Source organism: Lutra lutra, chromosome 9 (genome assembly GCF_902655055.1).
Source record: "Lutra lutra chromosome 9, mLutLut1.2, whole genome shotgun sequence".
Classification (NCBI taxonomy): domain Eukaryota; kingdom Metazoa; phylum Chordata; class Mammalia; order Carnivora; family Mustelidae; genus Lutra; species Lutra lutra.
The window spans coordinates 37,434,253-37,578,431 of NC_062286.1; the positions used below are offsets into that span (position 1 = coordinate 37,434,253).

At 40.3% G+C, this 144,179-nt stretch overlaps 3 protein-coding genes across 3 annotated transcripts; 1 reads left to right on the forward strand and 2 right to left on the reverse strand.

Moving 5' to 3' along the window:
- Positions 1-3,587: 3,587 nt before the first annotated feature.
- On the reverse strand, positions 3,588-35,777 carry ZC3H8 (zinc finger CCCH-type containing 8). The gene is made up of 9 exons (XM_047746039.1): positions 35,625-35,777; positions 30,678-30,795; positions 22,377-22,611; positions 21,084-21,217; positions 18,992-19,114; positions 18,036-18,147; positions 16,573-16,682; positions 14,945-14,994; positions 3,588-4,165 (listed from the first exon to the last, which is right to left on the reverse strand). Exons 1-8 carry the CDS (start codon positions 35,699-35,701, stop codon positions 14,965-14,967), a joined length of 939 nt encoding a protein of 312 aa, XP_047601995.1. The 5' UTR covers positions 35,702-35,777; the 3' UTR covers positions 3,588-4,165; positions 14,945-14,964.
- A 6,570-nt stretch (positions 35,778-42,347) lies between these two features.
- Positions 42,348-107,204, forward strand: ZC3H6 (zinc finger CCCH-type containing 6). The gene is made up of 12 exons (XM_047745440.1): positions 42,348-42,805; positions 69,154-69,334; positions 72,648-72,770; positions 83,789-84,038; positions 86,393-86,526; positions 91,386-91,502; positions 92,139-92,250; positions 92,957-93,066; positions 93,678-93,931; positions 95,891-96,387; positions 97,177-97,410; positions 101,317-107,204. The coding sequence occupies exons 1-12, from the start codon at positions 42,774-42,776 to the stop codon at positions 102,777-102,779; spliced, it is 3,507 nt and encodes a 1,168-aa protein (XP_047601396.1). The 5' UTR covers positions 42,348-42,773; the 3' UTR covers positions 102,780-107,204.
- LOC125108946 (heterogeneous nuclear ribonucleoprotein A1-like) lies at positions 76,251-77,268 on the reverse strand. Its single transcript, XM_047745441.1, has one exon. It carries the CDS (start codon positions 77,211-77,213, stop codon positions 76,251-76,253), a length of 963 nt encoding a protein of 320 aa, XP_047601397.1. The 5' UTR covers positions 77,214-77,268.
- Positions 107,205-144,179: the final 36,975 nt, after the last annotated feature.

The following is a 144,179-nucleotide window of genomic DNA, read 5'->3' on the forward strand; positions in this document are numbered from 1 at the left end:
GCCTGGGTTCATGTGAGTCACGTCAAACGAGCCGAGAATAAGGACGTCCCCCAGAGATGGAAGCTGCAGCCGACATACCCCGCTGACCATGGACTAAAACTAAGACTAAAAAAAACTAAGTTTATTGTTGCTGTACTAAAGAAAATTGGAGCGATAAAATGTTAGTCTTACATGCTCAATATAACATAGAACTAGCTGAAAAGTCAAGGATTTTACTAATCTCCAAAGAAAAGGGGGGAATGTAAGGGCCTGCTCCTCCCAGAGGAACTGGCTTGTGGATCCCGGATGTAGTGGTGGCACAGGCCGGGTGAAGTCCAATCGGTGGGGCGCACGTATATTGGGTGAATTGGGATTCAATTGGCCACCTGTGTAGGGGCGGGGCTCAACCACCCCCATTAAGGTTGGTCTGCGAGGCTGTCGAGGGAAGAAGAATGAGAGCTGTCAGAGGAAGAAGAAGGAAGAAGAAGAAGCAGAAGGAGAAGAGTCGGTGGGAGCAGCAGAAGCAGAAGAGTCGGCAGGAGCAGCCAAAGAAGAAGAGTTGGCGGGAGCAGCAGAGAGAAGAGTCGGCGGGAGCAGAAGAAGAGGTGTAAAAGCTCTTGTAAGAGCTATAGGGGCTGTAACAGCTCTTGTAAGAGCTAGAAGCGCTGCCGGCGGTCCCGACGCCTGCGGCCCCGAGCCGCCAGTGGTCCTGCGGCCCCGAGCTGCCAGCGGCCACAAGTCGCCAGCGGTCAGATGCCAGCGGTCCAGACGCCAGCAGCCTCACCACCACTGAGATACCAGTGGCCCTGACGCCAGCGGCCCCGCCCACACACCGCGACCCTCGGCAGTGGCGCCGCGGGGAATGGCCTAGACGCCAGCAACCTCGCCGCGAACCCTGAGCTGCTGCCTCGCCGGAGCTGTGTCATTCCGGGGAGCAGCTTCGTCTGGGAAGTGGCCTCCTTGGTGAACGGCCCTGCGGGAGCATCATGGTCAAGGAAGAGGCTTCCTCCAGAGCGGCCTTGCCGGAGCAGCCCCTGTCCGGGGAGCGGCCTCGCCGGAGCAGCCCCTATCCGGGGAGCAGCCCTGTCCAGGGAGCGGCCTCGCCGGAGCAGCCTTGTCCAGGGAGCAGCCCTGTCCAGGGAGCGACCTCATTAGCAGCGGCCTCGACTGGGGAGTGGCCTCATCGGTGAGTGGCCTCCTCTGGAGCGGTGGCCTCCTCTCAGGAGCAGCCTTGTCAGAGTGGCGTCATGGGGAGCAGAGTCTGTGTCATTGGTGTTGTCCTCCTTGTCATCGTCGCTGTCATCGCCTCTTTGTCATTGGGAGCAGCTTCCTCCAGAGTGGCCCCTTCCTGGGAGCGGCTCCAACCGGGGAGTGGCCTCGTCCGGAGCGGTGGCCTCCTCTGGGGAGCAGCCTTGTCAGAGTGGCGTCATGAGGAGCAGAGTCTGTGTCATCGGTGTTGTCCTCCTTGTCATTGTCGCTGTCGTCATCGCCTCTTCATCATTGGGAGTGGCCTCGTCCTGAGCGGCTTCCTCCAGAGTGGCCTCTTCTTGGGAGCGGCCCTGTCCGGGGAGCGACCTCACCAGCAGCGGCCTTCTTGGGAGTGGCCTCTTCTTGGGAGCGGCTCCAACCGGGGAGCGGCCTCATCTGCGGAGCAGCCTCGTCCGGACCGGCCTTCTTGGGAGTGACCTTGTTGGAATCATCGTTGTCGTCTTTTCGTAAGAGACAGCCCTGACAGGTCAGTTTGATTTTTGATGCTTGGCGTGAAATAAAGCTTTGTTTGATTTTCGCTTTATATCAGTCTCGTTCCTTTGATCACGGACACTAACACTCACCAGTATTGAACTGTACATGAGGTAACATTATAAGGAAATTGTAAGGGCCTACTTAGCCAGAGGGAGCCATTTTGTGTTTATGCAGTGAACTTAGATTGACCCTGCCCCTCCCAGAGGAACTTACTTGCAAAGCCCAGATACAACGGTGGGTCAGGCCAGGTGGAGACATCCAATGTGGGGGGGTGAGCATGTATCTACTAGGGTAAATTGAAATTCAATTGGCTACCCGTGTGTGACCTGGCATGACTGTGCAGTTTTCTCTGTGTGTTGCTGACCTAGCATGACTGTGCAGTTTTCTCTGTCTATTGCAATCTCATTGGCCACCTCTGTATAGCCAGGCTCAACCACTTCTATAAAAGTTAGTCTGTGAGGCTGGGAGGGGTCGCCTCTTTGTAAGAGACGGCCCTGACCAGTTGGTTTGATTCTTGATGCTTGGCGCAACATAAAGCTTTGCTTGACCTTCGCTTTGTATCAGTCTTGCTCCTTTGATTACGGACCCTAACAGAAATAAATTGTTAAACTGTCATAGAAGATCAAATATAAGTATTTTCAAGGTTCATGGAAATAGAAAAAATAGAAGGTAAATGTTCCTATTTATTCTCTTTTCTATGCTTTTGATCCCATTATCTATCTCATAGAGTAATATGGCTTAAATAAGAAAGTTAAACAGTTTAAATAAAATAGCACAGTGCCCAGAGATGATAAGTGTGCACAAGTGCTAGCTTACTGCTGACCAATGTTAACTTACATACAGGTTTGCTATAAAATTGCCCTTCTAAAATTGTGAGCTATGACAGGATCTGGAAATCCTCTGAATTGTATGTGATGTTCAAAAAATACAAAGTATCAATTCTATAAGTAACATAATCGCTCCTTTGCACAATTTCATTAAATTATTGAAGACTTTTGTAATGGATCCTTCTGAAATATCAACTCAGCCTCTCTCCTCTGTCACTTCCTCTGGCAGCTTCTAGTGGATCATCTTACCCTTCTCCCTAGCCACTGCCAGGGAGTGAACCAAGCAACCTTGGGGCATGAAGAGATGACTCCCTCCTAGCTCACAGACTGCCAATGCAATGGCCCAAGAACTATCCTGGTTTCTTCCTTTCCTAGGCCTTGTCTGATAAACCTCTGCTGGAAGTACGCATAATTCTCTTTCTTGCTTTAGCACGATTATGTTACAAGCAAAGTAACTGACTCATATTTTCAAATAGAACTTTGCTAAAAATTTGCTACCTTTGGTATATTCTATACAGCAAGTCAGTGATGCTATTATTCTTCCCACCAATAAAACAATATGATGATGACAGTTTCAGTCTTCCAGTATTGTTCTTTTTTTTTTTTTCCCCCAAAGATTCTATTTATTTGACAGAGAGAGATCACAAGTGGACAGAGAGGCAAGCAGAGAGAGAGAGAGGAGGAAGCAGGCTCCCTGCGGAGCAGAGAGCCCGATGACTCAATTCCAGGACCCTGAGATCATGACCTGAGCTAAAGGCATAGGCTTAACCCACTGAGCCACCCAGGTGCCCCCTACCAGTATTGTTTGTTCTAATAATAATCAGTACCACTATATAAAAGTGCATATTTAGGATCTCATGATTTGTGTTTGGAGAATTTTGCTTTTGACTATCATGTTAAACATATCATCACACTTCTAAAATTTACATTTTACACAAGTGTACAATTTCATTACAGTTTATGAACCAATGAAAAATATAACCATTCTCATGCCTTAACAAAAAAAAGTTAAGAACTCCATGTATAGGAATGGCATGACAAGAGGCATTGTTCCATTTTATTTACAAGTAAGATACTGGAAAAAACAAGAAAGTGGTTTTAAAAAATAAATCACAAAACCATAATTTAAGCCATAAAACAAAATTATGAGCAACCATTAAAAATATGTTGCAAATGTATTTAATGACATGAAAAGATCTAACCATATAGTCATCATCTACCTATTATCCCAGTGTCTTCTTAGAGAAACTTAACAGTTTTCTCTCTTCGATCTCCTATATCTCTTCATCTATCCTCACTCAGCTTAACCTTTCTTCCTATTTTATTGTCAAAACTCAATCAGAAAAGACTTCTGCAATTTAATACCACAACGTTGACCTACCAGCCAGCATCTCTGCCATATATGCTCCCCTCTTGTTCCACTGGCTGGAATATCTTGGTGAAGACTAATTCCCTCACTCGTACACTAGATTCTGTCCCCTCCACACCATCCATTAAAGAAGATGCACAACATCATACCGACACAAGAGGGCGCTTTAAATGAGTACTCTTGTAAACCACTCCAAATCAACAGTCTTGAACGGGCGTAGGCATAAGTATTCTTCATCTATACAAAACTACAGAAAAAAAAAAAACCAACAAAACACATCAGCCAGTGAAAATTGCCAACTTATCCTCCCCTACTCCCTTCCCCACAAAAAGCCATGCAGCAGCAGTAAACTGTAACACAAAAATCCAAACTGAATTAAATATCCTGAATTAAAATTCAAAAACTAAGACAAAAATTGAACAAAAAAAATGCAAGTAATGAAACAAGAGATGACTGACCTCAGAAATGATACAAAAAAGAGATCATATAAAAAATGTAAAGTATATTACAAGACAGGAGAGATTTTAATGGAAACTTAATAAGATTTATTGGATAAAAGTGGAAAAAGAACAAAAGGATAAAAAGGAGATGAAGAAAAGCAAAATATATAAAAGAGCAAAACAAGAAAATGTATCATATTGGGAAAACACACAAATGTAACATAATTTACACAGCAACTATACTATAAAATGATAGAAACTAACCCAAACGTTCAGTCATTTCAATAAATATGAATTATTCAATAAATAATTCACTTATCAAAAGAAGTAAAGGATTTCACGTTTGGCTCACAGAATAAAACCCAACCATATTATATACTCCACATGAGAAAAGCTAAAACTTATTCAGAAAAGCTAAAAAATAAAGTGGTGAGCAAACACATACTAAAAGCAAACGCAACCAAATTTCCAGTTACAATATAAATCTGAAACCACAAGAAGGAAATTTTTTTTAAAGGTGGTAGTCTATTATTATTATTTTTAAAAGATTTTATTTATTTATTTGACAGAGATCACAAGTAGGCAGAGAGGCAGGCAGAGAGAGAGAAGAAAGCAGGCTCCTCGCCGAGCAGAGAGCCCGATGCAGGGCTCGATCCCAGGACCCTGGGATCATGACCTGAACCGAAGGCAGAGGCTTTAACCCACTGAGCCACCCAGGCGCCCCAAGAAGGAAATCTTTGTACGGTTATTAAAGCACAATAATCTATATTGTAGGTTGGATGGATGTTTAACCCATGCATAATTTTGAAACACCATGCATTATTTATTTGGAAATATTAGCTTACTAATTTATGCATACCTTTCAAATGTTTCATTATACATTATTTAAAACACCACATTTTAAAATATCATAGTCTTTAATATTACCAACCAATCTGGCAAAAAGTACAGGAAAGCTATCAAGCTCAGAGAGACAGATCAAATATTCCAAATTATAATTTTTGCTCAAAAGCCAGAATTTTATCATTGATAACAAATATTTTCAGTTACTTTCCTTGAAGTAATGGGGTAATTTCATTCATTTGTGAAAAAGTACCTGCTGAACATCTACGTCTGAAAAAAAAAGTCTGCCCCTTAGTTGTTCTTTTGAGTATTCATGAAAAAATACAGCTAATTCAGCTTGCAATTAAGATAAAAGCACACAAATGTTTTTCCTTGAGAATACCACTGAGTAGGTAGAAATACTTTATACGTCTTTCCATTTCACTATACATAATATTGACAAGACATACCAAGAACTGAGGTTTAACATTAATAATTTTTACTGTTTCATCAAGGACATTCTTAAATGAAACTAGCACCACATATAGATGTTTTCAGAGAGAAATTCTACTCAACTTTCAGAAACTAGACAGTCCCACTGGACATAAACACTTCTAGTAGAAATGCCTCCATTGTTTCCCCATTAAGTATGATGCTTACTTTCTTATTATTTTATTTTATCATGTTAAGAAAACATTTATCTATATGTCTATAATCTACATGTATAATCTATGATCTATAAGTAGGAAACCTTAAAGCTTCCACAAAAATACTTTTTGTTAGAACTAATAAACGAGAGGCGCCTGGGTAGCTCAGTGGGTAAAAGCCTCTGCCTTTGGCTCAGGTCAGGATCCCAGGGTCCTGGGATCAAGTCCCACATCGGGCTCTCTGCTCAGCAGGGAGCCTGCTTCCTCCTCTCTCTCTGTCCACTTGTGATCGCTGTCTGTCAAATAAATAAATAAAATCTTAAAAAAAAAAAAAGAACTAATAAACGAATTCAACAAACCAGTAGGATATAAAGTCAACACATAAGAATCAGTTCCATTTCTATACACAAATTACACACAATCTGAAAAGGAAGTCAAGAAGACAATTCCATTCACTATACCTCAAAGAGAATAAAATTCTTAGGAAATTTAACGAAGATGGTGAAAGGCTTGTACAATGAAAACTACAAAACATTTCTGAAAGAAGATAAAAACATAAATAAATGCAAAGGCACCCCATGTTCATGAACGGAAAGACTTAATATAGTTGTCAATAGTGCCCAAAGTGATCTATGGCGTCAGTGCATTCACTATCAAAATCATAACACTTTTGGCAGAAACAAAAATCCACCCTAAAATTCATATGGAATCTCAATAGGCCTCAAAGAGCCAAAAATAATCTTGAAAAAGAACAAAGTTGAGGCTCACACTTCTAAATTTCAAAACTGACTATAAATCTACAATAATCAAATAATATGGTATTGGCATAAAGACAAACATATAGGGCGCCTGGGTGGCTCAGTGGGTTAAAGCCGCTGCCTTCGGCTCAGGTCATGATCTCAGGGTCCTGGGATCGAGTCCCGCATCGGGCTCTCTGCTCAGCAGGGAGCCTGCTTCCCTCTCTCTCTCTCTCTGCCTGCCTCTCCGTCTACTTGTGATCTCTCTCTGTCAAATAAATAAATAAAAATCTTAAAAAAAAAAAAAAGACAAACATATATAAAACCAATGGAATAGAATACAGAGCTCAGAAATAAACCTTCCCACACACGGTCAAATAATTTTTGACAAGGGTGCCAAAGTCATTCAATGGGGAAATGACAGTCTTTTCAACAAATGGGACTGGCAAAACTGGATATCTAAGTGCAAAAGAATGAAGTTGTAACCCTTCCCAAACTCAAAATGAATTAAAGACTTAAAAATTAAAGACTTAAACAGTTTTCTCTCTTCGATCTCCTATATCTCTTCATCCATTAACTCAAAATGAATTAAAGACTTAAACTAAGAGGTAGAACTATAAAACTCTCAGGAAAAAGAGACAGGATAAAAGTTTGACAACATTGGATTCAGCAGTGATTTCCTGAGTATGAGACCAAAGGCAGAAACAGCACAAGAAAAAAAAAGACAAACTGGATTTCATGAAAATTTTAAAATCTTGTACATCAAAAAACACTATCAACAGAGTGAAAAGGCAACCTACGAAATGGGAGTAAATATTTCCAAGTCATATTATCATAAGTGATTAAAATCTAGAATATTTAGAGAACTCTCTAAAACAACGAAAACCCTATTCAAAATTGTAAAAAGGACTTGAACAGTCTTTGAATTTCTCCAAAGATGATATAAAATGGCCAATAAGCACATGAAAAGATGCTCAACATCATTAATCATTAGGAAAATGCAAATTGTAACTACAATGAGATGCCTACCACCTCATACCCATTAGGATGGCTACTATCAAATAAAAAAAGAAAAAGAAAGTAACAAGTGTTGGTGAGAACGTGGGGAAATTGGAATTCTGTGCACTTGTGGTGGGAATGTAAATGGTACAGCTACTATGGAAACAGTACGGTGGTTCCTCAAAAAAATTAAGAACAGAATTATCACACGGCCCAACAATTCTACTTCCGCATATACACCCAAAATTGAAAGAAGAGTTTCAAAAAGATATTTGTACATCATGTTCATAACAGCATTATTCACAACAGTTAAAACATGGAAGCACTCCAAGTAACCATCAACAGACGAATGGTTAAGCAAAATGTGGAGATACATTTTAAATATGGAATATTACTCAGTATGGAATATGAGTAATAGGAATAATATATATTACTGAGTAATGGAATATTACTCAGCCTGAAAAAGGATGGACATCCTGACACATGCTGCATTAATGAACCTTGAAGGTACTATGTTAAGTGAAATAAGCCAGTCACAAAAAGACAAATACTCTAGGATCCCACTTACATGAGGTATCTGGCGTCATCAAAATCAGAGACATAAAGAAGAATGGTGGTTGCCAAGGGCTTGGGGGAGGGAGGGAATGGGTAGTTACTGTTAAATGGGTTCAGAATTTCAGTTTTGCAAGATGAAAAGGTTCTGAAGACTGGATGCAAAACAGTGTGAATATACTTAACATAACTGAGGTGTACATTTAAAATGAGTGCATTATATATAATGTATACTTCAATACAGCTGTTCTTAAATCTTGTACTATAAGGCCTAGTCAACAAGACAAGAAAAACAAAAATAATAAGAACCGCAGAAGGAATAAAAATAATTTTATGCAGATGTATGTCTACAAAAAAATCCAGAAAACCTTACTCAGATTATCAACTTTAAAAGAGAAATTAGCAAAGTTTTTGATTCAAATCAGAAAAATCAAGTTTAAAAATATGAATGAGATGGGACGCCTGGGTGGCTCAGTCGGTTAGGCCACTGCCTTCAGCTCAGGTCATGATCCCAGGGTCCTGGGATCGAGTCCCGCATCGGGCTCCTTGCTTGGCAGGGAGGCTGCTTCTCTCTCCACCTCTGCCTGCCTCTCTGCCTGCTTGTGCGCATACTCTCTCTCTCTGACAAATAAATAAATAAGTATTTTTAAAATTATGAATGAGAATAACATCCAGAATTATAAAGTACTTAAAAAAATTAACAAGAATGTGTAGGCCCACTGGGGACAATGATAACTTTATTTAAAAAAACACTTAAAAAGACTATAGACAGGGCACCTGGGTGGCTCAGTGGGTTAAAGCCTCTGCCTTCAGCTCAGGTCATGATCCCAGGGTCCTGGGATCGAGGCCCGCATCGGGCTCTCTGCTCAGTGGGGAGCCTGCTTCCTCCTCTCTCTCTGACTGCCTCTCTGCCTACTTGTGATCTATCTCTCTGTCAAATAAATAAATAAAAAAAAAATCTTAAAAAAAAAAATAAAATAAAAAAGACTATAGACAACATATTCATGGACTGAAGAACTCACTCCAAAAAGCTGTCAACTGTTTCCAAACTAATGCACACAGCTAAACAAATTCCAATTAAAAGAACCCCAAACCGTTCTTGTTTTGCTTTGCTGGCAAGGAGGGGTTTGGCAAACTGACTCTAAAATCTACATAGGAGCAAACAAAACACAAAGCAAGCAGAAGGAAGGAAAAAAGAAAAATTGAGTGGAAATCAATAAAAAAAAAAAGAGAATAATCAATAGACCAAGTTGGTTCTTTGAAAGATCAACAAAACATTTAGTTACACTAACCAAGAAAAAAAAAAAAAGAGTAGACTCAAAAGTACCAAAATGAGGTACAAAAGAGGGGATATCACTATCATACAGAACTCAAAACTGCTGGCACAGAAATCTCTTCTTGATACAAAAATCAAAAGAGTTATAAAACAGTACTATTGGACAAACTTATGCCAACAAAGTAGACAACTTAGATGAAATGGCAAAACTAATAGGAAAATACAAGTTACCAAAACAGAATTCAAGGAAAAAAACTTGAATAAACCTATAAAAAGGAAAGAAATTGAATCAGTATGTAAAATCTTCTGTTAAAGAAAAGCTCAGGCTCAGGTGTCCTCAGTGGTGAATGCTACCACATATTTAAAGAAGAAATAATACCAATCCTTCAAAAACTTTTCCAGAAAATAAAGGAAGAAGGAACATCTGTCAATTCACTTAAGGAAACCAGTATTGCCCTGATACCAAAGCTAGAAAAAGATATGATAAGAAAGCTATATATAAATAGAATAAAAATCTTTCATAAAATATTAGCAAATCAAATCCAAAAATATTCAAAACAGGTTATATAGCATGACCAAGTAGAACTTATCTCAAGAATGCAACACTGGTTTGGGGCACCTGAGTAGCTCAGTGGGTTAAGGCCTCTGCCTTCGGCTCAGGTCATGATCCCAGGGTCCTGGGATCGAGCCCCGCATCAGGCTCTCTGCTCAGCAGGGAGCTTGCTTCCTCCTCTCTCTGCCTGCCTCTCTGCCTACTTGTGATCTTTGTCTGTCAAATAAATAAATAAAATCTTAAAAAAAAAAGAATGCAACACTGGTTTAACATCTGAATATGTCATAATATTGTAGTGTATCATATTAATAGGATTAAAGGGAAAAATGATATGAGCATCTCAGCAGATAGAGAAAACATATTTGACAAAATCCAACATCCATCCACGATAAAAGCTCTTGATAAAGTATGAATAGAAGGGAACTTTCTTAAACCAATGAAGCATATCTTTGAAAAATCTACAGCTGAAATCATACACAATGGGGTAAAGGACTGAATGCTTTTTTCCTAACATCAGGAAAAAGTCAATGATGTCTGCTGTCCCTTCTATTTAACATTGCATGGGAGGTTCGAGGCAGTGAAATCACTCAAGAAATAAAAGGCATCCGGATTAGAAAGGAAGAAGTAAAACTGTCTTTATTCTCAGATAATATGTAGAAATTCCTAAGGAACACACACATACACACACATAAAACTATAGAGCTAATAAATGAGTTCATAAAAGACACAGGAAAAAAAGATGAAAATGCAAAAATAAGCTCTATTTCTTTATACTAGGAATATATGATCCAAAAATTAAGTTTAAAAAACATTCATCAACAGCATCAAGGAGGAAAAAATGTGTGTAAATAAATTTAACAAAATAAGTGTAAATAACACACTTGTATGCTGAAAACTCCAAAAGTGAGAGAAATTAAAGATCTAAATAAAGTGAGATACATTCCATATTCATAGAACATGGCCATTCTCCACAGGTCAATGCAAACTGTCAAAATTCCAGCATAGGTGTTTTGCAGAAATTTACAAGCTGATCCTAAAATTTATACAAAAAAGCAAAAGACACCAAATAGCCAAAACAATCTTTGAAAAGGTGAATAAAACTGGACAGTTTATATTTTCTTATTTTAAAGCTTAGAATAAAGCTACAGTAATCACAAGACACTATCACAAGACAGTGTGATAGCATACAAGGATAACCATACAAAGCAAGAGAACACAACTGAAAGTCTAGAAAGAAATTCTTATATTTATAGACAATTGATTTCTGACAAAGGTGCCGTGGTAACTCAGTGGATAAAGGGCAGTCTTTTTTTAATACAGTGCTGGGACAACTGGATATCTACATGCAAAAAGAAAAATTTAGATCCTTAGCTCATACTTTTCCCAAGAATTAACTCAAAAGAATCATATTAATATCAATATTAACATATAATGTATTATTTGTTTCAGGGCTAGAGGTCTGCGATTCATCAGTCTTACACAACACACAGCACTCACCACAACACATACCCTCCCCAATGACACTATTTTAAAAACACAGGCACAAATTAGGACAAAAAGACAAAGCCATATATAGGGACACAAAATACTTCTAAATCATATATGTGATAATGGACTTATATCCAGCAAAGAACTCTTACAACTCAATAGTCAGATGATGATCCAATTACAGAATAGGTAAAGATCTGAACTGACCAATGGCACATGAAAAGATGCTTAACACCATTAATCATTTGAAAAATGCAAATTACAGCTATAGTGAGATACCACTTCACCCCTACTAGAAAAGCTATAATCAAAACAACCAAAAACAATGAGTGTGGGTGAGGATGTGGAGAAACTAAAATCTTCTTACTTTGCTGTCTAGAATGCAAAATGATACAACCACTTTGGAAAACAATTTTCCAGTTCTTAAGAAGTTAAACATATAATTACCATAGTATTCAGAAATCCCTAACCATACAATGGTATAATGGGGCAATTATTAAAAAAAAAAAGTGAACGGGGCGCCTGGGTGGCTCAGCGGGTTAAGCCTCTGCCTTCGGCTCAGGTCATGGTCTCAGGGTCCTGGGATCAAGCCCCGCATCAGGCTCTCTGCTCAGCAGGGAGCCTGCTTCCCACTCTCTGCCTGCCTCTCTGCCTACTTGTGATCTCTCTTTCTGTCAAATAAATAAATATTTTAAAAAACAAGTGATCTATGATAAGGCATGAATGAATCTCAAAAATATCATACTACATGAAGAGCCAGAAGCATAAGACCACATATTGAAATTTATACGAAATGCCCAGAAAAGGCAAATCTAGAGACAGAAAGGAGATCAGTGGTTGCCTATAACTGGAGGCGAGGTTGGAGAGTGAATGAAAATAGGTACAAGGGATCTTTTTGTGGGTGTCAAAAACATCCTAAAATTGGATATGGTGATGTCACACAACTTTGTAAATTTACCAAGAAGTATTAAGTTTTACGCTGAAAGCAGGTGAAAACTATATCAAAGTAAAAGGGCCCAAAATAAGGGCACCCGGGTGGCTCAGTTGGTTAAGCATCTGAGTTCAACTCAAGTCATGATCCTGGAGTCCTGGGATTGAGCCCCGCATCTGGCTCCCCACTCAGCAGGGAGTCTACATGTTCCCCTCCCTCTTCCTCTGCCTCTCCCCCAATCTGTGCTCTCTCTCTCTCAAATAAATAAACAAAATGTTACCAAAGAATTTTTTAAAATAAGGGCCCAAAATATCCAAGGCATTTGTGAAGAACAGCATTAGATAAACTATCAAATGGGTAAAATCCAAAAAAACTCCAGTAACTAAGACAGAGTGTTTGAGAACGAGAGAAATGAAGCAGAAAAGAAACCCCAGAAACCAATCTTTGTTTGGAGGAAACTTTATATATAGCACAGGGGGCAGGCATTACAGACCAGTGGGGAAAAGGCAGTCTTTTCAGTTGAATGGTGCAGGGAGGCTGCTTGTCAGTATAAGGAAAGGGAAAAACAGGTCCCTACTACATACCATTCAAAAAAAAAAAATAATAATAATAATAATAATAATCAATTAGTTTTTGGGGCACCTGGGTGGCTCAGTAGGTTAAAGCCTCTGCCTTCGGCTCAGGTCATGATCTCAGGGTCCTGGGATCGAGCCCCGCATCTGGCTCTCTCTGCTCAGCGGGGAGCCTTCTACCCCCCCCCCCCTTTCTCTCTGCCTGCCTTTCTGCCTACTTGTGATCTCTCTCTCCCTGTCAAATAAATAAATAAATAAATAAATCTTAAAAAAAAAATAATCAATTAGTTTTCATTCTTTTCTCCCTATAGCCACAACCACCCTCTTTTTTCATGTAATTTAGCAGCTCCTCTCACGTGGAAAGTCTAAGTAGAGTGTACTTCCTTACTTCTTGATTTTGGGCTTGGCTGTGTCACTTACTTAGGCCAACGGGTTATGAGTAAACGTGATGCAAACAGCCCTGAGCTTCTGCCAACACCATGAGAGGAACACATCCCAGCTAGCCTAGTGGGCGTAGGAGGAGACTGAGACGAACGTGGAGCAGAACCATCCCAGTCAACCTGCTTAATGAAGCAGAGCCAACCCAGCCAAAGCCAGCCTAGATCAGCCTATTCCCAGCCAATATGCAGATGTATGGAAAAAGAAATGTTTATTTTTATATGCTAGTGAGCAGCTTCTGGTTGTTAACACCATTATGGTAGCAACTGTTAACCGATACATTTTCCAAAGGAGTAAAAAAGAAATATAAAAAACAAAACTTAAAAAGATTGCCAAAGGAAGTAATTCTGCTCATTGAGCCTTCTCAGAAAAACTGAAAAGACAATGCACAAAATGGGAGAAGACCTGCCACACATATCCCATGAAGAATTACATCAGGAATATATAAAATCAATTTATAAAGTACAATCAGCCCAATTGAGACACAGGCAAAAACACAACAGGAATTTCACCAAAAATGAAACTCAAAAGCTAGTAAGCTTAAGAAAAGATGCTGAATTTCATGAAAATAAGCTATGTGACATCACTTTTATGTCCACTAAACTGAAGTCTTGACAATAAAAGTATCAGCAAGTAATAGAGCCACAGGAGTTCTTTTACACAGTTGGTGGGAGTATAAACTGTTCTAACTACTTTAGAAAAGATTGGTATTATCTTAAATTTTACATTTTCCTTGGTTTATATCTAGGATAACGCACATATAAATACATCAAAAGACATACATATAATTATTTTTAACAATACCTTATATTTAAAAAATTGAAAATAACCTAAGTATCCATCAGTAGTTGAATGACCAAATAAATTTTAACACATTCATAGAATGAAATGCTATATGAAAGTATAAATTAATGAATAAGAGCTATGTGTATCCACATGTATGAATCTAGAAACATAATGTTGAGGGGCACCTAGGTGGCTCAGCTGGTTCTGCGTCTGACTCTTGATTTCACCTCAGGTCATGATCTCAGGGTCATGAGATCAAGCCCTGCATCCGGCTCCAAGTCAGGCATGGAGCCTGCTTGAGATTCTCTCTCCCTCTTCCTCTGCCCCTCTCCCCTGCTCCCTTGTTTGCCCTCCCTCTTTCTCTCTCCACCCCCCACCAAAAAAGAAGTGTAATGGTAAGTGAAAATAGCAAGTCACATAAGTATATAAATGAGTACATAGAATACTTATTGTTTAAATAAAATCCAAGCTATTTAAATAAAATCCAAACACAAACAAAACCAAATACACTATTTCACGCATCACACACACTTGGTAAATCTACAAAGAAACAAAAGAGGAGGATAAAACTACAAAAGATAGTGACAAACCAAGAGAGGGAAGTAGGCCCAAGGACATGGACATATATATTCATGCATAGGTAGCAAATATTTTATAATTTGTTAGCAGGGGAAGATAAAGAAAAAGATTTCTATTTTAGAAAATGGAAAAGTCCTATGTTTCCAAGCCAATTTCTAGAGATGTTTCAGAGAATAAAAAGGAAATGTGCTAAAAGCTAATTTTACCTTTTTTATGCCTTTTATTTTCATGATGACTTCTTTTCAGTATCCAAAACCTAGTATGGAAAAAAAAAAAATCACACAATCATTTTTATGCATCAATGTCTAATTCAGGTACATCATAATGCTCTTAGAACTGTCTAGTGAGTCCAGCACTATTTATCTTAGTAATCACCTAATGTTTACAATGAGGCCTGAAAGACAACTTTTTTTTTTTTGAAAGACAACTTTTATATCTATCTTTTTTTCATATATATTTCATACTAACAACAAAATATTTGGTATGACTTTTAATTCCAGGGTAAGCCTTCATTTTTACAACTTAAAAATATCCAGAAATAAGTACATTTGATTTTCTAATATTTGTATTACTCAAGAGAACTTTCTTTCTTTTTTTTTTAAAGATTTTATTTATTTATTTATTTGACAGAGAGAGATCACAAGTAGACGGAGAGGAAGGCAGAGAGAGAGAGAGAGAGAGAGAGAGGGAAGCAGGCTTCTTGCTGAGCAGAGAACCCGATGTGGGACTCGATCCCAGGACCCTGAGATCATGACCTGAGCCGAAGGCAGCGGCTTAACCCACTGAGCCACCCAGGCGCCCCTCAAGAGAACTTTCTGCCACAAGATGGTATGGCTTGGTTCTAGGAGAATCTTTTATTTTCCCCTATATTTCAATTTAATTTTGAAGACACTAATTCCAATTAACATATAGGAAATGAAAGAATATAATGACTTATTTTTCAGTTATCTTTCCTCATTGAAAGAGGTTTTTTAGTTTGTTTAAAGATTTTATTTATTTATTTATTTATTTGATAAACAGAGATCACAAGTAGGCAGAGAGGCAGGCAGAGAGAGAGTGGGTGGGGAAGCAGGCTCCCTGCTGAGCAGAGAGCCCAACGAGGGACTCAATCCCAGGAACCTGAGATCATGACCTGAGCCAAAGGCAGAGGCTTAACCCACTGAGCCACCCAGGTGCCCTGAAAGAGTATTTGAAGAAAAAAAATTTTTTTAACGATTTTATGTATATGAGTGAGAGATAAAGAGAGACAGAGAGAGAGAGCATGAGAGGTGGGCAAAGAAAGAAGTGGCAGGCTCCCACACTGAGCAGAGAGCCCAACAATTCCAGGACTGTGGGATCACGGCAAGCTGAAGGCAGATGATTAACCGACTGAGCAACCCAGGCACCTGGTAAAGAAAACTTCTGAAATAATTACTTGAGTATGTGTAACTCTAAAAATATTTACCATCCAGTGATTCTTTGCTTTCCTTCTAAGATTGTAACAGGAGTACTAGTTCTCCTCTTTATTTTGTTTTCCTTCGGTTAGCTTGGCTACTAAGGTTGCTAACTACATTGAAGGTTTTAAGAAAATTCAATTTATACTTATTGCTTGTATAAGTATAAACTGGAATGTTCTCACCAGCAGTAAGTATAAATTTTCCTTTAAGCTACAAAAAATATATATATATGAATATTAATTTTCTATATGGAATTAAATTCTAAGACTGTCAGTCCTAATACACCCCATATGGTAACCTTAAAGAAGAGTGTATTTTCAAAATTCTTAGTTCAAAGTTAGTCTTTAGTTCAAACATTCTCTTTAAAAAAGAAAAACAAAAATTAAAATTGTACTTACTTTGGCCAACAATTCTTGTGTTTCAGGAGTCAGTGGAGAATGTGAAAACTTGCAATATTCACCCTGATAACACTTTGTTCCTGTATGGTAAAACTTGCAAGGATATTCATGTAATCCAAATGTTAAGGAAGAGAACATGTTTAATCCAATTAAAATATTTTGTTATTAATTTACTATTTTTGCCCTCTATAAAGGTCTTTCCTAATAGTAGAAACACTAAAATCTCTATTTAAAATATGAGACAGTAGATGACTAACTGAATTACATGAAACATCTAATTTTAGAATAACTATATAAATTAAGTTTAATGGCTATCACAGGATGCTTTTCCTTCATATCCATTTTCACGATAAACTACCAGCATATTTCACTGATTTAAGAAAAGGATGTATATTTCAAATACTTTAAAGCATTATTTTGGGGTGGGGAAATTAAAGTCAATAACAATGATAGGGCTTACAAATCTGAATCCTTCAGATATAAGGCTTGTTTAAAATAGGATCAATTAAACAACTTCAATATTATTTTCTAGGAAAAAATGCTCAAGTTAGAATTGAGATTCCTTCTATTGAATGACTGAAGGAAAACAACTTTTGTGGTGCCCAAAAGTGCTATTACCCTAAAATGTTTACGTTCCATGTTTTCACAACATGTCTGTACCATTTGCACTAAAGAATTAGGGTTATTTTCCAAACTAAGGGACAATTAACCTCTATTTGGTATAGAATATATAGAAAATAAGTACTCCCAAATTATGTAATTCCTCCTCCTCCTTTTTTTTAAGTAGTTTAGATGAGGGCACCTAGCAAGCTCAGTCATAGAGCATGCAACCCTTGATTGCAGAGTTGTAAATTTGAGTCCCACATTGGTTGCAGAGACTACTTAAAAATAAAATCATTAAAAAACAACAACAACAACAAAGTAACTTACGTGAATATAAATACAATTAGTTAATGTCACAGCAGAAATTCTGACAGTCTTTCTGGGGGCTGAATAGGTCTCATGAACCTGCTGTTATACTATACCCAGGTGAATGACCTTGATTTGAGAGAATTGCTAAAGAATCCATCTTTTCTTTCTTTGGGGGAAAAAAAAAACCTACACAATTAACCACTCTGATACTAGTTGGGCTTGAGTAACATAATTTTACCATAGCTAAAACATGGGTTTCATTGAAAATTACATGTATTTAAAATGTTCATGGGGCACCTGGGTGGCTCAGTGGGTTGAAGCCTCTGCCTTCGGCTCAGGTCATGATCCTGGGGTCCTGGGATTGAGCCCCGCATCGGGCTCTCTGCTCCGCGGGGAGCCTGCTTCCTCCCCTCTCTCTCTGCATGCCTCTCTGCCTACTTGTGATCTCTGTCTGTCAAATAAATAAATAAAATCTTTAAATAAATAAATAAATAAAATGTTCATGTAAATATTTAGAAAAAGTAGTTATTATATTTTGTGATAAAGGATATTATGCAAATATAGGCAGTTTTCACCTCTGGTACAATATCCTTGTACATAAAATTTACACATTTCCTTTTTCTTCTCTATCTCGGCATCATGATCAAATTTACACTGGTCTCCCTGGGCCAAAACAGAACAAGGAAAAGCCATTAACATTCTCAAAGTTAAGTCATTCAATTATTACTAAGCTTAAGATAAGCAAATGATTCCAGAAAGTCTCAGAAACACTAAAGTATAAAACTTTTTTTTTTTTTACTACAGCCTAATTCGTAAAGAGCTATCTTATAACTATACCACACATACCTGCTTAAAATCTTTTTAAAGATTTTATTTATTTATTTGACAGAGAGAGATCACAAGCAGATGGAGAGGCAGGCAGAGAGAGAGAGAGAGAGAGGGAAGCAGGATCTCTGCCGAGCAGAGAACCCGATGCGGGACTCGATCCCAGGACCCTGAGATCATGACCTGAGCCGAAGGCAGCGGCTTAACCCACTGAGCCACCCAGGCGCCCCCTGCTTAAAATCTTAAGACCTAAACATTTTTTACCCAAAGCATTTTTTAAAAAGTATCTTTCGGGGCGCCTGGGTGGCTCAGTGGGTTAAGCCTCTGCCTTCAGCTCAGGTCATGATCCCGGGGTCCTGGGATTGAGCCCCGCATCGGGCTCTCTGCTCAGCAGGGAGCCTGCTTCCCTCTCTCTCTCTCTGCCTGCCTCTCTGCCTACTTGTGATCTCTCTCTGTCAAATAAATAAATAAAAATCTTTAAAAAAAATAAAAAATAAAAAGTATCTTTCTAAAACACAGAGGAATATTTCAATAAAGTATTCTAGTTGAACTTTCCAGAAGGAAAGTTATAAAAATGTACAGGTATGCTTATAGACTACCCAATGGAAATGGGAGTTGGCTTTAGTACATTTTTGTTATACTTCACATTTTAGTATATTTTTGCTTACATAGTTTTTTATACCTTAATACATTTCCTTTCAAGAAAATATTTACAAATTTGTTTCCCCTTGCGTTCCACTGTATGTTGGTTGATGAATCCCTGACTCATTCTCACACGTGGCTGCTTCTCCTTAGGTTTATCATCCTTTGAAAACAAAAACAAAGAACTAAATGTGAGAAATAGAAATTTAAATATTTTATTCCATTGCACAAAATCATTTTAACCACCTTTAAAACATTACAAAGTGACTCTTCTAAATTAGCCTTTATTTGAAAGATTTGAACTTTTACACATCAGTTGAAAAATAAGTATTCTGCCAATTATAACAGCATTCCAGCACTAAATATTAGTGTGTGTGCAATTTGAGTATTTTATTATACTTTGCCCTTATTTTTTTTTTTAAAGATTTTATTTATTTATTTGACAGAAAGAGAGAGAGATATCACAAGTAGGCAGAGAGGCAGGCAGAGAGAAAGGGGGAAGCAGGCTCCCTCCTGAGCAGAGACCCCAATGCGGGGCTCAATCCCAGGACCCTGAGACCATGACCTGAGCTGAAGGCAGAGGCTTAACCCACTGAGCCACCCAGGTGCCCCGCCCTTATTTTTAAAAATCAGATTAAAAAAAGGGCGCCTGGGTGGCTCAGTTGGTTAAGTGACTGCCTTCAGCTCAGGTCATGATCCTGGAGTCCCAGGATCGAGTCCTGCACTGGGCTCCCTGCTCAGCAGGGAGTCTGCTTCTCCCCCTAACCCTCTCTCTCTCTCTCATTCTCTCAAATAAATAAGTAAAATCTTTTTTTAAAAATCAGATAAAAAAATTTAACGAAGTCTAGGAATAAGGCTCTTAATGATGGAGACAAAACTGGAAACTGTAAGGTGAACCAAAAGCAGCATGCTCTTTAATTCCAATGAGATGATCTCTGAGTGAGAGGAGGGAATAATAACCAGCTCAAGTTAAAAAACATTACTAAAAATAAAACCTCAAAGATGGCAAAAGAGATATAAAAACAAAAGGTGACTTTTATATAAAAACAAAAGGGGAATTTCATAATACATTCTAGCTTTTCAGAAATATAAACTATTTTTAGTGTGTTAACTTGTGTGTAGTTTATAGCTCTTGTAATACCAAATTTCTGAATAGTTTTACGAATTTAGTATGGGCAAAGAAGGGACCTAACTACATTTAGGTGATCTGCTTTGTAATAAAGTCAAATTTCCACTTAACACCATCAAAATTGTGTCTAATAAAGATGGGTCAGTGTAAATCCTTGGTTTTATCTGACTATGTTATTAAATTCTAACATACATGCTTATAATCCATTCCTCATGTAGGAAAGCTGTCTGCTGAATGATCATTTGAGTCAATATAAACCAAAAGAATCACAGGGAATACTGATGGCGTCAGGAAATAAAGTTCCAGTTGTGGCCTGGCCCTGTGTGACTCTGAGCAGTTACCTGAACCCTCAGGGCTTCAGATTCCTCATTTGTAAAATATGGAAGCAAGGCAAGATTTTTATATAAATATGTTTTTCTATTATATTTGATCTATTTTACCACCCCTAACTCTTGTCTTCTGGACCAAGCCTAAGAAAAAAGGTTAGTTTAGAAGCCCTCAGAAAAGCAGAGTCCTTATTGTCCTATCCTGAATACATCCGCAGACCAAGGAAGAGGAAGTTCTAAAGAACAAAATCAAAATACCAGCAGGGTTGGGGTGTTTTATAAGGTCAACACTCAGAAATACTCCTTTTTCATTTCCACAGGGACCGCAACAGTAGAAACTCTGTAAGACTCTGTGACTTTTGAAGTGCTCCCTTGGGCTCTTTATCTTCTCCCTGCTTCCCCTGTTTTTCCAGTCATTGACAGTACAACAGTCCAAAATCAAGGGAATCGTATGCATGTATTCAGGTAAACAGGGACAACACTAAGGCTTAACCCAGGGTAAGCGAGAGGGAAGGCAGCTGTGACAGTGACAGCGAAGAACATGGGAGAGCCCACTGACAGTGAGGAGATTTTTCACCATCAGAGAACTCTCATTCTGTGGCTCGTCACGGTGGTGTAAGATTAAAAATTCTGCTGCAAGTAAGTGTCCTCCTGCATGCCTGCACTCTTGTACTGACCTGTTCCTGTGAGCTTCTGTTCTGCAAGGAAGCGTTTGATCCTTTCTGGCCCATACCAGCCCGTTTTCGCTTCATTTTCTTCTGCTTACCATTCTTCTGGACAGCTTTTGGGTTTTTATTTTTTTGTTTAACAGCTGAAAACAAGAAAATTAATCTTATGTGTTTAAATCTTAGACACTGGGGCGCCTGGGTGGCTCAGTGGATTAAGCCGCTGCCTTCGGCTCAGGTCATGATCTCAGGGTCCTGGGATCGAGTCCCGCATCGGGCTCTCTGCTCAGCAGGGTGCCTGCTTCCCTCTCTCTCTCTCTCTCTCTCTGCCTGCCTCTCCATCTACTTGTGATCTCTCTCTGTCAAATAAATAAATAAAATCTTTAAAAAAAAATAAATAAATCTTAGACACTAAGCGTTAAAAGTTTAATTTTAATTTACGAGAACATGAAGGCACAACAGCAGGTTACTCTAAGGTACACTCTATAGGGGCACCTGGGTGGCTTAGTTGCTTAAGCGTCTGACTCTTGCTTGCCATAAGCCAGATCCTTTTGAAGAGTGTTATGGAGCTAAGTAGGAATTGCCATAGCACTCTAGCAGCAAAAGCTTCAAATGTTTAAAATTACCTCATATACTACTGTCAGGGTTTTCACTGAAAACCTTCTACATACAAACATAGGGGAGCCTGGCTGCCTCAGTCAGTAGAGCATGCAACTCTCGATCCTGGGATTATGAGTTTGAGCCCCACAGTGAGTGTACAGATTACGTCAGAAAATAAAATAAGAGCATCAAAAAAAAAAAAAAAAAAAAAGGCAGTAAAACAGAGGATTAATGTCTTCCGTAGCTGTCATTTGTCCTCATACATATGACTAAATTTCATTTTAGTAATCTAAAAGAATATATTTTATTTTAGTAGTCTAAAAGAATATATAGTCTGACACACCACAGTATCAGACATTAAGTCAATTCCTCTCTAAACTGAGAGCAATACAAACAGGTACATCTTGTCCTTCATAGATGCGGAGGCCAAGGATTTTGCCTTCTCCCTTTCAAAGCAGTCATGGGCTTTGATAACCTTCCTGTAAACTCTGCATTTGTACACTGAATGGCCAGGTTGGGGGGGTGGAGTGGGCATCTCAGGCCGTGCAAGCTCACATCTGGCGTAAAGACCTAAGGAAAGCAGGATCTTACTTCAAGATAAAATGCTGGAGAAACTCTCCCCCTCCCCAAACCCCAGTCCATTTATGGACAACTGTGACTGATTGTCTACATAAACTTTAAATGACAAAATAGCTTCACCCTTACCTTTCTGGATATCCTTCACTCCCTCTTTCTTCATTGATTCTTCAGGAAATGGTAAGGATTGCGCGGCATTTGCCATTTCTTTAGCTTGTATATACTGCTGAAGCTCTTTAGCAAAATTATCTTCTGATTCCTGACTGCAGGTCTCATTATCACTATACACATCATAGTCCTTACTTCTTGATTTTCTATATTGCAAATTCTTCGGGGATATTGTGGAGTTCCCAAAGTGCCTAAACTAAGTAAAAATTAAATTTCCAATTTTAAAAAGCTGGCATGATTCAAAACAATCTGGTTATAAAGAAGAAATAAAGACTGGCCATGAACTGATCATTGCTGAGGTTGGGTGATGGGTATATAGGGGTTCGTATACTATTCTTTCCACTCTTACATTTTTAAAATGTTCCAGAACTAAAAACAAACCAAAAACCAACAGGGCATATCCATCCAAAAAAATATGATGGAAGATTCTGAATTCAGTAATGATTTACGGAATTAAAAGAGTAAACCCCCAAATCTTAATTATTTAATATCATTTATTTGACTGAACTACAGTATTATACTTCATATTTTATTTCTCCCTTTGCATCAACTATGCTTTTAAATGGTTTAATTCAATAACTCGACATTTCATAAAAGAGTACGTAAACTGTAATGGCCCAAGTGAAAATCCACTATACTAAAATACATTACTGCTAGCAAAGCCCATTATTTTTCCTGTAACTCAGCGTTGGTGGCTCACACGGATGACAAGGAACAAAGAACTGCCCAGTTCTCTGTAATCAAGTTAACTTTACTTTCAGAAAGAGTTTTATAACTCTGTTGGTGCAGCAACCCCAAGGCAACAGAAGAGACCACAGATGTCCACAGGAACAGGAAGCCAGGTATGGCAGCTGACCCTGAGTCAGCCTGAGATGATCACAGCAGACAACTTAAAGTATTCTGTGTACAAGAATGTCCAAACATTGGTATACATGTCTACACATGGTGACACAAGGGTATTAAGTTGTATAATTAATTACAGTTAGTATGTATGACACGCTTTAATTAAAAGGCTTATAAAGAAACATCCAAGTGCTAAAAGGCTCCTATTTTGAGGTCAGGAAGAGATAACATGTCTACCATTAAACTGGCCAATGATCCTGCTCCAGAGTGTGCTCTGGAGCCTGGACTCTTATCTACTTCCACTTAACTGATGAAGGCAGCAGACTCAAAACAAACAAAAAACAAACCAGAAGAATCGCTATTATAAAATATACCAGGTGGTCCAATTTCATGGCTTACTTTTGATGTTAACTTCAAAGCTAGGAGCTGTACACCAGAAGACTGATCATAGGCCTATGAAATGAATTTGCTCCCTGTGTGAAGAATCAAGTGGAGACAGTTTCCTAACTTGACAATGGCCCCAATGTACACTACTACCTCATCTTCATTATACCAGACAAGACTTTTAACCAATCCAAAAATATCAGGCCACCAAGTTCCCTGTCTCCAATTTTTCAAGAAAGAGCACTTTTTTTGTTTTGTAAGATTTTTTTTTTAAAGATTTTATTAATTTATCTGACAGAGATCACAAGTTGGTAGAGACGCAGGCAGAGAGAGAGAGGAGGAAGCAGGTTCCCCGCTGAGCAGAAAGCCCCACGCGGGGCTCAATCCCAGGACACTGGGATCATGACCTGAACCGAAGGCAGAGGCTTTAACCCACTGAGCCATCCAGGCACCCCAGTTTTGTTTTTTTTTTTTTAAGATTTTAATTATTTATTTGACAGAGAGAGAGAAAGCACAAGTAGGCAGAGAGGCAGGCAGAGGGATAGGGGGAAGCAGACTCCCCACTGAGCAGAGAGCCCGATGTGGGGCTCAATCCCAGGACCCTGAGACCATGACCTTAGCTAAAGGCAGAGGCTTAACCCACTGAGCCACCCAGGTGCCCCAAAAGGGCACATTTTAAAACCAATACCATAGAACAAACTTGTAAACATAACATCTGGCCAGAGGTTTGCAGATGTCAGCCTGGCCTCCTGTTTTTGCTAACCAAAGTTTTGCTGGAATACAGTCACACCCACTCATTCACGTCCCTGTTATCTATACCTGTTTAGTCATGACAGAGTCAATACAGCTCACAAAGTCAACAAGATGCACTACCTGGTCCTTTATGAAAAAGTTGGCCAATTCCTGGGATGATTATTATGTTTACCCTGTTTCTGGCCTTTGATTTTATTTAGTGGGCACAGGGAGAATCACTCAATTATGCAACAGCTCCCACAAAGTTTGGCTTAGTCAAATACAGAGATGAAATTCTATTCAGTACATCTGAATCACAATATCACAATGATCCAAATGAGTAAGTGCTCCCTTACACACAAAATACGTACCAAAGCAGACACCCCCTTAAGAGGTGATAACGTGTCTGATTTGTATAAATGAAGAGGTGAGATGACATGGCAACATAAACAAAACCAGGACAATCATCAACTATTGTACATTAGACAAGAGTATTACTAATTGATATTATTCTTTTCAGATGGCAATGAAGACACAAAATACAAATGACTGCTTTAATACTTTTCTTCATGCAGCCAGCCCTAAACTCATTGCTTTGATATTTGTTGTTCTCTATATAATTTAGAAAACATATAAATATACTAAACTTTTTTCCCTTTAATGAAGGAGACTAAATAAAGTTTTTTTTTTGTTTTTTTTTTTTAAGGAAAAGATTTCTAATTCAGGAGAATTTATTGAATAGTATGGCCTCCTGATACTCCACAGAAATAAAAGTACAGAAATGTAAAAATAGTTCCATAATATTAGGGGGAGGTGGGGGAGCACATGAAGTACATTCACCAGTAATTAAGAAAAGTCTAACAAATTCTTGGCAAGTTTTTGAAAAACAAAAAGCAAGTTATAATTGGGATGTTGGACTTCAGTTGGAGTGTGAGAAATGGGGCTACAAACTAGGATGGATTAAGATGCTACAATAAAAACAGACAAAGCTATTGTAACAAATTCTCTCTTTCCCATCCCTTACCAGAATACATTCAAAGAGAAATTTGCCCCAGGCAAAAAAGAAAATAAAGAAATGGAATAAAATGTCTGATAAAGCCAGATCTTCTTGTGTGGGTACTAAGACCCCACAGTGAAGTCCTCCACATTCCGGCACTTGGGAGCAACCCCTACCAGAAATATACTCTATCCACTCAATGTACAACAGAAGTTCTACCCTGCTTTCAAGAAGAGATTCCTCACATGGGTCTATGGGCAAAATTCAATGAACAATGAATGAGGGTAAAAACCACATTATTTACATCAACCTCTAAGTTGACATTTAGCATTCTGCTGTCCTGAACACAGGGAACAAGCAGTAGTATCAGCAGTATCTGCCACTGTCACTAGTACTTTCAATATCACATGACAGTTGTTGCAAATCTCAAAATATCTTTTTTTTTTTTTTTTTTTTTTAAAGATTTTATTTATTTATTTGACAGAGAGAAATCACAAGTAGGCAGAGAGGCAGGCAGAGAGAGAGGAGGAAGCAGGCTCCCTGCTGAGCAGAGAGCCCAATGTGGGGCTTGATCCCAGGACTCTGGGATCATGACCTGAGCCGAAGGCAGCGGCTTAACCCACTGAGCCACCCAGGCGCCCCTCAAAATATCTTTTATGTTCACCACTATGTCAAAGTTACAATAATTAGACCTACTGCTGGAACTTCTAATTACTTAGTGTATTAATGAAGAACATATTATTCTTTCTACATTTTTTTTGATAACTGTATTTCAATAAAGTAAATTTCCTTTAGGGGCACCTGGGTGGCTCAGTGGGTTAAGCCGCTGCCTTCGGCTCAGGTCATGATCTCAGGGTCCTGGGATCGAGTCCCGCATCGGGCTCTCTGCTCAGCAGGGAGCCTGCTTCCCTCTCTCTCTCTCTGCCTGCCTCTCCATCTACTTGTGATCTCTGTCAGATAAATAAATAAAATCTTTAAAAAAAAAAGTAAATTTCCTTTGTAATCCAATGTATTTCATTTTATTCAGTAAAAAAACATGATTTTGAGAAGGGATCCATGGGCTTCACCAGGCTACCAAATGGAGTACAGAGCACAATGAAGGTTAAGAATTACTATATTGGGGGCGCCTGGGTGGCTCAGTGGGTTAAGCCGCTGCCTTCGGCTCAGGTCATGATCTCAGGGTCCTGGGATCGAGTCCCGCATCGGGCTCTCTGCTCAGCAGGGAGCCTGCTTCCCTCTCTCTCTCTCTCTCTCTCTGCCTGCCTCTCTGTCTACTTGTGATCTCTCTCTGTCAAATCAATAAATAAAATCTTTAAAAGATTCTTAAAATCTTTAAAAGGGTTCTGGGATCAAGCCCCGCATTGTGCTCTCTGCTCAGCAGGGAGCCTGGTCCCCCCGCCCCTCTGCCTACCTCTCTGCCCACTTGTGATCTCTGTCAAATAAATAAATAAATTAATTAAAAAAAAAAAAAAAAAGCAAACGGAGTCCAGAAACAAACCCATCAAACATGAGCACTTGATTTTGACAATGGTGACACTGCAGACCAGTGTGGGGAAAGACAATTCTTTCCCCTCACTGAATGGTGCTGGAACAACTGGATATGATACCATGAAGAAAAAAAAAAGTAAAACAAAATTTGTCACCCCTACTAGACAGTTACAAATAGAAAAATCAATTACAGGGGCGCCTGGGTGGCTCAGTGGGTTAAGCCGCTGCCTTCGGCTCGGGTCATGATCTCAGGGTCCTGGGATCGAGTCCCGCATCGGGCTCTCTGCTCAGCAGGAAGCCTGCTTCCCTCTCTCTCTCTCTCTGCCTTCCTCTCCGTCTACTTGTGATCTCTCTCTGTCAAATAAATAAATAAAATCTTAAAAAAAAAAAATTAAAAAAAAGAAAAATCAATTACAGATGGCTACAAACTTAAATGTGAAAAGGAAAACAATAAATCTTTTGGAAGACATCATAGTAAAAGATTTTTATTATCTTGGGATATTTGAATAAAACACTAACTATAAAGAACATTAATAAATTTGAATATACTAACATTCTGAACTTTTAATGAAAAAATACCATTGTGTAATACCACAAAATGAGCAGATATTTGCAACACATAACCCACAATAAAAGGAAAAAAAAAACCCTTATGATCCAAAATAAAGAACTACAAATCAAGGAAAAAAAAAAAAAAAACAGGGCGCCTGGGTGGCTCAGTGGGTTAGGCCGCTGCCTTCGGCTCGGGTCATGATCTCAGGGTCCTGGGGTCGAGTCCCGCATCGGGCTCTCTGCTCGGCAGGGAGCCTGCTTCCCTCTCTCTCTCTCTGCCTGCCTCTCTGTCTACTTGTGATCTCTCTCTGTCAAATCAATAAATAAAAAAAAAAAAAAAAAATCTTTAAAAAAAAAAAAAAAAAAAAAAAACAACACAAACCAATAATTATAAGACAAAAACATCTGAAGAGGCACTAAAAAAAGGGAAATCCAAATGGACCAGCATATGAAAAGATGCTCCATCCCAACAGTGATCAAGAAAATGCAAACTTAGTTACAATGAGCTACTTCATCAGATGATGAAAAATATGATGGATGACAATACCAAGTGAGAAGCAGCAGAAATACAGTCCCTCTGGGAATAAAATTGGTAGAACCACTTTGGATTGGAGGACAGTTTGGCATTAAGGTAAAGGTAAAGATGCTTATACTCTAAGACCCAGCAGTTTTACACTCTGGTAACTATAGAGCACATGGGCAACAGGATACAAGCGAAAGAACGTAGCAGCACTACCCATAACCTCCAAAAATGGAAATCAGACCAAATGTTGACCAACAACGAAATCTAGTATATTCAATAATGGAATACTATCCAGCTCAGAAAATAAACAGACAAGTATACATCTATTAATCTTATAAATATAATGTTGGGAAAAAGACAACAGAAAGAACACATATAATACTATTCTATTTCTATAAAGTGTAAAAATTGGCAAGCAAAAACTGTATCTTTAAGGCTGACAGCATTAGTAGTAAAACTAAAACTATAAAGAAGGGCAAGGAAGTGATTAGCATGCAAGTTAGGATTCTAGTTACTTCTAGGAGGAAACAAAGGAATAATGACTGAGAAAGAAGGCAGTAGAGGCTTTGCGGGCAATGTTCTTTCTTGAATTAGCGAAGTCTCAGGGGCGCCTGGGTGGCTCAGTGGGTTAAGCCGCTGCCTTCGGCTCAGGTCATGATCTCAGGGTCCTGGGATCGAGTCCCACGTCGGGCTCTCTGCTCTGCGGGGAGCCTGCTACCTCCTCTCTCTCTCTCTGCCTGCCTCTCTGCCTACTTGTAATCTCTGTCTGTCAAATAAATAAATAAAATCTTTAAAAAAAAGAGAGAGGAGGTAGCAGGCTCCCCGCAGAGCAGAGAGCCCGACGTGGGACTCGATCCCAGGACCCTGAGATCATGACCTGAGCCGAAGGCAGCGGCTTAACCCACTGAGCCACCCAGGCGCCCCAAAAAAAAATCTTTAAAAAAAAAAAAGAATTAGCGAAGTCTCTACCTGGGTGTTCTCTTTTTAGTCAGCTGTGATATGGCACATTGATGTTTTACAACTTGTGAGTAAAGAGCCTGGGCCAAAGCAAGCCTACTTAGGAATAATGCAGGTGTCCATCTAGTCACAGAACTGTTTATTGGAATCTATTTTAAGTAACCGTAGCGTGTTCCGCCTGCCTATCTCCTATATTGGGTTATACATGGATTAGGGACCTTTAACTGGGTACGAAGGACTGGGGTCTATGAGACTAAAACAGTATAAAAAAAAATACGCATAGGTGGCTTAGTTGGTTGAGTGTCAGGCTCTTGGTTTCGGCTTGGGTCATGATCTCGGGGTCATGAGATCAAGCTCCGAGTAGGGCTCCATGCTGAACATAGAGCCTGTTTGAGGTTTTCTCTCTCTCTGCCCCTTTCCCCACTCGTACGTTCTCTCACACGTGTATGCGCTCTTTCTCGCAAATAAATCTTTAAAAAAAAAAATGGAGGAAAATCCAGGCCACAGATTTTCAGGGTTAAGACCCTGGCTCTGGTCCACAACAGCCATCCATGCCCCAACGGGTGAAAGAAGTTATATACTTGGGTAGTTGAGAGGCTTGCTGAGGAGATGAGGATGCCATATCTCCTGTACTTTCTGTCCTGTACACTTTTATGAAGCTAAGTGTAAGAGGATCACATTAAAGCCTATTTGTGTCTTTTGAGTCTCACTGCCAATTCAAACCCATCATTTTGTGGTGTGTTAAAATCCACAATAAAAGGGATGCCTGGGTGGCTCAGTTGGTTAAGTGGCTGCCTTTGGCTCAGATCATGATCCCAGGGTCCTGGGATCAAGTTCCGCATTGGGGCCCCTTGCTCAGGAGGAAGTCTGCTTCTCCCTCTGCCCGCTGCTCCCCCACACTTGTGCGCGCTCTCTCTCTCTCTCTGACAAATAAATAAAATCTTAAAAATAATTTTTTTTCACAATTAAAAAAAAGTTCAAAGAGAGGCAAGAGAGGAGCAGATATTGGCTGTTATGGGTTGACTGTGTCCTCCCCAAATTCTCCTGGTGAACTCATAACAGTCAGTACCTTACTATGTGGCCTTATCTGAAAATAGGGCCATTACATGTGTAGTTGGTTAAGATGAGGTCATTAGGGTAAGTTGTAATCCATTATGACCAGTGTCCTTATAAAAAGGGTATATTTAGACACAGAGATATGAACATAGGGAGAACACAATTCGAATATGAAGGTAAAGATCAAGGTGATGCTTCTGGAAGCCATGCCAAGGAACACCAAAGATTGCCAGCAAACCACCAGAAACTCCCGGAGGAGCATGAAACAGATTCTCCCTCACAGCCCTCAGAAGAAGCCAACTCTGCCAACACCTTGATCTCAGACTTCCAGTCTCCAGAAACACAAAACAACTTCTGTTGCATAAGTCACCAATTTGCGGTCCTTTGTTAGGGCAATCCTAACAAAGTAACACAAGCTTTAAGCTATAAATCAGTAAGGTTAGTTATTACCAAATCAAAATCCTTAAAAATTACGACCTAATTTGCAAAGAGAAGTTTTTGAAACCATTTACAACCCATTTCAGAAACAGGGGAAACCAAAATAAAAGCAATACACGAAAACAGTTCATGTTAAATGACTGAATGATAAATTTTCTGAAGTGTTATCAGGTTTCCTTGATATAAGCCAACTAGGTCTCCAATGCTGACTAAACCGGGACAAACAGGACCCCTAACAAATTTCTCACACCCACTCCTCTCCATTTTTTTCAATATGCCAACTTAACCTTACTTTTTTGGGTATTTGCTCACATTCCAGTTTTACTTCCCATTTTATTTTCTCTTCTTGTGTTTTTCTTTTCTCTTCTTGTGTTTCTTCAACTTCTGCATCATCTATTCCATCATCGATTCTGCAGCAAAAATATCAAATCAACATAAGAAGTTTTTTTCAATCTGAAAATGGTTCATAGCATAGCATTAAAATGAATGGCTTTGGCTTATCTTCTACTTGCCCTCAAAGAAATTCCAAACTCAAATTCTACTCTAAATACTCCAAGGAATAATATACAAATTTAGGATGAGCAGTACATGTCAACATGTGCTTCTAAGTAAATCAGAAAGCTGAAATTGTAGATTACATAACCTTCATGGTCTAGTAACAGGAGCTAGATAAACCACCCATTCATTCATCACTGCATTCATTCAACAGATACTGAGTATCTGCCATATACCAGGCTGTAGGCCTTAAATCCTGGGATACAACAATGAAAAAGACCTGGTCCCTGCCTTCTGAGAACTTTCTATGTGCTTGGGAGAAAAAAAAATAAAGCAATTTTAATATAGTATGTTAAGCATAGGTACATACATGAGGAACACTTAACTGATCAAGGATCTTCTAACCTTAAAAGATATGTAAGAAAAAAGAAAAAAGAAAAAAATAAAGCCTCCTACCCCGCAAAAAAAAAAAAAAAAAAAAAAATATATATATATATATATATATATATATATATATGTATATATATATAAAAATAAGAGTTAGCAAACAGGAGCACCTGGCTGGCTCAGTTGGTAGAGCATGTGACTCTTGATCTCCAGGTTGTGACTTTCAGCCCCATGTTGGGTGTAGAGATTACTTATAATCAACCAATCAACTTTTTTAAAAACTTAGAGGGGCACCTGGGTGGCTTAGTTGGTTAAGCATCTGCTCAAGCCTTGATCTTAGGGTCCTGGGAACAAGCCTGGAATCAGGATCTCTGCTCAGCAAGGAGTCTGCTTGTCTCTCTCCCTCTCCCTCTGCTCCCTCCCATACATCCCTCTCAAATAAATAAAATCAAGAAAGAAAGAAAGGAAGGAAGGAGGGAGGAAGGAAGAAAAGTTAGCAAACAAAGAGGACCATCATGAAGAGCAGTATTTCAAGTAGAACGCAATGTGCCTTTCAAGGTCAGGAGAGAGCCTTACATTCAAGTGGGAAGATGACAAAGAAAAGTTGTTTCCAGACTCACAAGCACAGAGAAGTCAAATACGCAGAGAGACATTGCCTGAGACAATAACCGAGGATATTCTACCAAAACTAAAAATGAACCCAAGAAAGATGAAGGTGGGAAGGTGATCAACAAAAATGTCACTGAAATTTATAGTTATATCTAAGTAATGGCTTACACCATAAATACAAGAGGCTGAAAGCAGTTGTGTCTGGATGAGGAGTGACTTCTGAATAAAAGTTTAAGTTCCATGCCAGATAAAGGCAAGGAGGAAGCAATGTGTACATTCTCGAAAAACATGTTACAACTAGAATGCACTACTAGCACAAGAATATGAATAATGGCTCTGAGCTTCCTGCAAAGTTACAGGAGGAGCTCAGGCTTTCCAGCTTCATCCAATTCAACAATTTACCAGTGATCTGTCCCTAGTCAGAGTCTCAGAGCTTCATCTCAAATAAGGCGCCAAGATGTGAGCCTCTACAGAAGCCATCACAAGACCCAATAAACCACATACTGTGAACCTTCACTACTCCAGTTATGAGTAATGAATCATCTTATGGAGTAGGAAGCAGCCTCTCCAGAGGCAAAGCAATACTGACAATGATGACTCCAAGGGCAGGGACAGCAGCCCCTGACACTTATCATCGTGCTTACCCTGTGCCAGAAGTACGTCCGCACACATCACCCACATCACAACAGCCCTATGACATACGTACTGTGGTGGAAAGCCCACTTTACAGACGAGAACAGAATTACAGGAAGCTTACAGAACTTGCCATACACCTAGTAAATAGGTAGAGCTGAGCTCTGGGCCCACTTCCTAGTCAATACATCCACCTGGATAGCTGCTTGGCATATTTTTAATAGAGCCCAAACTCAACTCTTGACTTAATCATGCTGGGTTTTTTCTTTCTTTCTTTCTTTTTTTTAAAGATTTTATTCATTTATTTGAGAGAGAAAGAGCATGCACAAGTGGGGGGGAATGGCAGAGGGAGAGGGAGAAGCAGAGTCCCTGCTGAGCAGGGAGCCTGACACCGGACTCTGGACACAGGACTCAGGACCCAGGACTCATCCTGGGATCATGACCTGAGCCAAAGGCAGACGCTCAAGCAACTAAGCCACCTGGGTGCCCCTCTCCTGTTATTTAAAATAGCAAATCCGTTCTTCTAATGATACTGACCCTAAACTTTGTAGTAACTTATACTCCTTCCATATCCCCCATCCAATCTGTGAAAAATCCAGTTTATCTTCAAAATATATCCTTATTTGACCACTTCTTACTACTAATACTATGATCCAAGCTACTCTTGCCCTGTTACATTCTACCCTCAACACAACCACAATGACCCTGCTAAAATGTCACTCTTGTTGCAAACCTTCTAATAGCCTTTCATCTCATTCAGGGTAAAAGCCAAAGTCCTTATGGCACCTACAAGTCCCTACATGATCTGCTTCCCTGACCATATCCCCCAGTACCTCTTAAGTCCTACTTCTCTTCAAGTCCTGCTCCTTGAACTCCACTCCAGCTGTCATTCTGGCCACTTTGTTCCCATCACCCAATCACACCACGCTCACTCCACCTCAAGACCTTTATATGGACCTTTATATTCTCTCCGCTAGAAACCAACCTGCCTCACTCCCCTACTCAAGTATTACTTATCAATGATATTACAAAGGCTTTAACTACCTTCTTTAAAATACCTACATTCAGGATACCTGGGTGGCTCAGTGGGTTAAGCCTCTGCCTTCAGCTCAGGTCAGATCCCAGGGTCCTGGGATCAAGCCCTGCACTGGGCTCTCTGCTCAGCAGAGAGTCTGCTTCCCCCTCTCTCTGCCTGCTGCTCTGCCTACTTGTGATCTCTTTCTCTGTCAAAGAAATAAAATCTTCTAAAAAATAAAATATCTACATTCTCCCTGCCATCCCATCCTCTCTTCCTTCCCTGCTACCCAGCTTTCATTTTCTCCATGGTATTTATCATCACCCAAATACTATCTATTTATGCATTGTGGGGGGGGGGATATAAATCTCATGAATATGGAGATTCTTATCTCTTTTGTTTATTTATTGCTATAGCCCCAGGGCCTAGGATAATGGCAGGTGCTCAAGAAATAAGTAATCCCCTCATAAAATTACTAAGAAAAAACTCAGAAACCATAAAAGATTGATCCCTATAAACTTATTTAAAACAAACAAAAAAATCCTTTATGCAATGAAAATAATGCCATAAACAGAGTCAAAAGGCAAATAACAAATACAAAGTAAAATATCTGCTGATAAGAGTTCCTAAAATTTTAAAGAGAAGGACCAATGAAGAGAAAAACAGGCAAAGGATATGAACAAGGAACTGTTCACAGATGCTCTTCATCCTTCAATACCATTCCACATCTAACATTTGGGCAAAAATTCAGAAGTGTCTTTTATGTAGTTTAGTACAGTTTTTACGAATAGACTCTTCTGTCCCACACATTTTCAAACTGATAGATGCTATTGTTTTCTAACATGCGGCTATTGTCTTGTGATGATTCACCTTGCTGAATTCTCTTATGGATTTTAATAGTTTATTAACGTTCCTCTTGTTTTCCTTTGTAGGTGGATCATATCATCTGTAAGTTATTAATGTCTTTCTCTCTTTTCAGTAGTTATAGATCTTATTTTATGTTAGTTATTTTGCCTTAGGAACAAAGAAATCAAATCATGGGCAACTTGGTCCTAGCTTTGCCACTTAAATTGTGCAATCTTGGCAAGTTATGTTCCTCTCTGTGCCTCAATTTTCTCATCTGCAAAAACAAGGACAGTTTCTTTTCTTCAAGGTTAAGATTAAATTACATATTTCACGTAAAGCACTTAGTAAAACTTTTGATGGCAGCCTGAATTAAAGTAATAGTTTCAATTAAGGTATAAGTGAACAAATCTGAGCGATATCAGGAAGTAAAAATCAACCAGACTAAGAGAATGAGTGAAATAAAGGAACAAAAAGCTGTGTGTCTCCGTTTCAGCTTAAGGAAACTGGGGAAAACACACAGGTTTAGAAGTTGGTTTTTAGCACTTCAAACAGAAACAAAGTAAATGAATATCTGGGTATAAATAAATTACACTATACACCTCTCTGAATGAGATCAATAAATTAGCACCATTTGGCTAGTAGCGTCAGTCCCTTTCTCAACCTAAAGGAAACGTTACATCCAAATGATGTTTGCTGCTTTACTGTGGTCTTTAGGGTCTTCTGATGCAAATCAATGAACTAAAGGCAAATTATTTACTATTTACCCTCATTGCTTAATAAACTTAGGGTTTCGGGTTTTTCTTGAACAAACAAAAAAAGGTGTTTAACATGTGTCAGTGAGAAATGACAAATGATCTGTCCCCTACGAGCTGACGGTGCGGTGGAAAGAAAAGTAATGTGGGAACACACAGGAGGTTTCCAACCGAGTCTCCAGGGTCAGGAGCGCAGGGAAAGGGGAGCCTCCTGAGATCGCTCCCTGGACCCGCTGGTCCCCTGAAGCAGGGTCCCGGCACCTCTGGCCGTGGCGGCTTACGAACCGGGCCCCATTGCCGGTTTCCGTTCCCGCGGCTCCAGAGCGACCTCTCCACGTCCGACCCCCGCGCCTGCCAGGCTGACCCCACACGCTCGCCCACGCACTCCCCGCACAACCCAGCGGCGTGGCCCACACGCGGCCCGGGCTGCCTCCGAATGGAACCAAAAGGCGGAATCCGACTGGGGCCCCTGCGATCAAAGCATGAAAAGATGGGGAATCACCTTTCATCAAAGTCCGTGGTCGGTTTTTTACCCAGGGCCGGGTTGGGGGGTTTGGAGAAAAGATTCTCAAAATCCATCACCCTCGGGAGAGCCCGGCAGCTAGAGTAACAACCACCGCGTGAGGAGGAGGGACCCAGCTCTGGGCCCCGGCCGCAGGTCCCCCCGCGCATGCGCCGCCCCGCCCCCGCGCACGTCCGCTCGCTTCTTCCCCGAGGCTCTGCGCAGGCGCCAGGGTAATTGGGGTTTTTGCTGTCTGTCTGTGTGTTTTTTTGGTGTGCATTTTGATCTGTTAGCTAATATATTAGTTGGAATTTTTAACCTGAATCCTTGGGAGTCAGTCCTTGGGAGTTCTTTCCCTTTCATTAGGGGTAAGTGGGTATTCCATGTGGAGAGAATAGTATCAAGGCCGGAAAACAGAGCACGCATTTGGGAAAAGAAACTGTTGAGTTTTGCTTACTCTAATGCCTGTGGAAGAGTGGAAGTTGTGGGAATCATGAAAGCCTCAAACACTAGACATTGAACCCGACAGGCTCCTACTAGTGAGCGACTGTTTGATTCCCAGCACGAATCAGGGTCCACTTCCCAGACAAGCGAAGAGAAGTTGTTTATATTATAGGCAATCCTTTCTTGTACATCAGTCATTACTAAAAATTGAGAGGAAAATTGAAATGAATTAAGGTATTACCCCATTTGGAGGAAAATACTATACTACAGAACTCAGATTATTATCATCCATACGTTTTCATTTTTAAAAAGTCCAGTGTACAGCAAAAGATAACCAGTCTGTGGGAAAAAATTAAAATGGTAGGTAAAAAGCAGCAAATGTAGCAAGAAAAACTGACCTGCAAAGGCATCAGATACTATCCTTTTTAGATAAAGACTATAAAAGGCAAAGTATGTTTGTGATAGATTTGTTACAGCACAGATCACTGGTCTTCCAAACTTTCCCAGAAGATAAGGCCTACTACATTTGAAAACAGCTGCTGCTGATGCCCCCAGTTCTTTTTTTTTTTTTTTTTAAGATTTTTTATTTATTTATTTGACAGACAGAGATCACAAGTAGGCAGAGAGTCAGGCAGAGAAAGAGAGAGGAGGAAGCAGGCTCCCTGTGGAGCAGAGAGCCCGATGTGGGGCTCGATCCCAGGACCCTAGGATCGTGACCTGAGCTGAAGGCAGATGATGCCCCCAGTTCTATTCAGGGTCATTTTATGACTAAGCACCTGGGCACCTGCTTCTGCAAGTAGCCCTCCTCTCTCTTTCCCATGCCTTCCCCATTAAAGCCTTCCAGCTTCACCTGGACAGGGAAAACGGTCTTTGAAACATCTGTCAACCATCTGCATATCTCAAGGAAAGGCTGGTTCTGCTATAGACTAAGGGACTTAAATCAGCAAGCAAGGAGTGTATAGGCTTGAAGCAAGGTATGCTTAAGACCATTAGAGTGCTTTTACAGATTGATTCTAAAAAATGGGCCCTGGGTGCCTGGGTGGCTCAGTCGTTAAGCGGCTGCCTTCAGCTCAGGTCATGATCCCAGGGTCCTGGGATAGAGCCCTGCATCGGGCTCCCTGCTCAATGGGAAGCCTGCTTCTCCCTCTCCCACTCCCCCTGCTTCTGTTCCCTCTCTCGCTGTGTTTCTCTGTGTAAAAATAAATAAATAAATAAAATCTCAAAAAATGGGCCCAATTCTCTACCTTTTCCTATACCCACATCCTTTGCAATATGACTTTGTAGCTCTTCCCATCAAGTGGTGGGATCTATTTCACCACCTCTTTCATCTGAGTTGAATTCATAACCTACTTTTGCTGATAGAATGGAGCAGAAAAGCCTTGCCAATGCCACGCTGGGGCCCTAAGAGGCCGTGTGTGTGTCTGCTCTCTCTTGAACTCCTTCCTTCTCCAGAACAACAAGCCCAGGCCACCTTGCTGAAGAGAAGGGAGAGACATGTGGAGGATATGACAAAAGGAGGAGAACAGCAACACCCAGTCTACAGCTAGCAAAGCCCTAAAAGCAAAGCTGCCAAGTCAACCCACAGCTGACCACAGACACACAATGGAGACCAGTGAAGAACTGAAGAACCTCCCAGATGATCCCAGTCCAAACTGGTGACCAACATTGTAAGCTAAATAATTGTTTTAAGCTATCATGTTTTAAAAGAAGCTTATTATACAGCAAAACCTGACAAAAAGGGAACTATAAAAAGTAACATTAAGGAGTGGAAAAGAGGGGTGCCTGGGTGGCTCAGTCACATGACCCAGTGCCTTCAGCTCGGGTCATGATCTCAGGGTTCTGGAATCGAGCCCCGCATTGGGCTTTTTGCTGAGCAGGGAGCCTGCTTCCCCCCCCTCTCTGCCTGCCTCTCTGCCTACTTGTGATCTCTGTCTGTCAAATAAATAAATAAAATCTTAAAAAAAAAAATAAAAAGGAGTGGAAAAGAGCCAAGTAGAGCTTTCAGAAGTTAAAAATATGATATGACATTAAAAATTCAATAGATGGTATGGTACTCTTAAAATGTGTTCACAATTCTTTAACACTTATCCCATCAAAAGATGGAGCCTATTACCCTCTCCTTAAATGTGAACTAGATCCGGTGACTTCCAAAATACACAGTGTTAGATGGTGCCCAACTTCTGAGACTAGGTGGTAAAAAGCACTGCAGTTTCTGCCTTCCTCTCTTGAATCGCCTACCTGAAGGGAAGTCAGTCACCATCTCAGAAAACACTCCTGCAGCCTGGGAAAAGCCGACCGTGTGAGTGGGCCACCTTGGAAGCTGATGGGCCAGCGCCACTCCAACCTCATAAGAGACTCTGGGACAGAACCACTCAGATAAGTAGCTCCAGAATTCCTGATCCAAAATAAATAAATAAGAAGATAAATGTTTATGTTACTGGACTCGGTTCTTTGGACCCAGCAATGGTAGAAATGAGGCTGGACCCAAAATTTAAAAACACAGGGAAGGCAAGGCTTTATTATAGGGGCAACAGCTGCAGCTGAAGGGAGACACAGTTATGACAAAGGGGTCAAATAAAATGCTCTCTTGCTCTCTGAATAATAACCAGGGAAACTTTTAAAGGGGCTGAGGTGGGAAAGGAGTGATGTTTAAGCACGTAGGGACAGGGAATTCCAGGGAATTGGGGACACAGGCCCAGTTGACAAAACTGTGCTTCTTCCTCTATCCTATGTTTCATTTGCATGTTTTCTCCACCTCTGGGTGTGTGTTTTAGCATAATAAGAAGGGAAAAAAATCAGTGAAAGTAAGTTTGCTGCCCATTTTATCTTAGGCTAGTCTGAACCTGGTCTAGGCTTGTTCCTTTTGCCGGTGCTTTGTTCCACAGGAAAAAGCGCTAACATCCTACAGGTTGCTCTGCAAGAGAAGTAATAACAGCCACCCAGGAGAGTCCCAGGTACATAGGGGCTTCTTCTTAAGGTCCCTGTCTCATTTACTGTGTTTTTGTTTGTTTGTTTTTTAAGATTTTGTTTATTTATGAGATAGAGAGAGAGCGCACACACACAGGAGAGAGAGACAGGGAGAAGCAGACTCCCTGCTGGGCAGGGAGCCCAATGTGGGGCTTGATCCCCAGACCCTGAGATCATGACCTGAGCCAAAGGCAAACGCTCAACTGCCAGAACCACCCAGGTACCCCTCATTTATGTTTTAAACCACAAAGTTTAGGGATAATTTGCTATGCAGCAATAGATAAGCGATGCCCTTATCATTATAAAGCAGCTGGCCTAAACATAGAATTATCACATGACCCAGCAATTCTACTCCTGGGTATATACCCCAGAGAATTGAAAACTGGGATTGAGACAGAGATGTGCATACTCCTATTCATTGCAGCATTATTCACAAGAGCCAGTAGGTGGAAACATCCCAAGTATTGGATAAATCAAATGTAGTAGATACATACAATGGAATATTATTCAGCCATAGAAAGGAATGAAATTCAGACACATGCTACAACACAATGAACCTTGAACACAATATGCTAAAACATAAATACTGTATTTCCGCTTATATGAGGTATTTGGAATGGGCAAATCAGAGAGACAGATAATAGATTAGAGGCTTTCAGCGCTGGGAGAGTGGGAAATGGGAGGGAGTTATTGCTTGATGGTTACAGTTTCTGTTACGGGCAATGAAAAATTTTGGAAGTACACCGTGATAGTTGCACAGCAGTGTGACTGTAGTTAATGCCACTGAATTGTCACATCAAAATGGTTAAAATGGCAAATTTTGTGTTATATATAATTTACCGCACAAAAAAGCAACTGGCATAATAAGATGGTGGAATGGTCTCTTGAGTACCAGTTTCTGTACTAGCTAGATCCAAAACACATGTTTTGTGAACATATGCTATAAATCAGCCACCAATAATATGGTGCTGGGGGCACCCGGTGGCTCAGTTGGTTGAGTGACTGCCTTTGAGTCAGGTCATCATCCTGGAGTCCCGGGATCAAGTCCACACAGGGCTCCCTGCTCAACAGGGAGTCTGCTTCTCCCACTGACCTTTCTCCACTCATCCTCTCTCTATCTCATTCTCTCGCTCTCTTTCTCAAATAAGTAAATAAAATCTTCAAAAAAAAAAAAAATGGTGCTGTTTCTCCCATAGTCAGGATTCATGGGCATGGGAATCAAACCATGGAAATAGGAGTCGACCTTTCCTTTATTATCCCTGTGACACCCTAGTAGAAGTTTTGCCTTTTTTTTTTTTTTAAATTTTTGCTTCTAATCTTCAAAACTTTGAGTTCTGCTTGTCAAGAGCAGAGTTTTTCAATGTCAGCATTTTGACATTTTGGGCTGAGTAATTGACAGTCCTGTGTGTAAAAGGATGTTTAGCAGCATCCCTGGCCTCTCCCCACTAGATGCCAGTAGCACTCCTTCCCCTGTTGGCACCTTTATAGTGATTACCATATTTATGTGCATTAAGGCTGGGATGACTGTCAAAGATAAACAAAGCCAGACATTAAAGTAGCAAAGACTGATTTTATTCAGAAACTATTGACTGAGGGTAAAAGGCTGAACTCCATTCAAATTATGTAGAGATGACTGGGTCCTTTTTTTTTTTTTTTTTAAGATTTTATTTATTTATTTGACAGAAAGAGAGAGAGATCACAAGTAGGCAGAGAGGCAGGCAGAGAGAGGAGGAAGCAGGCTCCCTGCTGAACAGAGAGCCCGCCATGGGACTCCATCCCAGGACCCTGAGATCATGACCTGAGCGAAGGTAAAGGCTTAACCCACTGAGCCACCCAGGCGCCCCATGACTGGGTCTTTTAAAGGGAGAATGAAATAACATATAATTCGATTTACAGGAAACGTTCAAAAGGCAAATCTATAGAAACAAAATTAGATTATCCATTGCCTGAGGCAGGGGTGGCAAGATACTTGGGGGGATGGAATGTTCTGAAACTGAATGTTGGTGATAGCTGCATTACTTGGAAAATCTATTAAAAGTCATTAAATTGTACACTTAAAATGGGTAAATTTTCAGGTACATGCTTTTATATCAATAGAGCTATTTAAAAATACATATATAAAGGGAGGGAGCACCAGGATGGCTCAGTCCTTGAGTGTGCGATAATAAGAAGAGGGGTATCTGAATTAGCTACCCTAAGACCTAAATTAAGTAAAATAGTTACAATAGACAAAGACCTAGAGATACTAATCTAACTCCAAATGCTAATTATTATTACTCCAGACAAAATAGGTCCGCTTTCTGGAAGTTTCCTAGTAGTGTATTATGTCAAATTGTGGCAAGCGCCTGCAGAATTATGTATCAGAGTGCAGGTCTTGTCAATGGCTGCATTCAATTTAACAACAGCAAAAAAAAAAAGCGCAATTTCTTTTCTCTTTTTCAATGTACATATCCAAATTTTTTATTTTTAAATTTAATTTACTAATTGCGATTGCTTCTGAATGGACTGCATTTATGTTAGTCAGATGCATTCACCACCACAAAGATATCTGAGAGAATTTACCATTAAGTTCATCATTCCATTACAAAACAAGGAACTTTGCTTCAGAAGTTTATTTACTAAATAGGCCAAAACATTGACTTGTCGTTAAAAAATTATCGCCAAAGGTCAGGTTCACAAGTATAAAGACATCTGATGGCTAGTTTTTATTTGCAAAATATTCGTGTATATTTCACATATGGAATATTGTTTTAACTAAACAAATCTGATTTTTCTTTTACTCTTATATTATTATTTAATAATTGGGTAAGTAAATTTAGTATCAGAGAGTCACATGCCAAGCTATTTTCTTCAAAACGCAATTATCAGCACCAGACACTACAAAAAAAAAAGGCGCTAACTTGTAGAGGAAGCACATTTTCCCATTATTTAAGCGACCGAAGTGATTTTTTAAAATGACTCAACACCCGCCTCTCCTTCATCACCCCACCCAAACCACGCGGCAGAATGGCTTTAGGGGCCCTTTTTTAGGACGCGTCTTGAGCCCCCGCGCCCGTTTCCCAGCGGGCCAGCACAAGCTAGGCCCAGAGGCGCGGATCAACAGCACCGGGCTCGCAGGCCTCCTCCCCCGCCCAGTGCTACCCAAGACGCCGCCTGGCCCCGCCAGCTGGCTGCCGCCTCCGCCGCTTCACAGAGAAGGATGGGAACCCGCCCCTGGGAGTGATTGACGGGCTTCCTCCTCCAATAGCCAACGCGCTCGGCCCCGACGGGCCGGACAAGGGCCGCGGCACGCGGAGGAATCTCTCCTGCCCTTTAGTCCCGGGCTAGGTGTTGCGGCAGGCGCCATTTTATCGAGCCGCCTGTCTCGGGTGCCGCCATGTTGGTGAGGAGAAATCACCGTTACGGCCAGTGTCCAAATCCCCGCGTCGCTGCACGCCGCCCGCCCGCCCGCTCCCAAGCCTCAGCCACCGGCGGCGAATAGAGACTAAAGCGGCAGCGCCGGCAGCGCGGGGCGTTGCCCAGTGTTTGCAGTTAGAGCCCCATCTCTCTGGCGTGGTTGTTAATAGACTGGAAAGTCTGTGTCTGTGTCGCTCACTAGTAACCGTGAGTTTTTACCACTTCGTCACCTCTCGGCGGCGGCCGGGAGCAGGTACCCGCAGGCGGCGCAGGGGTCCTCCCCGCGCCCCGCCGCCGGCCTCGCAGACCTGTCCTCCAGCCCCGCCCCGTTCTTGACCAAACATGACAGACTCTGAACATGCAGGGCACGACAGGTCGGGAACCCTTCTTGTCTGTCTTTCTGTCGGATGAGAGGAGGGGTCTGGGGCGGCGGGAGCGGGCCGGGGCCGCGCGCCTCCTGCATGACTTAGACGTCTCTGTGTGACTCCATCAGTTCCATGACGTGCGCCCTTATGTAAAGCCCAGGCTGGCGGCCGCGGGGGAGGTCGGCCCGGCCGCGCCCGCCTCCCCGCGCCGGGGTCCTTTCCGGCCGGCCCCGCCCCCGGCCGGCACGTGCGAGCCCCCCGCCCCCGGGCGGCTCCGTCTGCCGCTCGGTCTGCGCCCGGCGCCTCCCGCGTGCTGGCTCGGTGCTGCGGTCCAGCCTGGGCTGAAACGAAGCCTCTCCGAGCCCAGGGTCCGCCGTGCGCTTCCAGATGGGACCAGCCAGGAATTTGTAATAGCGGGTGTTCTCTTTGCTGCCCTAGCACACTCCTAAAAATAAACTTTTTTTTTTTTTTTTTAGGAAAATTTTAAACAACCCCCAAAGGCCATGTATTTATAGTCTTACTCCTCAGAATTTGAGTTTCAAGTTAAAAATGTTAACACAAAATACGGAGGCTTCTCAGACCTTAGTGTAGCACAGCTTTCTTCTAAAGTAAAAACTCCCCGGATTATCCCCTCTAACTGCATTTTCTAAGTACTGTGTACAATTTGAACATTTAATGGAGATTCTGATATTTTATTTTTGCTTTAAGGGCGCATTCTTGTTTCCTTTTAGTGCTTTGGGGGGTATTTTCATATTTTAAAAAGCGCAAATAGCATACTTAGGTTTTGGTTAGGTTTTTAATTTACTCTGCTACCTACCTTGTAAAAACAAAGAGAGTTTTAGTTCATTAAATTACTGCAATAAAATCTGTTGCATCTAATTCTTATTTGGAATATTTTAAAATATGGAACCTGGCAATTACTCCTTTGTAAATAGAAGTAATCAAAAGTATACATTGTACTCTAGCCTAAACTAGATGCAGATTGGCTAAGTTTTACCTGTGGAGTAATGTGATAATAAGCTTTTTGTGAAGCAGTCACACGCTTTTTTTTTAAAACCCCACAAGCAGAAATGACAATCACTGAAATTTGAAATATCTAAACATTTGGCAACCTTTAGAGTGGTAAAAATATTTCAAAAACTTTGATATCTTAGTGATGAAAGTAGAGCTCCAGAAGACAAGTCAATTAAACAAACAGTAATTTTTAGAAAGTAAGAAACACTTAAAAATTATGGCAATGTAAGCTTGCACTTGAGATATTTTTCATGATTATTTTACATTATTTTGTCATTAAAATGACAGAATTCTTGGAATGGCTTAACTAATATTTTGAGAAATTTTCCATTCTGAATTTCCCACTCAGAATACCTGTGGACAAACCCTAAAGTTCATTATTTTGTATGGAAGAAGGAAATGTGTTCTCTGTTCATAAAGCAGCTTCAATATGTAGAACTGTGTATTCTATATAATGAAGAAACCTTGTCAATAAATTCAAGTATTGAAATAACTTTGCCAGTAAGGAACTGTGATGCCAGACTTTAAAAAGAATTTGGAATTTTGAAATATAGAATTAGAAGCTAAAAAGAGTTTGAAGAAGTTTTTGTAAGATTTATTAACAGCTTAGTACTAAGAACTGAAGATTAAATAATAGTGATATTTAGTCTTTTTTTGTTTTATATTAGGACTAAGAAAATAATGTGTTCTAGTGATTACTGAAATAAAAAGGTAAGCTTCATTTTAACTTATTCAGTTGTTAAATGACAGTATTACTTTGAGGCAAGAAGAGACAGTTTAACTTTTTCACATTTTCTTCTGTCAACCTGTGTGGAAAACAAACAATTACATCAAAAAACAAAGTGAATCAGGAGTCAGGAAATGGTCTAGCTCCCCTGAGCTTTGGGAACTTGAGCAAGCCTAGTTTCTTTATTGATAAGAGGGTTCTACAAGAATTTTTCAAGTTCTTACAAGGTCAGTGTTTTTCAGCCTCCTGTGGGAAGCTTTTTAAAAAGTGTTTATTTCATTTCTGTTGGTCAGAGCTTCAGCCTGGGTTTGACAGTTTTTTAAAGCTCCTCAGGTAATTCTATTATGTGCCAAATTGAGAACCACTCTACTGGATTAATGTTTTACAATCTTAGCTGATCCTCAAAATCACTTTAAGGAATGAAGATTTTTGTCTTGCCCAGAGCAACTGAATCAGAATCTCTAGGGGAGGACTGTGGTAATCTGTTTTTAATAGCCTGCCCAGGTGATTCTTAAGAAATGTGGGGAAAAATGGACTAGTCTGTGAAATTCCGAAATATTCGGTGCTTCCATATGATAGCTGTTCTATACTGTAATACAAGTTTCTGTGAATTATTGGAGAAGATATATGAATTCTGGTATTTGGTGCTAGGCATTGTTTCAAGGATATCCTTTTTCTAACGTTTTTGAAAGTTAAGGCATATCGTGAGTACAAGGATAAAAGTTGAATATAGGATTTTTACTTACAACTGCTTTATACAAATTAAAATATTGTTATTATAATTTACCTCAGAATGAGACTTTAAATGGAAATGGAAATTCACAGAAGGTGCAATTTTTTTTCTTTTAAGAAATGGTAGTTTTCTTGGACATGGTTTATATGGTGAACATTTTGCACAAGATTTGTTTGCCAAATGAGGTTGCTTATTTAAAAAATACCGATTTGGTGTTTCACATAGTGAGTGAAACACAGTATATTTATATGTGTCACTAATGTAACAATATGCATAAATAAATTTGTGGATATATAGAATATTAGTAGAGAGAACTTCTGAATAGGATCTGAGAAATCAAGAATAGAGGTGGAGTTGGGGGAAGCCAAAGGGAGATAATTTTGTCTTTTCATTCAGTTCTTCCCTTTCTTCCAGTTCTCTAGGCACAACTTCAGCCATCTAGCTTTATATTTCACTGGATGTTGACCCAGTTAAAATAAAACACAAATAACTTTTAAAGGCTAAATACTATGAGTCCCTGTTTGGACACATGTGTAGTAGAGTAGGAAAGATAAATATATAGCTATAAAACTATTACATAATTTTCTGAAATATGCTAAAAGTAAAAAGTTTTACAGGATCTGAACTGGGAAGAATGTTAATTTCAGCATGAGTAATAGAAGAGCTTATGATTTTGAGAGTCCTTAATTAATAAGGCTTTGTGTAACCTTCCTTTGGGAAGAGGTTATACTTTGCCCATTATGAAACACCTTCCTACCTTCTTTCCCTCCTCTCCCCCACTTTCCTTCCTCATGTAAAACAAGAACCAAACTCCCAACTAGTCAGAATTGTAGTAGGTTATATTTCCTCCCTGCTCTGTCTCCCCTGACACATAATGATTAAAACATTGCTAAGAGACTACACTGAAGAATCTGAAGGGATTGGTGATAGAGCTGATGATTATACTTTCCATGTGTAACAGGGTTTTCATTTGATTCTCACATTAGTCCCATGAGGCAGTATGTATTATCATGCTCAGTAACCTATCTACGAGATCCCATAGATAGGGGCTAGATAGAGCCTAGGTATGCAAACTCCTGCCTGCAGTATTATTTTCACTCTTCATTATCTTTGCATGGGGATGGAATAAAAGAAGTTCTAGCCTTTACTTTCTTTCTTTCTTTCTTTTTTAAAAGATTTTATTTTATTATTTGAGAGAGAGAGAGAGAGAGAGAGAACATAAGAAGGGGAGGGTCAGAGGGAGAAGCAGACTCCCTGCTGGGCAGAGAACCTGATGTGGGACTTGATCCCAGGACTCCAGGATCATGACCTGAGCTGAAGGCAGTTGCCTAACCAACTGAGCCACCCAGGTGCTCATAGACTTTACTTTTTAAATTGTTGTGGATTGTAATGTGTACAATTAAGAGAGCCCTCCATTCTCAGTAAAACCTGGGTTTTGATCCTGTTTTTTTTTTCTTAGTTAATATTTTTCTATTTTCCATGATTATTTTTCTTATTTGTGAAATAAGGTTGTTGAACTAGGTGATATTGAATCTTCCTTCCTACTTTAATAAGTCAGTAATTTTAATTAAAAAATTGCAAAGCCTTATTTCACGTTAGAGTTCACTTAATGTTCTATAAAATACCTATGTATACTTGAGCAAATGCCCCCCCTCACTGGGCTACTAATTAATTTATTTTTAATTGTAAAATACACGTGTAAAGTTTACATCTTAACCATTTGTAAGTGGATAGTTCAGTAGTGTTAAGTACCTTCACATTGTTGTACAACCAAGCTTCAGAACTGTTTCATCTTGCAAAACTTAAATTCTATCATTAGTTTATCATTTATTCCTGAGCCTACTAATTTATTGTTAAAACTATCAAAATGAGCTTTTCTTCAGCAAATGTAAAAAACTCAAACTATACATCACGTTCAGGTTTGACTTTGGAAAGCACTTCAACTCTTAGATTCTATTTTTCCTTTCCTAGCCCTTCATAAACGATTTCATTTACTTTTAAATTTTCATTCAACAGATTTGTATGCCAAGTATATAGTGTTAAGCACTGGGGAAGCAAATCTGAATACAGTATCACCAAACTTGCTCTCTGGGATCTTATAATGTAGAAGGGGAAACAGATTGGTAAATGCATGGTTATAGCACTAGTCCTGTAATAGTAAAGTCCTGTAATAGTAAAGGAGCCACAGGAGGATTTGAACAGAAGAGGAGCAGGGTCATGCTGTGGTAAAGGAATGGTAAAAAAAAAAAGTTGCTTATGGTAATATAAATGACGGGCGATGATGGTTTTAGGCCAATGAGGAGAAGATGATATAAATTGAGTGCCATGGTGGCATAGATGGGGGCTTCAGGGAGGCATCATGGAATTAGCTACATCTGGAAGATGAGTAAAATTTGGCCACACAGAGTCAAATATACGAAAAGTGTGAAGAAGTGAACTGGCATGGTAGGTTCAGAGATGATAAAAATGTTAATGTGAAGCGTGTACAACATTTTGGGGAATGAGGAAAAGTCTTCAGTGAATTAGGGATCTGACCCTGAGTGATGTAAAGATCTCCTGAAAGTTTTTTTAAAGTTTATTTATTTATTTACTTAAGTAATCTCTATACCAACGTGGGGCTCAGACTCACATGATCATGCCATTTCCTGGCATGATACCTCAGGGCTAGGAGGAGGCAGACTACAGAAAGGGAAGATTAGTAGAAGGAAGACAATTTAGGGAACTTTCAATACTTTCCATTAAATCTTAAGTACCTAATATTCAGTATATATTGTTTTGGACTTGGGGAAGACATCAGTAAAGAAAAAATCCTTTGCCTAATGGAGCTTACATGTTCTTTGGAGAAAGAGGCGATAAATATGAAAAACAAATGTGGTCAATGCTGATAAGGTAGAAAGGGAGGTGGGGTACCCTTTGGATGTAGGGAGGGCATTCCCATTTTAAATAGGTGCATTCAGCTGAAAAAGTAACATTTGAGTAAAGCCCTGGAGTAAGAGAGGAATCCAGGCCTAGTATGTCTGGGGGAAAAGCATTTTAGATAAAGGGAACAGAAGGCGAAAAAAGCCTAGAACCTGGAATGAGCCTAGTGTAATTAAAGAAAGAACAAGGGGGCGCCTGGGTGGCTCAGTGGGTTAAAGCCTCTGCCTTCGACTCAGGTCATGATCCCCGGGGTCCGGGCTCTCTGCTCAGCAGGGAGCCTGCTTCCTTTCCTCTCTCTCTGCCTGCCTCTCTGCCTGCTTGTGATCTCTGTCTGTCAAATAAATAAATAATCTAAAAAAAGAAAAAGAAAGAACAAGGGAGCAGTGTGACTAGAGAAAACAGTGAGCAAGGGGGAGAGAAGTAAGAGATGAAATAAGATGGGCAACAGGGGCAATTGTGTAGGGCCTTGTAAAGCCACTTTAAAAAAATTGGGTTTCAGGGCACCTGGGTGGCTCAGTGGGTTAAAGCCTCTGCCTTCGGCTCAGGTCACGATCCCAGAGTTCTGGGATCGAGCCCCGAGTCGGGCTCTCTGCTCAGCTGGGAGCCTTCTTCCCCCTCTCTCTCTGCCTGCCTCTCTGCCTACTTGTGATCTTTCTCTGTCAAATAAATAAAAATAAAATCTATAAAGAACTTGGGTTTTACTCTGAGTAATAAAGGAGCCACAGGAGAATTTGAACAGAGGAGGAGCAGAGTCAGGCTGTGGTAAAGGAATGGTAAAAAAGAAGTTGCTTATGGTAATGTAAGTGAGGAATAATAATGGTTTTAGGCCAGTGAGGAGAAGATGGTTGGATTTTGGATATGGTTCAGAGATAGAACCAATAAGATTTGCCAATGGATGCGGTATATGAAAGAAAGGAATGAGTCAAAGCTACTGTAAAAGTCTAGAAATTGGGTAACGAGGACCTGATCAAAAGCATTGTCAATGAGAAAGCAGACAAAAGGCAAAATTCATGAGATATTTCTTAGAGTTGATAGAACTGGAGATAAAGTCGAAGAGTTTTTACCAAAGATGTCAGTCAAAATGACGAGATATGTGGTAGACAATAAGGAAGACAAGTTTTCTGGAAGCGAAGGGAGGAGAAAGTTTCAAAGAAGGGAGGATCACAAAGCAGATAAAGGTAAGGGTTAGAAATTGGCCACAGGATATCCTAAGTTTGGACCTTTAAAAGGATGAATGAAAGAGTGCTTCAGGGCTTGCAAGCATCTGGCCTTCACACCTAAAATCTGTCCACATTGTAATTTGCCTAACAGGATGTTTAAAAATATTTGTGTTTGAATGCCATTAGATGTGATTTGTGTTCTTCATCCTCCACTGTCTTTTCAGGGATACTTTTCCTTGCAAACTCAGCACCCGAGGTCTGCTCATTAGGTGACTTGCCTGATCATGTAGGCATTTGAGTTTGTGACCCTTTGTTATATGAATGAAGTTTTCACCTGTACAGACGGGTGATCTGGTTTCTGAAAAAAACCTCACAGAAATGGGTGGCTTTGAATTTACCAGATCAAGCCTCAAGTCAGTCTAGGGCTATCCCAGTATTCTTTTGTGCATCGACGCCCCCAGTGGCCTTGTTTCAGTTTTTCAGATTCAGAAACACATCAGTCTCAGCTGATCAGACTTGGAGATGTTAATTCATCCTAAAAAGTAATAAACGTGGCTAACATTTACATGGTGCTTGCTATATGCCAGGCTCTGTTTTAAGTGCTTTACAATGAATTATTGCATTTAATCTTTATGACAGCCCTACACAGGAGCCCTCATTTTACAAATGAGGAAATAGACACTAAGAGATTGATGAATTTCCCAAGGTTGCAGAGTACATCATAGGGAACTCAAGTAATCTGATTCTAGAGCCTGCATTTTTATTCAAGGATAGAAATCCCTATCACAAGAGAATGTGTATATTTGTTTGTGTGTATCAGAATACCAATTCAGTAATGTAAAATGAGGATTAGATATTTGCATCACGGAGGGTATTCTTTCCATATAGAATGCTATATGGAAAACCAAATTACCAAATATTGCCTAATGAACAGGAGCATGGGATTAGAATGAGGGAGTTGATTGTAAAAGACTAGAAGTTTAAATGGCTTCGGGCTCAGATAGAATGATATTTCCATCTTCATAATGTACCTGCCAAGCACTTACTTGTATCTATCACCCTTAAAGGATATCTTCTCCCCTGGGCACTGTTTACATCAGCACTGGCCACATTTGTCTCTCTCTCTGTGTTTCCTTTTTCATCATTTCTGTTGCTAACCAGCCCTCCTTTCTGATAGGTACATTTCTTTTCATTGCATGTTAATATCTTAAATTTAGTTAGTCATCTTTTACTTGGTCCTGTGTACCTGTCAGTCAGATACACCTGAGTTTGCAAGGAAACTTGGCTCACCTTATCTTGATTTTATGGTTGAACTTTCTGAGGTGATACTGTTCTGAGGAGATACTATTTCTAGTATCTTTTTTGAGGTGTTTGGGTCCTGGGAGGTGTTGCTTAACTGCTGACCCCATGTACCAACCCAGATAGCAGTCATTGGATGACCTTTGCAAAAGCAGTTTCAGCAGATTATTATTACTCTTGGCAAAGAACAACCTTTCTCTAATGTAAAATAGCTTTTTATTTCATTTCTTTTCTCTCTCTCTCTCTCTCTTTTTTTTTTTTTTTTTGAGTAGGCTAAGAGCCCAGTTCAGGGCTTGAACTCACAACCCTGAGACCAAGACCTGAGCTGAGATGGAGTCATAACACTTAACTGACTAAGCCACCCAGGCACCTCATGCTTTGCTTTGTTTTTAATGTGAGTTAATGGCTTAATATTACTACTTGAAATGAACTCTTATAATATGTCAGCTTTTATAAATCATACCCACATTTTTGAGTGGCAAATAGCCAAAGCAAGTCCCAAGGAGTGTTTAAAGGGAATCCTAAGTTAATTATCATTAAAATTATAAAACCAGGTAATAATTATTAACAATCTATTTATGAAGGTGATAGAAAACTAGGTTTAGAACTTGTTCTAGGTTTAGAACTTGTGATACTCAATATTTTACATATATATATTTTTAAAGATTTTATTTATTTATTTGACAGAGAGAGATCACAAGTAGATGGAGAGGCAGGCAGAGAGAGGGGGGGGGAAAGCAGGCTCCCTGCTGAGCAGAGAGCCCGATGCGGAACTCGATCCCAGGACCCCAAGATCATGACCTGAGCCGAAGGCAGCGGCTTAACCCACTGAGCCACCCAGGCGCCCTACATATATTGTTATTTAGAGTTCACACACTTTATTTTTTTAAGATTTTATTTATTTATTTGAGAGAGAGAGAGAGAAAAAGCACGAGTTGGGGGAGGGGCAGAGGGAGAAGCAGGGAGCCATATGCGGGGCTCAATCCCAGGACCCTGAGACCATGACCTGAGCCAAAGGCAGATGCCTAATCGACTCAACCACCCAGGTACCTCTATAATTCACATACTTTAATTCATATGATTCATGTAGACAGAACAGATAGCAATATCTTCATTTTATAGTTTAGGGAACAGATTTAGAGGGTAAATAACTATTTATGACAGTCTGTGTCTTGTAGCATTTGATTTCGTACTCTTTCCCTTGCCACTGTTGCCTCTTGATGGTACTAAATCTGACACTAGTCCCAACACCCAGTTGATGATTTTCCGTAATAAAGAAACTAGGATTTAAAAAAAAAAAAAAAAACTTACACCAGATGCTGGATTGGGATATTGGATCCATAAAGGGGTTTGGGTTTTTTTTCCTTTTAGATATTACTTGATCCCAGGCAATTTCGACCTACTTTGTTATAAATTCATCTTATATGACAGTTTTTCTAAATCCTAAAACATTAAAAATTGAGTGAATATTAATTATCACATATTTTTAAAAGAGTATGAGATCAGTTAAATCTACCTACATCTGCACATTTTTAGCTAAAGAAAACAAGAATTCTATTGTGTACAGGTTTTAACCTATTAAGAGAATGTATTAAAAATGCATAGAGATCAGAAGAGCCAACACCTCTTTTGCTTGGATTTTCTTGATGACTGGCACTTGACTATAAAGTACTAGATGGCTGGTTCTTGTGTGTGGGGTTTGAATTTTTTACAAAGGCTACTCTTTGGTCCGTAAAGGATCTTGTGGGTTGATTTCTTTTCTACATCCTTGGCATATGTAGGAGTCTATTTTAAAATTATATTTTAGGTAAGCAAAAATGGAAGTGAATAATGCATTTGTGTAAGAAATACCTACATGTTTTGGCTGTATATACATATTGTACCAAACATACATTTTTTAGAAAAATTACAGATATCCAAGTGTGAAAAGCTACTGTAATGCACATTATAGGTAGTGAATAGAGGGTCACTTTCTTTTACTTTTTTTTTTTTTTTAAGATTTTTAAATTTATTTACTTGACAGAGATCACAAGTAGGCAGAAAGGCAGGCAGAGAGAGGGGAAGGGAAGCAGGCTCCCCGATTAGCAAAGAGACCAATGTGGGGCTCGATTCCAGGACCCTGGGATCATGACCTGAGTGGAAGGCAGAGGCTTTAACTCACTGAACCACTCAGATGCCCCTAGAGGGTCACTTTCAATTGAGATTACTGGAACACAAGAGAGTTGGGAGAACTTTTTTTTCCTCTAACATTTTCCTTTATAATTTTTTTTTAAATATCTGGAGAAAAGATGATTATGTTTCACATAACTTTAGAGTTTTTTCCTCATGAAATTTTGAGATAGCAGAATTAACATTCTGTTTTTAATTCATCCATCCACAAAAGGTGTGAATTCTCAAATAGGATTTTTTCTTGAAAGATTCATGGGATTAAATAATTAAAAATATTCTTTAGAAGTTACTCTGTTTAATGTTATGAATGTTAGAATACCAAATAAATGAATAAAGTTAGAATCATGACATAATTTCTATTATTCTGTTTTGTATTTTTCTTTGTCTTTTTTTAAAGATTTTATATATGGGGCGCCTGGGTGGCTCAGTGGGTTAAAGCCTGTGCCTTCGGCTCAAGTCATGATCTCAGGGTCCTGGGATCGAGCCCCACATCGGGCTCTCTGCTCAGCAGGGAGCCTGCTTCCCCCTCTCTCTCTGCCTGCCTCTCTGCCTACTTGTGATCTCTGTCTGTCAAATAAATAAATAAATAAAATCTTTAAAAAAAAAAAGATTTTATATATATATTTGACAGAGAGAGTGAGAGAGCACAAGCAGGGCGAGCAGTAGAAGGAGAGGGAGAAGGAGGCTGCCCTCCAAGCTGGGAGCCCTATGCAGAGCTCGATCCCAGGACCTTGGAATCATGACCTGAGCTGAAGGCAGACGCTTAACCATCTCAGCCATTCAGGCGCCCCTGTTTTGTATTTTCCATTTAAATTTTTATAATCATTTGTCAGCTCAAACAGTGAAGAATATTATTATTAAAATCAATAGCAAAATTACTCTCTCAATATTATTACTCTTGTTTTCTACTTGGCTATTTGAAGATTGTTAGTTTCTTTTGTACATAAAATGGTTTTCATAATCATTAATTGCACATTTTTCTCTTACATTAATGTTCATTTGTACTTCATCGAATTGATAAAATTTCAGTATATAAAGCACACAAGGAGATTCTTGTTGTAAGCTATACCTGAAATACCGTCTTAACCTGGTAAATGGATATTCAGATAATAATAGTAAATCCAGATGACGTGGGTTTTTTTGTATATATGACCTATTACAGCTGATTAGATATAATAGTAACTAACCTAAAGATCATGTAATTTCTAGTCTTGTCATATTCAGGGATCCAGAAATGACTTGAAGCAGGCCAAGGCAGAATGGAGAAACATGCTTTAGCTGGATACTTAGACCAAAGCCTAATTTTGGCATGTTTAAAAAAAAAAATAACTCCAGCAACACTCCCCAAAGCCTAGAGCTCTGGTACCTCATATCATAGGTAATATGATAGCAAGTAATTTGGCATATTGGGAACTTTAACAGACCAAGTTGGATTTTTTGAATATTACTGGGTTGTAGGTAATTTTACCCAATTCACTCTAGATTCATCCAACAAAACTTTTTCAACTTTTTTTTTAAGATTTTATTTATTTATTTGACAGATCACAAGTAGGCAGAGCAGCAGGCAGAGCAGCAGCCACATGGGGCTCCCTCTCCCACTCCCCTGCTTGTGTTCCTGCTCTCACCGTCTCTCTCTCTGTCAAATAGATAAAAATCTTTAAAAAAAAAACAAAAAACTCTTCATTTCCCGAGATTAATATACAGCAATGCCTCTTCTATCTGGCACTGGGCAGGAAATTTAGCATCAATAGATATTTTATTATCAGAAACTAATTTTATTATAAATATTTCCAAAGGATCGCTTTATAAATAAAATTTGTGGCATGCTTTCCTCTCTTACTAACTAGACAATTACTGATATTTTTTTCTTAATTACTTTGGATCATCATGAATATCATTGTCACCATAATTACTATGAACACTAGGTATTATGCTTCATCTTGTGTTTTCTTGTTGGGTCCAGGAGAATTTGGAAATATAGGAGGCTTTCACACAGACTGTTGCTAAGTAAGTATTGCTTAGTGATAGGATAAAGGAGAAAAGCCTCAGGAACAGACTCCAGATTTGGTCTACCACAGTTTCTTTTCTGCATTTACTTATTTGAAATAATTTTTCATTGTTATTCTCTGAAGGAAGAATAAAAGAAATTTCCCCTTTGAAGTCCATGGTTTTGGGATTTGTAACGTTTCCAGTTTCTGTGAAAGTATCTGTCATCTTCCATACCCATTCTATTAAAACGCACATATTTCAGGTATATCACAAGAGAAGAGGAAACTTCAGTTGAGGGCTGTCCATTATGAACAGTGCTAAGTAATTAACTAACTTTATCTCACTTAATCCTTAAACAACTTTGTGATGGTAGATTGATTGATCCTATCTGCAGATAAGGAAACTGAGTATTAAGGGGAAAAATAATTGGTTCAAGTCAGTATAGGTAATATATGACTGGGAAGCAGAATCTGAGTGCAGATCTTTCTGGCTCTAGAGCTTTTGTTCTTCTACCTTACATGATGCTTTTTTTTCTTTTCTTTTTTTTTTTTTTTTTTTTAAAGATTTTATTTATTTGACAGAGAGAGAGGTCACAAGTAGGCAGAGAGGCAGTCAGGGGGTGGTGGGGAGGCATGCTTCCTGCTGAGCAGAGAGCCCCATGCGGGGCTTGATTCCAGGACCCTGAAATCATGACCAGAGCCGAAGGCAGAGGCTTTAACCCACTGAGCCACCCAGGCGCCCCCTACACAATGCATTTTTAAGTAATTGGTTTTAACATGCCGCAAACTTGGTTATTGTTCTTACTTAACATTCCTGCTTTAATTTCCAGGTTCAGGTGAGCTCACTTTGCCAGAATCCTGGGTCCTCATTAAATAAGGTGTTTGTTTGTTTGATTTTGGTTTGGGTCTTCTTTAGATTTAGGTGAAAATTACTCTTCTGGCAGCCAACTACCTCATTAGTATTTGACTCTCTTTTCTGGATGTTGGTGCTTAGCTCCTTTTTGTTTTTATTAAGTGGCAAACCTTTAGTGATAACATAGCAGTTTCCATTACTTCCAGCATTCCTCTCTCTTTTTTTTCCTTCTTCTGACTTTGATGTGGAGGCTTTCATGTTATGAAAGCTGTTAATCTAAACTGCACCACTTTTCTTTTTTTCCAAGTCATATAAGTGATTTTTAAATAGAATTAAACAGTACTTCTCATCAGAAACCCTGGAGGCCAGAAAACAGTGGGATAATATATGTGTGTGTATATATGTGTATATGTGTATTTTTTTTTTAAGATTTTATTTATTTATTTGACAGACAGAGATGACAAGTCGGCAGAGAAGCAGGCAGAGAGAGGAGACAGGAAACAGGCTTCCCGCTGAGCAGAGAGCCTGATGCGGGGCTTGATCCCAGGGCCCTGGGATCATGACCCAAGCCGAAGGCAGAGGCTTTAACCCACTGAGCCACCCAGGTGCCCCGATAATATATATTTAAAAAAAAAATTTTATTGAAGTACAGTTGACATACTATGTTAGATTAGCGTACAACATAGTGATTCAACGATTCTGTACATTACTCATTGGTCATCACAGTAAGTGTAGTCACCATAGAATGTTATTATACAACATTATTGACTATATTCTTTATGCTGTACTTTTCATCCCCATGACTGACTTATTTTATATCTGGAAGTTTATACCTTTTAATCCCCTTCACCTATTTTGACCTTTCCTTTAATGCCCTCCACTCTAGCACCCACCCGTTTGTTCTCTGAGTCTATTTCTTTTTTTTTGTTTGCTTGCTTGCTTGCTTGTTTTATTTTTTAGATTCTGCATATTTAAATGAAATCATATGACATTTGTTTTTGTCTGTCTTATTTCACTTAGCATAATACCCTCTATGCCCATCCCTGTTGTCACAAATGGCAAGATCTTTTTCTCTTTTTAGGGCTGAGTAATAGTCTACTGTGTGTGCGTGTGCATGTGTGTGTGTATCACATAATATTCTACTCTGTGTGTGTACGTATGTGTATATATATATGTATATATACACACATATATATATATATATCACATATATTATGTGTGATATTCCTGTGTGTGTGTGTGTGTGTGTGTGTGTTATATACATCACATCTTCTTTATCCATTTATCTAGTGATGGACATTTAGGTTGCTTCCCTATCTTGTCTGTTTTAAATTATGCTGCAGTAAACACTGGGGTGCATATATCGTTTCAAATTACTGTTTTCGTTTTCTTTGAATACATACCCAGTAGTGGAATTAGTGGATTGTATTTCTATATTCAGTTTTTTGAGGACCCTACATACTGTTTTGCACAGTGGATGCACCGATCTACGTTCCAGCTAAACTGGACCACTACTTTATCTGCTTGTCTGGGACCCTGAAATGAACAGGAAACCCATTTTCCACCTCTACGTGATTTGATTCTTGTTACTTCTTAAAATATCTATACAATTAAAGTTTTTGACCAATTTCCTTTGAGCCCCTAAAAAAATACTGTTTAGTAAAAAGAAAGCCCTATAGTACCTTTTAACTCTAAGTCCCATATTATCTGTCCAACTGACCTAGCCTGGTGGCTGCCATTTCCTTATAAACATTAAAAGAACTTCGGTGGGGGGCATCTTGGTGGCTTAGTCAGTTAAATGTTGCCTTCAGCTCGGGTCATGATCCTGGGGTCCTGGGATGGAGTCCCACATTGGGCGCCCTGCTTGGTGGGGAGCCCACTTCTCCCTCTCCCTCTGCCTGCCGCTCTGCCTCCTTGTGCTCTCCTTCTCTCTCTTTCTCTGTCAAATAAGTAAAATCTTTAAAGAAAAAAATAAAATAACTTCTGTGGAATTGAAGTAACTCATATTTACTTTTGCATGTGAGAAATGCAACTTTTAGACCTTAACAGTTTCTCTGTCATCTCTTAAAATACCACTTAAATGTGTGTGGATGAAGTTTCTTTTTTTCAACATTTTTTTTTTTTTAAAGATTTTTATTTATTTATTTGACAGACAGAGATCACAAGTAGGCAGAGAAGCAGGCAGAGAGAGAGGAGGAAACAGGCTCCCCGCAGAGCAGAGAGCCCGATGTGGGGCTCGATCCCAGGACCCTGGGATCATGACCTGAGCCGAAGGCAGAGGCTTTAACCCATTGAGCCACCCAGGCGCCCCATCTTTTTTTCAACATTTATTACGAAAAGTTTGAAATATGCAAAGATGTTGAAAAAACTTTACAGTAGACACCCCGATATCCTACCCACCAGTTGGTGAGCTTCTTAAATAATCTTCTTTACATTAGTGGCTATTAAGTGGTTTGGCTATTTGCAGTTTCCTCCTAACACCAAATGTGTGTAGCTGTTATAGCAACATGGTAAAGAATTATGGATCCGGGAATCAGACAGAGTTTGGGCTCTAGCTCTGTCATCTACTAGCAGAATCAGTTAAGCACTTTGTCCCTTTTATTCACCTGTTTAATGAGGATAACAACATATTTCATAGTTAACATGAAAATGAAGTGAACTGATTGAACATCTCTGTAGCATAGTAATTATTCGGTAATTGTTAACTATCATGTTGGGTTTTTTAACTGTAAATTTGATTTAAGATGTTATTTTACTTCAGAATTACTGTTACTTGATTATAAACACATTTGCTAGTATTGAAGATGACCTTAAATAGTAAAAGAATTAGATAATAAAAAGTATAGACTAAAAACTGCTAAGAATTATATTTTAAAGTATTTGTTAAAGTCACATATCTGTAATCCTCTGATTGATTGGCCCCCAGTTTTTTAAAGGTTCTGTTCTAGGCAGTATTATGGCCTTTATGGGGAAAATAACAAAGTTAATTTACCCTTTTTTAGAAAAGGAACAGATAAAATGGAATTATTTGCATTTTTTATTTGTTAATACCTAGATGTGAGAGATTGATTGCAGGACTATGAAGACAAACTCGCACTATAATGAATGATAAATATTAATGCTTTCCTTAAAGGAGAGACTTTAGTTTTATTTATGTTCTCTTTTGTTTTCTGTATTTTGTTGATTTCTGCCCTTATATTTATTATTTTCATTCTTCTCCTGGGTTTACCCATTTCTGAGTTCTTTAGTCGAATGTATAGCTCACTTATTTCTAACCTTTTATTTCCTGAAAAAACGTGTTTAAAGGGCGCCTGGGTGGCTCAGTGGGTTAAGCCGCTGTCTTCGGCTCGGGTCATGGTCTCGGGGTCCTGGAATCGAGTCCCACATCGGGTTCTCTGCTCAGCGGGAGGCCTGCTTCCCTCTCTCTCTCTCTCTGCCTGCCTCTCCATCTACTTGTGATCTCTCTCTGTCAAATAAATAAATAAAATCTTTAAAAAAAAAAACGTGTTTAAATAAAAGCATAGATCTCCTTCTAAGGACTCCTTTTCTTTGTTTAAGTCTTTTAATTAATAACTTCATGGTGTATTCTGTACTAAATTTATACTGGGAGGTTCACCAGGAAGTTACATTGCTTGAATTTAGATGTTCCATTATTATGTTACTGATATATTCATTACCTGCATCAGATCATTATAATGCCTGCTTTGAACATTTTGAGGCTGAAATGATGGGGATTGTGTGCTCCTGTGATATAGAATATTTACACATTATTCATTCATATCCTTACTACTTTTAAGAAAAATGATCCTGTTCAAAGGAACGACCTAAGGAATAAGGAGGTGACATTTAAAACATATAAATCTGGGGCACCTGGGTGGCTCAGTGGGTTAAGCCTCTGCCTTTGGCTCAGGTCATGATCTCAGGGTCCTGGGATCAAGCCCCGCATGGGGCTCTCTGCTCAGCAAGGAGACTGCTCCCCTTCTCTCTTTGCCTGCCTCTCTGCCAACTTGTGATTTCTCTCTTTCTCTCTGTCAAATAAACAAATAAAATATTTTAAAAAAACATATCAATCATGGGAATGTTTATAATATTCATGGAGGGTCACCTGAATGATAATAATTACTAATTTGTTGAATTGATAGTTTTCAGCCTTTTTTTTTTTTTGCTTCAACGCTGTTGTAGAAAAAACATTCCCATTCATACTGTGTATATTTGAGGGAGCAATGTCAAGTTATTAGGTTCTCCAAATATGTTCCATTCTTCTTCTAGATTCTTGCTTGTTTTTTTTTTTAAGGTTTTATTTATTTATTTGACAGAGAGAGAGATCACAAGTAGGCAGAGAGAGAGATCACAAGTAGGCAGAGAGAGAGGGGGAAGCAGGCTCCCCGCCAAGCAGAGAACCCAATGCGGGGCTCGATCCCAGGACCCTGAGATCATGACCTGAGCTGAAAGCAGAGGCTTAACCCATTGAGCCACCCAGGTGCCCCTAGATTCTTGCTGTTTTTTGCAGTGGCATCCTAACTGCTTTCCTGTTTCTGTTTTATTTCCCCTTTAGGTCTTGTTTTTTTACTCTCAAAGTTATCTTTCAGAATGGAGATCTAATTACATCAGCTCCTCTCCTGGAAGCACTTCAGTGCTTTCTCATTTATCATTTATATTAGAATAAACCCCAGACATGGTCAAAGCACTGCATGATCTAGAACCACCCATCACTCCAGCATAATTTTAAACCAGCTTTCCCATTTTATTTATAATCCAGTGACCTTGGCATTGTCTCAGTTTCTGTCTCAGTTCTTCGACACAGAAATTTTGCTTATCCTATTATCTCTGCCTGCCCCAGATCCCCCTGCAACCCTTTATCTCTTAGGCTAGAACTCCTCACCCCAATTCATTCATGACTTCCTCAGGGAAAGCCTTCCAGGTGCTTCTGACAGATGACTTTCTCCTATTGGGTGCTCTCATAGCACTACTTGTATGACTGTTACTTTATATTTATTTAAATGGTTCTTTCATTGATGTCTGTCTCCCTCATCACTAGATTAAAAACTTCTTGAAAGAAGAAACCATGTCTTGTCATTGTATGCCCACTGAGCAGGTGCTGAATAAATACATGTTAAGTGAATGAATGTCTCCCCTTTTTTTGTTAGGAGGACAGAAAATTCTAATATACATATAGTTTTTGAGAATCTCTGCTCTTGATGTTGTAGATTTCATCCCTAGATTAAATCAGAATATCAGAGGAGTGGCTGGCTGGCTGGCTCAGTTGGTTAAGCATGTAATCCTTGGTCTTGGGGTTGTGAGTTCGAGCTCCAACCTGGGTGAAGAGATTACTTAAAAAAATAGAATCTTAAAAAAAAGTCAGAATATCAGATAATTGCGTACTTGGACAATATTATTTTTTTCTTATATAATTGCTTTTTCACAATTAGATTTTGGCAGCAAGCCCTGGTTCAAATTGGGGCATGCTATAGGTGATAAACTATTGCATTCGTTGTATGGACACTATTGAAAGTCGTGTCCATTGTGTCCAGAATTGACAATTTTATCAGATAATATTGTCTTTATGAGGACTCAAGAGAAATTTCTTTCTGATCTCACTACTAGCAAAAACTAAACCTCTCTTGAGCAACTGGTCTGTTTTTGTCTTGGAAGCGCTGTTGTCTTAAACCAATCCTTGTTCCCTGAAGCTCAGAGCCAAATTTATAACTCACACATAAAAATTAGTCAAGGATTTCTGGCACACCCCTGTGTAAATTAATCTTGGTCTTAGCTTCACCTCAGTTTTAAGAATTTTAACATAGTTTATATATTGATCAACAAAAGGCTCTATAAATAGCATTCAAGGAATAATATAATACACCCAAGATTTTTTTTTTTTTTTTTTGAAGCTTAGTTAATCTGCTTGCTGGGTGAGAAATGAGTTCACTCTGTCTCTCCATGCTGAAAGTGGGAAAGATAAAGAGGAAAATAGAAGGTTTATTATATATTAGGAATTCTAGGTTTTATGTTCTGATTGGGTCATTTGGGAACTAGAAATTCTTCCTTTTGATTTTGTTCTGTCACAAAAAGCATAGAGATTGCTTTAGAAGGAGTTCTGAGGTGGGATATGAGAGTGTCTGTTAGATTCAGAGATATAAGGTCAGCACTTTTGTTTTGTTTCTTTTTAGATCAGCACTTGTATATGCACATGCTGGGAACTTGGTAGAGTTTTATTTTAACAGTACCGCCTTAGTCCTACCCTTATAGAACAGCATGCTATATATTCACTGCTGTATGGGTTATGATCTTTGTAGGAATTGTGATCAAAGGCCTTAGTATTTAGCCTGACTGAATATCAGGGTCCTTTTGTTTTCCCTTCTGTTACCAAATGAGTATTTGTACCATCTGATGAAATAAGAGCTGTGCAGAAGCATCTATGACTCTGGAGACCAGGCACTGAAAGACTGAGACAAGAATAGCCATGACTAAATTATAAGAAGAGACTAGAAGGCTCTTTAGAGGGATGACCAAAGTAAGGGAATCTTACTTACTTCTGAGTCCACTTTTTTTTTTTTTAAGATTTTAATTATTTGAGTGAGAGAGCGCGTGAGAGGGAGAGGCAGAGGGAGAGAGACAAGCAAGGACCCTGGATTCATGATTTGAGCCAAAGGCAGAAGCTTAACTGACAGAGCCTCCCAGGCGCCTCCTACATCCACTTTTTTTTTTTTTTTTAAGATTTTACTTAGGGCGCCTGGGTGGCTCAGTGGGTTGAGCCTCTGCCTTCGGCTCAGGTCATGATCTCAGGGTCCTGGGATCGAGTCCTGCATCAGGCTCTCTGCTTGGCAGGGAGCCTGCTACCTCCTCTCTCTCTCTCTGCCTGCCTCTTTGCCTACTTGTGTTTCTCTCGGTCAAATAAATGAAATCGGAAAAAAAAAAGATTTTACTTATTTATTTGACAGACAGGCAGATCACAAGTAGGCAGAGAGGCAGGCAGAGTTAGAGGGAAGCAAGTTCCCTGCTGAGCAGAGAGCCTGATGCGGAACTCAATCCCAGGACTCTGGGATCATGACCTGAGCCGAAGGCAGAGGCTTTAAGCCCACTGAGCCACCCAGGTGCCCCTGTGTCCACTTTTGATAGCCAAGTTGTCTTGTCTTTTATTTGAATATAGATTGGTCAACTTTCCCTGTGATATTACTTCATGGGTAGAAGGAAGTATTAGCAGTAATTCATAATTTTTCTTGGCTTGCCAGCAAGAAATCTAGGGCTTATGATATTATCTACAACCACTTAGATCAATGACTTTGGTTTGTTGTAACTCTGGGGCTTTGCAGTATTACTTATCTTTTCAGTCAATGTTAATGACATATTTTGGATAACGTTTTCAAGTTATGTGACCTGTTTAGTTGAAAATAGATCCCCAATGATTCTAGTAAAAAGAATATCTGTTTTTTTCTTTGGGGAGATCAGTGTCCCTTCAGACACTCCCACAGAAGCATAGTCTCCTGAAGGACATGGGAAGGAAATATCTCAAATTGTCTAATTAGTATATTTTTATATATAGTTATGTGTATATGCAAGTTAGGTTTTGATTAGACAAATATGAATAAACACGTTGATTCAGGAAATGTAGATTAGAAGGGTTACATATATAAAAACAGAAGTAGAATTACTTGTAAAAAAAAAAAGTGAGAAAGGGATTCTTTGTTATCTCTGGAATCCTGATAACTTACATAGAGTTAAGGAAAATTTGGAAGGGTTGTCATAAGACTATGGAGGATGTTAGGCTAATTAAAATTTATAATTTTGCCCATAAATTTGTACCAAGTCTCATTCTTGAAGGAATTGTTTGAGTTGAGGATTTTGCAAATTCTAAGATTGGCTTGAAGAGTGAAACTTGCTATAGCTGTAGATAGTCAAAAAGGGATAAACCTTATTTCTGCAAACCAAATACATTCCAGAGGATGTAAGAATGTATTGGATAAAGGATAAAGAGAAAAACACTTTGAGAGTTGTAGATATCTATCAGATTTTACCACTGGTAGTTTGTAAAAGAAATGTTTGCTGAAACAAGTAAGATGAGCCATCTAGCAAGCTATCTAGCCCAAGGTTCAGTTTGGGGATAAATCACCTCTTCCATGACTGGACAGCATTTTCCTTGAGAAGAAATAACGAGTTTGGGAGGTATAAGGTAGGGAGTTACGTCAAGGCTTTTATCAAGAGGATCATACATAAGCTATATAAGGTGAGGGAAAAGATCAGAGTAGGTGTGGGCAAGCCTAGACCCAAGCAAGTTTTCCATTAGGCATGCTGACAAATTCAGCCAGTAAAATTCAGTTTATTATTTATATAGACAACAAATATAGGATCACCATGGTGTCAGCTCCTCGTGTCCATCGTCTTACTGGGTAACACTGAAACCAAAGAGGCCAGATAATCACAGGCAGCATGAGTGGTAGGGTAGCCTGTGGCTGAGGAACAGCGGCCGTACAAGGAGATATATGGAGGTGGGTTAAAAATAGCTGTGTAGCAGCACCTCCCAAGACTGCCTCTATTTCTGTATTCTGGAGGCTCAAGAGGCATTCTGCCAGGGCTGAGGTCAGCCTGCGGTTGAGCCTTGCCGGTGTGAGCTAGGTGGATGATGAGCTGGTTACCAGTGCATCAGTTCAGAGTAGTTCTTCTACATTATCCACAGTAAAGGAGAAATGACAGGGTGATTTAGAACAAAAGCAATAAGAAAAGTGTTAAAAGCAGTAGTTTCAAGTATCTAGGAAATTTGTGTTCTGTTGGTCTTAGGATAAGCAGTCTACTTCTATGAAGTCATCTGCTTCTGGGATGTAAAGACATCCTTGACATCACTTGATACCTTCTGAGAAATGTCTTTTTTCTGGTGATCATGTCAGCTTTTCCCAGGATGCTTGTATTTATGAGTAACATCTTTGCAATATCAACTATTAGGAGTACTTGTATAGTCTTTTATTGAGGCTTTTGTGTTTCTTCCAGAAGACTCAGTTTCTGATCTGTAGCTTGTAACAGGAGCGTTTAGGCAAGCATAAAGAAAAAGCAGAAACTACCTGTGGAGGTAAGACTGAATGGTTCAGGTTAAATTGTTTTAATAGCAACAATATCAGAATGGGGAAAAAAGTAGCGTCCTTTATGAAACAAATCAGTTTATAAGGGTTTAGTGAAATTTACCTCAGAATAAGAACATGTCGTGATCAGTGAGGGCATTGTACAACTCACTGGTTTTTAGGAAATTCAGAGTTGTGCCACATTACCACTATCTAATTTTAGAACCTTTTTTTTTTTTTTAAATTTTAGAACATTTTCATCACTCCAAAAAGAAAACCCCCTGTGGCCATTGATAGTCACTCCACATTCCTCCCTCTGATCTATTTGTCAATCCCTAATCTACTTTCTGTCTCTAGGATTTGCCTAAAAGATAAATTCTTTTAAGAATAATTTTGTTGGTTAACTGAACAGTTATTTACATGTCCATAAACATGAATAGGCCTTTTCCTAAAAAGGACATAATCACCCTTATTATTTTACATTAATGAAAAGTATCCATATAGAATTGAACTGGGAGCTTCTCTTTTTGATTTATTAAATTTAAACAAGTATCTTGGGTTTAGTAAACAAAACAGCTTTCTTAATGGTGTTGAGCTAATTCAGAATCTAGAGAATGCTAAACACTCTTACTTATATTATCTATTCTGTTTTTTATTTTTCACAGACCTAGATTAGAATGTGATACATTAGTAGGTGCTCAATCAAGATAGCTTTATTTTGTTTTGGTGGCGGAACTGGAATTAGAAGCCAGCTATCCTCCCTGGAATTCTCTTCCATCATGCCATACATGCTTTCCATTTGTGCCCAAAGCTGATTTTTGTTTTTTTGGATTTTTTAAAAAAGATTTTATTTATTTGAGAGAGAATGAGTGAGAGAGAGAGAGAGAGAGAGAAGGAGAGCGAGCATGAGAAGGGGGGGCTTCAGAGGGAGAAGCAGACTCTCCGCAGAGCAGGGAGCCCAATGCGGGACTTGATTCCAGGACTCCAGGATCATGACCTGAGCTGAAGGCAGTTGCTTAACCAACTGAGCCACCCAGGTGCCCCCAAAGCTGATTTTTGTAAAGCATTTATAAACAGTTCATGGAAATGGGGATCGATGTTCTTTATTTGCTTTTTCTATCTTATTATTTGTAACCATACATAAATTCCCAAGTTTACATTTGTTATTGTGTGAATGCTGAAATGGTTAATAGGCTAAGGGAGAAGAAAGAAATGTAAAATATCTTTCATTGCTTTTTGTCGAATGACAAATATAAACACCCCATATTTCACAGTTAAAGAATTTATGTAAAGTAGGACATAAATTCATATGCAGCATTTTTAGCTTGAATACTTAGGTATTTAAATAGCTCCAGTCAAAATGATAAGTATGTATTAGTGATTTTAAGATATAAAAAGATTTATGCTTTAAGGAGCTCATGTTGGAGGAGAAGGGTGGTAAAAGAAAGGGTGAATGCCCATAGGTTTTTTTGGTGCCTTTTAAATTTTGTTATGGTGTATGTATAGGCAGTAAAGTACGCAGTTCGAAAATGTACAACTTGATGAATTTTTACACATAAATATGTATGTATATATAATGATCACCACACAGATCAATGTGCAGAATATTTCAACACCCCGGAAGATTCCTTAGTACCCCTTTTTTGTCAGTTACAACCCTCCAAGAGGTAATTACTATTTTGACTTCTGTCACAATAGGTTAGTTTTGCCTCTTCTTGAAATGCATATAAATGGAATCAAACAGTACTCTCATGTCTAACTTCTTTTACTCATAATTGTGTCTATAAGATTTGTCCATATTGCATGTAACAGTGGCTAATTTTTTTTGCTTTATAGCATTTCATTATATAAATCAAATTTATCCATTCACCTGTTGATGGTGATTTGGGTTGTTAACAATTTTTTACTATTATGACTAAAGCTGCAAAGAACATTCTTGTGCTTATCTTTTGATGAATATATGTACTCAGTTTTCTTGGAACTTCAGGTTTTATAGTGTTATAAAAGTTCAGAACGTTTTTTGTTAAAACAGCCAGAATGCCAGCCCCGCCTCACAAGAAATTTTCAAATCTGCCTGAATGGATATATATACCTCTTTGATTTTGTAATAGAAACTGGGGGAAAACAACATTGACTTCACAAACAGTTTTGGGTGGTATCATGTGCCTGTTCTTCAATGCAGGAGTTACAGATATTATACATTCATTCATTCAGTGAACAGCAGGGAACCATCCTAGGGGTTAGAGATACAGCTATGAAAGACTCAATTGCATCCTACTTTCTTCAACCAATATGTTCATGTTATTTGAACATAATGCATAGAGTGTAGTGATAAAGAAATGAGAATTATTAGGAGTGTACTTCGGGTAAAGCATCTCAGCTAAACCTGGGTCATCAGTGGAAGCATCTCAGAGGAAATGACAGCTGAACTGGGTCCAGTAGAATGAGCTGGAGTTAGCCAGATAAAGGAAGTGAAGGATAGGTGTTGAGAGGAGCAGGGCAATGAGAGTTTTTAAGGTGATGTTTAAAGCTTAGAGACATGAGAAATTGAAAGTAGCTGGGGAACAGGGATTCAATTATAAAGTGCCTTTTGGTAATATCACGGAGTTCTGATGTCATCCTCAGGTCAGAAGGGAATCACTGGTATCGTCCTTTTATTTTTATTTTTTTATTTTTTTAAAATTTTTTTAAAGATTATTTATTTATTTACTTGACACAGAGAGAAATCGCAAGCAAGCAGAGAGGCAGGCAGAGAGAGAGGGGAGGAAGCAGGCTCCCTGCGGAGCAGAGAGCCGGATGTGGGGCTAGATCCCAGGACCCTGGGACCATGACCTGACCCGAAGGCAGAGGCTTTAACCCACTGAGCCACCCAGGTTCCCCGTATCGTCCTTTTATCATGGAAAACTTCAAACACCTACACATCCCACAATCTGAGCAATTACCAACTCATGACCAATCTTGTTGATACCACTTCCTTTTTCCCCCAGTGGACAGTTCTGAAGCAAATTTGAGACAACACATCGTCATTGAGGATTTTGAGCAGGAGAATGACATCATCAGTTTTGCATTTTAGAAGTCACGTATCTTTAGTAACTATTTTTTTTTTTAAAGATTTTTTTTTTTTTATTTTTTTATTTATTTGAGAGAGAGACAGTGAGAGAGAGCATGAGTGAGGAGAAGGTCAGAGGGAGAAGCAGACTCCCCATGGAGCTGGGAGCCCGATGCGGGACTCGATCCCGGGACTCCGGGACCATGACCTGAGCCGAAGGCAGTCGTCCAACCAACTGAGCCACCCAGGCGTCCCAGTAACTATTTTTTTAAAGATTTTATTTATTTATTTGACAGAGACACAACAAGAGCGGGAACACAAGCAGTGGGAATGAGGGAGAGAGAAGCAGGCTTCCTGCTGAGCAGGGAGCCTGCAGGGCTGATCCCAGGACCCTGCAATCGTGACCTAGCCAAAGGCAGGCAGGCGCTTAACAACTGAGCCACCCAGGCACCCACCCTAGCAACTTAAAAGTATCTTTACAATGCACACACCATCGTTTAGTTGCTTCTCATTTTTTTCCAGTCATACAGACATTTGTTTTTCTGTACTATTTATAGAAGTTTGCATTTTTTCAAACTGTATGGAAACTTTAAATGCTAAACTTATTTTATATACTTCGATAGATCATTGTTTAATTTGTCTTTAAAATACTATTAATATTTTGGCTTCTATAAGTATAAAAGGGTCATAAGCAATATAAAAGTTTATTTCTAGTTTGGTCTTCATTATAGCAAACATATTAGTATTTGGGAAGTGGAATTCAGTTCATGATTTTACTACCATTATTTTTTTGCAGATTCAAGTTTAATTTTTTTTTTCAAGTTTAATTTATGATTCTTCTGTAGCTCAGATTTTGTTCCTTATCTACTTATTGAAATTTGTTTTCTTATTGAAGTTTGATGGTGAGAATTAATACAGATTACTTTTATTTTAAAGCTAATTATAGTTGTTTATGTGACGCTAAGTTAAAAATCCCTTCCTGTAGTGAGAATGTTTACTTACTGAAATGTTTTAATTCAACCTTTTTTTAAAAGGTAATGTTTAGTAGATGGCAACTACTATAATACAATGGAATACCACCGCATTTATGCATGCATTCATTCATTTGGTAAGAGTCAGTGATCTTAATCCAAATCAGAGGTTGGGAAATTTTTGCCGCTAAGACTGGTTCTAACATTTTTGAAGGATTGTTCCCCAGAAAGGGGGAAGAATGTGCAACAGAAATCATATTTGGCCTGTAAATATACTACTGGGCCCCTTTACAGGAAAAGTGCCATTCCTGATCTAAATGAATGTAACTTAAATTCTTGGCATCTGCTTTTTTTTTCTTTTGGAAATGTTCCTATAAGACTCATTTTTGAATAACATTTAAAAATAAAAATGTCATTGTTTTCTACAGAGAAGATGGCGAATTAGAAGATGGTGAAATAGATGATGCAGGACTTGAAGAAACACAAGAACAGGAAGCAAAAGAGGATGAAAAACAGAAAAATGAAAAAGCCTATAGAAAATCAAGGAAAAAACACAAGAAAGAAAGAGAGAAGAAAAAATCCAAAAGGAGAAAACGTGAAAAACATAAGGTTAGTTAGAATCTACTTTGAATTCTTTTAGTAAATTTGTATGAAATATAAAATACTGAAAATTAGAAAGTATAAATAATTGCTTATTTTATTATAAAGTTTATTGATTAGAGGGACACCTGGGTGGCTCAGTCAGTTAAGTGTATGACTCTGGATTTCAGCTCAGGTCATGATCTTGGGGCGTGAGATTGAGCCCTGTGTCAGGCTCTTCACTGGGCATGGAGCCTGCTTAAGATTCTCTCTCTCCCTCTGCTCCTCCACCCCCCAAAAAACAACTTGTTGATTAGATATTTTTACTTTTGTGATTAATAAATTTTCTGAACATAAAGATATGAATTATCTCAAAGATTTAAAAATCAAAGGTAACTTTTAATGCAAGTTAACATCTTTTTTTTTTTTAAGATTTTATTTATTTGTCAGAGAGAGAGAGCGTGCACAAGCAGGGGGATGAAGTATAAGTTATTAATATTTGGGGGATATTTTATATCCCCCCAAACAGCAACTTTTATAAAGCAAGAACTATAGGAACTGCAGGAAGAAATAGGAATACACTAATAGCAGGAGATATACCAATATGCCTCTCTTAACCCAAAGAGATCAATCAAGTGGATGAAAAGGTGGTAAGGATACTAAAGAGAGATTAGGTAGTCAGGGTTCTCTGAATCCTGAGAATACATCTTCCTCTCATCTTTACGGCCATACAGTAGGCCTTATAAGCTCCAATTACTTGAATAGAGTGGAAATGTTACAAAGAGCAATTTCAAACTACAATACAATAAATTTAGATATTGCTAATAAAGTCTAAAAAACAAAATGTCTTTTTGCTTTTAATTCAAATACCTACTATAAATAGCCTGTGAAACACAGGGGAAACATTAGAACTGCAGAAATTTGTGAAAATAATGATAAAATCTTGATGTGTAAGTACCAACAGATTATAACCAAAGTGGTTATCAGGAGAAAAATTAGAGTATTGCAGTAATAAAAGCTAGAAAAGTAGGATATCAAAACAAATACAAAAAGGAAGGACTTTTTTAGAAAGATTTTATTTATTTATTTGACAGACGGATAGAGAGAAAGCGCAGGTAGGCAGAGGGGCAGGCAGAGGGAGAGGGAGACGCAGGCTCTCCACTGAGCAGAGCCCATGTGGGGCTTGATCCCAGGATTAACTGACTTAACTGACTGAGCCACCCAGGTGCCCCAGAAAGGAAGGACTTTTAATTAAGTCACAAGCAGAACTTAATGAACTAGAATGAAAAACCAGTAGTTATTTAAAAAAAAAAGATCAGCAATATATATAAATCACTGTCCAAACTAAGAAAAAGGGGGCAGCTGGCTGGCTCAGTCGGTGGAACATGCGACTCTTCATCTTGGGGTGTGAGTTTGAGCTCCATGTTGGGTGTGGAGCTTACTTAAGAAAAAAGGAAAAGAATGGAAAAGCACAAATGAAAGTCTATATGTTGACTAAGAACTTTCAAAACCATTAAGTCCCATCTCCTTTTTAACAGCCTTTCCTTTGTCTATCTTCTTTGGCAAATATATACTTTCAACATTTTTCTTGAAAATCTTAACTAGATCACTTAGTTCACTAGACACATTTTCTGCTTTCCATGTTACTGAATGTAGCTGTTTTGTTCACCTTTCTGCCATTGCATGATGAGGGTTTCTATTCTTATGATTTTTTTTTTAAGATTTTATTTATTTATTTGACAGAGAGAGATCACAAGTAGACGGAGAGGCAGGCAGAGAGAGAGAGAGAGGGAAGCAGGCTTCTTGCTGAGCAGAGAGCCCGATGTGGGACTCGATCCCAGGACCCTGAGATCATGACCTGAGCCGAAGGCAGCGGCTTAACCCACTGAGCCACCCAGGCGCCCTCTTATGATTTTTTTTAAAAGATTTTATTTATTTATTTGACAGACAGAGATCACAAGTAGGCAAAGAAGCAGGCAGAGAGAGAGGAGGAAGCAGGCTCCCTGCTGAGCAGAGAGCCCAATGTGGGGCTCGATCCCAGGACCCTGGGACCATGACCCAAGCCAAAGGCAGAGGCTTTAACCCACTGAGCCACCCAGGTGCCCCTATTCTTCTGATTTTAATAAGATATCCCACTTCAAGTTGCCTCAAAGTTCAGAATTTTACTAACAATCATTCAAGGCAATTTATTTATCTATTTAGAGAGAGAGCACACACATGCACGAGTTGTGGGAGAGGCAGAGGGAGAGAGAGAATCCCAAGCCAACTCCCTGGTGAGCATGGAGCCTGACACAGGGCTCCGTCTCATGACCTAAGAAATCGTAATGCAAGAGGAAACCAAGAGTTGGTTGCCCAACCCATTTTTTAAAATTATTATTACTATTTTTTGTATCTCTACACCCAATGTGAGGCTTGAACTCATGATTTGGAGATTGAGTTGCGTACTCCACCAACTGAGCTAACCAGGTGCTCCTCATTTGAGGCAGTTTAGACTTTCACTAATACTCTCCTGAAAGTCCTTCCAGTTTCTATCCACTGCCTATTTCCAAGATCCCTCCTACTTTTTAGATATTTCTTAAGGAAAAACAACATTTCCAGACACCAAAATCTTATTAGTTAACTGTTGCTGCACAGCCTTACCCCAAACTTAGAAACTTAAAAGAATAGAAATTTATTTCCCAGTTTCTGTGGGTCAGGAATCTGGGTGCAGCTTTAACCAGGTGCTTCTGGCTCAGCTTTTCCCATGGGGTTGCAGTCATCTCAAGGCTTGACTAAGGCAGGGTCCTTTTCCATGCTCACTCCCATGGCTCTTGGCAGGTCTCAGCTCCTCACCGTGTGGACCTCTCTACAGACTGCGTCAATGTCCTCATTATGTTATCTGGCTTCCCCCAAAGCAGGTGGACCATGAGTGAGAGAGAACAAGAGAAAGCACCCAAGATGAAAGCTCTAGTCTCTTTTATAACCTAATCTCAGAAGTGATATACCATATCTATACCTACTCTATTTACTAGCTATTTTTAATGTAGTCCAACTGCTAATTTCAGGTTAATAATTACTCTACTTTTTTTGATATATATTTTTTAAATTCAGTTGAGAGAGACAGAGACAATGAGAGAACAGGAGCAGAGAGAAGAGGGAGAAGGATTATGACCTGAGCCAAAGGCAGCCGCTTAACTGACTGAGCCACCCTGGTGCCCTTGGAACAAGGATTTTTGGGTTAATACTTCAGAACCTACTAGAGGATAATATGGTTGGCATTTCTGGCTGAAACAAGCCTATCTAGTTACTAGTTAAATTTTTTCCCTTTTGCAAATATAACTATTTGTTTTTTCCTTTCTTTTAGCATAATTCTCCATCTAGTGATGATAGTTCAGACTACAGCCTTGATTCAGATGTTGAACATACAGAAAGTTCCCACAAAAAAAGAGCTGGTTTCTACAGGGATTATGACATTCCATTTTCTCAGGTATTGCCTTTTTAAAAAAATTGTGATCAAATATACATACCATTTTAACCATTTTTTAACATACAGTTCACTAAGTGTATTCACAATGTTGTGTAACTGTCACCATCTTTCTCTCTCTCATCATTTCATCATCCTATATAGAAGCTATGTACCCATTAAATGATAACACCTCACTTCCCCCTCCTGACCAGCCCCTGGTTACCACTATTCTACTTTGTCTCTATGAATTTGCCTACTCTATAGTCGTATAGGTGGGATAATACTGTATTTGTCTTTTTCTGTCTGGCTTATTTCATTTAGCATGATTTTTTGAAGGTTCATCTAACATGTATCAGAATTTCATTCCTTTTTAAGGCTAGATAATATTCCATTGTATATATGCCATATTTTGTGTGTTCCTCTGTTGTTGGACAGTTGGACTGCTTCCACCCTTTGGCTGTTGTGAATAATGCTGCTTTATGAACATGGGTGGATGATATTTCTTCGAGACCCTGCTTTCAGTGCCTTGGAACAAATACCTAAGAGTGGAATTGCTGGATCATATAGTAATTCTGTGTTTAATTTTCTGAGGAACCACCAAAATGTTTCTCATAACAGCTGTACCATTTTCATTCCCACCACCAGAATACATGAGGTTTTCCAGTTTCTCCACATCCTTGCCAAACTTGTTATTTTCTGGGTGGTTGTTGTTTTTGTTTTTATTTTTGCTTTGTGTTGCTTTGGGTTTTATTTTATTTTATTTTAATTTTTTTTTTATAATGGTCTTCCTAATGTGTGTGAAATGACCTCTCGTGATTTTGAGGTATTGCCTTTTTTTTTTTTTAAGATTTTATTTATTTATTTATTTGAGAGAGAGTGAGAGAGCATGAGCAGGGGTGAAAGGTAGAAGGAGAAACAGACTCCCCACTGAGCAGGGAGCCCAACTCAGCACTGATCCCAGGACCCTGGGATCATGACCTGAGCTGAAGGCAAACACTTAACCGACTGAGCAACCCATGCGCCCCTGAGGTATTGCCTTTTAAGGGGAAAAATAAAATTTTCAGTTTTATTCTTTGCCTTCTGATATTTTGAAAAAATGTTTTATATTTTTCAATATAGAAAAAGAAACATGCAGATGGATGCTATAAATTTTAAATCTTTGGAAATCATACATAATATATTAGATTGCTAGGGCTACCATAACAAAATACTACAGACTAGTGGTTTAAACAACAAAGTTTATTTTCTAGTACTCTGGAGGATAGAAGTGCCAGATCAAGATTCTAGCAGGGATGGTGTCCTCTGAGGACCATAAGGGAAAGATCTGTTAGCCCTTTCTCCCTGGCTTGTAGATGGCAACTATCTTTCTCCTTTGTCCTTAAATGGTCATTCTGCTGTGCATGCACACCCTTAGGGTCTCTGTGTGTCAAATTTCCTCTTATAAGGACATGAGTCAGGTTGGATCAGGGCCCACTCTAGCAACCTCATTTTAATTTAATCACCTCTTTAAAGGCCCTATCTCCAAATACAGCCACATTCTGAGGTATGGAGGGGTTAGGGCTTTCACATGAATTTTGTGACATCTATCTCTTTAAGTGCAAAAATTGTTTGAAATGTTTTAAATAGAAAAGAAAAGAACATGATATACTTTATATCTTTGTCAGGCATGTTGTCCTGTATGAACAGTCTTCAATATAAATAGTATTTTGTGCTAGAAAAATCATGATGCTCTCAGGAACACTGGGGAGTATTCAGATCAATGTTCACTTATCTGAAAAACCACAGATTTTCTGAGTTCTGATTTCTGCCAATCTGTCAATATGCTTGTCTACAGAGTTCTATTCTTTTTCCTAATTTGGTGTTCCTAATCTCTTGTGAGCTTAGAAAACAAAATACTGTGTGTATTAGAGTTCTTTCATTGCCTTCTGTTTCTCTATTCCCTTCTTTATAGTTGAGGTTGCTCAGTAAGTATTTATTGAATAAATGATATTTATTTTAATATCTTAAAATTTGAAAAGAATTCTACTCTAATAATTTTATCGAGTTAGGTGAATGGATCTGTATATTCAGTGTCTGCTGATTCTGGAGTAAATGGAGCTTCCATTTCTCAGAACAGTGTAACAGTCATTAGAATTATTTTTATCACTAATGACAAAATTTTTAAGTATATCAAACACTGATTTGATACCTAAATTTCATCATTTGCAGGTAGAATTATTTTTTTAGAAATCATCAGAAGTTGTTTAGAGACTAGTCCAAACAATGAAAAATGCTCAGAATGATTGTTACTGTTTCAGATAGCAAAGCATTTGAAAGTATCAAATAGTGAGATTTATAAGCTCTTGATTCATAAACTGTCACTAAAAATTATTCCAGAAAAGGAAGTATAGAATATTTTAATACAGTGGCACAAGTATTTTAATAAATATATAGCTTTCTATGGGGGCTACTCTGGAGGATAAAGTCAATTTGTATGTATAAACAACATTACATTTGTTTTAACTGACTCGTATTTCCTCAAACATTATAGTTATTTATTGTCATTATATTATTATATATCCCTACAAATACAGTGTGATTATTTTTGTTTCAAAAATTCAGCTAAAGAAACCAAGAAAAAAAAGATGATATTTTATGTTTATCCACATTTCACTTCCAGTGCTCTTTGTTCCTTTGAATTTCAATCTGGTATCAATTTTTTTAAATGTAAAAACTTAGTCTTTATTTAGCATTGTTTGTGGTGCAGTTTCACTATCAATAAAATCTCTTAGCTTTTTTTTTTTGAATATTAAATCGTTTATTGATTACACATGATAATGGATGATACACAAGCTTTTTAATCCCATCTATAATTTTATCTGATACCATAATTCAATTTAGATATATTGCATAGGATGTGCCAGCAATCATATTAATAACCAAATAAACTCCAGGACTTTGCTTGGGTGACCTTTTAATGGTGAACTCCAGGTCACAACACATTAACTGTCAGTTCAACTACACCAAGGTTTGTGGAGACAATGGCTTCTGTGCCCAAGCAAGGTTGCAAATAAATTTCGAATGGAACCTGGCATCACCCTGAAGGAATTCTAACTTCACACTGTTGGGGTAGTATACCAAGATGGCTTCAGAGTAGACTAACTTTACACAGCACATTTTAAAAAAAGACACATTTATTCAGCGTCATGATCAGACTATTACATTTAGCAATCAACAGCATGGGTGCAAAAAAAAAAAATCTACATTAAAACCCTTTGTTGGAATGCTTTACACTTTCCACAGAACAGAAACTAAAATAACCTGTTATACAATTAGTCACAAATACAGTCCTCGAGTTTTTTTGCCCATACACATGAGTATTGTCTAAAACATGTCTTCTTTGTAGCAGCTAGGCCCTGCCACCACTGTGCTTGGCTGAGTTCACAAATCTGTTGTAACCTGTAGCTTCCCTGTCACTTCTCTGGCTCTCCTCTCCTGCTAAGCTTTGTTTCCTGGCAGTAATTAAAACCTTCTGCCACTGCCGTAGCTGCTGCTGCTGCTGGAACCACCATAGCCACCTTGGTTTCGTGGTTTGACGAAGTATTGGCCTCCACCACCATAAGGGCCAGAGCTTCTGCCTCTAAAATTGCCTCCTTTCATGGGTCCAAAATTTGAGGATTGATTGTTGTAATTGCCAAAATCATTATAGCTTCCGCCACCTCCAAAGTTGCTTCCATCATTACCAAATCCGTTATAGCCATCCCCACTGCCACCATATCCACCACCACCTCGACTGCCACCAAAGCCACCTCGACCACTGAAGTTTCCTCCGCGACCAAAGTTGTCATTCCCACCAAAACCACCTCCACGACCACCACCAAAGTTTCCAGAACCACTTCGACCTCTTTGGCTGGATGAAGCACTAGCCATCTCTTGCTTAGAGAGCGCTTTCCTTACTTCACAGTTGTGGCCATTCACAGTATGGTATTTTTGAATGACAATCTTGTCTACAGAATCATGGTCATCAAATGTTACAAAAGCAAAACCCCTCTTTTTGCCACTGCCTCGGTCAGTCATGATCTCAATCACTTCGATTTTCCCATACTGTTCGAAATAATCTCTTAGATGATGTTCTTCAGTGTCTTCTTTAATGCCACCAACAAAAATCTTTTTCACAGTTAAGTGGGCACCAGGTCTTTGAGAATCTTCTCTTGAGACAGCCCTCTTTGGTTCCACAACTCTTCCATCCACCTTGTGTGGCCTTGCATTCATGGCTGCATCCACCTCCTCCACAGTGGCATATGTGACAAACTCAAAGCCTCTGGAGCGCTTGGTGTTTGGGTCTCTCATTACCACACAGTCCGTAAGTGTTCCCCATTGCTCAAAATGGCTCCTCAGACTCTCATCGGTTGTTTCAAAGCTCAGACTTCTGATGAAGAGCTTCCGCAGCTGTTCAGGCTCTTTGGGAGACTCTGACTTAGACATGACGGCGGTGGGAGGGGAGACTTTAACGATGCTTACTCGGCGGCGTCCACGGGCAGAAAGGAAAATCTCTTAGCTTTTAAATGTGGGGAAATTGTTTCACTGTTATTTTTAATAACTTTTAATTTTGTCATAATGACTTGTAAAAAAGTTCCAAGAATGTTTCAAAGAACTCCTGTCTATCTTTCACCCAGATTTCCAGAATGTTAACATTTTACTGCATATGCTTTGTTTTATCCTTTACCTTTCTTTTCTTTTCTTCTCATTAGAGGCTCTAATTTGCCCTTAAGCCCATCCATTAAGTTCTTAATTCCAGTGTTTGTATTTTCAAATCTAGAAATTTGATTTTTTTTTTCAAATCATCAGGGTAATTTCATAGTTCCCAGTTTGCTGCTAAAATTCTCATGTCTTTACTTGAAAATAACAAGCACAGATATTTTAAAATCCGTGTCACATGAATTTCGATATCTGGAGCCTATTTCTTTTTGTTTGTTTGTTTTTCTAAGAATTTATTTATTTATTTGACAGAGAGACAGAGAGAGAGAAAGCACAAGTAGGCTGAGTGGCAGATAGAGGGAGAGGGAGAAGCAGACTCCCTGTGCTGAGCAGGGAGCCCAGCGCAGGGCTCAATCCCAGGACCCTGGGATCATGACCTGAGCTGAAGGCAGCCGCTTAACTGAGTGAGCCACCCAGGCACCCCTGGAGTCTGTTTCTATTACTGGATGCTTTTCACTGTTCTTGTTGCTGATCTTGTCTCCTCAAACGACTGCATTTTTTGTTTGCTTTTGTATTGTATACTGAGCATTGTGTTTGCAAAATATGGTGCATTTTGTAGAAATAATTTGAGGCCTGGGATGATATTCATTTCCTCCAGAGAGGATTCTTACTTGCTGTGACAAATTTTTAGTGACCCTTACAAACTTAATTAAGAACTTCAGGGTTTGAGGGGCGCCTGGGTGGCTCAGTGGGTTAAGCCGCTGCCTTCGGCTCAGGTCATGATCTCAGAGTCCTGGGATCGAGCCCCGTATCGGGCTCTCTGCTCAGCAGGGAGCCTGCTTCCTCCTCTCTCTCTGCCTGCCTCTCTGCCTGCTTGTGATCTCTCTGTCAAATAAATAAATAAAATCTTTAAAAAAAAAAAAAAAAAAACAAAAAAAAAACCTTCAGGGTTTGAAACCCTTCTTGGCCACCCAGATGATAGGTTGGACTGTAGCCTCCGATCCACATTTTGAGATTGACCCAAAATTGGTGGATGGGGATTACAAAGGCTTCTACTTTTTCTAGACTCTGGATTTCTTCTTTTGTTCCCATAGATTAAAGGGATAGTCACGAGTACTCTCTTGAACCTTTCAGCTGATTTTTCATGTCAGACTGATGCTTTCAGAGCAAAAACTACTCCAGATGTTCATTTCTCACGATTTTCGTCTACTCCACAGATATTAATGGTCCAGTAACCCCTCACACATTTGATAGTTCTCTGATGTTTATAGTGGATCTAAAAAAATATGGTGTCTATCTTTTCTGCATTTTTTAGGAGGAGAACTGATCTGAATTTATTTAGTCTGCTAGGAGAAAGAAAGTTCAGTACCATTTCCTCCACATCTGTTTTAGAGTTGACTCACTGAGATTAGAAAATACCCTAAATACATCCTAAAAATTCTGTTTTCCTAGTTAACAAATGTCTGCTGTATACCTTCTATAATTTAGGCCAAAAATAGAATATTGTATTAACATCTAGCTTTTAAACTTGAGTTAGTGTATCTTCCCTTTTCCTCATCCTTGTTCAAAGCCTCCCATTCCCTTATTTCATGTTTACAGTGATTGTCATGGGACCAGTTTCCATTTTACAGAAAGCCAGTCTGCCTTGCAGACATTCTAACCAGGAGTATAGCCCAATAGTCAGTCAGCAAAGTAATTGGGGAAACTGTATCCTTTGGAAGAAGTTACAGACTTTTTCGTTTTTGTTATCTTCTTTCAGGAAGACTTTAAGAAATACTTGCTAGATCCTTGCTGATAGATGCATTTTGTTCATTCCAAATGATGAACATTTGAAGTATAAAGAGATAGTCTCCTAGAGACCTGGGGCTGCTCCTGGAATGTCATCCTTTTAGTGCTTCGTGGCGCACTAGCACTGCATGGGTGATGCCTAGACCCAAACATTAGAGTCTCACTGCAGAAGGAGCCCTGGGATGTAGGGAGGTTTATGCCATTAGAGGGCTATTAGGAATATTTGCAATTGGGAAAGCTGGCTAGGGGGATTAATAGAACATTTAAGGATAATTCTGTTTTGAAAAGTAAGAATGTGGAGATTATTTTTGTAAAAGCTGTGAAAAAATCAGAGAATTAAATTAATACTAAGAATTAAAAGTTTTGGGATGCCTGGGTGGCTCAGTGGGTTAAGCCTCTTGCTCAGTCTTGATCTCAGAGTCCTGAGATCGAGCCCCGCATCCAGCTCTCTGCTTGGCTGGGAGCCTGCTTCTCCCTCTCCTTCTGTCTACTGCTACCTATTTGTGCTCTCTCTCAAATAAATAAATAAAATCTTAAAAAAAAAAGTTTTGGGGGCATGTGGGTGGCTCAGTCAGTTAAACATCCAACTCTTGATCTGAACTCAGGTCTCAGTCCTCAGGATTATGAGTTTAAGCCCCCATTGGGCTCTACACTGGGCATGGAGTCTGCTAAAAAAAAAGAAGTTTTGTGGGGTATGTGGGTGTCTCAGTTGGTTAAACATCTAACTCTTGATCTCAGCTCAGGTCTCAATCCTCAGGGTTGTGAGTTCAAGCCCTCCATTGGGCTCTATGCTGGGCATGGAGCGTGCTTAAAAAAAAAAAGAATTAGAAGTTTTCATAACAAGCATCTAATCTGCAAAGAAAAATTCATACTCTTTAAAGAGTACTCTTTAGTCATAGACTATTGAAATATATCATTGAAGAATTAATAGAATCACATCAGATTATTTTGGCCTACTCAAAGTCTTTTGTGGTTCCATACAAATTTTAGGATTGTTTATTATAGTTCTGTAAAAAATGCTGTTGGTATTTTGATAGGGATTGCATTAAATCTATAGATTGCTTTGGGTAGTATAGATATTTGTTCTTCCAGTCCATGAGCATGGAATGTCTTCCATTTGTTTATGTCATCTTCAATTTCTTTTTTTTTAAAGATTTTATTTATTTATTTATTTCAGAGAGGGGTGAGAGGGGGAGAGAGAGAGAGAGAAAGTGCAAGCATGAGTCAGGGGAGAGGGGAAGCAGATTCCATGCCAAACAGAGAGCCCAATGTGGGGCTTGATCCCAGTACACTGGGATCTACCTGAGCCTAAGACAGATGCTTAACTGACTGAGCCACCCAGGCCCCCCTTATCTTCCAATTTCTTTCATCAGTGTTTTATAGTTTTCAGAGTACAGGTTTTTCACCTCTATGGTTAAGTTTATTCCTAGGTATTTTATTATTTTTGGTATAACCCTAAATAGGATTGTTTTCTTAATTTCTCTTTCTACTGCCTCATTATTAGTGTATAGAAATGAAAAAAATTTCTGTACTTTGATTTTGTAGGTTCTATGACTTTATTGAGTTCATTTATCAATTCTAGTAGTTTTTTGGTAAAGTCATTAAGGTTTTCTATATATAGTATTATGTCACCTGCAAATAGTGAAAATTTTCCTTCTTCCTTACCAATTTGGATGCCTTTTATTCTTTTCTCTTGTCTGATTGTTGTGTCTAGGACTTCTGATACTATGTTGAATAAAAGAGGTGAGAGTCGACATCCTTGTTCCTGACCTTACGGGGAAAGCTCTGTTTTTTTTTCCCCCATTGAGTATGATGTTAGCTATGGGTTTTTCATATAAGGCCTTTATTATGTTGAGATATGTTCTTTATAAACCTGCTTTGTTGAGGATTTTAATCATGAAATGGATGTTATACTTTGTTAAATGCTTTTTCTTCTTCTATTGAAATAATCATATGGCTTTTATCCTTTCTTTTATTGATATGATGTATCACATTGATTTATGAATATTGAATCACGCTTGCAGCCCAAGAATAAATCCACTTGAATGTCATGAATGATATTTTTAATGTATTGTTAGATTCAGTTTACTAATATTTTGTTGAGGATTTTTCCAAAAATGTTCATCAGAGATATTGGCCTGTAGTTCACCTTTTTGGTGGTATTTTTATCTGATTTTGGAATCAGGATAATGCTGGCCTCATAGAATGAATTTGGAAGTTTTTCTTCCTCTTCTATTTTTTGGAAAAATTTGAGAAGAACAGGTATTAACTCTTCTTTAAATGTTTGGTAGAATTCACCTGTGAAACCATCTGGGTCCTGTGCTTTTGTTTACTGGGAGTTTTTTGATTACTGAATCAATTTAATTTCTGGTAATCAGTCTGTTCAAGTTTTCTATTTCTTCCTGATCAGTTTTGGTAGGTTATGTGTTTCTAGGAATTTATCCATTTCTTCTAGGTTGTCCAGTTAGTTGGCGTATTTTTCGTAATATTCTCTTACAGTCTGTTGTGTTTCTGTGGTATTGGTTGTTATTTCTTCTCTTTTGTTTCTGATTTTGTTTATTTGAGTCCTGTGGGGTTTTTTTTTTTTTTTATGAGTTTGACTAGAGATTTAATCAGTTTTGTTGTCTTTTCACAGAACCAATTCCTGGTTCTGTTCTGTTGCATTTTTAGTTCCCTATATCATTTATTTCTTCTCTAATCTTTATTATTTCTTTCCTTCTGCTGATTTTTGGTTTTGTTATTTTTCTAACTCCTTTAGGTATAAGATGAGGTTATTGAGATTGATTGATTGATTGATTGATTCATGATTGATTTTGCTTCTTGAGTTAGACTTGTATTGCTATAAACTTCCCTCTTAAAATTGCTTTTGTTGCATCCCAAAGATTTTGGACCATTGTGTTTTCATGTTCAAGTGTCTCCATTTATTTTTTGATTTCTTCTTTGATTTCTTGGTTGACCCATTCATTGTTTAGTAGCATGTTATTTAACTTCCTATTTGCTCTCTTTCTAGATTTTTTCTTGTGATTGATTTCTAGATTTCTAGTTTACATTATGGTGGGAAAAGATGTATGGTATAACCTGTCTTTTTGAATTTTTGATATTTGTTTTGTGACTTAATACATGATCTATTCTGAAGAGTGTTCCACGTGCACTTGAAAAGAATATGTATTCTGTTTTAGGGTGGAATGTTCTGAATGTATCTGTTAAATCTACTGTGTCATAGAATCACATTTTTTAATAAAAAGAAAAGTCGGCACCATTCAACTAATTAATTAATCTTTACCTTAATCTAAGAATTATTTTTATTTTACTTTAATAGTGTTTTTATTAAAAATTTCAGAAACACTGCCTTTTGGCTACAATTATAAATCCCCTTCTGAATTTCGAAAGTCCTGGATGAGAACAGTTGATTTTTAAAAACAACAAACAAAAAAAATTTTGAAAACACTGCTTAAAATAAGTCAGATACCTAATAAAATATCTTTAAAATTTAAAATTGTTGAGCTAATTGATTTTCTTGGTATGTTTAGTTAAGTATTTTTTTCTCTATCTTATAATTACTGAAATGATCTTAATATTTCCCTGCATTTTATTAAAATCATAGTTTCATGTTGGTAATCTGCCAGCGCAGACAGTATTTTTATATTACATTTTAAATGTGCTAAGCTGAAGATGAGTCATGGTCTGGGTTTTGCTAGATCTTCAAACTTTAATTAGGTGCATTTTTTCTTCCTTTTAAAAGCATTGGACAGAAGATATGACTGAACTAATACAAATATTTTAGTGAGTACAGATAGAATTGAATACTATCATTAAATAAATTGTAGGACTAGGGGTACCTGGGTTGCTCAGTTGGTTAAGTATCTGGGTCTTAATCTCAGGGTTATGAGTTCAAGCCCCACATTAGGTTCCATGCTACTTTACAAAATAATTGGAGGACTAAAGTATATTCTAAGTTTTCATATGCCTTAGTAAAATAAATTATTAATAAAATTAATAATGTGCATTACAATAAATATTTCCTAACGAGCAATGTTTCCACTAGATGTTTTTAACTTTTAGGGAAGTCCTTGTTAGACCTCTGATATAAACATTTCTTCTTTCTAAAATTTCCACACATATTTCTGTTTATTAAGTATAATATGTTTAAATTTGTCATTTGGGACAATATTAGGAGGATATATATTTTCTTCCACTTCAAGCTATTTTACTATATTTTCCATATTTTCAAAAAGACTAAATATTTTGGAGAAGGAATTCATGTATAATGCTGTGGATTTTTAAGTATACTTTTGTGTACAAATATCGAGACCTGGGTGGAAAACAAAAAGTGAACAAAACACACTCACCAGCAAGATCTGTGAACTTTATAAATTTAATAATACCAGAGTAGCAGTTAGTTTTTTGAACTTAATTTTAAATACCATCATAGACAAGTACTAACCAAGACTCAGAACTACAACAATCTTCCCATTCTTTCTCCAAATTTCTGAGGGAAAAAAGATATCCTGTGTTACTGTCAATTCGTTTATTTAACTGAAAAGTCCTGATAATGATTGTCCATTTTCACTTAGCATGGACACTTATCAGGAAGCTACATGACATCAAAGAGGAGTCAGCATAACAAAAAATTTAAAAGTAAAGAATATGATGAGTACAGTACGTACAGCGATGACAACTTTGGTACCTACAGTCAGGAAACAGAGGAAGATTTTGCCAGTCAGCTGAAACAATACAGACAAGCTAAAGAAACCTCAGCTACTGCTTTAGGATCATCATTTTCTAAAGAACCAGGGAAAAAACAAAGAATGAAAGTTCAGCAAGGTAAGTGTGAAATTGTCAGTGTTTTTGAGCAGTTAGCTGTGGAGTAACAACTTAAATTTCTTAGTCCCTTCTCAAGATCAGTTTATTCCCGTGATTCCTGAATTTGTTTTTCTTTATTTTATAGATTTTGAGCACAAACATCTACAAATATTTCAGTCTGCATGATAACTTAATATTTGAATTAGAAAGATATGGTAATATTTTTAGAGTATATAAAAATAAAAAAAAACTTTCCCATTATATTTTTCCCCTTTCCTTGTATAATAATATCAGTATACTGGAAAAAATGGCTTACATTTTTCAGTTGTTTCTGTTACTCTAAACATTGCCTCATATTTTAGACCTGTACAGACAGAATTCTGGGTAGCTTTTCTTTTATTAGACTTGAAAAGATGATGATCATCTTTGCTGTGCAAATGTACTTATACTTAGGATTATGGATATCCTTCAAGATTGGAAATAAGAACATAAACTAAAGAAATTTCTGGAGTGATCATCACTTCATCCACTTCATCCACTATATTGAGGGACATAATCCCTGGAGAGACCAGGGCAAATTGCCAAAGAAACTATGGGTCACATAAAAGTCACATCAACCTTTTGAATTGTCCATTCAATGTCTGCTTCAAGAAAACTGGAGTAAGATGAGCCTGAGGTGAAGGAGTGAGCCCCAAACCCAATGTCACTGTACTTTCTATATTGTTGAAAAAAGGAACCAGTTATGAGTAAATGTGATTGTTTTTATGACTTTATTTTTTCTTGATTTCCTAGCAAAATTCCTTTGAAAAATATGAATCCAGGCTTTGCTGACCTAAAAAGGAAAGGAATTTGTCTGTACATATGCTATTGTAATTAGTAAGTTTGTTCCTGAAGTCTAGACATAGTGGTGTCAGGAATCATTCCACGTGGGGAATAAGGGAACATAGAGAGGTTTTGCTCATCCATTCCCACCTGGGGTTTTCCCTTCCATCTTTTCCTGTTTGTTCTGTTAAATAATTGAGTATTCTTTTATTTTTGACATTCATTTTACCCCCTCAGTTATGAAAGTAATATATGGTCAAATGCAGAAGACTTTTTCTATGTGTGGAAACAATAACCTAACCAAGATCAAAGATAAAACAAAAATAATTTGAATCCCTACACTCAGAAATAATTACTATTAATATTTTTGGTGTACATTCTTCCAGAATTTTTCTGACAATTATTTTTAACAAAAAACTATGCATACTGTTTAACTTGTTTTTTTCCCTTAACTATGAATTGAATCTCAGTCATTCTTATGTTAATGAGTAGCTTTTAATGCCAACAACATTTTATTCAATTAAACAGACATACCATAGCTTGCCTAACAGATTCTTAGGTTTGGGTGATCATAATCACTTGATATTTAAGTTGCACCCAGATTTTTTTTTTTGGCACCAAGTTTTTTCTTAACTCTGTGATTAACCCTGTATATTTATACATGTCTCAGAGAACATCGTCACAAATATTTTTCCTTAAGAATAAATTCTGAAATGCAGAATTGAGTCAAAAACTATAGCCACACATTTAAAGATTTTTGATCCACTTACCAAGTTGATTTCCAAAAAGTTGATAGGCCAATTTATAACACCCCACCAGTATGTGAAAATGCCAATTACTCAACTCCCTACCAACACTATTCTTTGAGGTAAAAATTGGTATGTTATTTTAAAATTTTTAATTTCTTTGATATCTTTTAATGAAGTAAACATTTTTCATATATTTATTTGCTGTTTGTAGGTTTAAGATCACTTAATATGTAAGAAAATGTTTGATGTGAATTTGGTAAAATGAGAAATGACTCTATATAGTAACATAACCTAACACATAATTTTTGCAATTTCAGATACTTTTAAATTTAAGCCAACTTTTTAAAAAGTAAAAGGTATAAATTTTACCTAGAAATATACATAATACTACTCAAAATTATCACTAGAAACTCAATTTGGTCAAATTAACCACTAATACCTACAATGTCTTCCTTAAGGATGAATATAAAATTTAATTCCCTTAAAAACAGAAAGCCTTGTTATTTCTTATTTCAGGAAAACTGGAAAGAACAAAACTACCTTTGACTTCTGTAGCCATGTGTATTCTTGTGCCTTGCCCTCCTTATTATTGTTAACATCCCTTAAAAAAAAAAAGGAATGAGAAGCACTACCTGGAAAGTAAAATGTAAAGATTTAATTAATTTTTTTTCATTGAATCTTGAGAGGAAAAAAAAATGCACTGTATATTATAGACTATTTAAAATATGCTGTTCCCTACAAACTAATAGATTGACAGGTATGTTGTTTTTCTATAATATTTGAAGTACATTTTAACTCTTTTAGGTATTGAACAGAGGGTTAAAAGTTTTAATGTCGGTCGTGGACGTGGTTTGCCGAAGAAAATCAAACGCAAAGACCGTGGGGGAAGAACCAATAAAGGGCCTAATATTTTTTCAGGAATGGATGACTATCAAGAGGTACTGAGAATTTATAGATAATGAGGAGAGCTATTCCATCTTTTAACCTATTTGGCTGCAAAGAAAGCATTGTGATTTTAGTGCTACTTTCCTAGTAAATGAAAAATTTCCAGCTAAGATCAAATGAGTATAAATAGATTCTAAAGAAAAGAATTAAAGGAATTGTTGTTTTAATTAGTCAAAGATGCAAATTTAGGTGACCTCAAAATAAAATTAATGTGTTTGAAAGCACCTCAAATAAAACTGGTATGTTGGAAAGCAAAAATGTGACCCTAGTAGTTCTTCATTGTACTTTACTTTGCTAGGAGTCATCCCAGATGCAAAGGGCAATAAAATGCTAATAGCTCAATATGAAGCATGGCTAATAAGAAGGGAGATACTATAGTGGTAAATTAGCTTACTAGAACTGAAAACATTGAAAGAGAAGAAAAGGCAATATAAATGGTTGGAAAGATGAACTTGTGTACCTTAAGTATAGTAAATATTGAATAAAGATATATTGAATTGAATTCTGAACATGTACATTTCAGCCTTGTTGTACAGACTCTTGGGATTAAAGTAGTCCAAATCTAGTATTCTGACACCATTCCAGCAAGACTGATTAAATTATGCAGAGCAAGAGTAGGTTATTAAAAGCTACAACCTTAAGTGAAAACAGAGGGATAGCAATATATTGTAATTTGAAAATGCCTGATTTTCTGATGTCTGGGTTTAAATAAGGGACAAAGTTTTTTTTTTTTAAGATTTTATTTATTTATTTGACACAGAGAGATCACAGATAGGCAGAGAGGCAGGCAGAGAGGGGGAGGCAGACTCCCCACCGAGCAGGGAGCCTGTGATCATGACCTGAGCCAAACGCAGACGCTTCACAACTGCACCACCCACGCGCCCCAAGGAGCAGAGATTTCTTAATATGTATTCTAAGTATACTATTTAAGGAGATGTTAATAGGTATGACCTAAAAAAAGAAGTTCAGGCCCAAATAAATTTGTGAAACCCAGCACATGCCAGTCTACTCTTGGGGATTCTAAGTTGACATTAATGTATTAAAGGCTTCTTGCAAGTTAGATATAAAAAAGCCTATTTTACTTTGTTCAATCCATTGTTTTTGTTGTATTTTTTTTAAGATTTTATTTATTTATTTATTTGACAGAGAGAGATCACAAGTAGGAAGAGAGGCAGGCAGAGAGAGGGGGAAGCAGGCTCCCTGCCGAGCAGAGATCCCAATGCGGGGCTTGATCCCAGGACCCTGAGACCATGACCTGAGCCAAAAGCAGAGGGTCAACCCACTGAGCCACACAGGCGCCCCTCAATTGTTTTTATATTGTATTTGACCCTGAACTTCCCCCAACTCCTGCCCAATCTATTAACATTGATTGAGCCACTCACTGTTCCATGGAATAGCAGCTTTGGAGACAAATTTAGAATTTCTGAGTAATTGTAACCTGCCTGTCCATCTTCCTACATTCCTCTAGAGTGTGTTGCTTTCTCTAGACCATATTAATATGAATGGTGTCTGAAAGTAAGCTTTCTCCTATATCCAATAGGTACATACTATGTTTGGAAAAAAAATTAGCTTCTAACAAAGTGTGGCTTTGAACAAGTTACTGCCTGTCTCTGAGTTTCACTTTGCTTAATCTGTAAAATGAAAGTATGGTGTTTAATTAACCCTAAGGAGACTGTCAAGTACTAACATGTTTACAAATTTGGATTACAACTAAAAAATTCTTTATCATGTTATAGAAAATCAGAAGAAATTATTTCTTTTGCACTCATTAGATTTAGAATATTTTTCCTTTAGCTCATTAAGATTAAAATGTTACCGGGGTGCCTGGGTGGCTCAGTGGGTTAAAGCCTCTGCCTTCAGCTCAGGTCATGGTCTCAGGGTCCTGGGATCGAGCCCCGCATCGGGCTCTCTGCTCAGCGAGGAGCCTGCTTTCTCCTCTCTCTGCCTGCCTCTCTGCCTACTTGTGATCTGTCAAATAAATAAATAAAATCTTTAAAAAAAAAAGATTAAAATGTTATCAACTGTGTCAGTTTATTGGCTGTCAAGAGAGATTTCTTGTTATGATTCTAGAAACAGAGTGCTAGAGCCCAAGCAAGTAGCTCATATTCAGGAGTGGTCTGGGGGAAACCTGTCCAGGGTACGGTGAACATCCTAGAGTGGCCAACATACATCCATTTCCATCTTTTCCAGGGAGTATGAGATCCTCCAAAAGCTAGATAAATTCACAGATACCTGCATGTTCACATGAACTATCTTGAAAACTCAAGGGTGGTCACAGAACAAGCAAATGTTTGATAGGTTTTAAGAACTTATTTAGTCTGTTGGCCATAAAACCTCTTAATTTTTTTTTGTATTTATAACACCTGTTACATTTTCTGTAAATACATATTATTTTGCCGGCAAATCTTTTCATTCCCTCTTCCTTATATATTTCAAAAAGATTTTTGTGCTCTTGTTTCTTATGCCAGTATAATACATCTTCTAGAGGAAGTACATTTTGAAATAACCAAGTAGATAATTTGGTTTTCCCTATCTTCGTCTTTCCTTTCTCTCCCTCTTTTTTCCCCTCCCTCTTTCTTGAATTTATTTTCTTTTTATTTATTTTATTTTATTTATTTATTTGAGAAGGAGGGAGAGAGAGAATGAGAGAGAGAGAGAGAGAGAGAGAACATGAGAAGGGGCAGGGTCAGAGGGAGAAGCAGACTCCATGCCAAGCAGGGAGCCCGATGCGGACTTGATCCCATGACTCCAGGATCATGATCTGAGCCAAGGCAGTCATTTAACCAACTGAGCCATCCAGGAGCCCTGAATTGTGTTTTCTTATAGGTAGTATAATACAGTGCAAAGAGTTCTATCTACCCTGACTGCTGACTCACCATTTGACCCTTGGCAAGTCACTAATTTCTCTAATCTTCACTTTTCACATTTGTCTAGTGAGGGTGATGAACTAAATGATTTCTGTGGTTCTTCCAACTCCTTTGTTACAAGATATCTTAATGGTAGAGGACATTCACGTTGCTTCTGTAGGCTTAGACTTAAAAGATCAGATCTTCTAGGCATGTTATTTTCTCCTAAAATTTTATTATTAAAGTTTCTTTAGATTTTTTAGAATATCTTCATTATAATTAGGTTTCTCATGGTTATGGATACTGATACACATTCTACTCATTTAAACTAAACTAAACTAAAAAACAAAACAAAAACCCATAACCCTCTATTAAAACAATGAGGCACATCATTAGAAAGTCATAGAATGAATTATTGATGAAATATAGGTACAACTTGGTGCATTTTTCAGGGTGGTTTTGGATTTTTTTGGTGATTACCTAATATTTTATTTTTTAATTTCAGTTATATTCTTCTAGTTGGCCTGTTGATTTTGTATAATGCATTCTCCTGGACTTCCTATTTTCTTATATCTACTTGCTCTAAATGAGCCTGGAAATAGAAAATGTTTGTGAGCCAAATTTACATAAATTTAAGACATTTTAAATGATCTGATCAGAGAATAGCATAAACAATTTTATTGTGTTTTTCCTGAGGCAATTTGGGTATACTTAGACATATTTTTTAAAAACCTATAGGATTATCTGTGTTCTTGGTATTTTTGTACTTTTTCCCCAGAATTCTTATAGTAAAACATATATTTCAAATGCGAGCACTGAGGATCAGATTTAAGTCTAGCCATCTTTTGCCTCAAGTGGTTGCTGTGAGGCAGTTTCCTATTTTCAGTAGGTTGTGTTTTGCTCTCCATCTCCTAGCAAACTGAAGGAAAGGGAAACAAATCAGATTAGAAGAGCAAATAGTTATTGTGAACTCCTGCTATATAAAAAGTATGATGCATACCGGGTGTTTGAAAAACAGTGCTATTTTATAGAGCTCATGAATGTAAGTCCTTAGCCTGGCTAAGCCTCATACTCTTGTTACTCAGTTTTCTTGTACTCAGCAAAAGTTGAACAGGGGTCTAAGGAGAAGTAAGGAAAGCAAGTAGGGCTGGGAGATTTTCTACCATATACTTCTTTTTGTTATTTTTTAAAAGTTTAAAGAAATACATCCTCCCTCCTTTTTTTTTCTTTCCTAAAGGAAGTACAGAATAACCACACATGCAAAAAATCTCTTGATTTTTTGGAGATCCATCTAGAGACATACACTCTTAAATGTGGGGATATATTCTTTGAGTCTTTTATCCTTTGTCTTTATTATTATAACATTCAGATCAGTTTTCCACTTAGTAAAGTATCATGAACATTTTCTTATGTTCCTAAATTGTCACTCCATCTCATCGGTTTGTAATGATTACATACTAATCTATCACTGACCTACATCATAATGTATTTGACTGGTCTCATCATTTGGGATATGTAATTTCTAGGTATCTGTCTGTTTGTTTGTTTTATCATTCAAAGTAATTCTGCAGTAATTATTTTCGTGAATAAAGTATGTGTGCCTCCCTGATAATTCCTTCAGAATACTCCTGAAAAGTACAAATTTTGTCAAACAGTATGGGTATTACAAATCTTTTATAACATAGCTATCAGCAAATCACAAGAAAGCACATTTAACATCTTTGCCAACAAGTATTATTGTTAATTTTCAGGCTTTTCATAATTTTATTTTTAAAAAGTAGTTGTACTTCCTCATTAAAATAGAAATAGGTTCTTTGCAACCACTAGTAGCAATGAGCAGTGTATTAGAAGCCTGTCTCTGCAAATAAATGAATAGTATCTGAATGTCCACTCTTGACCATTTTAAATAGTAATTTGTACTGCTTTCCTAATGCATTTGACTGTCCATTTTAGTACGTATTTAATATTTTACATGTTGTATTCAAATGAATTTTTCTTTCTTACAGTATAGTAAACCAGGGAAAAAATGGAAGGTTATGACTCAGGAATTCATTAATCAGCACACAGTGGAACACAAAGGAAAACAAATCTGTAAATACTTTCTGGAAGGAAGATGTATTAAGGTAAATTTGGGGAGATATCATAAAGAATTTTAACTTCCACAATAATCTTTAAAATGTAAAGTCTTTTTAGGGGGTGGTTGTGGGTTTTTTTTTTTTTTTTTTTTCATTTCTCATACACTTGTAATTATAAAGCTGGTTCTTCAAAGTGTATCTTCAAAGTGTGTCTGTGGAAATACTGTACATCAGAGTGTACTTAATTCTGTTCTGGGACAGTAATACAATTTGTTGAACCCAGATTTTATTTAACAAACACAAAATGCTGACTGTGTGGCAAGTACTGTTTAAAGTGGATTATTAATATTAAATGTTTTAATCTTTGCAGCAACCCTATGAGTTAGGTACTCTTAATAGCCCCATTTTAAACATGGCCAAACCAAGAGGTTAAATAAGTGTCCCTAGTGGCTCAGCTAGAAATGGTGAGTGCTGGTGGAACCCGGGCAGTAGGCTCTGAGGCCATGCTCTCGGTGCTGCCTCTGCCTCTGTGCATAGCCACACCCACTGACTTGGGCAAGACTTCCAAGAGATTGTTTGAATTATTATTAGATCATTATAAAAACACTGAAGATATGGCCATAGTTCCACCATGAAACACCATAGAGAAAATTCAATTGTTTCTTTTTTTCTCTTTTGTGACAGGGAGATCAGTGTAAATTTGATCATGATGCAGAGTTGGAGAAGAGAAAGGAGATCTGCAAGTTTTATTTACAAGGATATTGTACCAAAGGAGAGAACTGCATTTATATGCATAATATCCTTTATTAAAAAGATGTTAACCAAAATATTGAGGTTATAAAACATTACTGAGGTTTTTCAAAATCCCTAGAAAACCTACTTTGGTTTTAAATTTAAAATAGCATCTGCTATGGTCATAGGACTTTTTCCTCTTGATCTTGTCAAAGTGTTGATTACAATAATAAATTTCCTAAAACCCCTCAGGAATTCCCTGAATGTAAGCCACCTGAAAATGGCATATTTTTCAATAAACTTCTGGATTTAATATTTTCTTTAGAAGTTTAAAATTTGTTTCCAAAATCATGAGGTAGCTTAGCTTATAGTTTTCATGTTGGGATATTTGACTTTAATGTGACATATCGAGCCCCTTTATTTCCTTTATAGATATAAGCTCTTGCTACAAAATTTATTTGCTCTGTCTACAATTTTTATTGTGGGAAGTAACAGAACTTACATTATTGAAATACTATTGTATTTGCTATAACAATTATTTTTTCTTTAAAATATTTTCTAGCTTAACATAGTAAGGAAGATTAAAATCTTTGAATGTTTTGCTGCATAATTGAAATATTTCATCTTAAAAATTATCTAATATGACATGTATAAAAAATTCAGTACAATATATAGTAATACAGTTATATTGACTCAGCACTGATATGTTTTGGATTTCAAAGTATTAGAGTTTGATGTCACTTGGTCTGTTCCTTAATATTTTTATTTACATGAATTTCCGTGTAAGTTCTACCATAGTGGAGCAAAATGTTACCAAGGAGACAACTGTAAATTTTCACATGATGATCTGACTAAAGAAACAAAGAAACTTTTGGACAAAGTAAGTAATATGTTTGCACTTCAGTTATTTCTTAGGTCTCGTCACAGAGTCATTTGTCTTGAATCATATTTTATAAATCATATTTCAGAAAAGTCGCCTGAGAAATCAAGGATTTGTTATTTTATGTTTTAATCTATAAGCGTAGTATGTTAGAAAAGCAGAAGTATTAGGAATTAAAATCTTTCATTCTTACCCTTGTTCTGCCATTAAAAAGCTAATATACTGGGGCACCTGGGTGGCTCAGTGGGTTAAGCCGCTGCCTTCGGCTCAGGTCATGATCCCAGGTCCTGGGTTCAGGCCCCACATCGGGCTTTCTGCTCAGCAGGGAGCCTGCTTCCTCCTCTCTCTCTGCCTGCCTCTCTGCCTACTTGTGATTTCTCTCTGTCAAATAAATAAATAAAATCTTAAAAAAAAAAAGCTAATGTACTTTGAGAAATATCTTTTACCACTTTGAACCTTATTATAAAAAATGAGTTAGCTCTCTCTGACCCATTTTGACTTCAGAATGATATTTTTCTAATAACAAAACTGGTTTATTGAAGTCTTCACAGTTTTTAAATGTAAGGAAGAAAGCTTGTTTTGGAATAGTAATCTTTGCCAATCATTTTTAGGTGTTGAACACTGAAGAAGAAGCCACAAATGAAGATGAACGAGAATTAGAAGAACTTAGAAAACGGGGCATAACTCCTCTTCCCAAACCACCTCCAGGAGTTGGGCTTCTCCCAACTCCACCAGAACATTTTCCCTTTTCTGATCCTGAAGATGATTTTCAGACAGATCTCTCTGATGATTTCAAGAAAATCCCATCTCTTTTTGAAATAGTTGTAAAACCTACTGTGGATTTAGCACATAAGATTGGGAAGAAGTAAGTTAAAATCTTCAAAAATGGCATCATTTTCCCCCTAAAATTTCCTACTGAGAAACTAACTTGTATTCCATGTTAATCATGTAATTAAACTTAGGTAGAGATAGCAGATACCTGGCATTCACCCCAAATGCTCTTCCTGCTTTCCTTTGTCTCTGTCCCCTGCTGCATACCATCAGTGCTTCTCTCTGTGGAATCCTTAACAGCTTTAAAAACCTCTCCACAGGGGTGCCTGGGTGGCTCAGTGGGTTAAGCCGCTGCCTTCGGCTCAGGTCATGATCCCAGGTCCTGGGTTCGAGCCCCGCATCGGGCTTTCTGCTCAGCAGGAAGCCTGCTTCCTCCTCTCTCTCTGCCTGCCTCTCTGCTTACTTGTGATTTCTCTCTGTCAAATAAATAAATAAAATCTTTAAAATAAAATAAAATAAAATAAAAACCTCTCCACAGGGACGCCTGGGTGGCTAAGTGGGTTAAGACCTTCGGCTCAGGTCATGATCCTAGGGTCCTGGGATCGAGTCCCATATCGGGCTCCTTGCTCAGCAGGGAGCCTGCCTCTCTCTCCGCCTCTGCCTGCCTCTCTGCCTGCTTGTGTGCTTTCTCTCTCTCTCTTTCTGACGGGTAAATAAATAAAATCTTTAAAAAACAAAACAAAACAAAACAAAAAAAACCTCTCCACAGAGTAACCCTGAGAGACACTGCCCTGTGGCTGGAATTGGTATGTCTCCCAATTCATTAGGAGGCTACATTTGGCATTGATAACATCTTCAAATAGTGGCATTAGCATGTCTCCAGAATATTTGATTCTTTTAGAGAAATTTTTCCTTAGGCTATTAGAGGAAAACCTTTGGTAAGCTGGATCCAGATTTGCATTTTCTAACAACACCATTCCAGTCCTGCTGCCCTTTCCCAGAGTCTGTGCACCTGGGCTGCAAGTCCCACTGTTGATTATTTTAACCCTGAACACTCAGAAAATCAGTGAGATCTCAGTAAATGAGGAACAAGAAATTGACAGGAAATGTGAACCATTAAAATTATTTCTCTTGGGCGCCTGGGTGGCTCAGTGGGTTAAGCCGCTGCCTGCGGCTCAGGTCATGATCTCGGAGTCCTGGGATCGAGTCCCGCATCGGGTTCTCTGCTCAGCAGGGAGCCTGCTTCCTCCTGTCTCTCTGCCTGCCTCTTTGCCTGCTTGTGATCTCTCTCTGTCAAATAAATAAATAAAATCTTTTAAAAAAAAATTAAAAAAAATTATTTCTCTTAAGGTCAAGAAGAAGATAAGTATGTCCATTGTTTGGCTAATACTGTAGATCGGATGCTAGCCAATGCAAAAAGAGAAAGACATAATAGATATAAAGATAGAAATGGAGAGGCAAAAAAAAAAAAAAGAAAGAAATGGAGAGGGAGCTCATTTTGGGGGCAGTCTCCCTTGATAGACCTGAAGGAATCAACTGACAAAACTATTAGAAATAGTAACTTAAATTAGTAAGATGTCCAGAAAGAAGAACAACACTCAAAACCTAAAGGTCTTTTTATATGCTGACAGTAATCCATTAGAAATTGAAAAGGTGTGTGTTTATATAGTATAATTCTAATTTTGTTATATTTTAGAAAAGGTCTATGTATGCCTAGAAAAAAGTCTAACCAAAAAATATTAACTAACCAAAAAATATTTCTGTGGGTGGCAGGATTAGAGGTGATTCTTACTTATCTTTGCCCTTTTCTGTATTTTTCAAAATAGCTGTAAGCTTTAGAACAGCTGATAGTGTCTATTGGTTAAGACTGTGGGCTAAAATGAAGGTAAGATGCATCTACTGGCGTTTTTATTTGGAGATAATGTAGAATAAACTGCTTCTTAAAAACGTATTCTGATACAAAAAAACACACTTAACCATACATATTTAAAATATAACATTCTTGTTTGCCTCTTTTCTTTGAACTAAGAAATATTATTCTTTCTGTCTACAGGCCACCAGCATTTTATAACAGTGCCTCACCACCAGGACCACAGTTTCAGGAAAGCAGCCCACATCCTCAACATATCTATAGTTCTGGATCAAGTCCGGGTCCTGGACCTAATATGTCTCAGGGACACAGTAGTCCTGTGATGCACCCGGGGTCCCCCGGACATCATCCATGCGCCGCAGTGCCACACAGCCCACCTTTGCTGCCTGCTCCGCCTGGAATTTTAGGTCCTCACAGTCAAGCTGGAGTACTTGTTCAACCAGATGCACCTTTGACACCACAGAATATGAGTGGTGCTTACCATTGCTCGGGCTTTCCAGAACACATGATGAAAGTACCCAGAGAGAATCACTGTTCTCCAGGTTCCTCATACCTGCAAAGTCCTGGTGAAATGCAGCTCAACACCAGTTATGAGTCCCTACAAAACCCAGCTGAATTTTATGATAATTACTATTCACAGCATGCTGTACCTAATTTTCAGCCACCTAGTAACTCTGGTGGTAAGTTTACCTTTTCAAATAACTCATCTTTAATTATTTTTAAGCTTTTCTTTTCTTTTTTTAAAATTTTTATTTTTCTTTTCTTTTTTTTTTTTTTTTTAAGATTTTTTATTTATTTATTTGACAGAGACACAGCAAGAGAGGGAACATAAGCAGGGGGAGTGGGAGAGGGAGAAGCAGGCTTTCTGCTGAGCAGGGAGCCTGATGCGGGGCTTGATCCCAGGACTCTGGGATCATGACCTGAGCTGAAGGCATACGCTTAACGACTGAGCCACCCAGGCGCCCGACTCATTTTTAATTTAAAATCTTTGGCGTTCTCTATTTTTCATTAAAAACATGATAAGAATGTGTGTTTTTAATAAAGCTAAGTAAAATGTAATGAAATTGAAGCCATAAAATATATTTTAAATTTAACCAAACATTTGCTACACCAGAACTTTAGATAGCTTTAAAAAAAATATTTACAATTGGGTGCCCACGTGGCTCAGTCTGTTAAGAGTCCCAAGTTTTCATTTCAGCTCAGGTCATAAGCTCCGGGTCATGAGATGAACCCTGCATCCAGCTCCACACTCAGCATGGAGTCTGCTTGTCCCTGCCTCTCCCCTCAATGCTCTCTTTCTCTAAAATAAATAAAATAATATCTTTAAAAAAACATTTACAATCACATAGTAATACGGTAATCAAATATAGTTACTATTAAAGCTTCAATTTCTTGTAATTGACCGTGGCACTCTCTAGTGGAGTTCAGTGCTAAATCAGTGTCTGTGTCTTTCTGTGTTACGTGTATAGATGGGATGTGGCATGTTGACTTTGCCCAGCATCAGCCTCCCATTGTTCAAGACTCCCCTAACTGTGGGAGTGGATCTGATGGCAGCAGCAGCACGACAGGCCACGGCCCCCTGCCTGCCCCAGGCCTCCTCCCTGCAGTGCAGAGAGCTCTTTTTGTCAGACTTACTCAGAAGTACCAAGAAGAAGATGAACCAAGCAGCACCCAACCTCAAAGGGCACCAAGCAAAGACGAAGGTGTGTCAGTTGTTATGGTAGCATCTTACTTTGGAATTACCCAGTTCCTGAAATGCTCTTGCATAGGTTAAAATTTGAAAAATTAGTTCCTTTGAACTATCTATTCTACTTCCAGCTTACCTTGTAGCTTCTGTCTGCTTGGAATTGGTCATGGTTTCCAGTGTCATTAATGCTTTAGTTCTTAATTGCAAAGAATTTTACCTGAAGCAGTGAGTAGATCTGAAGCTATAGTGTGAGGCCTGGCTGAAGCCCTTTTTATGGAAGAAGGAAATAAAACAGGAACCAGACATCTTCCAGTGTAGAAATTTTGACTTCTAGCCCAAGTTTAAAATGATTCAGTTATTAGAGTTTTTATGGGCATAGGTTGTATTCTACTATATTATGAAGGAATATTATTTTTAACATAAAAGATTATGTGGAAACCTCAAGTTTACCTTAGTATTTTTGATATTGATAAGTATATAACAGTTACTTCATTCAGTTGAGTAGAGAAAGCTTAACACATCCAGTTCTTCTTATGAATTACAGAATTGATATGTTTGCCCACTTTCTTGTGTGTGTGTATTTTTTTAAAAAATATTTATTTATTTATTTATTTGATATATATAGAGAGATCACAAGTAGGCAGAGAGGCAGGCAGAGAGAGAGGAGGAAGAAGCAGGCTCCCCGCCAAGAGCCCGATGCGGGGCTCGATCCCAGGACCCTGGGACCATGACCTGAGCCAAAGACAGAGGCTTTAACCCACTGAGCCACCCAGACGCCCCTTTATTATTATTTTTTTAATTAAGTAAATTGCATGGCCAACATGGGGCTCAAACCCACGACCCAAGACCAGGAGTCTCATGCTCCACCAGCTCACCAGCCAATTTGCCTACTCTTAAGCCTACTCTTTTTTTTTTTTTTTTTAAGATTTTTTATTTATTTATTTGACAGAGAGAGATCACAAGTAGACGGAGAGGCAGGCAGAGAGAGAGGGAGAGAGAGAAGCAGGCTCCCTGCTGAGCAGAGAGCCCGACGCGGGACTCGATCCCAGGACCCTGAGATCATGACCTGAGCCGAAGGCAGAGGCTTAACCCACTGAGCCACCCAGGCGCCCCTAAGCCTACTCTTTTGCCTACTCTTTGCCTACTCTACTAAGAGTGCCCATTTGCCTACTCTTTTTTTTTTTTTTAAAGATTTTATTTATTTATTTGACAGAGAGATCACAAGCAGGCAGAGAGGCAGGCAGAGAGAGAGGAGGAAGCAGGCTCCCTGCTGAGCAGAGAGCCCGATGCGGGGCTCGATCCCAGGACTCTGAGATCATGACCTGAGCCGAAGGCAGCGGCTTAACCCACTGAGCCACCCAGGCGCCCCCCATTTGCCTACTCTTAAGCATAAAATTTATAAATATGTAAAACTGGGTAACATTAGGTAGCTACAAGCTATTATATCTGTTACATCTGTTACCTTTTCAAAGAGGGTAGCATTAACACTTCATTTATTTAACATCACAGGGAAATTAGGGATTCCTAATAAGTTCGTTTTCTATACAATTTATGTTTGCTTCTTAAAGTGCTTAAACTTAAAAAAAATTTTTTTAATGATTATCTTTCTATAAAGTCTTAGAAAGATTTACATTTTCATAAATAAGAAAATTTATAATTTTTCTGGATATAAAATTTTGTACTATAGTAATATAATTGGTGATGTTTTATGAAGGTTTTTTCCTCTGTATCCAGAAAAAATCTTGAATGGCTAGGTTTTTTAAAGAATTTAAATTCAGTTAATTAACATGTAGTGTATTATTAGTTTCAGAGGTAAAGTTCAGTGATTCATCAGTTGTATATAACACCCACTGCTCATTATATCATGTGCACTCCTTAATGCCTGTTACCCAATTACCCTGTCCTCCCCACTCTCCTCCCCTCTGGCAGCCCTGTTTTTTTCCTATAATTAAGAGTCTCTTATGGTTTGTCTCTGATTTCATCTTGTTTTATTTTTCCCACCCTTCCCCTGTGCTCCTCTGTTTTGTTTCTTAAATTCCACATATGAGTGAGATTATATAATTGTTTTTAGCTGATTGATTTATTTCACTTAGTATAATACCCTGTATTTCCTTCCATCCACATCATTATAAATGGTAAGATTTCATTCTTTTTGATGGCTAAGTAATAGTCCATGGTGTGTGTGTGTGTGTGTGTGTGTGTGTGTGTGTGTGTGCGCGCGCGCACATGCGCGCCATATCCTCTTTATCCATTCATCTGTCAATGGACATCTGGGCTCTTTCCACAGTTTGGCTATTGTGGACATTGCTGCTATAAACATTGGGGTGCAGGTGCCCCTTTGGATCACTACATTTGTATCTAATATCTCCTTTTCATTGGCCTAGCCTTCGGTCTGCTTTCCTTCTCATTCCAGAAATGATTGAAGATGGCTTATGAAATATATTGATAAGAAAGGCAAAATAAAATAGCATCTTCCTTTTGTGGGTCAGATTTGGATCATCTTACATATTTGGATCAAGTAACAAATTCTGTGAGAAATGAATTGCTATGCAGAAATATTTAAAATAATGGCAACAGGTTAAAGTTAATCACTAGTTCAGCTTTGGTCTTTCCAAGGTCAAAGTGAGGAAGAAAAGAGATCTAGTGTCTAGTAGTTTTTTCTGACACTGACACCGAAATATGAGTGAAACTTTTTTCCAGGTACCAGGTACCTGGTTTTCCAGCCAGGTACCTGGCTGCCTGAGTCAGTGGAGCATAAGACTCTTGATGCTTGGGGTTGTGAGTTCAAGTCCCACTTTGGATGGAGAGATTCCTTAAAAAGAAAACTTTAAAAACAAGCCAAAACTTTTTTCCACTGTGATACATAGTCTATATGATTTTAAGCCATAATTCCACCCTAAATATCAATGCCTGTTTTGTAACTCTGTTCAAACTAAATGTGTAACACTGAAATTATGTGTAGTAGAAACGTGCTAGTGAGCAGTGAGATGAGTTAAATGAGAATATGCCCAATATTCTATTAATCCATGACATTCTAGGACACAAACATATGTGTGTGTGTGTGTGTGTGTGTATGTTACCTAGTCAGAGTCAACATATGTATGTTTTTTTTAACATATGTATGTTTTAATGGAAAGGAAGAACTGTCTCCTGTAGCATCAGTTTATAATCCCTGCTGTACTACTAGAAAGAACACCTCTGACAGTTAAGATTCTTAACAGGGTGTCTAACACACTAGGGTTAAATATAAGCCTTTGGGAGTACGGCCCAAAGTGTTCCCATAAAGTTAAAGTATATAAATTTCAGGATGTTGGTTTTGTTATTTTTACTTTAAAATGTTTAAATAGCTAATATATTCACATATGTCAAGCATCTAGAAATATAATAAGCTATAGATGAAAAATCTCTACCTCATCCCTCATTTGCTTGTCTCCCAATGCTCCCTTAACCAGTACTTCATTGTTTTGTTTTCTTTCCAGATTTTTAAAAATATTGCATCCTTGTTATCTCAATAAATCCAGAACTACAAAGCTTAAGTATTACTTAAATTAAAGAGATCCAAAACATTTTAGTATTCTTTTCCAAGAGTATTTTGCCTCCTTCCCCAGCTCTGTCATGCCACACCTACTCTCAGTTCCCTTTTGGCCAATCCGAATAAAAGGTCCTGCCTTCTCCCTGACCAGAAGGACGCTACACATACTCTAATATCACATCTCTTTCTCTATAGAGTATGATGACTAAATTGATTATTGTCATTCCACATCTAATTTTACTCCAGTTTTGAAACTCTGGCATTTCTCTGATGCATTTTCTTGAAGTTAGACTACACTTATTCTAGAAATATTGCATGTTTTTTGATTATCTTAATTAAGGTAAAATATGAATGCTTCATTCTTTACAATAAGTTTTTATCTGCATTTAGATGATACTGTTAACTGGTATTCCAGTAGTGAAGAGGAAGAAGGAAGCAGTGTGAAGTCAATACTGAAAACATTACAGAAACAAACAGAAACTTTAAGGAATCAGCAACAGCCTTCCACAGATCTCAGCACTCCTACTGACCCAAGACTCGCTAAAGAGAAAAGCAAAGGAAACCAAGTTGTTGACCCTAGACTTAGGACTATCCCAAGGCAAGACGTGAGAAAATCCTCTGAGTCTGCCCCACTGGATCTTCGACTAGCGTGGGATCCCAGGAAATTGAGAGGGAACGGAAGCGGTCATGTAGGATCTTCTGTTGGTGGAACAAAGTTTGATTCGCATCATGCAAATCCCGGCTCCATCAAACACAAAAGAGGAGATGATGATGATGAAGATACAGAAAGAGAATTGAGAGAAAAAGCTTTCTTAATACCTTTGGATTCTTCCCCTGGCATAATGCTCCAGGATCCGAGGTCACAGCTAAGGCAGTTCAGTCACATTAAAATGGATATTATCCTAACCAAACCCAACTTCGCAAAACACATCGTGTGGGCTCCAGAAGACTTACTTCCAGTCCCTTTACCTAAACCTGACCCAGTATCTTCAATCAATTTACCTCTGCCCCCTCTTATAGCTGACCAGAGGCTCAGTAGGTTGTGGAATACAAAAAGCGATCTTCATCAGAACACAGTGCCTACTGATCCAAAATCAGCAGCCAAAGTCAAAGTGAACACGGCAAACAGAGAAGGCTACCTAGACCTAGACCTGCATAGTTCAGGAAGTAAATTAGGAGATCCTAGGCTGCAAAAAAGTTTTGATCCTAGACTTCATAGACTGCACAGTACAGAGTCTCACCCAGCGGTTATGAAGGACTCACATACATTAAAGGGCACCCCTCACTTAGCCAGATCTAACCCTGCTTCGTCGCAGCCCTCAGGGGCCACGACTAGCAGTTCCGGGCCGGGGGCCTTGCCTCCATATGCCCCTAAACTCTCCTCTTCAGCTGGCCTTCCCCTGGGAACCCCAAGTTCAGTTCTTAGTGGCATTAGTTTGTATGACCCTAGGGAGCATGCTTCATCATCTGCGTCAGAGTTAGCAACAGAAAATACAGAGAACCCGAAAAAAAGTGGTGGTTTAAAAAGTAGTGACAAAACTGAGCCTTCTCCTGGAGAAGCAGTCCTGCCACAGAAAACCAGTGCAAATGTGGAAGTCACCGTGGATGGGGCGGCTGACCCACAGGCAGACACCCTCAGGAGTCCTGGTACGGTTCAGGTCCCAGCAGTGCACAGTCTTCCTATTCAGGCATTAACAGGCTTAATTAGACCGCAGTACAGCGATCCAAGGCAGTCCAGGCAGCCAGGGCATACGAGTCCCACCCCGGAAAGTGATCCCAATAGAGAACCAGATGACAAATCTCTGAAAGAGGTTTTTAAAACTTTTGATCCGACTGCTTCACCATTTTGTTAGCTATCATGTAATTTAGCAATTCTTTTCACTCTGTGACTATTGCAGTCTTCTGCTGTTTTGTAACTGGTTTACCTCTATAGTTTATTTATTTTTAAATTATAAATACTTTTCAGCTGCTAGTATCAGAACCACATGAAGTTATATCCTCTAAAGCCTGTGGTATTTTATATAATATTTTTATAACTTTAAGAGACTGTAGTAATTGACATAGAAACCTATATATCATGTTAGCTTCGGTAAAAGTACTTTTATCGTAAATAACCCATCATGAACTTGACACTCTGCCCAAATATATGCCAGTCGTCTTTCATAATCAATGTTTAGATAAATGATTACCACTTTTATATGGTTGTTAGTTTCAAGCAATATGATGTACATTACTTTTGAGCAACAGTATTTTGACTAGGATCTTCTCTGTTTGTCAACAGAACTGATTAATATGTAATGCTAACTGCTAACTAAAATGTAAAATGAAGTAAAGAAAACATTTTTAAAATCACAGCAGAGCAGTTCGTGTTTAAGGGCATCACTTTTATTAGTATTGGCAATATTGTGTAAATGAAGCATTTGAATGTCCTATCTTTTAAAAGTATTTTATTGTATACTGTATCATAGAAGTTGGAGATACATAGATTGTTTTTGCTAAAGTGAAATATTCCCCAAGTTCTCTAACATAACTTTTTAAATTTAATTTTTCATATTAAATAGTTATGAGTTCTTGCTGTGTTACATTGTGATGTTTATGTGTCTAATGTTTTTGTCGTTAGCAGCATAATTTCCGTTTTCAAATGACATAGCTGCGATAATTGTATTCATCATGACTTTGGTAATTTTTAACAAACTTTTAAAAGATCCAGTGACAGTCTGTAGTGAATATTGCATTGGTAATGTTTTAAATGTCCAGGTTCTATATTTTAAATAGCGAGAAAACACAAAAGATGGTATAATCAACTGTATATGGCTACCAATAAAGAATCTCTTTCAGATCTCTCCTGACTGGCATTCTGTAACAGAAGAGACTGCCTGGTATTTTAAGTATTTAATGTCCTCATAGTTGGAAATCTCTTAAATTGATTAGAAATTTCATTTTGATGAAAAATAATTTGTATTCATTCTTGTGTCTTTTGTGCCGTATATAAGTAATGGCAGCCCTATTTGTTTTATACAGATTTATAACGGAAAGTAAGTATTACACTCATATTCATATCTTGAACTAGATGTGTGTGACCATGTTTGCTGGTAATGGCTCCGATAAGTAACTTGAGATGGAGCATTTCACTGTAAAAGATAATGAAAGTAAAGGAAATTGGTCCTTGGATGAAAATAGCTATGCTTGAGAAGTGATTTTAGAAGTTTATGGCAAAATATTTCTGTGGGAACCTAACATTCAGCCAGCATATGATTTAATATTAATGTATATTTTTCTATTCTTTTTTTTTTTTTTTTTTTTGCTTTGATTCTGTACTTAAATGATGTTGCCGCTAAGTGAACAGGAACTCTGCTCACAGTGAACTAATGGTTCATTGTGTTCTGAGTGGAATGAGTGGAAGGACAGTTGTTCAAGGGGATGCGAACTTTTACTATTTATACTTTGGTTACATTGTTGCCTAAAATGGCTCTGGATAACATTTTTGGGTTTAAAAAATGTACTTTAAAGCCACCATAGAAAGTATTTCCTGATTTACTGTCCACATGAACTTTTATTGTTAACTGAAAAGTAAATAAATGGTTAAAACTGACAGAAAAAAGTTGTGTATGTGTGTGTATACACACATACACTTCTATGCATACAAATATATAATATTTATCAGGAAAAAAATCAGTAAAATTGCTGAATTTTAGTTAATTAAATTGAAATTTTTAGCGAATCTTTAATTCCCCCTTATATTTTATAATTACATTAAGTAATAATGTTCATATTTTAAATATCATACAAAAAAAGATAATTTGGCTTGTTAAAGATCCAAATAGAATCCAAATTCTTAACAGAAGATCCTTTTTACTTAAGAGAGATGTTGAAAGATTATTAAAAAATAAGGTTTAAAAATGAATGCAAATTATCATGTCCATTTGTTCAATATTCTTGAGTCTCTATTATGTCAGCTAGTGTCCTAGAGGCTATTTTATAAGAAAGTGTGGGCATAGTTTCAAATTTAACAATATATTTTATATGAAAATGTTTTATTTATGTTTAAAATAATGATTTTAGTTTGTGGTCTTTTTAAATTGAGATAACTTTAGCTTAGGGGGTAGTCTATTGTATCCTGTCAGTTTAGATTATTTTAATCTTCTTTTTTTCTTTTTCTCACCAAAATTTAATAAGTAGCCCTTTTTCCTGATGAATGAGGTCCTCTTTAAGATGAATCGGTATTTGTTAGAATCCATGTAAGTTGATTTACACTAGCACACTGGAAAATACTTTGTGTCCCTGTTCTTATAAGCCAAACATTTACAGGTAACAGAAATAACTTGTGCTCTAGAAGAGTCTGGATGAGACTCATTGATTGAGGTGTAACTTAACTATTCATATGATTTATGACAGAAGTATACCTGTTTACTGTGATGTCGAGTAGAATGGGATATATCAGTGTGTTGAATTGGATACCCAGGTGACCACAATTTAGTTTGGGCAACTACTTTCCCACATTTTATATTTAGTTTTTGCTCCAAACTCCTGTCTCAGGAGCTTTCCCAGTTAGGACCTCATTCTGAACCTGAAAGTAAACCAAATACTGGAGTGATTTCAAATTCTGCTTCAGCAATTATGTCTGCTTCTGTAGGGACCCCGGTGTTAACCCAGCTGCGTGTGCCAAACCCCAGAATTAGGTTGCAACTGAAGTAGCCTAATTATGGGATGATGTTTGCTTCAGTTTCTGTGTGTCTTTTACCCTACCATAAGGACTAGTTTTCCTTGCTTGTCCTGCTTATTTTTAGAGTGGAAGAACAGTTGATTAGTAAAGAAATCCTGTATAAGTGTACATATAAGCCACTCCACTCAATTAATTGGAAGAAATAGAGGAAAGAAGGAGAACTCAGGAGGGCTGGTGGCCTAAACATAATAAATTCATATTCTTGTTCTGAAGTGATTTATAGGTGTTTTTTCTCAATGTCCAGTTCCTTATCTGTGAAATGGGTATAATTTTGACTGCTCACAGACTTGCTGTAAGGAGTGAATGAATTATAAAAGTATTTTTAAATGTAAAATTGGTTTATAACTTTTATGGACATAAACATTACACTTCCACTAGGGTGCATTAAGCTGTACAAATTCCAAATAACATGATTTGTGTGGTTTACCAATTTTATGTTGTTTCAGATGATATATATTGAAGACAATAGGATTGCGTGAGAAGTTGTTTTAGAGAATACGAACCCATCAAGTTAGCAATTCCCTTTAACATTTTGTGTGTTGTTAGTAAGACATAGGACTTTCGTAATTTATAGCTGTATGGACTTGTGGCGTCTGTGCAAGATCTGACTGCCCATTTTATACAAGTTGGATATTGATGGAGGGTTAAAAATGCTATGACAGTCCATATTGCATGGTGTTTTTGCTTCAATTATAGCATGTGTCGTATAGGCAGAGTGGCCAGTGTATTCATTATAAAAGCCATTAGCTCTTAGAAACATTAGAGATGTTTACTCCCACTTCTTAGTGTACATTTCTGCTAGCACATGACATGGAGGTCTTTCGGAGTGACTACTTGTTTGATAAAGGTATCGTTTTCCTTTGGTTCATGGCAACTTAAAGTCTGAAAGTTCCTAGGGACCTAGATGTGAGGTCTTGTCAAAATCTTTACAATTGCACAACACAAAGTCAAGGTAGAGATGTTCTTCCTGAGTCTATCCTTCTGGGCTTGAGGGCTACACCTCAGAGAGATGGTCTGTGCGGAAGACGCAGACTTGGGCGTGGTCTGCATTCAAGTGGTCCATTGATAGGGCCCCTGCAAACTTCAGGGACTGGGCTTTTGTGGATATCTAAAATGAAGAGTTGTAATTATCTTTTCAGAAATAGGTTGGCAGCCCTTGATCATATTTATGGTCAAAATTAAATCTAGTAGGATATGTAAGTCATTAGTAAATAATTAGTTTAAATAAGGCTTAGTTAGGAAATGTAAGCTTTAACAAAATGTAACCGAACAGGGCTTGAGGGTTAAAGCTGTTTTCCTCACATCTGTGTTGTAACTTGGCATTTAGGTAATGCCTTTCCTCCAAGGAGTTTGATGTGATTTACAGAACCAGTCTCAGTAGCTACTGATCACCAAGTTGCTGGGGTTTTGTTTTTGAGTATGTTCTTTATCAGCAGTTATCTGCCAGCTGTAACAGAGCCCAAATTAACCTGCTTTTCTTGGAAAGGATGCAGACCTAAGAAGGGACTTTAGGTTAACATCAACATAATATTTAGAGTTTCTAATTTTTAAATAAGAAATAAAAAGCACGTTTTAAATGGTATTTTTTGCTTTTGGAGGCAGGACAGTATGTGCCTCCTTGCTCTACTGCTTCCCCACAGCAACAAGCCTGGTTCTAGGCACAGGGCGGGTGCTTTATTAATTGCTTGTTAACTGCTTCCCGACACGCATCCAAGTTTAGATTTTGATGTGGCGGAGCCATTCCATGATTGTATCCAAGAGTACAAGTCATAAAGCATACCTCTTTCAGCAGACATAGGCACCTACCTTCTCTCTCTCTCTCTCTCTCTTTTTGCCTCCCTTCCCCTCTCCCAACCAAACGATGTGAAGGTTGGGGTATGGCAGCTTTGCTTAGGAGTTAAAAGTTTCTACAATAATTCATAACTCCAAGAATTCTCCAGATTTACAAGATAACTTTACTCCTTCGTGGTGGAAGTTTGAGTTGATCGGTAATTTCTTCCTGTAGATCTGTGAAGGATTCTTTCTGCAGCCAGAAAGAAATGCATACTCAGAGCCATATTTTTACTTTAAAATGTATTTATCTAATTTCTCTCTTCCCATTCTCAAAATATCAGCCACAATTATGAAGTTATGCCTACCCTAGTGAATTTCCAATAGCATTCAATTTTTTTTTTTAATCCCAACACCTTGAACGGTAATTTACCCTTTAAAGTCATGTCTTGGACTCTACGTTGGGTCTTATGTGTTCCTTAATACCATTCGTTAGCCTTTGGAATAGACCTGTCACGTGTTACAGTGGGCAAAATCATTGTGGGCACAGAGAAAAATCTATTTCTTCAAACAAGATTGTGAGTTCTTAGACTGGTATTTTATAGTCTTGTTTATCCTTGAACTCTTGTTTTTAAGACTTTGAATTTGTTAGGAAAGAGTTAATATAGAGCTAACTAGAGCATTTTAGAAAAATATTAGCTCTGTGAATTACCAGGCCCCATACTTCCTGGTTCATTACCGATTTTAATACCTCTGTGAGGGTATTAAGGTTAAGAGGAGCAGTAGAATTTGCATTAGCTATTATTATTTTGTCAGAGGTCTAATACATAGTTTATTGTAAAAGAATTAAATATATAGAGACCCAAATAAAAAAATCTAGCCATGTTCCCAAACCTCCATTATGAGCAATATTTTAGTGTTAGTTGTCAGTGATAGACTATACATTTTATATGCTTTTTAAATAGAGAAAGTGAAAAATTATAAACTAATCATTATTACAAGAGGTTTTTGTCCACCTCTGTTTTACAGATGTTTTTCCCTCCAGTTGTTTGAGAGGAAGTCAAATAAGAGAGGAGAATATCTTTTCAAGAGGTGGAATGATATTTCCTTATAAAGGTGACAATCAAGTAGTAGTCATTTGTATACTTACTTGCCAAAGTTTTAAAAAGGTTTTTACATTCCTGACCCTAAATCCTCTGCTCCCCCACCCAGTATTCAGAAAGGGCTCAGCATAGATCCAGGTTTCCAGGGCCCAGGTCATTTTGGTTTCAGTCCAGGGCTTCTATGCCTGTACGTGGCAAAAGCATGGGTGGCACTTGTGTCCTAGGAAGCAGTGTGTGTCGGGGGAGGAGGGGAGGATGTTCTATGTCCAGGCTAAGGACCATCCATTTTTCTGTCAGACCCACAAGCACCATCTGTGGGCTAAAATGCAGGTTAAACCTATTGAGAATGAGGTGGGATTTTAAAACAAAGCAAAAATTTTTAGTGTTATTATTTCAGTTCCCCAAGTTGTATCTCAAGTGTTGGGGAAATGCTGCCTTGACTGTTTCATTTTGCAAGGTTTTAGTAGATACCAACTTAGTAAATTAACTGAACTGTTAATCTCCTCCCTGTTCAAAAGATACCAGCAGGGTATATTTTGCTGAATTGATAAATTACTCTACTTAAGGACTAAGAAATCATTTGGTAAAATCAGGAATATTATTTCTTCTCATTTACTAATAACTTTCCAAGTTACATTCTGTTGTTGCAAGTTTCTGTAATTTTTTTCTGTGACACCTTTCTATCGTCTGACTTTAAATAAAAACGTTTCTGATAATATCTGTCTGGCACTGTGTTGCTTTTCTTTAACAAATCTTTATCGTTTAAAGACAGAATACAGAGGCACCTGGGTGGCTCAGCTGAGTGAGCGTTTGATTCTTGATTTCGGCTCAGGTCATTGATCTCAGGGTCCTGAGATCAAGCCCCATGTCAGCTCTGTGCTCAGCCAGGAGTCTGCTTGAGAGTCCCCCCTCCCCTCCAGCTCATGCATGCTCTTGCTGTCTCTCGCTCTCTAAAATAAATAAATCTCAGGGCACCTGGGTGGCTCAGTCGGTTAAGCATCTGCCTTCAGCTCAGGGCAGGATCCTGAGGTCCTGGGATTGAGCCCCGCATCAGGCTCCCTGCTTAGTGGGAAGTCTGCTTCTCCCTCTCCCTCTGCCCTCCCACTTGTGCTATTTCTCTCTCTCTCTCAAATAAATGAAATCTTTAAAAAATAACAAAAGATACAGAATACAGGGGAGCATGTTCTCATATAAGAACCTAGAACTGGGGCCTATTATAGGCCTTCCTAAAAACAAGGGATGGCATCCTCCAACGTACAGTTAGTACACAAAGATTATGCTTCATTTAGCCATACAGATTAATAACATCTAAAGTCCTATTTCCTGATGCTGCCTTCATTCTGGATATGTAAGCATCTCGTACATTAGCTTACATTAATTTTCAGCTAAAGGATCCGAATCCCAAGAGGTTGCTGGCAAATGCTCTGCTTAGAGCAGAGCAGGAGCTCTTCGGGACTAGAGTAGAACGAAGCTCATTGCAGAGGAAGGAGGGGCTCACAGGAATGGGGTTTACCCTTCCCTTCCAGATCAGGAGCAACAAAGAACTCACTGATCTTGCATCCCTCAAAGGTCTGGAAGCCTCATCAAAAGAGGTTTTCTAGTTTCTGTTCTAGAATGTTTGATGGTCAAGGACACACTACCTCGAATAAGGAGGCTTAGCAGATTCCTGGATTTAGTTATTGAGCAACTCCGGGGAAAGGTCTTTTTTGAGAGCTGGCCATTTGGTCCTGGCACGCACTACCCTGAGTGTCGAACCCTGGGCAAGTCAGGACGTCCCCGAGCTTCACTTTCCTCATTGACAAAATTGGGATCCATCACTCATTTAAGAAAGACTGTTGGAACACGTAGCATATGCTATTAGGTGTTGGGTTACAGAGATGGGTAGGATGGACTGCTTTTATAGCCTACATTTCCCCAGTGAAAAATGTAATGGAAACCCAGTCTGCAAAATGAATACAAGTGGAGACATTCTGGCTGAAGTTGGGGTGGTGTGCTGGATCCCACATGCACATCACCTCAAAGGAACAGGAACGGCTGTGAGAGCCCTCATCTAAATCCCCCCCCCACAACGGCAACCTTCTCATTGTAAATTTAGCTATCACGCTGCCACTCACTGCCTTAAAAACCCTCCAGGATTTCCCTCATCTGCCCCAAAAAGTCCAAACTGGCGGCTTGACAGTCCAGGCTCTTTTCCTGATGCCTTCCCTCCTCTCGTCGTCACAATGCTGGGTCAGCAGAGGACGAATTGTCCTCTCTGTGAATGAGCTGGAAGTTTGTCCTCTGTTGCACCGTGAGCTATTTTTCTATTTGCTCTATCTCCTTGGGACAGGGGATGACACACAGGCTCTGTTCCCCAGAAGGAGTTCCGTCAGTAATCGCTGGGAACAAAATAGACCAGGATTCCAAATCAGAGGCCTTTATCCATATAGGTGGCACACTCCCAGGTCACACAGCCTTTTCACAAGTCTACAGAAATGTTTGAGACTTGAAAAAGAATTTCGGTTTCAAAATGCTATAAGAAACTGTAAAGGTGAAATGTTTAATTTTGAAAGCAAAGTTATCAAATATTTTCATGTTTATAATGAATAATTATACAAGTATCTATTTTACACATACGTATAAGCACATCCATAAATGTATGTACGCTCACACACTGTGTGGAAGGAAGATGGGTGCTCTGACGACGCTAGAGTGAGATCTTACGAAATGAGAGTACTTAAAGGTCAACATGGGGCCCTGCTTTCAATCTGGAATTGAAAACCAAGAAATATCTTGGAAGGGAGGAAACTGGGCTTATTCTATAAACCTGGATCTTCACTAGAGTTAATTATATTTCTGTATCGGCAAGAAAAATGGTGCGTCTATCTGCACAGCTTTCTGTGCTTTGTGCATAGCCTATTGAACAGGAAGATATTTTAGCTCGTAAATAACTACACATGCTTTATGTAGTCATGCAGCAAATAGGAAGCGCCTTGGTGCTTGTCAGGCTCAGCAGTGGGCCCTGGGGAGTCAGGCTGAAACGGGGCAGATGGGCTTGGAGTTCACAGCCGAACGGAGGAGCATGATGCACAGTAAGCATGGAGTTCCAGGGCTCCGAGTGCCATGTCTCAGGGCTGCTGCGCCCAAGGGTGCTGGAGGAAGGACACAGAGGCCAGCCTCCTTCTCTTCCTGGGAGGAACTTGGCCTGCACTTGTTTCAGCTGAGTCTGCCCGCCATCTGGAGGCCATGCGGAGTAACGGCTCATGGAGTGAGTACCGAATCCACCCCTCCCATGTCTTCCTCAACACGGAAGGCTCTGGGCTCTGGGCTTGGTCTTAGGGGTGAACTGATTAGACCCACACCAGACAGATCCCAGCCTGCGGCAAGATTCACCCCGGCTTCACCCCACCCCCAAGCTGGTAACTCCCTCACACGCCTTTCCAAAAGCCACCCCTCCCAAGTGACCAGGGAAGGGCCCTCTGCCTCCTCACTGTGACCCTGGAGGGGTCTCCCTGAGGAGACAAGCCTGGCCTCCCAGGGCTGCCGCTTCTTCAGCAGGGAATGAAGGGCGGGCTGCAGGCTGAGTCCTCATTCTTGCTCTGTTCTGTCCTCAGAAAGAGATTTGACGCTGCAAATCAGAGAGGTGAACCGGCAACAAGGGGAGCCTGGAGTGGCTCGGTGCCAGGAGCGCTGAACATCTGACTCTTGATCTCAGCTCGGGCCTTGATCTCAGAGTTATGAGTTCAAGCCCTGTGTGGAGCTCCACACCTCTACTTAAAATAATAAAATAAGATAAAATGGGAACAGTGCGGGGTAGAGAATAGGGGGAGGTGGGGTGGGACAAAAGTCATAAAAAGGCCCAGCCAACCAAGGGGAAAACTACAGAGAGGAGGCCCACAGAGGAGAGAGTGTGAAGTCAACAAGTCAGGGAGACCGAGTTCTGGGAAGAGCCCACTGCATCTGACACATCGGAAAAACAATGAAAAACTAAGCCGGATTTTTGAAGAATTAGTGGATGGTACAGAAACAAAATAGGAGGAACACTAATATTTATAGGAAATTGGTTCTGAATAGCAGGAGAACATCTGGGGAATGTTTCTGAAAAAAAGGAGACATGAACATGAACCAGAGAAAAGGTAGTTCAGAAAGAGAAGTGAATACTTCTGCTGGCCGAGATGGAGTATCAGAGACCAAGTCTGTGCACACACACCCCATCCAGAGGCACAAAACCACCAGATGAAAATGTACAAAACCAGTAGCCTCAGCCTTGGACCCCAGGCAGCACAGGACAGTTGTCCTTAGGAAACAAACCCAACAGGCAAATTCACACTCCTAGTTGCCAGTTTCAACAACCCTCTCTCAAAATCGATGGAAAAAGTAGAGGGAACATCAGGGAGGACATTCTTACCTAGAACACATGGAACGTTTATCAAGATAGACTCAAAACAAAGTTAAAAAAAAAAACTTAAAAGGATTCGAATAACACAAAGAATGTTTTCTGACCACGAAGTAATCAAATCAGAATCAAAACAAAAATATTGGAATCCCACCCCCCCGGCCAAACACTTTGAAACTAAACAACACAATTGCAAATAATCCGTGGATCCACAAAGAATTCAAAAAGGAAATTAGAACGCATAATGAGAAAGCAAACAATAAAAGTTGGAGGATAATCCTAAAGTCATGCTTGGAAATTAGAGCACTAAAAGCTTATGTTAGAAAGGAACAGAGGTGCCTGGGTGGGGCAGTCGGTTAGGAGTCCAACTCTTGATTTCTGCTCAGGTCATGATCTCGGGGCCGTGGGATAGAGGCCTGCATCAGGCTCTGTGCCAGCAGGCAATCTGCAGGCAATCCCTCTCCCTCTGCCCCTCCCTCAGCTCGTGCTCTCTCTCTCAAATAAATAAAATCTTCAAAAAAGAAAAAGAAAAGAACACTACAGAACCACGATCCCCCTTTCCACATTCAGAAACTTGAAAAGGAGAACAGGTTAAGCCCAAAGTCATGATAAGAAAAGAAATATTAAAGAGAAGGAATCCATGAAGTAGAAAACAGAAATCTAAGAGAGAAAGTCAATAAAACTAAAAGTTGGTTATTTAAAAACGCACATAAAATGGAGAAATCTCCACATCAATCTTTCAGAAGAAAACATCAGAGGAAATCTTAGGACCTAGGTGCCTCAAAGAGCCCTTGGGAGCTGGAAAGAGTTATGTCACAGTCATCATGCTGAAGGAAAGAAGCCAGAGGGGAAAGAAAGAATGTTACTATGGGATCCCAGGTTTATAAAAATCCTAGAGAATGCGGGGCACCTGGGTAGCTCAGTGGGTTAAGCCCCTGCTTTCAGCCCAGATCATGAGATCTCAGGGTCCTGGGATGGAGCCCCGCATGGGGCTCTCTGCTCAGCAGGAAGCCTGCTCCCTCCCCGGCCAACCCCCGCCTCTCTGCCTACTTGTGATCTCTTTCACATAAATAAATAAATAAATCTGTAAAAAAAAAAAAAAATCCTAGAGAATGCCAACTGATCTTCACACAGCAACGCCAGCAGCCCTTGTAGGGACCCCATCCCAGGCTAACACTACCTCAGCTTTCCTGTACCTTGAACTCGACCGACCTCCCCTATCTAACCTATGTATCTTCCCGTACCTGGCTTCCATATAACTGGGACTCTTCTCACTTTGCAATGCCTTAATGATGGCTTAAGCTGATGCGGCTTGGATGTTTTCCCCCTCTTTCCACAGTCTATACGTGATATTCCCTCTAAGCCCAGAAACAGCATTCTGCCCAGGAGGAGATCGGCCTCCTGAGAGGCCCAGGGACAGTCCCCCGAACCAGGAACGCGCCAGGGCAGCTCTCCGTGAAGTCCGGCCCCAGTCACCTGGCCCTCGCCCAACCCACCATGTCACCCTGTGTCCCCGCAGGCTGATTCCGCCTAAAAGGCACTCCCCACTGTGGGTGGCCCATCTCAGGGTTGAGGTCCACATCGACAGAGAGTCTGACTCGGGGAATACTTCTCAGCCTTTATAAGCCGTCTTGAACCAAGGCTGCCAGGGATGGGGGCCCTCTCGTGCCGGTTTTTCGCAGGCCTAGCTCATCACAGTCCAGGTTTGAAGTTTCTCGAAGTCTGTGCCTCAGCAGTTTTCTTCTCCACTGCATGCAGAAGGCGGCAACTTCCAATTCTTCTGGGTCTGAGGAAGGTGGTCTCAAGCCCTGGAGGAGAGAGAGGTAATTTTGGGTACTAGGGGGTACCGTGCAAACTCACTGGAGCTCTTGCTTAGTTAGGGGACTCCACTGAGAGAGGGTGGAGCTGATTTTCTGACATTCTAACCTTAATTTTTTTCCCAGTTAATTAATTAATTAATTAATTAAACTCTTCACCCAACATGGGGCTCAAACTCATGGCCCCAAGATCAATACTCACATGTTCTTCGACTGAGCCAGACCAGGCACCACTGGCCCTAATTTAAAAGAGATCAAGGTTGGGGGTGCCTGGGTGGCTCAGTGGGTTAAGCGACTGCCTTCGACTCAGGTCATGATCCCGGGGTCCTGGGGTTGAGCCCCATGTCAGGCTCCTTACTCAGCAGGGAGCCTGCTTCTCCCTCTCCTTCTGCCTGCTACTCCACCAGCTTGTGCTCTCTCTCTGTCAAGTAACTAAATAAAATTTAAAAAAAAAGAAATTTCTTTTTAAAAGGTCAAGGAACTGCGTTTGGAGAGGTCTTCTGAATTAGAGCCCGCTCGCCCGCTCGCCCGCCCGCCCGCTCGCCCGCCCGCCCGCTCGCCCGCCCGCTCGCCCGCCCGCTCGCCCGCCCGCTCGCCCGGGAAAGAAGTGCAACAGAGCAAAGGCTCCTACGTTGGTCACCAGCAAAGGTTCTGAGAAAGTAGCCAATTAAAGACTTCTCTCTCTACCCCAAATTCTGCCTCCTTTGGGATTTTGCTTTATTCATTTTGCTTTATGCGAATTATCTGTGGGTCTTGGGCCTATGGCCTAAGCGGAACTGGGACACACGTGCACGCTGCCAGGACCCAGTCCCACTCTCAAGTTCTCCAGCACTCAAGTGGCCCGGGGGCTGGGCTGTGGGGACCGGCTCCGCCTTGAAGGGTGCTGTAGGGTCCGTTGGGGGGCTGGGACTGTGGCCAAGCCATCAGGGAGGGACAGACACTGCTCCCCGAGGGGCCTGGCCCGAGGTTTTCTGTCAGCATTCTTTATATCCAAGAGACCCGAGCCTGTAGCTAAAATAGGCACATTTTCCAAATGCTTTTCATTGGGCGTGCGTATCCTACATGCTCTTTGCGCTTAACAGGTAAGAAGTTTCCTTCAACTTGACATGAACATTCTCCTTTGATTTAGTTAGCCTCCATGCAGCAGCCCACAATTCTAGGTCTGTGGCTTCATGGAGCCAACTTTTTAAAAAATTTTAGTTGCAGGGGGACAATGGAGTGATCCAGCACTTCCATCCATCTCCCAGGGCTCATCACAAGGGCACGTGCAGTTTACATTTTAATAAATGTTCCCTTCTGCCGGTAAGCCTGAGCCCCAGTGCCCTGCGTTTGCGCTCTCTGCCAATGCCGGCTTTTGGGGTCAGCACCTACCCGGAGATTCGCGGCTTCCGTGGTCCTCACGGTCTTGGAGACAGCCCGCAGGAGCTGCTCCGCGTTTTCCAGCAGGAGCTCTTCAGAGGACCTGCTTCTCGCCAGCGAGGCCTTCACGCTGGAGTGTTTACGGGAGGGAAGCAGACAACGTTACACCAGGTAAGAGGTGCGATCTCAAATACACCCATACCAGAAGGTTCTACCATGGGAGCCTCTTCTGGAAAGCTGGGATGCCTTTTTATCGGGGCGACTCTGAGAAGAAAATACCCCAAAGGCAAAATTTCACGTGTTAAAATGAAATTCATATTTTAACACTAAGAAAGCATGAACCGTACAGTACCTACAGTTCAATAAGAAGTGTGTTTTTCTAGAAAACAATGGAAGAGAAGCAGCAGAGTGCGTGGCAACATCTCTAGATGCTGAGCAGAGCAAGAGATTTCTCACTGGATTGCATTCAGGACTTCAATGTTCTCCTCCAAGATCACACGAATTGAATTCCATTACACACCTCGATGACTTTTGTTTAAATTGCGTGTAACTGGGTTGAGTTAGACAGGCTGGCTTTCCACAAAGGCAAATACAGATGTGAAATGGACGTTCGTTTAACTTTGGTAAAATCTCAGGACCTACGTGCTTTAGAAGACTGGGAGCTTGATAAATACGTCTGTATTCATCATGCCTGTGGACTTTCCGTATTTTGGATGCATTGACTCTTAGAGCCCTGATGACGGTGGAACGACTGCCCCTCCCAGGGTTTGCCACTGGCCAGAGAGAGTAAATGACCTGTTGACCCAGACACAGGCAAACCAGCCCATGCCCCGAACACCTCCTTTTTGGCGCTCTCTCCCTGGAGGCTGCCGCCCTTATCACCCCAGGGCCAGGTACCAATTAGAGATCATATCTACATTCCTGGAGCCGCTTGAAAATACTCAATCTAACCTGTCTTAAACCTACTTGCTTCCTTTCCCTGCCTTGCCTATTTCTTCCCACAAAAACCCCAGTACAGGCTTTCATCGTGTTTCTCCCTGGCTCCCGCTGCTTTCTGACCAACCGTGGTGCTTCCCTGTGCGGCCCTGCCTGGTGTGCCATGCCTTCTGTTTCTAGGGACCTTCTTCCTCCAAGCCAATCTTTTCCACATTTCCACATCTTACCGTAACTGATAGAAACAAAACCCAATTACCCTTATAACAGTACCCTTAACTGAAATGCTGAAATTAATTGCAGTTCCTGTATCCTAAGTACAAAGGGTTGGGTAGTTATCCTTGAAATGACTGTGTACCTGAAATAGTATTTCCCAGAGAACAGGAGCCACGTTTTATTTTTAAAGAATTGTCTAAAAAAATTCACATACCCTGTTCTTGGCGATGTTATTTTTATGCCTCCTAGCGACTGATAAATAATTTTAACTATCAAGCTTTCCCATAATATAAGAATATTACAAGTATGGGTTTGGTACTGACAAATATAGCCAATGCAGGTGTTGGGAGACTTGGGCTGGAAGGAAACCATCCCGTGCTTACATTAGGATGTTTGGGTTTGTTTGTTTTTTTAAAGATTTTATTTATTTATTTGTCAGAGAGAGAGAGCGAGAGAACACAAGCAGGGGAAGCAGCAGGCAGAGCAGGCAGAGGGAGAAAGACTCCCCACTGAGCAGGGAGCCTGACGCAGGGCTCGATCCCAAGGCCCCGGGATCATGACCTGCGCCAAAGGCAGATGCTCAACAGACGGAGCCACCCTCGTGCCCTAAATGAATAGATCTTAACGTAAGTGTTGTACTGGTACAGTTTTCCTTAGGCTGATGACATTCACAGTGCTTTCACTTTGTAATTAAGGTATTTTAGACAACTGGTTTTTTTGTTAGATATGATTGGTATAAAAACAAATAGAGAACGAATGCTCAAAACGTAAACATGATTACAAAGTAGAGATGAGTCATTTCTGTTTCTGGATGAACTCTGATGCCATGCGAGCAAGGGGGGACGGCTGGAGCAGGTGCACGGTGCCGTGACCGGAGGGGGATCCTTGCAGGGGAACAGATGTTCTGATGTGTCTGATTTTTAAACATTTCTTATAGTTACTTTATGTTCACACCTCCTCAGGATCTAGTTTGGCATGTTAAATCTTTTTTTTTTTTCTTAAGTATATTGCCAGATATACTATTTTGGGGATAAAAGGAGAAATGACAGTGACTTAAAATATATTTTTTGGTCCTCTGTAATAATTCTCTGTATTTTCAACATCTGTTTAGCATTCTCAACATAAATGTAGACTCTTGGAGGAAACATTTTTAAAAGTATACCAAAAAACCCAAAAAGCAAAAGAAAATCTCCCCCTTCCTAAGCCCTTCTTCTGGTTCTCGAGAAGGCAGAGCACAGCCGTGGCCCCAAAGCCATTTCCTACCTGGAGATGATGCGGAGCTGGTTGCTCATTGTCTGAATCTGCTCTACCACACACAAAAGCTCTTGGGAACATCTTTGATCGATGCAGTTCTTAGCAATGATGCGGATAAGTCTGGCGAAGTTTTCTCCAGAAGTTGCAATTTTCCTGGCAGAGGTAATGAGCTGATCTTTGGTCTATATCAAAGAAATGAGGAGGGTTAGAAGTCGATCAACAGCGCCCTCCCAGGTTTTCCCTAAGAAATCGGTGGCGAATTAGAAAGCATCCAACGGAGCGCCTGGGTGTCTCAGTCAGTTAAGCGACTGACTCTTGGTTTTGGCTCAGGCCAGGACCTCGGGGTTGTGAGATCGAGCCCTGAGTCAGGCTCCACGCTTAGCACGGGGTCTACTTGGGATTCTTTCTCCCTCTCCCTCTGCCCCTTCCCCTGTTCACACTCACTTGCACGTTCTCTCTTTAAATAAAAACAAATAAAAATATTCTTTAAAAGCCTATAAAGCATCCAAAACTTGTTTGGCCGCAAGGTACATCAGCCCCAGAATGAACACATTTTAGCTTGGTCTAAATCCATGATCTCCCGAACCTCCTCCAAAGGCTTCAGGACCAGCCACCTAGAAGCTCACTCTCCTGAAAGCCAGCGGAATGAAGCAGTCCGCACCCAGGCTCCTGGGGGGAAACTGCTGTAGGGAAGGCAGCCCAGCCTCCTCGTGGTCTAGCCCTTTTCCCACAGGAGCCATGGCCTGCACTGGCTCGGGGTACTTTCAGCAGACCCAGGGCAGAGATGAGGCCGCTAAGAAGGGTCAGTCAGATATAGGGAACATCCAGGCCAAAGGGGATCTCGGCTGGAGCAAAGGTGCAAAGGACTACAGTCTCGTGTAGAGCTTCCTAGCTGGGAAACGATCACTAATGGGCTGGAGACAGAAAACAGAACCTTTAATGCAAATAAAATCTTAAACATCACAGTGAATGCTGAAGCAACCACAAACCACATGAGAGTAATCTTGTATAGACCTCCACCACGAAAGGAGGTGCTTCCTTTTTCTGTCTTTCCAGTGGACCCCACCTTCCTCCTTGTTTCCTCTAGCTCCACCCCAGCCTCTGGGCTGAAGCGTGGCTGACATGGCTGGTTCTAGGTTAGTGTTATGGATCTAACATTCTGCTTCAGGAAACCCTAGGTCCTCCACTCTGGGGCTGCCGGTATTCCCCTCACCAGCTATTTTAAACTCTTTTCTCTTACTGAGTTTGGTGTTTAAAATCTGGAAGGTATTATCACAGATTTGGGAGGTTTGTGGGAGAATTCTGCAGAGGCACTCCATCTTCCCAGGCACTAGGCTCCCTATTAAAGACTATCATTTGACTGTTTTGTCATTTCTCCTTATGTGTACATTTCCCAGGGAACTCCACAGGGTGGAAGGTCAGCATATTCCTGGTCCTTCAGCCACACGGCATGGCCAGCCCCCAAGTCCTATATAAATGAGACTGAGATGTTTGGAAAGAAAATGGGAGTCAGTGAGAAGTAACCACTTCCCCTTCTGAGGGAATGACCTCTGGGTAGTCAGTGAGAAAGCAGCTGGTTGAACTGAGCAGGGCAATGAAAAGTCTGAGTCTTGGGTGTGGTGGGGGCTGCTGGGTTTGAATCAAGACGAGGGATAAAGAGAACTAGAACAGCCACACATGATTGAATTTGGCCTCCAAACTCCAGTGGAAAGCAGCCCCTTCCTCTTCAGGCTGTGCTGGCCCCGAATGGCTATCTGTCGGAAGGTGACAGCTCTGTTACTTCTGAGAGAATTTCTTTTAAGATTTTATATATTTATTTGAGAGAGAGAAAGCAAGAGAGAACAAACAGGGGGAGCAGCAGAGAGAGAGGGAGAAGCAGGCTCTCCGCTGAGCAGGGAGCCCAATGCGGGGTTCATTCCCAGGACCCTGGGATCATGACCTGAGCTGAAGGCAGACGCTTAATGGACTGAGCTACCCAGGCACTCCTATTTGGGGGAATTTTTTTTTAAGATTTTATTTATTTATTTGACAGACAGAAATCACAAGTAGGCAGAGAGGCAGGCAGAGAGAGAGGAGGAAGCAGGCTCCCTGCTGAGCAGAGAGCCCGATGCGGGGCTCGATCCCAGGACCCTGCGATCATGACCTAAGCCGAAAGCAGAGGCTTTAACCCACTGAGCCACCCAGGAGCCCCTATTTGGGGGAATTTTTTAAAGATGTAAATAGCCCCCTTCAGTTCATCCTTTGGGGATATGAATGAGTCCTTGATTTTAGTGAGTTGCAGTTTCTGACAAATGATCTTTCCTGATGCAGTAAAACCTAGACTTCATGATTGAGCCCAAAAGATGAGGGGCAGAGAGCAGTGACCTCTAGGACACACCCAGATAGAGAAAGAAGAGAGCACGGTAGAGCGTTATGTGCCCATCAGCCCAGAGCCTGGCCCTTCTTTTCTGGGAGCTGCCTGGCCTGGTCTGTCCCAGCTCCCACATCAGCCATAGGGGGTGCACTGCCCCCATGGTGCCCAGCGCCTCCACCACGGCAAAAGGCCAAGTACCAAGATGGGTCCTCTCCTCCTCAGACTCTCAGCCATCAGGAGCACCTCTGTGGCCATCTCACGGGTAATCTGGATGATTCTGCTCCCCCCGTCTGCGCCGCCATCCTCCGGGAGGGGCTGGTCCAGCTCAGGGTTCAGCCAGGCCAGGGCACTCGGGGAGCTGGATGTGGGGCTGCCAGGCTGCTCCTGCAAGAGGACAGGTACAGCTAATGAGACTCCAGATGCCCAGGCCTTCAACTACTGGGTGGATGGCCCTCTCACCACTTTTCAAGGAAGAGTGAGAGTCAAGACGGCTTCCTGATTCTCTGCATGCCAGCAGCTCGAGGCGGTTTTCTCCAAGTACATAGTAAAAACCATGAATCCCTATTACTAGATGCTCCATTCATCCAGAACTTTCATAAACTGGAACCTGGTATACTCAGATCCCGGTATGGTTCCAATATCCCCTTTTCTCTCCTTCTGTGAAGTATCAGGCCTTACATGGGAGAAGGGACTCTATAGCAACTAGAGGAAATTTGGGAAGCCTTGAGTATTCTTTGGGGACCCAGACACCTTCTCACCAATCACTCCATGTGAAAGGACTTTACAGTTCTGATATGAATAATTAGGAATATTCTCCTATGAACGTGTTATTTTTCGGATGAGAAAAAGAGTTACCACTGGCACCCAGAAGTGAGCAGGGACGCATAGCTTGGCCAGGTTATTTTTTTTTATTGGATACTTCGTGGAGCCTCTCCTTAGCCTTTTCCAGACTCTGGAATTGAGACAAGTTGTTCTGGCTTCGAGCCAAATCCAATAGCAGAGGATCAAGACTGGCCTTGATGTCTCTCCACCCCACCCACCAGATCCTGAGCTACTGAGGGCAAGGGTATAGGTGGGCAGGGAACAGGGTGGGAGGGACCTCCAGGCCTGCCCCCAATACCTGTTCTTCCCCAATACCCAGGAGTAGCATCCTAATGCCTCAGAAGGGATAGAACTATTAGATGTCGCTTTTGGAAAAGTATGAGGTCCTGAACATGATAAATTCTATCTAAATTGGGAGATAGAAGTTCCTGATTCTGTTTGGTCGCAGGCTGTTAATGTAACAAATGTTTGGGCAAAAGAGGAATGGAAATCAAAGGTTAAGTGTTCCAGTCCTGCGGAGAGACCTCCCCGTGTCCCTTCCACTCCCGCCTTGGTAGGTGGCTATGTTCTGTCTTTGTCATGCTCCCCCACTGCTAAGCACACAGGAAGGGGTCTGTAGCTAATGGTGTGGAACCAGGAGACCAACCATCCCAGGAAGGCATGGGGTGAACTGTATCCATTCGGCTGTTGCTACAGAGCTCAGGTGGGTACGGAAGTTGCCCTGCGACAGACGAGGGGGCGTGAATCTGAGGCCAGGAGACCGCAGAGGACAAGATCCAGGGGACCCGCCCTGGGATCTGGGTGTTCCAAAGCCCTGCATTTGGCCCCAAGCTTGGCCCAGGAGGAAGCAGAGGTAACAGCTGTTAAGGCTGTGGGAAGCATCCTAATGCCTCAGGCTCGACTCAGAAGCTGTCCAGGTGAGGAAAACAGCAACCAGCCAGCCACGTGGCTGAAGGTGGTACAGAGTTTCGTAGTGAAAGCTTAGGTTCAAGCTGCTTTTCTCTCCAGCCATCAAGTATCCCCTTTCACACCAGGAGCACATCTCAGCACAGGCACTGGGAGGCCCTCTGGCTACAAGCTCACCTCAGAGCTTTTATTGCTTGGAGAGTCCTCGCCACCCTTGCGGACAAGACAGATCCCCTGCTTCCTCTGAAACTCAACTGGAGACTGCCTTCCTCTTAGGAGACCTCTAGAACTTCTGTTTCATTCCTTCCACGACCACTTTGCCCTGAACTTGAGCCCCTTCTGCACTTGTAGTCTGTCTTTAGCATCCTTGCAAAGAGGTAAAATCACTTAGTGGGCCCTGCGAAGCAGCAGCATCTGTGCTTGCTTTGATCTAAAGGAGTAAGACTAAGGCCTGAATACTAGTAACAGATCTATCTGAGGTCTTCTGTGTTTGTGCACGTGGAGGAATCATCTGGTTCGCTATTGTTTCGTGCTGCTTCTTCAGTTAAATAGTCCCCTGCCTTCTGAAAACTGTTTGTCAGCCTTCTTTTAGACAGGCTGGGATGTCCCCTGAATGCTGGGAGGCGTGAGCTTTTCTGGAGAGGGACCAAATTACTGAGGTCCTCAGCTTACCCAGATGGGGCCCTGGAGTAGGTGAGAAGAAGAGGGGGAAAGGGAGAGAATCCACCCGAGACTAAGATTCAACCACAGTGACTGCAAACAAGGGCAAAAACGAGAAATGTGAGATCTGTGGTCCTTGAGTCAAAGGTTAAGAAAGCAGAAAATAATTCTTTTCAACTCGTGTCTCATATTCAACTGCCAGGAACTTTAAGCACCCAAAGCCAGAGGTCTGGCTTTGAAGAGTCTCCAGGCTCTGCAATAAGGGAAAAGGCCTAGCACTGTGTGTAAGTTCCCCTTACCTGGAATGAAGAATTTCCACTTGTGACTTCCAAGTGCCCAGAAGACGCAGAACCCCTTCCCAAACCCACCTCCTCCCTCAGCAGGTTCTCTCGGGCTCACTGTTTGAGGTGTTGATCTGGACTAGACAGCAGGTGTGTCTCTGCCCCCCCAGGGAGTGGGACAGTGGCACAGACATATACCATGCATGGTGATTGTCCCTTTTCTGCAGGCTCTCGCATGGGGTGGGGGGCGCTAGAGGCAGAGCCACAGTCCCTATTGGAGTGATGTGTGTAGGACCGTGCTTCCTCTGGGATAGGAACCTTGGAACATGAGGCCTTGCTCCTCGCACAGGGGAAACCAGCCTCCAACAGGAAAGATGACGCCCCTTCGTGGACAGGAGTGGTGATGAAGGCTGAACGGTTCTCTTCACCAGGGGGCGTCAGACCTGGGCGGCAGGCCTCACCTGCCCTGGTGCAATTGTGCGAAAGGCTCCTGACAGGAGGTTTTGACAAAAAGGGGATGCATCACGGGAACGGAGAGAAATAGAATGTTCTTGAAGCCAGTGGCATCAAGTAAGCGTCAGAAAGACCATATGCAGAAACAGATAAGGAGGAGACTGCAGGCTACTGATTTCATGAGACAAACAGCTATGGAGCAAGGTAGGCCTAAAAGACAGCTAGAATCTGAGGCGAGAGGCCTTAGGCTGTAGAGGAAAAGGCACTGTGCCTGCTCTCCTCCCAGCTACTTTGGGAAGAGGGTCCCTCCCCTCTCATGGTAATGACCCTTCAGGGAGAGAAAGGAATTAAAGAGGAAGGGAGTGGAGGCACACGGTCTGGTCAGCTTTGCCTTGGGAGAAGGCCCCGGGAAGGGCTTGGAAGGGCCCACACAGCCAAGCATAAGGTCATGAAGGGGATGGATCGAGTTGTGCATAAAACGCTGGGCTGAGCACACCTGCTAGGGGATTTTTTGGCCATCACCAACCTACTGTACCTACCACTGACTTTGGTCACAGCAGGTCTAAGTAAATCAAACATCTGGGCTCCCCAGTGGCTGAATGTCTTGTCTGGTGCCCTAGAAGGAAATGTCTCCGTGTGGAATGTGTCCAACAGACCCAGAACCCTTCCAGCAAACTTTCTGCCTAGGCTGCTTCAAGTTGGGTCCCTACCATATGCCAACAAAAGAACCTCGACTGAGGCGGGGAGGTAAGATCACAGAGGCCAAGGCGGCACAAGGCAGTCTGACACAGGACGGGTGCTGTCGGTCACAGCAAGCGGAACCACTTCCAGCCGGGGCAATGGGGAAAAGCTTCACAGAGGTCCACAATCACAGCCACCACGTAGAGGAAGGACACTTTCTACGTCCCTCCAGGCAAGCGTGAGGATTTTACATGGAAGCTTTTGTTAACCCTCTGCCAGAAGAGTGTCAATGTTCCCAACCAAGCTCAGAAGCTTAACTGAGGTCTCAGAGCTACAAAATGCTGGAGGCAGGCAGCGTAATTCCTGATCTCAGATTCTCAAAGGCTGTGCTACTCTGTACTGCGTGCCAGATGTGAATTACAAAAGTGGGCACCAAGACAACTTTTTCTGGAACTTGGCAGTGGTCTGTGGGTACTAGAAAGAGGGCTGTGGTAGGGGAGAAAGAAAGATGCTGACTGCCCTACCGTGTCCGGGTCTGCCGCGATTGTCCCGGGGATGGCTGGATCGGCAGCGCAGGTCCCTGCTGATATCCCTGGGGTGTTTTGGGGGGCAGCACCCTGAGAATCCACACTGCCCACTGCAACAGCTCTTGATGCACCCTCGTCACAGCGGAGCTGGGGCTGGGCAGCATCCTGTTCATCCCTGGGTTTCATCACTGTTGTCTCCTCACTGGGCTTCAGGCACTGGGCCAGGAGTCTCCAGGCCTCAGTGTGACCACCCTTCCAGGCCTGGAGCTGGGCCATAGCACAGTGGACCTTGGCTGCCCACTCCCACTGAAGCCAGTCCAGGGTGTGCATTCTCCACTCTTCTGGGAGTTCTTGGAGTACTGGGACCCTCTGGGCCACCTCCTTGGTGAGGAGGAGAATGCTCTCCAGAGCCATAAAAAGATCTTCCTGGCCAGGCCCAGACTCCTGACTTCCTGCCACGATTCCCTGTGCAGCTTGGATAGCAGACACCATTCTTTCCAGGGAGCTTTCTGGTCTGGTCTGAGGTTCTTCACAGACAGGGAGGCTTGGACAGATGGCATCTTGGAAGGCATGTTCATAGTCGGCATTGATGATGCTGAGGTGGCCAGTCAGGGCCTTGGCTCGAAAGGACAGCTCCAAGCAGAGAAGTTCAAAGCGTGTGGACAGGCTGGGAGATGGTTTGGGGGAGGAGGCCAGGATCTCGGCCACATCCAGCACAGCATCTGTGAGCACGTGAATTTCCCTGAGCAAAAAGGAGACCTCACCTTTTACATGCACATCCCCACACAGAAGGCTAGACAGCCTGGCAGCCTCTTGTAGCCTCTGAGAACCATCTGCTGCCTGGGCCAACCCTTCCTGCAGTCCCTGCTGGTCCTTCATGGCCTGTCGCAGGGGCAGTAAGAACAGGCCTTGTCTCCAGCTGAGTCTCTCCATGCACTGGAGTAGGTCTTGGACAGCCACTGACCATAGAAGGCACCCATCGTCCATGCTCTCCTTGCATGACTTAGGGGTCTGAAGACCATCAGAAGCCAGAATCTTGTCCAACAGCTGTTTAGCTTGGGTCTCTACCTCCTCCAATCTGCCTTGCATTTGTAAAAGTGTTTCTGGATGCCCAGTCGAGGCAGGGTCCTTCTTACTCAAGCCCACAGGCCCACTTTTGGCTGCTAGTTGAACCATTGAAGCTAAATTCTGCTGAAGCTCCATGAACACTGCCATGTTCCCTGGAAGATCAGCTGCAGGGTTGTGACAAAGTAGCTGTTGACACAGAAGGTACCAGTCACCAGCCCTGGCCACCAAATCCTGTCCAGTTTCCCTGGGTCTCCCAGACAGCTGGAGAGCCACTTCCAGAAGCCCATCACTTCTAGCAGTTGTGCAGTGTGCTAGCTCCCTTGCTAGGTCAGTAACAGAAGGTGCTAGTGTTGGGGTTTCTTGGAATCCAAGCATCCTCTCTGACCCCAGTGGTCCCTCCCCAGCCAGGGCCTCTTGAGGTACATCCACAGCTGCCTCCTGCTCCTGCAAGCTGGTGCTAGCTGAGGTCACTGCCTGGTGGCTCTGGCTCTCTACATCAAGGATGAGTTTGCTGATGGCTGGTAACAGAGACTCCCTCCTCTGTGGATGGGTGTCAGGAATCAGGGAGCAAGAAAGATTGTCCCTCGGTGGATAGGAAGTACCTGAGTTGCTTTTTTCCAACCTAGGTTCCTCCTGGTGTTTGGGTGCAGGATCTGTAGAGTCCTGAAGGCTGGGGAGAAAAAAATAAGGTCGTCCCTTAGTGGTGTCAAACCTTTGGACCTGGTCCCGGAGAGGGCTGAGGATATCTGGGTGGTTAGTCTCATCCAGCCCCTCTTGGATGCTCTGGGCTGAAGAGATCAGATGTTTTGCCATGGTTAGAAACGCATCTGTGCTCTGAGCGCTGTGTCCACCTGAACAGCACTCAGCAGCTGCACTCAAGAACAGGGAAGACTGCTCTAGCTGCTGGATGAGAACTCTCAGGCCATTCCGGAAAATGGGATCTCGATGTTGGTCCACATACCTGCTCATTACCTGCACTATGTGTGTGGCTCGACCCTGTAAATATGCCACAAGGCCGGGAAACTCTTTGGAATCTCCACTCCTCAAAGCCCATGTAAACAAGTCCAAGTGGTTGGTCATTTCCTGAATGGACACACTCAGGAACTCAGGAATATGGAGAACATCATCGAAACATGCCAACAGGCCTTCAGAGGCCTTGGTCCATGCATGAAGCAGGGCCTGCAAGGCATCAGAGCTCCAGTCCAGACCAGACCCTTGGGGGCTTTGTGAAAAAAGTTGTTGCGCTCTGACCACAAGCCCCCAAAGTCCTGCCATGGCGACCTCCATGTCTTTGCCAGTTTGTTGTTGGGGGCAGCAAACCAAGACCAAGTGAGCCACTCTGAGCATCTGCTTGGCCTGGTCACGGAAAGCAGCATGGAAAAGCTGGAGTTTCTTCGACAAGGCCTCGCCATGGGACGGGGAACTGAATGGACGAGCAGCCAAGGCGGTCTGGACCAGTCTTTGAAGGGCACTTCGCGTGTCAGTGAACGTGTCCAGGATCTGGCGCAGCAGCCCAGCCCGGACTCCCTGGGCGAGGGCCTCGGTCGCGGCCTGCAGTGCCGCGCACTCCCGCCCTAGCTCCCGGCTCCCGGGAGGCCCGTGGATCCGACCCAGGCGCCTGGCGCCCAGCAGCTCCAGCAGCTGGCCGCAGCGGGCCACCAGGCGCAGCCTCTCGGGTGGCGCGGAGCACGCGGCCAGGCGCATGCAGTGCCACACCACGGCGGCCAGCAGCGCGTCCACTGGGCCGCCGCGCATGCGCTCGGGCTCGGGCGCCGCCAACAGCTCGCGCAGTCGCCGCAGGCGCCAGGAGAGCGCGCCGGCCGCTGGGGCCACGGCTCGGGGCTCCAGCTGCGCCAGGAGCTCGCCGAGGGTCTTCCTGGTCTGGGCCAAAGTGTGGCGCTGGGAAGCGGCCAGCTGCGGGTCGCGCGGACGCTGCAGGTGGCCGCGGGCGACCTCAAGCAGCGCGAGGACACAGCCTCGCAGCAGGTGGCCGGTGCGGCCCAGGCGCTCCCCAAGCCGGCGCGCTGTCAGGCCGCCCAGGCGGAGCAGCGCCGAGGCTAGGTCCGCGAAGGGGCCGCGCAGCGAGGCCGCGTCCTCCCCGTACTCCAGCGCATCCAGGCAGGTCAGGCACCACCCCGCCGCCTGCACCATCTTCCTTGCCATCACCGCGTCTTCAAGGAGCAGGACCTGTTCGGACAGATGGGGGGGTGGGGCTTAAAAACGCTGGCACGTTCCAGGAGCGATAGCAGACAGCGGCAGCTGCTTCCCTCCCCCCACCCTGCCCCAGTTTTACGAATAGACGTTCCCCCCAACATCCCAAGGCTGCAGAGTATAGAATCTCAAGGCCAAAACAAAACAACGTAAGGTATCTAGGAGTGACCTTTAAAGTAAATACTTGGCTTGGCTGAAAATGTGAGGCTTCCTAAATTTGAGCTCCATTTAATGGGAGGTCAAACTTGGGTTTGGAGTGGGCATCTCTAGGTTAGAAGAGGAGCAGTCAACTGTCTATGTGGTAACTGACACGTAACTAAGGGGAAAGTGTTTAGGAGGGACCTACTGTTGGGAGAACTATAAGAGGGACTATAGGAGAGACTTACTATTTGGATGAGGATGATGGGGCCTGGAGAAATGGCCTGTTGAGGAAGTGACAGAGCAGGTACCCAAACACTTTCCAACAGACTGCCCTTCTTCCCCTCTGCTCCTCCCATCAGCAGGTGCCCAAAAGCCCTTTGGCTTTGCCTCTCACATCGCCCCATTTCCAGTCTCACTTTAATGAGGATCTGTTAAGTTTCCAATGCCGTCCCCACACAATTACCCCCATCATTAAAGGTTTAACAATGAATGTTAGTATTATAATGTTTAAGACATATAGATTCTACTCAGGAACAATGCCCCGACTTACAAGAGTTGTGCCATACAGTGGAATGTCAGGAAAATGGGGAGTATTTGGAAGCCAAGAGGTTATCCTGCCCCCCGCCCCCAAGATTCTTCCAGGAAAGCTTTTATTTTGGGGCCACATTTGCCAAATAGGTTAAGACTCACAGAGGTTTCAGCAGGCTCTCCCCCCAGAGCTCCTGGCCATGAGCCAGGTGAAAAATGAACCCCTCAGTTACACCTTTTTATTAGAGGTTGATAAACCAAATGTGGGGGGTAAGGAGGCACATATGCGTTTAAGACGATAGACCCCAGGGTGCCTGGGTGGCTCAGTTGTTAACTGTCTGCCTTCGGCTCAGGTCATTATCCCAGCGTCCTGGGATCGAGCCCCATATTGGGCTCCCTGCTCGGTGGGAAGCCTGCACCTCCCTCTCCCACTCCCCCTGCTTGTATTCCCTCTCTCGCTGTGTCTCTGTCAAATAAATAAATAAATCTTAAAAAAAAAAAAAAAAGAGAGAGAGAGACCATAGACCCTAATTTAGTAGGTCTACTGGCTCCCTATGGCATCTTCCACACTTAGCATTTATTAAATTGGTAATGAAGTCGTGCTGTGATCTTACTGGAAGCTTGGGTAGGGGATTTCTCTGCAAGGGCCATCCGCTGTGGGAATGACGTGCCCAACCCATGCTTCGTTGCAATGAGCTATGTCCCACTAACCAGCTAACCAGGTCTGATATCAGCCTCACCTTGGTGGTATCCACCAAGATCTGTTGAGCTATAGTCACTAGCTCCTCCTGGTGGCTGTGACATTCAGGCTGAAGATGGAGCTTCTGAGCTACCAGCATGATGGTCCTCCCAGACAGGTTCAGAGACTCAGCAGTAGGTCCCATTTCCTCCCAGAGCCACTCCTCTTCAGGGTCTCCTGCCAGCCTGGACAGACACGTTTTCAGGCAGCATTACAGACATGTCCATGAATGGAATGATACAAAAAAGAAACATACCCATAAGCAGATTATGATACATAGAATTTACAGAGTACTATGAAGCTCTTAAAATGATAAGGTAAATGTGTATTAATGGTGATAAAAGCCTCTCCAAGACATAATGTTAAGTAAATAAAACCAAATTATAAAATAGCATGTATGGCAAGATCTCATCAGTTTTCAATTATGTACATATCTACATAAAGAACTATCTAGATGGATAGTTATCAAACTGTGGTTATAGCTTGGAATTTAAAAATATGCTTCATTGGGATGCCTGGGTGTCTCAGTCCATTGAGCATCTGCCTTTGGCTCAGGTCATGATCTCAGGGTCCTGAGATCCAGTCTCGCATCAGGCTCCCTGCTCAGCCCGGAACCTGCTTCTCCCTCTGCCTGCCACTTCCCCTGCTTGTGCTCTCTCTCTCTCTCTCTGGGAAATAAATTAATAAAATCTTTAAAAATAAAAATATGCTTCATTCCTTTTTGAATTGTCCTCATTTTCTCTGCACTGAACATGTATAATTACACAAAACCCCAAAGCCTCTTCTTGTAAGAAAGAAATACCTAGAATCTCATTTCAATCCATGTTATCAAGAGGAAAGGTTTTGCATAACAAAAATCAATTTCCATGAACACAGATGTCCACAGCAACTGTTTTCATGTGATGCAAACATTTCCCTTTCAACAGTAATCCCTGATTACACAGAGCAGAACAAGTCCTCTGGCCCCCTTGTGATTATTCTTTGCAAATGAAGCTGAGTTCTGTGCCTTCAGAATTGTACGCTGAGAGAACACAGGAGTGCCCACTGGGGTAATCACCAAGAATCTCCTCTCTGCTTTTGGTCCCTTACATAGTGGCAGTCGATTTCAAAGCCCCTTCATCCTGGCCTGTTCCAAACATCCCAGTGACCCTTCAGTTCCCCTCGTGCTGAATGGGATAAACCAAACAACCCAGCATGTCAAAATGCTGAAACGTTAAGGACGAGGAATATGTGACAGCCGTCTCCTTCCCTTACTTTACTTTTCACTCCTTTTGGAGAACATACCCCTCAGCTGCACCTGACATGCAGTCCGCTCAGCCCTGTAAATAGGACTCGCCACATCCTGTCAGCTGTTCAGTTGCAGAGCTGGGACCTTCCCCAATGCAGCCTGGCCTCCTGGCATTTCTCACTTCCCGATGTCAAAAGGAGGGGAGAGAAACAAAGCTATCGAACATTAGGCCTGTCAATGTTAATTGAGGCTGTGGAGCACTGTGTTAAGGAAATTTCAATGGCTGTATCCCAATATAAGCTTGAGTCCAAGGTGCTCATCAGAGGTCAGTAGACACCTGTCATGACCTGCCAGATTTCCCCGCGTTCCTCCCTCTTCCTTGAGACCTGGGGAACATGCTCCTCTCTTCCCCTCAGCCCGAACTCCTATCCCTACTTTCAGATTCGGCTGAGATCGTTTAATGTTATTCATTTGAAGTTACAGTTGGAATTTCCCTTAGCATTGCATTTTCTCTTCCAAGAAATTTGATCATCAAGGCATTCCAAGATACGATACTACTGTCCTGTACAAAGTTCTTGGCTTTTTCATCTTCCCTTACCTTGAAGTCTCTGTTTGTGGTTTCTGTTTGTGGGTTTCTGTTTAGTGTTGTTAATCATTATTTTTCTTGATTTTCATGGTTTCAGGAATTGGAGTACATGGTGGTAATAGTCACCACGTCTTTGCACATCTGCACTGTTTATGTCCTTCCTGTGCTAGGGTTGGGAGAGCAGGAAATATAATGATAAGTGACCATTCTTTGTGGTGGTCCTTTCCTCCAAGCAGCCCATAGACCCGATTCCAGCACCTTCTGGCCTCCAGAGGTACAGGTCAGAAATCTGAGGCCAGTCTATTTGATACCAGTCTAGTTGATTCTCCTTTGTGAGTAATTCTTTTTTCCTCTGTCTGAATGTACTTAGAGTTCAGGAATTTTACCACCATATGCTTTAGATGTATCTTTTCTCCACAGTCTCACCGAGAACCAAGGGAGCAGTTTTTGTGGACAGATTTGGGTCATTAACAGGCTCAGAGAAATTTTCTTCTATTATTGAAATTTTGCTTCTCCTCAATGTCTTCATTTTTCTCTTTCTAGAAGCCCCATTATTAGCAAGCTGGGTCTCCTGGATCTGTCTTCCAATTCTACTGTTTCTTCATGCATGATTTCTATCTTTCTGCTTTTGCTCTCTGGTTTGCATTGTATTATATGCAATCCTTCAGATCATGATTAGAGGGATAACTATAAACATTCTCAAGCTTCTGTGTCAAGTCGTGAGAGTATCAGAGTAACCTGCTCATCAAGAAGTTATAAAAGATGAGTAAAACAGTTTACTAAACCCAGGGACGCCTGGGTGGCTCAGTTGGTTAAGCAGCTGCCTTCGGCTCAGGTCATGATCCCAGCGTCCTGGGATCGAGTCCCACATCGGGCTCCTTGCTTGGCAGGGAGCCTGCTTCTCCCTCTGCCTCTGCCTGCCACTCTGTCTGCCTGTGCTCACTCTCGTTTCTCTCTCTATGACAAATAAATAAATAAAATCTTAAAAAAAAAAAAACAGTTTACTAAACCCAGAGAACAGCCAAGATAACCAGGACTTATCCCTGAGTAACACAGGCCAAAAGACAGAAAAGCCATTACAAAATGGCAGCTGTAACACAACTTCCGAGAAAACAAAAAATTGAGTTTGGGTCTTGTTGTTGTGAAGGGAACCTGATGAACACCCCCAGGATTTTAGCTGAGACCCCAAAAGGCTACACCTTGGGAATAAGAACAAGTCAGAAATAATTATCTTCATACGAAGAGTGAAATTAGTCCTGAATCGTCTCAAGGCTTTGATTGGATAAGTGTGACATTTCCCTATGTTAATTGCCCACCAGAATAAATTAAACTTTCTGTAGAAGGAGACAATACTTCATAGAAGCACTAAAATTTTTCATTCATAATGTACTGTAGCTAATTTTTCAAAATTATCCCCCACATCAAAAAATAAAGGTGGCTCAAGTTATTTGGGTGAACATAGACTTTATAATAAATAGTGCTGGGAAAACTGAATAGCCATCAGAAAAACATAGTCAGATTGTTATTTTAAGATACATTCAAGGGGCGCCTGGGTGGCTCAGTGGGTTAAAGCCTCTGCCTTCAGCTCAGGTCATGAGCCCAGGGTCCTGGGATCGAGCCCCACATCGAGCTCTCTGCTAGGCGGGGAGCCTGCTTCCTCCTCTCTCTCTGCCTGCCTCTCTGCCTACTTGTGATCTTTGTCTGTCAAATAAATAAATAAAATCTTTTTAAAAAAACATACATTCAAGATTGAACTCTGAGTGGATTAGGGAATCTAAAGTAAAGTCAAAACCATACAAGTACTAGAAGAAAACACCAATGAATGCCTCTTTAATCTTGGTACAGGGCACCTTTGTTACTATGATTCAAAAATTCAAAGGCAATAAAAATCGGTTGATAAATTTAACTACATAAAAATTTTTTAATTTGCATAGCAAAATAATTTTTTTAAGTCAAATGACATGGCAAACCGGGAAAAGATATTTTCGGTATATATGGCAGTAATAACTTTAGAATATATAATATATTCAATGTTTATAAACCTGGTAATATAACTTTGCATTGTACACTTTGCTTTTACCACTTAATACTGTATGTGAGTATTGGGTTAATAATACAGTCCCAAAATATGTTACAAAAACCTATTATAGGGGCGCCTGGGTGGCTCAGTGGGTTAAGCCGCTGCCTTCGGCTCAGGTCATGATCCCAGGTCCTGGGTTCGAGCCCCACATCGGGCTTTCTGCTCGGCAGGGAGCCTGCTTCCTCCTCTCTCTCTCTGCCTGCCTCTCTGCCTACTTGTGATTTCTCTCTGTCAAATAAATAAATAAAATCTTTAAAAAAAAAAAACCTATTATATAGGGATGCCTGGATGGTCAATTGGTTAAGTGTCTGCCTTTGGCTCAGGTCATGATCCCAGGGTCCTGGGATCAAGTCCCACATCTGGTTCCTTCTCAGTGGGGAGCCTGCTTCTCCCTCTGCCTGTTGCTCTCCCTGCTTGTGCTCTCTCTCTCTCTCTCTCTGGCAAATAAATAAATAAAATATTTTTAAAAACCCATATTATAGATTTCAATATATTCAATATATAATATGTGATATATTTTAATCCAGCAATGTCACTACCAGGAAACTACCACCTCCAACAATATGAAAATAAATATGCACAAAGTTATTCATTGCCACATTGTTTGTAACTTCAAATATTAGGAAACTAAATACCCATTCATAGGAAAGTGGTTAAATTATGGTATACTCATACACACAACGGAGTGGTATGCTATTATATAAAAAAGCAAAGAAAATTTCTATGAAGTGATATGTGTGATCTCCACGATATATTCTTAAGTAAAATAATTAGAGGGGTCCCTGGGTGGCTCAGTGGGCTAAAGCCTCTGCCTTCGGCTTGGGTCATGATCCCAGGGTCCTGGGATGGAGCCCCGAATCGGGTTCTCTGCTCGGCAGGGAGCCTGTTTCCCATCCTCTCTGCCTGCCTCTCTGCCTACTTCTGATCTCTGTCTGTCAAATAAATAAATAAAATCTTAAAAAAATAATTAAGAGTACAAACAATGTCTACAGTATGCTACCTTTTTTTCCCAGTGTGGAGCCCAACATGGGGCTTGAACTCACAACCCTGAGATCAAGACCTGAGCTGAGAACAAAAGTTGGATGACTGAATGAGCCACCCATGAGCCCCTGAGAAAATACACGTGTTAAAATTAACTGGCATGTGGGGGGAAACCCCAAAATGAAATATGAAAAGGAATCTAACTATTAATAAAGTTGTCAGAATTCTGAGATGGCCCCAAAATTCTAATCCCATGTTGCACACACCTGTATAATGGCCTCCCCTTACATGTGCATGGGACTTACAAATAGGATGGGATGTTATTCTATGATCAAGTTATGTTATATGGAAAAGGAGAATTTGGGGGGGTGTAATTAGGGTCTCTAATCAGTTCGCTTTAGTTAATCAAAAGGGGAATATCTTAGGTGGGCCTGACCAAATCAAGTGAGCATTCAAAAGAGGGTGTGTGGGTCCTTCTTGAAGAGACAGATTTGAAGCAGCGAGAACACTCTCCAGTTGGCCTTGAAGAAACAAACTGCCACATTGTGGAGAGGACCATATGTCAGGGCCTCCGTTTTGCAGCCCTAAGGAACAATTCTGTCAACAACCAGTGAGCTTAGAAAAGGGACCCAAGCCCCAGATACTGCAGCCCCAGCTGCCACCTCCATCTGCACAGCTCACCCCATCTGCTGAGACCCAAAGCAGTGGACCAGATCCTGACCCACAGACACTGGGAGATAATAGATATGTGCTGTTTTAGACTGTGGCAATTTGTAACGCAACAGTACAAAACTAATATGAATACAGGTGGGTAACATAACAACTCCAAAAGGGACAGGGAAGAACTAACCTAAGTAACTTTGGAGAACAGTATTTTTCCTGGCTAGGAGAAGGTTAAAGACAGTAAGAACTACACAGGAATACTGCTCTCTAGTTAGTCAGTTTATTTCTCCTATGGTTACATAGGAGTACTCCAGGGTTGAACAGGTAAGTGGACATACTGTGGAGATAGGGAGTCAGGATTCATATCTGTCTTATATCTCATATGAGTATGAGATAGACAGACAGACAGACTGACTTACACAGGATGAGGGAGAGATGGGAAAAGAAAACAGGATGGGAAGAGGAAGTGCAAAGGAGAGAGAGAAAGGGAAACTCCCTGTAAACAATATGTACCAAGATGTTCTCAGTGGTTATCTTTGGGCAGGAGGCTTATGGGCAATTACTTTTTTCCTCATTGCACTCATATTTTCTAAATATTCATCATAGGATACATTTTTAAGCAAAAGGAAACATATACTTGTATTGACCTCTTCTTGTAGGGGTCTTCTCTGAAGTCCTAGCTTCCTGCCAACACTAGTCCACTGATGTGGCAAGTTCTTTTGGCTTCCTGAGAGCTTACTGGCAGACAGAGACAGGGGAACTTGCCAGCCAAACACTTAACCACGTTTTGTGCTGATTGTCTCCTTTTGGCCTATCTTGAGAAGTGCTTAAGGAGCTGCCCTGAAAGCCAATGGAACCAAACCCAAGTCAGAATATGAATTATTTGCAGTACTGTCCTGATGGGTGAGCTGGACCATTTCCCATGGTCATGAGCATGGATAATTCTCTTTATAAATAATTTGTTTGCTCAAAACAGACCATACAACAAAGACATTCATACTGAAACAGACAAAAAAGCTTACCTACTCCCAAAATTTTGTGTGCTTTTTTTGTGTGTAAATTGCCCTGTGGTGGGCAATTCTAAATGCACTCCCCCAACCCCAAATTCCCATCCCCCAGCTAGTCAATCATGTGTTAATCTGGTACTGCTGTGAAGGGGCTTTGCGGAAGTAAGTAATGTTAATAACCACCTGAACTCAAAACAGGGAGAGTGTCCTGAACTACCCAGGTGGGTCCAGTGTACTCACATGAGCCCTTAAAAATAGAAGAAGGCAGATGGAGAAGTCAGAGAAGTTTGAAGTATGAGAGGAACTTGACCTGCCATCGCTGGAGGGGACACATGGAATGTAGGCAGACTTGAAGGGCAAAGACTGTCAGCTTCGAGCTGACAGCCAGCAAGAAAATGAATTCCTCACTCCCATCACCACAAGCAACTGGCTTTGGCCAACACCCTGAATAGCCTGGAAGTGGATTCTTCCCAGAGCCTCTGCATAGGAGTCCTCAATTTTTGCTTGTGAGACCCCAAACAGAGGAACCAGCCAAGCCCACTGATTTCCAACCTGCAAAACTGTGAGACAATACATTTGTGTTGTTTTAGGTCCCTAAGCTGGTGATCCCTTGTGAGAGCCCCCACAGGAAACTAATTCAGGTCCCCTCAGTCTCCTTTACTCCGGAACAGTTCCTGAGACTTTCTGTCTTGACTTCTGACGTCTTATAATGAGTATAAGCAGTTATTCGCAGTTATTGTCTGTTTCATGAATAGTCTCATTATAGTTTGGGAAGTAATTCCAAACAATGGTGCTGGGCACCACATCAGCAGGTACATTGTGTTTTTCTCCCAATATAATGATGTTAACTTTGATTACACTTGCCAGGCTTCTCTTCCTTAAAACCACTACTGTCCCCTTTGTAGTTAATAAAAACCTTTGCCAGAAGACACCTTGAGACAATATACATATCTTGTCTTAAACCTTTGCCCACCAATTCAACATCCGCTGGTGACCCTTGCCTGGAAGAGTTGTTATGACAGTTGCACACTCTGTCAGGATCAATTCTAGCTCTATTAGCTTAACATTTTTGTTTGGGCCAGCTTCTCCACATAAAGCAATGCTACAGATTGCCCCTAATTAGCCAATGTTCATCAACAATTTTAGCATCCGTTTTGTGTTTTAGGTTTCACCATAAAGTTGTATCATGCTTAACTGGACGAGGGCATTTAGCTTGTTTCTGCTTGGTCACAGTTTTTAATTATGTGGGGCCAGAGACATAGAATCTTATCATCGTAATTTGCATTTTGTTGTTTGCTAAATTGTTTAGTAAAAGAATTACTGAGTCTAGGGGCGCCTGCATGGCTCAGCTGGTTAAGAGGTCTTGGTTTCAGGTCATGATCTCAGGGTCACGAGATCGAGGTCCATGTTGGGTTCTGTGCTGGGCACGGAGCCTGCTTAAGATTCTCTCTCTCTCTCAAAATAAATAAATAAACAAACAAACAAACAAACAAATAGAATTACTGAGTCTAAGATTGAATATATTTTTCATTTAAAAAATTCATTTTAATTTCTTCTTCAGTGAAATATCTGTCCTTTTCCCACTTTTCTATTTATGTATTTGTTCTTTCCTTCTTGATGTAGTTATGTGCTTTTTTAAAAGATTTTATTTGGGGTGCCTGGGTGGCTCAGTGGGTTAAAGCCTCTGACTCAGGTCATGATCCCAGGGTCCTGGGATCGAGCCCTGCATTGGGCACTCTTCGTAGCAGGGAGCCTGCTTCCTCCTCTCTCTCTGCCTACTTGTGATCTCTGTCTGTCAAATAAATAAATAAAATCTTTCAAAGAAAAAAAGTAAGATTTTATTTATTTATTTGACAGAGAGAGAGAGAGACAGCAAGAGAGGGAACACAAGCGGGGGTGGGGGGGTGGGGCGGAGAGGGAGAAGCAGGCTTCTCGCCAAGCTGGGAGCCCGATGCAGAGCCTGATCCCAGGACCCCAGGATCATGACCGGAGCCGAAGGCAGACGCTTAACTGACTTTGCCACCCAGGTGCCCCTAGTTATGTGTTTGTATGTTTTTCTTTTCTGTTTGCTCCACTGCTCCTGAAGGCAGGAACTGTGAACGTCTTATTCACTTACTCATTTCAGCACTTAGGATAGGACCTGACCCCTTCCCACGTGGTGAATAAATACTTGCTGGATGAGGGAGAGGAATACTGGGACACCCGAGTGGCTTAGTCGGTTAAGTGACCAACTCTTGGTTTCTGCTCAGGTCATGATCTCAGGGTTGTGGGGTCCAGCCCCATGCCTGGGAGCCTGCTTGGATTGTCTCTCTTTGTCTCCCTCTCTTACCCACTCTCTCTCTCTTTTAAAGATTTTTATTTATTTATTTGACAGAGAGAAATCACAAGTAGGCAGAGAGGCAGGCAGAGAGAGAGGAGGAAGCAGGCTCCCTGCTGAGCAGAAAGCCCGATTCTCTCTTTTAAATAAATAGATAAAATCTTAAAAGAGAGAAAGAGAGAGAGAAATATTTATGATGCCTCTTTTTATTGTAAAGATCTATATGAAGCAATCGGTCATCAGCCACCATATGTTGGGCACCGTGCTCAGTGACTTGGGCAGTCTAGTCTCGTACACTGATGACAGGTCTGTGAGGGAGATTTGGTTATTCCCTCTACCTACCCAGATGAGGCACCCAGAGATTTCAGACATTAGCCACAGCTAGACAAGCAACAAGAGGTTGGGGCTGGGGCGCCTCGGTGGCTCAGTGGGTTAAAGCCTCTGCCTTCGGCTCAGGTCATGATCTCAGGGTCCTGGGATCGAGCCCTGCATAGGACTCTCTGCTCCACAGGGAGCCTGCTTCCTCCCCTCTCTCTCTCTGCCTGCCTCTCTGCCTACTTGTGAACTCTCTCTCTCTCCGTCAAACAAATAAAATCTTAAAAAAAAAAAAAAAAGAGGTTGGGGCTGGCATTCAAACACAGGCAGTCAAGCTGCTGTGTGTATGTTGTTTGGGACAGTGAAATGTAAATATTTTGTTGTAGTATTTACCTCTGTTTCATTTATAGAGTTCAGTTTTGCTGTTACAACTGGCTCTTTTTATGTGGACCCTGGAACTAAATTTAATATGGAAATAATTTGCATGCAGGTTTGCTAATAATCAGGCCCAATGCAGATAATAAACAATAGATAATGAAAATCCTGTTTAGACAACTCTGAAAATTCTTATCTCTACCATACAGAATAACCTGTAAAAAAGAAGGAATCAAGAAACCTCTTGATGGAACATACAATGGCTTCTTAGTGCAAAATGGAACTAATCCTGAAATGACTGTATACTGAAAGTATCCCCCAGAGTGCCTGGGTGGCTCAGTCAGTTAAGTGTCTGACTCTTGGTTTTGGCTCAGGTCATGACCTCAGGGTCATGTGATCGAGCCCCACATCAGGCTCCATGCTGAGATTCTCTCTCTCCCTCTTCCTCTGCCCCTCCCTTCTCTCTCTCAAATAAATAATTTTTTTTTAAAAAGTATACCCCCAACTAACAAGTAACAATATATTAACTAGGTTTGCTTTATGTTATACTGATTTATTTTCCCAACTGACTTCTTTCCAGAGCATTTAAGGAGACTATAACAGGCTCTAGTTAACACTCCTCTTCTTTGGCAATCCTGTCAGGGAAAAGGGCTGGAGTTCTTTGAAATTATTACCTTTTGGCAACTTGCACAAAGTCTTCACTAGCTTGAGCCAATTCCTCTGCCATCTTCTCCAAAGAGGCGAATACTTCATTTTCCATATCTTTCCTCTCCATCGAAATGATCAGATGGCAAAGTTGGACAGTCATTGGGGAGATGATTCTCTCAATGGCCCTGTTCTGTATCATGGAGCCAATGTCTTCCAAGAGGAAAGATTCCATCTCTTCCAGTCTGTGAACAGAAGTATGACGTGATCTGAGCCCATGCATACTGACATGTATAAATATTTCTCCAACTTGATGTTCATCTAATTTTACCTCTACAATGGGAAAGAAATCTACAAAGTATTAAAGGGCTAAGTTGAGGTAATTTTCAGGACCCTACAAGTATAGAATATATTGTGGCTTAGCAGCAACATGCTAAAAAAATGTAAAAGAAGGACACTTGAGACAGGTTCAGAGGAAGGCAAATAGGAAGGAAAACGGAGTCACTCATGCAAACTGTATGACAAAAAGACCAGTTTAAGCAGTGGTTAATCTGATTAAGAAGACATGACTGAGGTCTTCATTATTTGGAGAACTACATACAGTAGAAGAAAGAAATTTTTTAAAGATCTCTATTTACTTATTTGAGAAAGAGAGAACAAGCAGAGGGAGTTACAGGCAGAGAGAGAAGCAGCCTCCCCACTGAGCAAGGTGCCCACCTCAGGACTCAGTCCCAGGACCTTGGGATCACAACCCAAGCCAAAGGCAGACACCCAACTGATTAAGCCACCCAGGGATCCCTCAAAGAAAGAAATTTTGCCTGACTTTTATTCTATGGAGCTTCTCAGAACAAGGGATGAAAGTCATATGGCAAGAGAAAGTTCTCACTTAGGTTGAATGGACATCTCAAATAAAAATTCTCAAAGACCCTAGGAGTCCTATTACTTGGAGGTAAATAAACTTCTTTTCCCTGGCAGTATACAAGGCTGAATGACAACTTGAGGATAGTATATAGAAATTTCAAGCATCGTGTGGGCAAATGGACAAATTCTAGTACTGAAATTTTTTTTAAAAGATTTATTTTTATTTATTTGACAGACAGAAATCACAAGTAGGCAGAGGCAGGCAGAGAGAGGGGGGGGAAGCAGGCTCCCCGCTGAGCAGAGAGCCCGATGTGGGGCTTGATCTCAGGACCCTGAGATCATGACCTGAGCCGAAGGCAGAGGCATTAACCCACTGAGCCACCCAGGCGCCCCTGAAATGTTTTTGATCAATAATTCCAAGAGTGTAGCCACGCATAGGGAGCCAACAAGGGAGAAAAACATGGACATTTTTGCTTACCTTGATGAGAAGATACTTTCCACTCTCTAAGCCAAAGAGAAGACCCCTGAATTCACTCTAAATGTAAGAAACCCAGTTTGGGTCTTTTTTTTTTTTTTTTTAAATTCAGCAACAGGAATCTATTTACATCCACACTACAGTTCAAGACTGTGGCATTGCCCAGCAACTGTTAGCTGACTCTGCCACTGACGTCACAGGCAGGATTGCTAAGAAGCAAACATCATAATTTATGCATGCAGCTATAGAGGGTCTGCTGTTTCTGCAGTATTAAAAGTCCTGCTTCTCCACAAGAAAAAGAACGAGGTTCAAGTATGAGAAAAAAGCTAACTTGTTTTAGTCAATCCAGTCATAAAAATAAAACTCAACTATGAGTCTTTGGACAGTTTTGTTGTGGGCAACAAAAAGGAAATTTGGCACTAGTGCTAATAAAAGGCAGATGATGAATCACTGAGCAGTTGAATTAACTTGGCTTCTTTCTAGTTCCTTCGTGTGGATTTTCACAAGAATTTGCTGAGGGAATATTCTGGCTATTTCTTGGAACAAAAAAAGGAATTGGGGCTTAAACTAGAGGAAAAATAGACTTTAATTTATATTAATTTGTATTGTGTCCCAGGTGTTTTCCACATATCAGTTCACTTATTCCATAGAATAATTTAGTTAGGTAAGTATTTTTTTTTTAAAGATTTTATTTCACAGATAGAGATCGCAAGTAGACAGAGAGGGAGAGAGAGAGAGAGAGAGAGAGGAGGAAGCAGGCTCCCCACCCAGCAGACAGCCCGATGCGGGACTCGATCCCAGGACCCTGAGATCATGACTTGAGCTGAAGGCAGAGGCTTAACCCACCGAGCCACCCAGGCAGCCCAGTTAGGTAGGTATTATTAAGTTCACTTTATGAGTGAAGAAACTGAAGACTGAGGCATATGAATAGTACCAAGTTTCTGAGAATTATTTCCTGTTCAAATTACTGGACTTTTAGTAAGTTCCTAGAAATTACTGTTTGAGTTGTGTCTGGTCAGGAAAACAGAAACCACTTTAGGCATTTAAAATAGAGGGAATTTGGTTCAAGGAATTAATGACAACAGCGCTGGGAAGGATGGTGACTGAGGCAGGACTTTTGGTAACAGCTGAGTGAGGAGACGGTCAAATCCTCTTCCCCAGAAGCAACTCCAAAGATGGATGAAATGGCCCTAAAACAACCATTTCAGCACTCTGGAAGTTGACCAAAGGCAAAAAAACAATCCTAGGAGTGGTTATGCATGAGCACTTGCTGGACATTGTGGAGCTCTATGGCATTCCAGTCTGGGGCTGATTTCCTCTAAGCCATCAACATGGGGTTCAGCCAGAGAGGGAGGTCCAGAAGAACCAGTAGCTTCTCTCTTGCCATTGAAAGGGATTCCCTCAGTTTGGAGCGGTGGATGATGACACCCAGGATCACTGTCGTTGAAAGTGATTTCCCTGAGGCAGGAGAGTCTATGTTTATCACAAGTCAAACTATCCTGCAGCCTATAGGGCAATGGCACTGGATGTTAATTCAAACCAACAGAAAGCAATGAAGAAGTCCTATAAAGTTACTTATATAAGTTATTATCAGAACCATACACACATTTTTCTCTTTTCTCTTAACAGATTTAAAAATATAAGATTATGTAAAGTAACTATAACACTGTATTGTTGGACTTACAAGAAAAAGAGCATGAAGGAGGAGAAAGAAAGAATAGAACTACATTAAAGCAAATTTTCATTATTTTACCAGAATTAAAATAGTATTAACTTGCAGCAGATTTTTTTTTTCAAAGTTAACGTGCACGTTATAATCCCAATTGCAAACACCAAGAAAATAACTGAAAAAAACAATAAAAGGGGCACCTGGCTAGCTCAGGTGGTGGAGCATGTAACTCTTGATCTTGGAGTTGTAGGTTCAAGCCCTACCTTGAGTATAGAGATTAAGAGCCTGACACGGGGCTTGATCTCACAACCCTGAGATCATGACCTGAGCCAGAACCAAGAGTTGGACACTTAACTGACTGAGCCACCCAGGCACTGCCCCCAAAATAAAATATTTTTTTAAAAACACTAAAGTTAACCAAAAATTAATTAAAATTGCACACTAGGGGCACCTGACTAGCTCAGGCAGAGGAGCATGTCTACTCAGGGTCATGAGTTCAAGCCTCACATTGGGTAGAGAGCTTAATTTAAAAAGTAAAATAAAAAAACATACTAAAAGCATTTATTTTACATAAAAGAAGGCAATCAAGGAGAAGATAGAAAACAAATAGAAAAATGACAAATATATAGCTAATATCAATAATTATATTAAATCTGAATTCTCTACACACCGTGATCTAAACACAGAGATTGACAGCATAAAAGAAACATCCAGGGGCACCTGGGTGGCTCAGTCAGTTAAGTAACTGACTCTTGATTTCAGTTCAGGTCATGATCTCAGGGTTGTGTGATCCAGCCCCACCTTGGGCTCCATGCTCAGAGGGGAATCAGCTTGAGAGTCTCTCTCCCTCTCTCTCTGCCACTCACACTTGTGCTGTCTCTCTCTCTGAAATAAATAAATAAACTTTAAAAAAAAAAAAGGCAAGACCCAATTCTATCTACAAGAGACACAGACTTGATTCAAAAACACAAATGGGTAGGAAGGAAAGTGATGGGTATAAGCTATCCCTTGCAGACAGGAACCAAAATAGAGTGAGTGCTCTACTGGTTTGAACAGTGTCCTTCCAAATTTCATCTCTCCCCAGAGCCTACAAAAGCAACTTTATTTAAAAACAAGGTCTTTGAAAAATGT

Excerpts from the sequence above, each read along its gene's own strand:
- ZC3H8 (XM_047746039.1), bottom strand. The coding sequence starts at position 35,701 with ATGGATTTTGAGAATCTTTTCTCCAAACCCCCCAACCCGGCCCTGGGT. Across the intron at positions 19,115-21,083 it reads ACAGAAGCTCACAGGAACAG|GATGATAAACCTAAGGAGAA; the intron begins GTCAGTACAAGA and ends TTGTTTTCAAAG. Across the intron at positions 16,683-18,035 it reads AAACTGCCTATATTTGCATA|ATGAATATCCTTGCAAGTTT; the intron begins ATATCCTTTATC and ends CATTTGGATTAC.
- ZC3H6 (XM_047745440.1), top strand. The coding sequence starts at position 42,774 with ATGACAGACTCTGAACATGCAGGGCACGACAG. Across the intron at positions 72,771-83,788 it reads ATGACATTCCATTTTCTCAG|CATGGACACTTATCAGGAAG; the intron begins GTATTGCCTTTT and ends ATTTTCACTTAG. Across the intron at positions 92,251-92,956 it reads GAACTGCATTTATATGCATA|ATGAATTTCCGTGTAAGTTC; the intron begins ATATCCTTTATT and ends ATTTTTATTTAC.
- LOC125108946 (XM_047745441.1), bottom strand. The coding sequence starts at position 77,213 with ATGTCTAAGTCAGAGTCTCCCAAAGAGCCTGAACAGCTGCGGAAGCTC.